Source organism: Petaurus breviceps, unplaced genomic scaffold (genome assembly GCF_028583685.1).
Source record: "Petaurus breviceps papuanus isolate PSGF00001 unplaced genomic scaffold, PetGlider_PUasm1.0 189, whole genome shotgun sequence".
Lineage (NCBI taxonomy): Eukaryota > Metazoa > Chordata > Mammalia > Diprotodontia > Petauridae > Petaurus > Petaurus breviceps.
The window spans coordinates 41,450,169-41,578,459 of record NW_027185809.1 but is presented as its reverse complement, the minus strand read 5'-3'; the positions used below and the strand labels follow the sequence as shown (position 1 = coordinate 41,578,459).

Genomic DNA, 128,291 nt, shown 5'->3' with positions numbered 1-128,291 from the left:
AGAAAGGAAGGAAGGAAGGAAGGAAGGAAGGAAGGAAGGAAGGAAGGAAGGAAGGAAGGAAGGAAGGAAAGGAAGGAAGGAAGGAAGGAAGGAAGGAAGGAAGGAAGGAAGGAAGGAAGGAAGGAAGGAAGGAAGGAAGGAAGGAACATAAGCTCCCTGTGAAGGACAGCTTCATTTTTGTCTTTGAATCCAAAGTACTAACATAGTACCAAGCACATAGTAAGAGCTTAATAAAATTTAACTTGGTAGTTAATATATTGTTTGATTCTTTTACTCATTGAACTAATCCCTGGCCTAGCCAAAGAGTAGCATCATATTAGAATGTCATCAGCATAAAAAAACACTTATTAAAAGCCCACCTGGGATTGTTTATGCTTGATGTTGTAATAAAGAACGTGAATAAACATGAACCCTGCTCTCTGGAGTTTTTTAATCTAGGATAATGACCCACAAGACCAAGGAGGACAGGTATAATGAGCATACAGGCAGCTGAACAAATATTGAACAAGCACTTGAATTAAATAAATAACATATTTACATGATCCTCAAATGGAGTGTGTGTATGCCTAGTTGTAGGCAAAGGGGGTGGAGTCTTAGGGAATACACATACAGAAGAGATGAGCCCAATGGAAACTCCCTACCTCTCTCTCAATGAATCATCATGGTGAAATGAAGCAGGCTTAGGATGATTGTGGCCAATCTTGACCTGATTGAAAGGTATGGAATCATCCCAGGAAGGGCAGATCTAGCAAAAAGTCCCAAGAAACGTCAGTCATAAAGGTCCTGGCTCTTAAGGCAAAAACTGGGTTGGATTTGAGCCCTTTTCACTAGCAGTAACAAAGCCTGTCAGCTATTTCAATCATTCGCTTTAATCGATTTATATTTTACCACATGCCTGACTCAGTCGGTAGCACTGTGGGGTATATATGTAGGAGGTATGCACCAAGAGGACTCAGGTAAGCATTCTACTCTCATGCATGAAAAATTCATCTTCCATATTCTCAAAAGGGGAGCTGCTGTTACATAAGGACTCCCAAAGCTGTAGCAGATAGTGCTGCCCTACAGGTGAACATGGAGAGAGACTTCATCTTCATGATCCCTGGAGACAAAGAGCTAAAAGCAGATGGAGGTGAAGATGCAGCCACATTTGGACCTGGAGAGAAAGAGACAGAGGCCTGTGCTGTCCCTGAAGGAAAAAAACTGGCACCAGAGGGAGCCACAGAGCTGCATATAGACCTGGAGAGAGATCTGGGTCAATGGCACTGCATCTACACAGACTGGGGATATTGAAGTAGCAGCAAAGTTGTGGGTCCCAAAGAGGGAAAGGGCATCCACAGAACCAAGGAACACAAGAGAAGACAGAATCAAAAAGTAACAAGGTACAGAGCCATGATAGGGAGCAGTAAACCATATATTGCATGAATCACACAGGTCAGTCTCTAGAAACACCAGCACCATCAGGTAACATAGCATCGGAGGTAACATAGCTTCATAGCATCCAAGAATTCATAGAATCATGGATTTAGCGATGGAAGGGAGACTAGAGGCCATTACATCTTACCCCATCATTTTGAATATAAGAATGGGAACTGAGGCCAAGAGAAATGAATAATTTTCCCCAACGCAGTAGTAAAGGACAGAGCTGAGAATATAATCTAGGCCCCGTAACTCCAAACTCAGCACATTTTATCACTATATTCATACATAAATCAGAGAGATTGTATTAGTCCCTATAGAAGTGGGAAAACTTTATTAATTGTTTATAAACTCATCTACAAGTCCTTTCTGGTGGAATATTTTCTTAACTTATCTTTGGACTCAGGAACAAGACTTTGCTATATTTTTATTGCAAAACTGAAACCTTTTTTTATATTTAATGTCTAATTAAGCTGAGCACTTTCAAGAGAGCTGAGGGCTCTTTTTGGAAGCAAAATGAGTCAGATAATAGTTTCCAGGGTTCTTTGAGTAAAGGCATGATCCAAAAACAGCTTGTGAAAGGCACCCTGGAAATTGTGCCCAGGTCCTCCTATTAGGAGGGATACTAATGTGCATGTAACATACAGAGGTATAAGTCATGATCTCCAGCTTTCTTATATGTAAAATAGATATACAAATACTGTTTTATTTCCTATCAGACTTATTATTAGATTAAAATACAGTAATAAATTTAACAGTACTTTCAAAAGTTAAAATCAGCAAACAAATTTAATGCATTATTATTAATAACTTTTGAATAGAGTATATTCATCAATCAAGAAAGATGTAATAGGGCCCCTTTTAAGTGGCAAGTACTATAAACTAGGGCGAGTAGGTGGCTCAGTGGGTAGAGAGTCAGGAAGACCTGAGTTTAAATCCAGCCTCAGACACTCACTAGTTGTGTGATCCTTGGCGAGTCATTTAACCTCTGTTTGACCTTAATCCACTGTAGAAGGAAATGGCAAACCACTCCAGTATCTTTGCCAAGAAAACCCCACACGTGATCACATGGAGTTGGAGATGACTAAACAACTGAACAACTATAAACTAGACACTGAGATAAATATAAAAAATACATGAGATATGCCTTCAAGGAGCCCACCTTCTAGCTGGGGGAGTAGAATGACCCAAATAAATGGACAGATTGGCTACAATTAAATGCTAAAGTATACAGTAGAAGCAAGAATATCTTCTCCAGTTATTCCTTTTGTTACTAGTCTCACAGAAGGCCTCAGAACACACTTTCAGACATAAGCCTACAGACTAAGTTGAGGTCAGTTATTATCAGTGAATACCAAGTGTCAACTGACAACTTTTGGATCCATCTCTGGAAACCTCTGATCCCACAGAACAACTTGTGGGTCAGTTAATTGGCAATCACTTATTCTTTTCTTTTTTTCTTTCTTTTTTATTGAATAATACTTTATTTTTGCTTCAGTTATATGTAAAAATAATTTTCAACATTCATTTTTTTAAAATTTTGAGTTCTGTAAATAAATAAATAAATTTTTGAATTAAATTTTGAGTTCCAGATTTTCTCTATCCCTCCCTCACCTCCACCTTCCCTTAGAGGGTAAGCAATTTGATATAGATTATATATGTTCAATCATGGACAAGATATTACCATATTTGTCATGTTGTGAAAGAAGACAGATCCAAAGGGGAAAAACATGAAAAAATATAGAAAGTGAAAAATAATATGCTTTGATCTGCATTCAAACTCCATCAGATCTTTCTCTGGAGGAGGACAGCAATTTTTTTTTTGTCATGAGTCCTCTGGAATTGTCTTGTATCATTGTATTGCTGAGAATAGCTAAGTCATTCACAGGTGATCATTGTACAGTGTTACAGCGATCATTTATTAAATGCTTACTATGTTCTAGACACTATACTAAGTGCTGGGGTTACAAAGAAAGGGGGGAAAATACCATTTCCTGCCCTAAAGGAGCCTGTATTCTAGTTGGAAAGACAGCATATAAATGACTAACTGCATAGAAGATATTTTCAGAGTAGATGAAAGTAATCTGAAAGAAGGTACTTGGGGGACTGAGAAAGATCATCTGTAGAGTGTAGGATTTGAGCTAATCCTTGAAGGAAGCTAGGGAAACTAATAAGTGGAGGTGAGAAGCCAGAGTATTCTAGACATTGGGGACAACCATTATCAAGGGAGTTCATCATGTTTGGAGAAATGAATATAGGCCAGATAACCTGAAGGAGAGCCAAGTGTGAGATGACTTGAAAAGTAGGAAAGAGAAAATGAACGAAGGGCTTTTAATGCTAAATAGAAGAATTTACATTTGATGCTAGAGGTAAAAGGGAACCACTGGACTCCATTGAAAAGGGGGCATGGTCAAATCTACACTTTAGAAAAATCACCAGGGTAGTTGAGTAGAGGTTGGATTGGAGGGGGGAGAGATCAGTCACAGAGATCAGATAGCAGGATACTGCAATAATTTAGGCAAGAAGGTTTTGAGGACCTGAACTAGAGTGGTGGTTGTATAAATGGAGAGAAGGGAATGAACATAAAAATATTGTGAAGGGAGGTGAATATAAACCAGCAAAGGAGTTCTGTTGTTCCATGACATGAAAAAACAAACCGTCTCCTCTGAACAGACCCCACAGCACTGATCCAGGAGGGAAAACACAGATTTATAGCAAAGTGGGCAGAGGAGCCTAACCACCAGACATTGGAAAAGGCATTTCAAAAGCCACTTTTCTGAGCACTTGTCTCTTTAAGACAAATGTTTCTATATTTCCCCATGTGGAAAGATGTCAAATTTCAAGACCAATAAGCAAACACATCTTGAGCTGGTTCTTATAATTGCTGTGGCATAAGGTGTTAGTAGGTGGTACAGTCACAGCTATTGAAGACCCAGAAAAGAAAGTTCTTGTCATCAAAGTCCTTGTCACTGTTAAAAATGGTTCACATCAGAAACTGATAGGATTTTCAGTGTAAATTATATTAAAGAAGAGGTATTACCACCTGCTTTGACACTTGACCCTAAGGACCATGAGATCTTTCCATCTGACTTGCAACTGAAACCTTGTATATGTATTTTTTCTCTAGTTAAAAACTAAGCTCATTCAGAGCAGAAAAATGGCTTACTCTTCTATTTGTATCCCCAGCATTTAGAGTGTTTTGCACATAGCAATTAATTAATAAATGCTTTTTAAAATTAATTCATCCATCCATTCATTCAGTGTTCTGATGCTTTGTGGCTGCTTTCGGGCAGGTAATTCTCTTCTGTGACTCTGCTACATTGCCTTAACTGCTACTCTGTCAGCACAGAAATTCAGGAAGGATAGAAATCAATGAAGACTGCGATCATCTTCATAGGCTTTAAAGAGGAGGTAAAACTGGATTTGAATTTTAAATAATAGGTAAGATTTGCATAGATGGAGGGATTGGGAGGAAGAGGGTAATCCATCATAGAAGACATGAGTGGTATAGAAATCAGAATGAGCATGATTTGTATAGATGAGAGAATATGGAGATCATTCTTGACTTTGCCCTCTCCCTCACACCAATATCCAACCAGTTGCAAAATTTTGTTTATTCTTACTCAACAATATTTCTTACATCTGTTCTCAACTCTCCACTCACATAGACACCACCCTAGTTTAGGATCTCATTATTTCTTACCCAATAGCCTCCTAATTGATATCCTTTCCTCAAGTCTCTCCTCTTTCCAATCCATTCTCCCCAAAGTTGACAAAATGATAATCCTGAAGTGGAGGTCTGACCAAATTATTCCCTTGCTCAGTAAACTCTACAAGTTTCCTATTACCTCTAGGATTGAATAGAAACTATTCTGTTAGACATTTTTAAAGCTCTTCACAACCTAGCTTCAACCTACCCTTCCAGACTTGTTCTATATCACTCCACTTGATTATTCATTGGTCCTGTTAAACTGTATGTCATGGTAACACTCCATCTCTATTTCCATGCCTTTGCACAGGCCTGTTCCTATGCCTGGAATTAACTCTTTCCTCACCTCTGCCTCTTAGAAGCCCTAATTTTCTTTAAAGTTCAACTCAAATGCCAACTCCACCCTGGGACCTTCCTGATCTCCCCACATGGTAGTGCCTCCCTGCAAAACTACCTTGGATGAGATTCGTGTTTGTATATATACATATATATGTATGTGTGTGCATATGTTGTACATCTTGTCTACCACTATAAAATATAAGGTCTTTAAGAGCAGTGGTTCTTTCTTTTTAACTTTTGTATCCTCAGCACCCTGAATAGTGCCTGTCAGTCAATCTACAAGCATTTATTAAGCACTTATTATGTTCTGAGCACTGTGCTAAGTACTGGGGATACAAAGACAGATAAAAGACAGTCCCTACTCTCAATGTACTCACATTCTAATGAGGTAGACAACATGAAAACAGCTACATAAAAGGAAGAAAATCAAATGAAGTAAGGAAAGAAGAAAGAAAGAAAGAAAGAAAGAAAGAAAGAAAGAAAGAAAGAAAGAAAGAAAGAAAGAAAGAAAGAAAGAAAGAAAGAAAGAAAGAAAGAAAGAAAGAAAGGAAGGAAGGAAGGAAGGAAGGAAGGAAGGAAGGAAGGAAGAGAGAAAGGGAGGAAGGGAGGAAGGGAGGGAGAGAGGAAGGGAGGGAAGAAGTGAGGGAGGAAGGAATAAAGAAAGAGAAAGGAAGGAAAGCAGATGTGTGTATATATTTGTGTGCATACATGTTGTTTGTATATGTGTGTATATGCATATATACATATATGTATATATGATCAATTGGAGATAATCAACAGAGGGAAGATGTGCCATAAATATTTCTTAATGGATCTTCCTAACTAGAGCTGAGGGTGCATGTTCATGAAGGATGAGAAAAAGTTTGGAGACCTGTGATAGTAATGGCAATTAAAGATTCCCCTGTATTGGGCTTGGTTTTCAAATTGATTGTGTTAAAACCCAGAGCTTGTTAATCCCACCTGTGGGATGGACTTGTTGATGTGAAAAGAAAGTCCTGAACTGGGAGGAGCTGGTGACGTAGATTTGGAGAGACAAGAGAGAGGCGGAAGATCTTTTTGGAAGCAGCACCCACGTGGAGGCAGAGAGAGAGACTAAAAGAATTGCTGGTGGCCACTTCGAATTGTCCTGGACTTTTGAGACCTGCCCCCTGAGCTGCCAAGGACTGAGGAGACATGGCTGTTTTGCTGGTACTTTGTCTGTCTGTTTTGATGTTGTTTTGCCAGATTTGTCCACTGGTGAAAGACAGTCCTGTTGTAGAAGAAGTCCTCGAACCTGGCTTTTGGCTAAGAAGCCCTGAGACTGTCCTGCAGACAGAGAGTGAATACTGTCCACTGGTGAGGGACAGTGCTGTTGTTGCAGGGGTCTGGAGACTGTCCTGCAGACAGAGTGAATACTGTCCACTGGTGAAGGACAGTGCTGTTGTTGCAGGGGTCTGGGAGCCTTTCTGTTGGTTCAGAAGCCCTGAAGAAGGATTTTCTGGTTGTATGTTTACAGAAATCCTGGGAGAGGGCTTTGCTAATGTGTTCAGGGGTTCTAGGACTGTTCTACAGACAGAGGATAAATTCATGAAGGGATTGGCAATGTATCTTATGGCCTTGCTAAGCCTTGTCTCTCCAGGAACTAAGATTGCTGAGAACTTGCCTCGTGTCAAGATGAAGAAAAGACCTCCATTTGGGTATTAAGTGCTGTGTTTAAACTTGATGTAACTCTGGGGTAGATTCAGTTGTGATCCAGGGGTGGGGAACTTTTGACCTTATGTTTGGAAACTAATCTCCATTTGAGAAGAGGGACTTTGTGGTGGATTAAATTAAGGTATAGCCTAGGGGTGGAGAGGTATTTAGAACAGAGACTTTGTAATTGATTGAATGATTGGAAGGTCCTGGGGTGGGGTAGTCCTTGGAGATTATTTAATCACATTTAGTAAATGCTGTATTTGGAATGATGTCATGTTTTGATCTTCTCTGTTCTTGGTTTGTCACTGGGAACCTTTCTGTTGGTTCAGAAGCCCTGAAGAAGGATTTTCTGGTTGTATGTTTACAGGAATCCTGGGAGAGGGCTTTGCTAATGTTTTCAGGGGTTCTAGGACTGTTCTACAGACAGAGGATGAATTAATGAAGGGACTGGCAACATATCTTGTGGCCTTGCTAAGCCTTGTCTCCCCAGGAACTAAGATTGCTGAGAACTTGCCTCGTGTCAAGATGAAGAAAAGACCTCCATTTGGGTATTAAGTGCTGAGTTTAAACTTGATGTAACTCTGGGGTAGATTCAATTGAGATCCAGGGGTGGGGAACTTTTGACCTTTTGGTGCTCTGTGATTGACAAATGAAGGTATTTTACTTATGTTTGGAAACTAATCTCCATTTGAGAAGAGGGGCTTTGTGGTGGACTAAATGAAGGTATAGCCTAGGGGTGGAGAAGTATTTAGACCAGGGACTTTGTAATTGATTGAATGATTGGAAGGTCCTGGGGTGGGGTAGTCCTTGGAGATTATTTAATCACATTTAGTAAATGCTGTATTTTGAATGATGTCATGTTTTGACCTTCTCTGTTCTTGGTTTGTCACTGAATAAAATGGAGAGCACCTATGCTGGTATTTTGAACCTTGGGAAGTTGCCTTTCCTTGGTGTTACAGTACAAGACCTGATAACGGATGATTTTGAAAACCAGGCTGAGAAATTTACATCTGACATAGTAGAAGAAACAGTGTGGTATATGAGGAAGAATTCTACATCAGGAATACAAAGATCCAAATTCTAGGCTCAATTCTACCATTCATTAGCTGCATTGCTTTGGGCAAATCAATTCACTTCTTTATGCTTCATTTCTTCAACTGTAACATGAAGGAGTCAGACTATTTGCTCTAGTTTTTATCCAAGATAGTTTTTTTTTACAGTGCTAAAATCCCAAGTTTTTAAACAAAAAAAGGAAAAAAGAAAGAATCCACTGAATTTTCCTAACCAGGGTGGTGGAAGGATAAAAGTGGTATTTAAGGAAAAATAATTTCAAAGGATTGGTTAGAGGACAAATTAGAATTATGTAAATTGTCTAGGTATGAGTGTTAATAATTTAAGGACAGTGTAAATGAAGATCTAGGGGATGGTGGAAAAGAGAGAAAAAGAGAAAAGGCTTTGCATAGGAAGAAAAAATTATAGGATTTAGTTATTTCATATGAGTGATGGAAGAGTGTCAAAGCCCTCAATCCTGGTACAAAATTGATAGAGCAAGGGAAATTGGAATCAATGATACTTTGAGGGGAAGAGTCAAATAATGAATGTTAGACATGTTGAGTCGAGGGGATGGCAAAAGATTCAAACAGAAATCTCTATTAGGCAGCAAAAGATATGTAATTGGAACTTGGCAAGAGGACAACAACAGAGATATACATTTGGGAGTCTTCCACATAGGGGTTAAAATGGAAGCCGTGAAAATGGATAGTTCTAAAACACTACAAAGAGAAAGCAGAGGGCACAAAAGGAACTAAAGAAGGAAAAAGATGACTAAGCAAAGAGGGAGGAGAACTGGAATAGCATAGTATCATCAAGCAAAAAGAGGAGTGTTTCAATAAGACAAGAGTACTCAAAAGTGTCAAATACAATAGAATGAAGACAAAGAAAAGGCAATGTCCATTTTGGATTGTGTCTGGTGCCAAAGAAATCACTAATAACTTTTTCGATTATAGTTTCAGCAGAGTGATGGGACAAGAAGGGAGATGTTAAAGATGGAATAATTGGAAAAGACATTCATTCGTAAAGTTTGACAGTGAAAGGAAGGAAGGCATTGGATGGCAACTAAAGGGCACCAAAGGGTCAGATTAAATATTTTCAAGATAGAAGAGGCACATGCATATTTTGACCAGGGAGAAGAGGCCATTTATCCTTCATTTGACTCTTTCTGGGAAATAGAACTTTTTTTTTCTCTTTTTTTTTCTTTTTGGAGGCATTGCTTTTATTCCTTTTCTACATTCTCCTCACTGTGTCCCAGAATTTTCAGGAGAGTGCTCACTAACAGGCCCTGAAGAAACCCTTGTGGAATACAAATGGGAAAAGTAGTCATGAATTGAACTCTCTCACCATGCCAGATATCTCTTTGATGTCATTGAGGAATGTCTGCATTTGCTCTTCCAAAATTGTTTTTCTTGTCAGTTCTTATTTTTAATTTCTCTGTTTGCCCAGAAAGATAGCAGAGTCAAAGCATCATAAGTATTTTCCTTTATATTCATGTTTTCCTTTATAGGGATATTTTTCTTCTCATTAATGTTTTCCATGGCACATAACTCTTTGATTTCATTGAGGATTGTCTTTTTCTCTTCTAAAACTGTTTGAAATTCCAGTCTTTGTTTCTCATATACAGTTTCTCTGGTTCTCCAGAGAGATAATAGAATCAAATAATCATCAAAACTGTCTCCCTCATCAGTTATGTTTTCCACTTCAATATTTTCCATGGTCCACATCTCTTTAACTTCCCTGTAAAATTCCTGAGGCTGTTCTTATGACCAGCTCCTGTTTTTTAAATTCAATTGCTCTGATTTTCCAGGTAGATGCCAGAGTCTAAACATCATAATTGACGTATTCTTTTTCTGTAATGGTTTCCATTTCAATGATATTGTCCTCTGTAGCAGCTTCATTGTTTTCCTTGTTCAATGCATTGACTGATTTTGTTCGTTGTTTTCATTTTCTTCTCTTTTATTCTTTAAAAATATTTCTTATAAAGTGTGTGGTGGTCTCTGAGAAAGAGGGGGAACACTAGGAGAAATTGTGGAGATCTTGAAAAAGAAAAGTTATTAATAAATTTTTTGATCTAAAAAAAAATGTTATTTCAGTAGTTCAGGTGAGAGGTGAAAGCACCCTGAACCAGAATAAGTAGTGTTCCAGTGAGTAGAAAGAAAGGAATAAATGCTAGCCATATTAGAGAGGTAGCAGTGCCAAGATTTAAAAACCTATGTGATGATATATAGATACAAGTGAGGAATGGTGAAGAGTCAGAGATCATTCAGAGTGCAGAAACCAAGAAGGTCGTGTTCCCAACAGAATTAAGCAAAGTTTGGTGAGAATTCTTTCTTTAAAAAGATAGAATACTAATCTCCCAAACTGTGTTCTTTGACTGGTTAGTTGTTACTTTCTTAAATGTATGGATAGATTATACAAAAGTGAGGTTGAGGTTGAAAAGCAGTAGTCCTAAGAGTCTTGCAAAATGGTCAAGAATAAATCATCATACCTCTACTGATGAGAAGAAGGGTTCCTATAATCAAAATTCATTTTAGATAATTTATGTATCCATTGAGATAAAACTCTACACAGGGGCCCAATTATTATATTAGATCCCAATAATAATTATAATCACTTCAAAGGAAAATAGGATTAAGGTCACAGAAAGAGACTATAAAAGCAGTAAACAATTTTGGGGGAGAAAGGAACTATTTATATAGAATTTTAAGTTTTGGGACCAGACAAATGTCCTCCAACTTAGATGATAGGAAGCTTCCTGGTGAGGCTAACTACCAAAATAGGAGATGAGATAACTCTGATAGGTTATTTTCTATTGTCTTGAAAATCACCACAATCCAACACCCCTCATTTTACACATGAGGAAACTGAGGCCTCTGTTGTTTTTACATGTTGAAGTGAGGCATAGCGGTATGAAGAAAGGAACTTTCCATTTTGGAGTCAGAAGAACTACTTTCAAATCCAAGCCCTGCTACTTACTACCAGTATGACGTTGAAGAAATGAGTCCACTTCTTCCAGGCCTCAATTTCCTCATCTGTAAAATTAGGAGGTCGGATTGTGGTGCTCTCTACGATCACTCCCAGCTTTAAATGTGTGATCTTTTAAGTAGAAAACTCTCCCCTCAAATTCTTCCCTGCAATTGCCATTTTCTTCCTTTAAGTTCACACCGGTCTATCATTTAAAAATAAAATAGGAATGAAAAGACAAAAGCTTTTAAATTGCCCCTAAAAAAGCAGCCTCTTCTGGTGCAGAATTTTCATGTTGATACATGTTGTAAACCTAGAGTATGAGCGATAGTGCCGCAGGGTCAGCTCAGATAGGTAAAGTAGAAAGCATGTGAGCGTATGCCTGTGAGCTTAATAGACTGGTATTTATTCGTCACCCTACAGTCCTAAATAAGAATAGGCGTGCAGGTTTGGGGTGTTTTCTTTATTCTCCACCTCCCCAACCTTATCCAACCCCAACACATTTACGGGTTAGGTAGTTACTCTCCACTGTAAGGTGCCCAGCCTCGTTGTCCAGGATGATCCGGTCCTTCCCAGCAACATTTAAACTAGCACCTTGCCCAACACCTTTAAACCGTGGTTCAACCTGTACTACATCTCCCAAGAGGCCTGCGCGAGGATTTTCGAGAAAAGGCATTATGGGTATTGTAGTTTGAGCCCATATCTGAGCAGCTGCCTTTTTCTTTTTCTCCGGGTGCCTCGCCCTAGCTTTGTTGAGACCCGTAGCTGCCAATTAGCTGGGGCCATGTCGATGCGTCCGTGACCCAACTAAGGAGGCCGGTGTGCAGGACGGAGAACCGCGATTGGTGAGGGGCTGACCCTGTGGGGCGGGACGACAGGGCGGGCGGGGCGGCTGCGACGATTGGCTCCGGCACCCGACGGGACGAGAAGCGGATTGGCTGCGCATTAGGGTTGAGGGGCGGACCGGGAGGGAGGGTGCTCTGAGTGGCCGGAGCAGGAAGCCGGGCGACAGCGGCTGATCCTGAGGCTGAAGAGGCAGCAGCGGCGACAACGAAGACACCACTGTTGACGGGAGGGTGGCATCGGCACCTCGGCCCCGGCGACGGAGGCGGCGGCGGCGGCGGTGGCAGGATGCGCGTCCGGGTCAGGCTGGCCCTGCTGCTCTATGGGGCGCTGATGGGCTGCGGCTTGGTGTGGGCGGCTTCGGGTCAGTACCCGCCCCCCTGCTCTGGCCCGGGCTGAGGGAGTCCGGGGCCGCCGCCTCCCCCCTTCTCGGAGGCCCGGCCTGGGCTGGGAGGGGACCCACAAAGAAGGCCGGGCTGGCGGCGGGATAAGGACCCTCTCTCTATCGGTCCCGGCCCACCCCAACCCCCGCCTGGGGGGTTCCGTCCCCACGCGCTCTCCCAACCCTGTCACTGATTCCCTGGCTTCGGTTGACCCGGGTTGTGAGCGCTTGGGATGTGTAGGGGCGTCCAGGTGCTGGTGGTTATAGGGACTGTCGGGGCCAGGGGGGAAGAGGGGTCCTGGAAGAGGCTGGAAATGGAGGCCTTCCCGACGCACCCCACACTCACACGCACACACAACCCACATAGACACCTCACCCATCCTGCCTCTACAGCTGGCAAGGGCACACGTCTAGGAGTAGCAGGACCCTGCAGCCCCCACCCCGCTGGCTTTGCTGCTCTGGGACCGAGGAGGAGCAGGAGAGAAGCTTTCGTGCTTGCCCCTTCCACGGGCCTTGCCTTCAGCATTACTGATACTCCAGACGTCAGGGCACCCCACAATTTGGGTTTCCAGATTCTTTGTAGCTTTCGCTCTGAGCTGTCACTTTGGAGAAAGGGAACACCTAGTTCTAGTAGTTAACAGTGTATCGGTGGAGTTACCATATGTGCGGGCTCTTTTGTACTCTGTTTATGTCTTGAGGTTGTTACCCTTGTTGGTTTTTTTTGTTGTTGACTGAAAATGAGGATGGAGAATTGAATTAGGAATTGCATATCTGAATGGCTTCAGATTTGCGGTAAGGTTTAAGGAAGAAATTAGCTCAGAATGGATGGCAGATTGCTTTTGATGTTTGGATGTGTGGCACTAAAAAAGGTATACTGAAATATACTGAAGTCTTGTGATCTGTTTTGGTCCTTGGAGTTATTTTCTGTATTTTTTGATGTGTATCTTGGGTCCTTAATTAGAGATTTGACATGCCTTTCTAGACCCTTCCTCAGTTGCCATCTCTATAAGACCTTGGCATCTGAAAGTGTTCCTTGCCCAAACCAGTACAGTGTAAAGCTAGAATTTTCATCAGTTTCCATAAATAGATAATAATGATAATAACAAAACTATATGGTGCTTCATATATTTTGTCTCATTTTTAACTACAAAAAAGACTTTTCTCTTGTCTGCTGCAAGAAAATTCACAAGTGATTATTTGGATCCCCAAATACTGGCCTAAATCTAAATTGTTGCATTCCCTTAATTATTCTGCTTCTAAAATGAAAGTTCTTATTTTTAAATCCTATTATTGGTATCTTATGTAGTTAGATATCTCTTGTTTTAAAAAACTGATTACACTTTAGACCTTCTAATATAAATAGGATTACATTGACTCATTGCCTTTATTAGGACACAGGCTTTGAGTTGTTTTCAAATGATCTGTTAAGTTTGCATTAATGTCCTGGTATTGCCTTTGAAATCTTTGTCAAATGGAGTATTGTAGACCATCTGTTTGCATTTATTGGTAGACTCTAAGTTTGAGGGAAACGAAGGGGAAGAAATAGGCTCTACCCTCAGGGAGCTTACATTGTTATGGAGGAGAACTTGTTAATAACCTCATGAGTAACTGATAGCCAGTAGAAATCTGACTGTACTGTTGAGCTCTGTGGTTCAACTGATACTAACCCTGAAATGCTATAGTCCTTAACTTTGTATCCTTGTGAATGGGATGATTTTCAGTAAATGTTTTGTCCCATCTGCTAGCATAAGCTGTCAGTCAACACTTAAATTACATCACACTTGGATCATAGGAAGGGAAAGTTCCCTAGAGTCCAGCCAAGTCCAGCGGACTCATTTTACAAATAAGAAAGTTGAGGCCCTCAGAAGTTAAATGATTTGTCCAAGATCATACAAGCAGTAAATTCCAGAGCTAGGATTCAAATTAAGGTTCTTTGAGTCTAAATCCCTTCTTCTTATTACACCACACTGTTTCTGCATGACAGTTACATAATTTGCTGAAAGGGTATATGACAGACATTAAAACAATATAGATATTGTATGTTGGAAGATAAGTCGCAAAAGATTCAGTTGTGTGCAAGGTAGGTAAATGCACTTGGATTAAGATTAAGTCTTACAGACTGTCTTCATAGTAGAAATTTAGGTGACTTTTACCTTTGTTTTGTTTAAACTGCATGTTTATGTGACATTTCACCCCTTTTTAAAAGTTTAAATGCTCAGATGTTGAAAAAAAAATTGTATACCTCTCTATAGAGGTAAAGTCTGATTGCATGTGTTCTGTATTGACCAATCTTACATTTCTAATTTCTGTGCTGGAGAATTAAAGTGATACTATTATCTGGTACTAGACACATTTTTGGCAAGTTAGAACATGGTCAGTATTAAAAGGGTCATTTGTCATTTACAGATACTGGCTAGAATGTATTCAGAGACAGAAGCGTTTTTATCCTAATTAGTTTATTGAAATAATAATATTAAATAGTTTTAGAGCAGAAGGTTTGGGTTTTTTTCTTTGTACTGTCACAGGCACTGATAATTTATGAAGATAGAGATTCTTCATCTTAAAATTGAGAGTCATTTGCAAGTTACTTTTTGTTTGTTGTTACTGTTAAATGTTTTGAGGTATTTCTTTAGTTGGATTTAAAGGCCAGCACTTCCTACTAGAGGCCAGTTAGCAAATAAGTCAAAATAATGGTTAGCCAATTTCTCCAGTTTTAGAAATTTAGGAGACAGCGTAGTACAGCAGAAAGAGTCAAGAGTCAGAGGAGCTGGGTCCAAATCCTGCATCTTATGCTACCAGTAAGTATGACCTTAGATGACTCCTTTAACCTGTCTCTGAACATCAATAAGCAATTATTAAGCTCCTGCTATATTCCAGAAACTATATTAAGCCCTGTGGGAGGGAAACCTGTTTCCTCATGTAGAAAATGTAGGAGTTGGGTTCAATGTCCTATGAGGGTCCTTTCAGCTCTAGATCTGTGGCCTAATGAAATAGGATATCTCTTGTCTGTCCGCAGAGTTTGGATCTGCTAGCTTTTTAAGAAAATTGTTATTTTAATTTGTTAATTTCTAAAATTTGTATTTCAACATAGTTGGTTTCCTTTGGAACATCATAATAAAAAGTGGGCTTCGGGTTTTTTTTCTGAAATGCCCTGACTAAGGTATGTGTCTAAATAGCTGTCAACTGCTTATCCACTGTCTTTCTTATTGTTGTTCAGTTGTGTCCTATTCTTTGTGACTCCATGGACCATAGCAGTCCATGGGGTTTTCTTGGCAAAGATAGTGGAGTGGTGGTGGCTAGGTGGCACAGTGAATAGAGCACTGTCTCTGGACTCAGGAAAACCCGAGTTCAAATATGACCTCAGACACTTAACAGTTACTAGCCATGTGACCTTGGGCAAGTCACTTAACCCCAATCGTCCTGCTTCCCTCCTCCAAAAAAAAACAAACAAACAAAGATACTGGAGTGGTTTGCTATTTTCTTCCCTTCCTTTTGTCAGGCGGTCAGAGTGATTTGTCTGGTATCACCCAGCTAGGAAGCATCTGAGTCTGTATTTGAACTAGGTCTTCCTAACTCCAGATCAAGTGCTGTATCCAGAGCTACTGGCTGTCTCTAATGTCTTTCTTAGATCTTTGCTTTATTATTTTACCTAGGTATATTTAAAGTAATTCATAAAATTATTTGACCTGTCCTCCCAGTGAAATTATTTTTTAGTATTCTACTGAAATGACTGAGCCCCAAATCTAATTGTCGCTGTCCCAAATGGACGTCAGAAACTCTAAAACCTGCATAAGCTGAGAGAGTTCACAACTAGGTCCTAGAAAAATGCATGTTAGCTATGGAGAATGCAGCAAAGGCTCAGAGGAATCAGATTGATAAGATAGATAATTTAGGACCTTTGTTCCATCTCCCTTATCTTACAGAAGAAAAAACCTCAGACCCAGAAAGGGAAAGTTTACTTGCTGCTAATATACAGTTAACAGTAAGTGGCAAAGCTGGGGTTTGAATCAATTCCAATTAAATTTGAAGTTTTTTATCTTAGATTTATATACTGACTTCCCCCTCCCCCAAAGTGCTATCATTGACCCTTACGGTATCCCTATGAGGAAGGTAAGGTGGTATCCTTTTTTTACATTGTGGGTACCAAAGCACAGAGAGCCTTATTACTTACAACCAAGGTTAACAAAGGATGGAGAGATCTCTTTTTTCTAGTAGATTGTTTAGTTTATCACTTCTTTCTTTTTTAAAGTCTGTTATCTATCAATTTAATTTATGTGACAGATTCAATTTTGGTCACTTTTCTCTGAAACCATATCAATAACTAACTATTGCTATTATATCACTAACAATAGCATTATGCTGCTTTACTAAATGATGTAAAAAAATGTAAATTTCCCATTTTCCCAAAGGAAAATTTATATTTAAAAAAAGAATCTAAACCTTTTCCTATGATGAGGTATGCTATCATGGATATGATAGTGTTGAGTGGAAAATCATCAAGTATTAATTGAGCATCTACTAATCTCTTCTATGCCTTACCCACTTTTCTTTTTCTTTTTGTTTGATCTTTCTAAATTCTGATTAATTGTAATGCTAAAAAAAACAAGCAAACTAATCATCTGGAGTCTCTTTAACTATTCATCAAAAGTATTGTCTTTTTCTAAATGTTCCCTCCTTTAAGAGGAACTCCAATAACTTCATTTCCCCTTTGAACATATAATGTCAAAAGTTATCAAGTAAGTGACTCACTCATCATCATAGCAGAATGTCTACTTGTTTTAAAGAGAAAATTGCTTATACTTTGTGAACCGTTTTAAGATTACCATCTGGAGTATATTTCTTTCCAGGTTTTAGTAAATGGGTTAAGATCTGTCAATATTTTTTATTTATTTATTTTTACCTGAAACCTATTACTACTCAGTTGTTTCTAAAAAGAGGCGCTGTGCACATGATGCAATAGGGATGAAATCTGGTAACAGAAACTACCATGTATTCTTGTATTCATAAACAAATTTTCTCATTGTGACTCATTGTATTTTGCTCTCACTAACTTTTTTTCCTTTCTGTAGGTAAGTATAGTTATTTATTTTAAAGCATATTTACCGTCATGAAATATACATAATAATTTTTAGTGAATAAGTAGGATATGCATATTCATAAGGGAAAATCCAAAGAGTTGATTTAAAAGTTTGAAAAATATAGATAATTCTGTTTCTATGCACAGTACCACTTTTATGTTCATTGAATAACCAAGCAAGAAATGTATTTAAAAATATTAGTAAACTATAGATTATTAGGAGGTTAACTGTAACAAATTACAGTAGTTAACTTTTTGTCTTTAAACTTAAACATAACTATGTAACTTGCTGTGATAGTATATAACACAATAAAATTATTACTGTAATTATTGATCAGATACTACACTTGAAAATAAAATTTAGACATTTAAGAGTACATACCTGAAACTTTTCATTTTCTTTCCCTTGATGGGTGAAAAAGTGAATATTCATGAAGATGCTGAAAAGCTTTGGCCAAAAAGAAATGTATTTTGAATAAAGAGTCTTTCTTTAAATATCCAAAGAGAAAGAGTAGAAAACATTTGGGTTCCCCCACACTCTCACTTTTATTTAACCTATTGTTTTTGTTTGAACCTTATTGTTAAATTTAACCTTTGGGATAATTTGAGAAGAGGCCAGATTGCAGTTGGGTGGGAGATAGCTTTTGATTTTGGCAAATCAATGACAACATTATCCATGTGTTATAATTACATAATCAGAAGGACAAAAACATAGCTTAATGATTGACACAAAATGAGAACAGTATATTGCATCACTTAATAATATTAGTTTCTTAGTTCTGTTTTATATACCATAAACCTCAATTATTCAGGCTTAATAGCTGGCTTATTTAAGGGTAATATTAACACCACATAGTGGAATGGCACTTCTCAATAGTATGTAATGGATAGGTATCATCAGACAGACTAAATTTATGACAAGAATTTTCTCCTGTAAACTCTGTTTTTGATAACTCAGACCCAAAGTCTATTGCTTTGTAGTATTTTAGAGCAATGTTTCCTGAACTAATTTGGCCATGGAACATTTGGGAGCTCAAAATATATTGATGGAAGCTGTAACTTTGGTTCCCTGAGAGATATTAGGAATTTAGTATGATCTAGGAATAAAGAAGGCTGTGAGGAAGTTTTCATTTTGAAAATTTTCTGTACAAAAGTATTTTTGATAAATAATTTAATAGTTAACATTTTGATTGGAAAAAAATATTGATAGAATTTTTTTGTGGGCTTTCAGCACATGGCACAGAATACCAGTTTTGATGGAACATAGTTTGAGGAATGCTGAAATTTGGGAATTGCATTGCAGTGAGACCCAAATGACAGTTCTGCTAACAAATTATAAAATTTTAGTGGGAGAGGTTCTTGTAAATCCCATTTGTTCATCTAATACCAGGATTTTTTAAAATAAGCGAAATATGTTTTCCTGACTAGTCAAGACTAGTTTAAGACTATTTGGGGAGGAACCACAAATACAGAAAACTTCTGTTTGTTTTGACAATTTTTCTGGGCAAGGAAAACAGGAATTTTGGTTTAGACAGTGAGCCTTTGCTTGTTGGTTACATAAGAGCAGGGGGGAAACATAATAACTGAAGGAAACAAGAAGTAACAGGTAAACTTGGGAAGAATAGGAGAAAGAGAGGAAATAGGATCAGAAAAACCAGAGCAATCGGTATGAATCAAATAGCAAATGCTATTTCTCCCTGACTGGAATGATTACTTTCTTTAGAACAGAGTATTGATTTCTTAATAAGGAGACCAACAGCAAGTCCGTATAGGGTGGTAAGTAGGTTACTGTTTATTACCAACTTTTGGTTCTGCTCCTACAGTGGAACCAAAAACTCAATTTTTTTGTAAAAATGCAGTTTTCTTTGTAGTTTAGTGAGGTCCATATCGATACAAATAGAAAAATGAAACTATGCATATAAATGGAATTATCTGTATTTTAAAACATTTTTGCATCAACTTTTTTATTCTCGCATGTGAATACATAGTCTTTCTATTTAGTCATGGAATATTTGTTATACATGATTCCCAAATATATAGATATTTCTCTGTGGTCTTAATTTCTCCTTTAAACTCTAATTCTATGTTGTTCACTACCTGCTGGATATCACTACCTGCATGTCTCAAAAAGCACCAATTCATGTTCTCCAGAATGGTTCATTATCTTCCCTAGTAAGCACATCTCTTCTCAAAATTTTCTTAATTCTTTTAAGATAGCACCATTCTTTGAGTCACTCAGTTGTGCTGCATCTGAATCATTGTTGGTTTCTTCCTCATGGTTCCTTGAGCCCTATTTGCAGCTAAGTTGCCAGATCTTGTCAATTCTACCTCCACAAATCTCTGGCATTCATCCCCTTACCACCACTCATGGCCACTAGCCTGATTCAGGCCTCATAACCTCTTCTTTCTACTTTTACAATATAGCTTCTCAGTTGGTCTCCCTGCTTCTGGTCTCTCCCCTCTTCGATTCACAGTCAAATCTGATGATGTCATTCCTGTATTCCCAAAACTTCAATGGCTGTTGCCTCTTATAAAATACAAACCTATTAGCCTAACAGCTAAATTTTTTCCCTTGTCTGTTTTCCACCTTCCCTACTTGATTTATTTCATATTGTTCCCCTTCATTCTGATTCTGGCCAAACCAGCCTGTTTTTTTATTCCCCAAACTCAGCATTTCACTTCCTGTCCCAGTGTAGCCCCAGCATAGTCCCCCATGTCCAGAATGAACATGTTACCTTTCTTCAAGGCACAGCTCAGGTACTATATCCCACCCAAAGCTTTCCCTGTCTTATCTACTCCATCCTAATGCACCCCAGTTTGCTAATTCTTTCTCCCTCTGGAAATTATTTATTTATTTATTTATCTTTGTGCATGTTATATTCCTTGGTAAAATGTAATCTCTGATATCATGGACCATTTTAATTTTGTTATGTCTTTGTATCCCTAGCTCCTAGCATAGTGCTTAAACATAGGAGGTATTTAACAACTATTTGTTTAGCTGTTGAAGGGTGTACTCTATGAAATGTATTTTGTTAGCATGTAGAGGAAGAAAAAAAGATACTTGATTCTTCCTATTTTGAGGAACAGTTGCTTATAAATTTAATGAGTTGTAAAATGCTGATAAGCAATAAGGAAAACTAATTTTACCCCAATTAGAGTGGATCAAGGTAAAGAGGAACAAAGTCAAGGAAGTTCATTTCAGTGAACACCTTAATTTTTGTAATCTTATGTATTTGTATTTCAATTTATATTGGGTAAATCTTGTGAATATCACCCTTAAAAGTAGATTGTGTTTTGAAGACTGGCACCATATCTTTCTTGTAAGACAGTATCTGCCCCCCAAGATCTAGTACTTGCACTTTTCTTGGTTGGCACTTGACAGATGTTAGAATGAAAGAATAATTGACAATTTGTCAGTCAGGGTATGTAGGAAATAATGGAATTAAACCAGAAGAATTGATGTGACTTTTGTCTTACCGCTTATGTGGTGATGAGGCACCTCCTCTGGGGCAGGAAACATTTGCTGAATAAATTAATTTTAACAACCTTTGGTGTACTAGGTATTGAATGAATTAATAATAAAGCATTTACTAAGCACTTACTGTGTGCCTGGCACTGTGTCCAGTGCTAGGGATGAAAATACATGCTAGACAGCTGCTGCCTTCAAGGGGTTTACATTCTAACAGGGAAAAATATCCATGAGGAGCTAGAGGTGGGGAGGGGAAGGGGTATTGGAGGTCTAAAGAACAATAAGACCTGGATCCTGCCATAAAGGAATTTATTGTCTGGTACGGTAGCTAAGTGTTAGAACCAAGATGTGAATATAAGTTTAAATCTCATAGGGGTAAAGTTCAAACCAACATTAAAAACCTACAGGCAAGAGGTTCAACCTGACATTAGAGAGCCACCCTCGGAGTGAGGACCATGTGGGTCTAGTTCCTACCTCAGACGCATGAATGAATGAATGAACTTTTAAACCATTTATTAGGTGCTTGATATATGCAAAGTGCTATGCTAAGCACTGGGGATACAAATAATAATTATAGTTAGTATTTATGTATCGATTTAAGGTTTACAAGTATTATCTCATTTTGTCCTCATGACAACCCTAGGAGATAGGTGCTATTATTATACCCATTTTACAGATGAGGAAACTGAGGCAGACATCAGTTAAAGGGTCACACAGGTACCTGAGATAGGATCTGAACTCAGGTCAGGTCCAGAGCTCTAACTACTACATTACTTAGCTGTCTAGAAAATAAAGACAGTACCTGTTAAGGTGCTCGAATTCTAATATTCCACATATATGTGGAAAGTTTCATCTCTTAAGTCAGACAAAAAGATCCTATAATCCTTAGGGTACACTGGCAAAGCAGATGGTAATCCTCTCAATCATATCAGTTTCTGATGTTGAATCATTTGACAGTGCCAAGGACTGTGGTGGCAAGAACTTTCTTTTCTGGGACTTTAATAACTGTGGCTATAGCACCTGAAGGAGTAGTTGCCAGGCCACATCTCCATAGGGGTTACTTTGCTAGGTGATGGCTGCAGGCACTGGACTGGAAGCATTGTTATTCCCAAGGCTCTTGGGTTCAGGGTCCTGGGCCATGTCCTTCAGGGTTTGCAGGGAGATAGTTGTCTAGGTGGTGGTGGTGGTGGTGGTGGTGGTGGTGGTGTGAGTTGTATGGCATATGCTGCTTCTTATCTCTCCCTCAGGGTGTCTTGCTGTTTCAGCTGCAGTGGATTTGCCTACACATTAACTTCGTAACCTTGGGCAAGTTAACTGGCAATGCCAGGGTCAGCACACTAAACTATAAAGTGCAAAACAATTACTTATCTGCATCAGTAAAGGGAGTTTCTTTCCTTGGGAGTTCCCTAAGCCAATGAAATTGTGCCATGTGTCCTGACCTCTTACCTACCTCAGCACTCCCTTAAAAAAGTAGAATATATATAAAATATACTTGTGTTCAAGGAATCAAGTACACCAATATAGGGTTGTACAGGCACAACTGAAAGAAGATTAACCAAAAAAAAGAGTTTTAGTAGACTATAAGTTCAATATAGCATGACAGTAAAAAAAAATTTTAACAAAATACATTAATAGATTTTCAGTGTCTAGAGTCAGTAGTGATTATTTGTATGTACTGTGTCCAGTCACAGCACATCTACAGTATTGTATTCAGTTCTGGGTACCACATTTTAAGAAAGATGACATTGGTGGGCTTCAGCTTGTAGAAACCATATTATGTAAGAACTGGTGAAGAAACTATATTATTATGTGTAATAGCTGAGAATGTATATTGCTTTCAGGTTTGCAAATTGCTTTACATATTTTATTTGAACCTCACATGAAGTAGGTATCCATGGTATTCCCATTTTCAAGATGAGAAAACTGAGGCCCAGAAAGGTTACCTAAGATGGTCATGTAGCTAAGTAGTGTCAGAGGCAGAATTTCAACCCATGTCTTCCTGACTCTGATTCCAGTGTCCTATCCACAGATGCTTAGCTTGCTGAAGAGAAACATCTCATATTGGGGAAGAGAAGATAAGGAAAGTGAAGAGAATATAGTAGCTAACTTCAGATATTTGAAGAACCACATGTCATGTGGAAGAGAGATTAGAACCAGACGGCACAACTACACTCGGAGCAATAGGTGGAATTTGCATGGTGGCACACTTAGGTTCACTGTGGAAAAAAAGAGTTTATAACAAATGGTTGTCCCCAGGATTTGACTGTCTTGGATCTGCTTCCCTGGAGGTTTTCAAGTACAAACTAGAAGTCGCTTCTCGGGACCGTTGTGAGGGGGATTCTCGCCCAGGTCCAGGGTGAATGAGGTGACCCCGTTTCTTTCCCACTTTAAGCTTCAATTTGAGGAGACTCACTGTCAGGATTCTCAGTGAGGGTTTCATAGAGTTAGTGACATTTTAAGCTTGAAGGATGAGTAAGACTTCAACAAAGAAAGTTTGGTGAGGATATTCCAAGCATCGGGAACATTGCATGTAGAGGTACAGAGATGGAAAAATGCCATAGTTATTCAAAGATTGATGAGTAGTTAAATTTAGCTAGTGTGTTGCATGGGTAGTATGAAATAAGGGTGGAAGCAGATTTTTGGAGTGTCTTTAATTCGAGGACAAGGAATTTCATTTTATTTAGTCCCATAGGAAGCCATTGAAAGTTTTTAATCATTTCGGTAATGCCAGCAGACATGTGCATATGGAAGTGGCATGTATGGTGAATTAGCATGGGCAAGAACCTAGATGTAGAGAGACACACTGGTGAAGAGGCTTTTGCAGTAGGGAGGTGGGAAGTAATGAGAACCTGAACTACAGTTGAAATGGAAATGAAGATGTCAGTATAGGAGGTATTGTTGAGATAGATTGACAATATTTATGTGCAGAATGGGGGTAGGGAGGATGGCAGAATTGTGGTACTATTGACAGAATCAGAGCAATCAGAGAAAGGAACACATAAAGAAAGAAGATGACATTTTTTAGACATTTAGCTAGTTGTAGACAGTACAGTCAAGTGGGCAGCTTCCATAAGTAGCTGAAAATGTTATTCTGGAACTTGAAAGTCTAAAAAAGAGGTTTTTAAATCACCTTCATAGAGGTGAGAGTTGAAGGGATGATTGAGATCATCAAGGGAAACGGTCTAGAGGGAAGAATGGGGCCCAAATGCTTAGAAAATAACTCATAGGGAATGGGAGAAGGAAAAATACCAAAGAAAGAGACTGAGAAGAAGCATTTAAAGAGATAAAGCCAAGAGGAGGAAGGCACAGTATTCAGGAAGCCAAGAGAGGAGAGAGTGTTTGAAGAGGGTAGAGGGACAGGAGATAGTGCTTAATGTAGTTTGCTTAAGAAAGGTCAAGAAGGGAGATTTCCTGGGAACAATTAAGAGGGCAGTTGCATTAGAATGATGGCTACAATAACCAGCTTAGAAGGGGCTTAAGAGCAAGCAGGTAGAGAAGAAATAGAAGCAATTAGTATAGATGACTCCTTTATGAAATTGGACAATAAAAGGGAGAGGAGGGGTGGAATAGCAGCCTAATGGGGCTGCAAAATTAAGGAAACCTTTTTTAAAAAAAAAATTTAGTTCATTCCAGACTACCACTTAAAATCCTTGATTATTTGAGGACTGATTACCCAGTTTGTGGATACTATTTTGGTGTACCTTGCTAAATGTTTGACATTAGTAATAAATCTCCTTAATTTTCCAACAATAAAGCTAGTGATTGACTTGTTTAAACTTTCCTTACAGATGATGAAGGAGGTCAGGATGAATCCTTAGATTCAAAGGTATGGACTAAAAATCTTCATTATATTTGCTGTTGTTTAGCTAAGTTTATCAAGCACAAGTTAATAAGCATTTCTTAAGTGACTACTATATGTGAAGTGTTAGGAATACAAAGAAAGGTGGAAAACAGTACCTGCTCTCAAAGAGCTCACACTCTAATGAAGGAAACAGCTTGCAAACAATTATGTACAAAAAAATATATGTATGCAGGATAAAATGGAGATCCTCTGTTTTCCGGGTTTGCACAGTATAACTAAAGAAGATAAAAATAATCTGCATTTATATTATAAACAAAATTAGACTTTTCTTATTTAAGTACTAAAGGTAGCACTGCCCTTTTGCCAAAAAAATTTAACTTCGTCATGTGATAGGTTTATATGTGACACCACTGTATGATACATGTTGTAGGTGGAGCCATCAGAATGGTAAAGGTGTTCTCTTTCTCTTCTGAAAATAAACAGTAAACTTTCCTCTTTTCAAAAGTATTGTTCATGTTAATTCTACCTACTATGTGGAGGTCATGAGATTCAGTAGATAGAGAGCCAGCTTTGGAGTCAACCACCTGGATCCAATTCCTGCATCTGACTCAAGTTTGAATATTTAAAAAGCATCTTTTTTTTTCTCCATAGGTTTTAGAGTATCTGAAGTCAGTAACTGTACAATTTTAGCAGGAGCCACTTTCAGTTTTGTTTTTCTTTATTTTTATCTTTACTATTAATGCTTTCTAAAAAAAAAATAACCTGTTGTTTTATATTTCAAGTAACAGGATTTTTTTAATTAATCTGTCTCTCCTGATACTCTCATCATTCATTTTCAAAGGAATAAAAAAGAAAAAAACTTGGCTCTCAGTACATAGCCACATAGTCTAGCAAAACAAATTTCCATTTTAGCCTTGTTTGAGAAATGTGTATTGCTTTTTGCATTTTAATTTAATCACTTTTCTATTATGAGGCAAGTGTTGTGTTTCATCTTTATTCTTTGAGACTTGTGGCTTATGATCATATTTATCAGAGTTGTAATCTTTCAAAGTTGTTTTTCTCTGTAATGTTATCATGGCATAAAGTATTCTATTTTTGCTCACTTAACTCTGAATCAGTTCATAAAGGTCTTTCCAGTTTCCTCAAATATTGTTCATTTCATCATTTTCTTACAGCACAACAATATTCCATTACATTCATATACCATAAGATATTTAGCTGTTTACCAATGGATAAGGAGGACACTTCTCTTCCACCCTCTCACCCACCTTTTTTCCAGTTTTTGATGACCAAGAAAACAATATTAATGCTTTCTCAAGAATGTTTTTCAGGGTGGCTAGGTGTCACAGTGAATAGAGCACCAACCCTGGAGTCAGGAGGACCTGAGTTTAAATCTGGCCTCAGTTACTTAACACTTATTAGCCGAGTGACCTTGAGCAAGTCACTCTACCCCAATTGCCCTGCCCTCCCCCCTCCAAAAAGCAAAAAAAAAAGAATGTTTTTCATATATCGTTTTTCTAACATATAGTAATATTAGCCCTATGCTTTAAAAAAAATTCATCCCAAAGTAGATGTGTGAAATTACTATAGTTGACAGCTCATTAAAAGCAATTTTGAAATGATGGAGAAGAGTTTATTTTACTACTGTTTGAGGAAATAACTAGTTTTGGAGGAAAGTTACATTAAAATAGTAGAAAATAAAATAATTTTACTAACAACAGTTAAAAGAAGCTAGTAGGTATAAATAAGGAATTTAAAAGAAAGTTAGCCAAAAAGATAGCTCAAAGGATAACAATCACTTCTAAATCTAAGTTAACAGAATCTGTCATATTAGTCTAACTATAACATGTGCCAAATATAGGTCACACTCCTGAAAGAGACCTTTGAAGGGAAAATATGTCTATTTGCTGGAAAATATTTTCATAAAATTGATGTACTAAAATTATATTTACTGTGAAACTTTTTTTTACACTTCTCAGACTTCCTTGCCATCAGAAGAATCAGTAAAGGACCATGCCACAGCAGGCCGAGTAGTAGCTGGTCAGATCTTCCTTGAATCAGAAGAACCAGAATTAGAATCCCCTTCCAAAGAGAACAGTTTCAAGAACCAAGACAGAGATGTTGAAAGTATTATAGAAGACTCTAGCTCTCTAGAGATGCCAAATCTAGAAAACAAGGACTTGGAAGAAAGTGAGGAAGTATTGAAATCAGGTACTATGTTGTATCCTTCAAGTTTTCCTGATTTGAAAAGCAGAATTGATTTGTGTATGCTTTATAAGGAAAGGTAGAAGAATGTTTACTGGTTTTGCTAAATGTGTAGTAGAAAAATCACAGAACTGGAGCCCAAGAAACCTATGTTTGGATCCCAGTTTTGAACTTCCAGCCTTTTGGAAAGAAAACTTCCACTTAACCATATACTCTTAGTGAATTAATTTATTCATTGTTTCCCAAACACAATCAGCTTTCCCACTTCCACACATTTGCTCATACCACTCCCTATGTCGAGAATGCCCTCCCCTGCCACCTTCTTCCCATTCTTCATACCTCAGTTTACACAGCACCTCTTCCATGAGGTTTTCCTTCTAATATTAACCCTATCTTTAAAAAAAGAAAAACAACCCATCCCAAAGTAAACATGAAAGTATATGGTTGACAGATCATTAAAAGCAGTGTTGAAATCAAATAGAAGAAACTGAACTAATAACCTCTCCTTCCTCCAAAGCTTCATATTACTTCTAGTCTTTCTTAATCATTTTACGCAGCATATAAGCAACATCATTATTTATGTGTACATTTTATTTCAGTGCCTACCTCAGTGCAAGCACTCAGCAAAAATTGAATTGATAAATTTAGGTAACATATATAAAGCATTTTGAAAACCTTAAGGCATTATAAATATGAACTGCCATAATCATTATTATTTTCAATATCATTATCATTAGACTAAAATGTAATTATAGCCTTTGCCTTTTTTTTCTTTTTCTTTGGATTATCCCTTGTGAATACATGTGATTTCTCTAAGAAATATGCGTTGTGTTCTTGATTGGTCACAATTGTGCCTAAACCAAGTTTCAAGTGGAAAGAAAGGTCATGTTTGTCAAAATGTTGTTGTTTAAACACCTCTTTTGTTCAGGGCATATAGAGAAATGAAGAGATTGAATCTGTCAAGGAATTTATAATCTAGTGAGGGGGGAAAAAACCACATCCTCATCATTATCACCATAATAGGTCTCTTTATATAATGCTTCTTGCAAAACACCTACAACCATTATTTCATTTAACCCTCAAAATAACCTTTCAAGGTAGGTAGAACAGGTATTATCTCCATTTTACAAGTTGTGATGAAAATTAGCATGTACCTAGGATTGTGTGACTACATACATATACACACACACATACACACACACACACACCTATAGGGTTTGCAAAGTGCTATATAAATGTTAGGTATTATTGTTAGCATTTGGCAGATGAGGAAACAGGCTTAGAAAGATTAAGTGTGTTGCCCATGGTTATAGAGTAAGTGTCAGAGACAGAATGATATTTTCTGATTCAAGTCCAATGTTCTTGCCACTAAACCACTCACATATAAAAATAAATTATAGAATTTAATACATTAATGAATAAAAAGAGTACAAAGAGGTCTAAGGAAAAAAAAAGAGGTCTATGTAAGGTCTAAGGAAGGAAAGATAATTTCTGATCGGGTGAGAGAGAAGGGGCAGTTGAGAGAGTTTCACTGAGGAAATATCATTTGTGCTAGATCTTAAAGAATAGGCAGAATCTCTTTTTTTGCTTCATTTTATTTTATTTTTTAATTTATTTTTAAAGCACAGAGATTTTATTTATCCTTTTTTATTTCTTTTTTTTAAGCAACCGGGGTTAAGTAACTTGCTCAAGGTTACACGGCCAGTTATTTCTGGGTGTGGTGCTGAGTGTCTGAGCCCGGGATTCGATCTCCAGGTCTTCTCAACACTGGAGCCGGTGCTCTTACTCGCTGTGCTACCTGGCCGCCCCCTATCCTTTTTTATTTCTAAGATCTCTTATTTTCCTCCCCCCTCTTCAACTAATGAAAAGGTAAGAAAAACAAAACCTAAGGAATAGGTAATAGGTAGGCTCTCAGTAGGCATAAACGCCTTGCATGAATAAGTGAGGCAGCAGAAAAAAAGTGTGGGACATATTTCAGAGACCGTGCATACTTGTTGCTGCTTTGGTTCTCTTAGCATTAGTAGTTTTCTTAAAGTGTTGTTCCACCAATCAGCACCTTCTTTGTGACATATAGTCTTTAGAGTAAACAGTTAAGAGTCTTGCTCAGGGTCCCATAGCTAGTATGTATCAGAGATGGAACTTGAACCCAGATCTTTCCCACCCCAAGACCAAAACTATCCACTTCGCTATTATCTCTCAATTTTATTCTTAAGGAAGACAATGTAAAGATTTAACCATCTAATAAACATTTGTCCAGACTACATGTTGTAGTCTGAAGATTATATTTGCAGTTATGTATTTGTGATTGGAAGGAGGCTTGGCAAGAGGGATTATAAATTTTTTCTGAATCTGATCCAAGAAGCATTTGTTAAGCACAAGAAGGATATTACAGAATAAATTTTTAAAAAATAGTCACAAATACAAGGGAGTTAAGTTCAAGGTAGTTAGGAAAACAGTTACAGTTAAGGGATTAGGAAAGAAATAGACAGGAATGGACTGGTTGCAGTTGTTGCATTGTTGGAGGTAATTTCCACACAAGTGAGATCACAGAATGGGGAGTGTTGGAGTATACTTACAAGATACTGTGCTAGGGACTGAAGACCTCAGTGGTCAACTAGAAGTCCTTTCAATTTCTTTTGGACACTTATACTTTGTCATAAAGCTGCAAAAAAGACTCCATTGTTCTGGTTAGATGGTTTCAATACAATAGTTGTTAGACTGCAATAGTTGTTAGACTACTTTGTCTGATTTTCTGGTCTACTTTCAGTGACACAGAGTTTAAACCTCTTCTTATACAGTGCCTAAAATTCCTGTTCTCAGGTAAATGGGCTAATTTGAACCAAAGGGTGACTCTTCCACTAAAATGCTGGTTAAAAAGAGAATTAAAATTTCCCTGGAAACAAAATTAGCTTGAAAGTAGACTAGAAGAACATAAACATCTGCCAACAACATTATCATTATGCAAAAAGTTAAAGGGAAAATAAGAAGAATATATAATGACTGTCTAGGGGACCATTTCTTTTAGACTAGCACTTAACTTAAAATTCAAGGTTTTTGTTTTGTTTTGTTTTTTTAACATGAATTTCTAAAACACAAAGAACAGATACTTTAACACTACCTATCAAAAAACCCAAAAAGTTCCTTTGAATACCCTGTGGTCTTATTCAGAAAGCTCTATTGTATTAAATGTCTCCATGGTCTACTCTTTCACTTTCGCTAAATTTGTCTAGTTTCTTTTTTTCCCTGAGCACATAGGCCATTGTTTTTTGTGACTGTAATAAAATGGGTGAGATACAGGATGGCTTAGGAGATAAAGAACTGGACTCAGAATCAAGAAGACCTTAGTTTAAGTCCTGACTGACACATAGAGGATTTATGACTCTGGGCAAATCCCTTAACCTTTCAGGGCTCCAAGCAACTCTCTTAAGCCTACATAAATTGCTGAACTATATTAGTAGAGTAAGTTTTCTCATTGAGGAGCTCGAAATCATATGTTCTGATTAAATAAAAAGTAAAATTAGTTGTTTTTCAAATACAGTACGTTAGAACTGAGCTCCCTTCAGAGGAATCCTGGTCTTCTGGGTTGGGTTTTTTAATCCTTCCTGGTAAAAATACATTTTAATCAAACCAATGCTTTATTTTGGTTCAATTCTTAAATTTTTGTGAACCTGAAACCCTCTTGACCAATTCTCAGCTAGACTTTTGCAGAAAAACAGTTTGACATCCCAGCAATTTCCACTACACCTGTATCTTTTCCCAAGAGATTTCTGTCACATGTTTTCACACCTGTAATGTTAATCCTCTCTTTATTTGTTCTTAGCTATTTTATTTATTTTAAGCATGTTTTCTTTAAGTCTAAAGTAGGTCTGTGTTCCAAGTGTAACTTATTCTTTAAATTTTGTTAAGCTTACTAAAATGCTATAAGATGTCTTCATTAAATTGATGGCTTTTATTGTTTTATACTAAATAGTAATGTTACACATCTGAGTGAGGTGGTATTCTCTGATTATGTGCATGTGGAATTACAGTGAGGCTTTAGCTAACCAGCTTAGTTGGGAAATAGATGTTGTGGTTTTAATTAATGGGGGGGGAGTAATTAAGGTTTATTTTTTTTCTTCACATAGTTAAAAATGAAGAAAGGACAATTTCATGAAAGTATGAGCTTGAAAAGCCAAGCTGTATAGCCTACTTCCTATAATAGATTCTTATCACATTTTACATGTATTTAAAAACCTGACATTTTATTTTTAAATTAATAAATGAATGACAAGATCAACAAATTTTGTGCTCATGGGGCTCTTATAAACATCAGAGTTGTAGTTCTAGCAAAATGTGAGGTGTTACAGATCATTTTTGCTATGACTTCTGAAACCTTTTTTGTCATTAGACTTCAAATAGTAGAGCTTTTCAAAACTTAGGTTTCTTCTATACTGCCTGCAACATGTACCTAGTAAAAAAATTCTTATTATTGGAGGGCTCTACTTATTTGTGATGCAAGCAAATAAGATTTTACTATGCATTAGCTCCTCCAGTTTTGGAATTAACTGCTCCAGTGCACCTACTGGTCTGATGGAATTAATTCAACTTTCAAAGGTTCTACTGTATTTCCAAGGAGTCACTGATTGTTCAGAAAGATCTAGTCCTCTGACTAATATTTTAGAATATTTAAAGATCTTTACTTGTAATAAGAGAAAAGATCCTTGTTGTGTTCATTATTGAAGAATTCTTCCCACTGTTGCAGGAACCTCTCCAGGCTCTGCATCAATTTTTTTTTCTTCTATTTTAAAGATCTGGATAAATTGTGTTACCCTTAAAAAAATAAATTTGTATTGATGTCTTTTTTAACATCACTCACATGTCCCAATGTATCCTCCTGCTTTAGTCACCCAGAGAGCTGCCCTTTATAACAGAATAAAAAGGAGAGCAGTTAAACAATTTAACAGTACTATACATCATATTGAAATTGTCTGGCATCATAAGTAATGGCCCATAGTTTCCCACCTCTGCAAAAAAAAAAAAAAGCAGTGTCTTTTCTTTTTCTTCTTTGGGTTCAAACTTGTTCATTATATTTCACACAATCTAATTTCAATTACTTTGTTGTTCTTCCCATTTACATTGCTATAGTCATTGTGAATATTATTTACCTGGATGTTTACTTCACTTTGCATCAGGTTCATATAAGTTTTCCTGTACTTCTCTATATTCTTCATATTCATAATTCCCTAGGCACCGTAATATGCCATCGTATTCATGTGCCCCTGCTTGCTTAGCCTTTCCCGAATGGTTGAGCATCGACTTTGTTTCCATTTCTTTGCGACTACAAAATGTACTGTCTTTTGGTGCATATTTTTGTCACTGCTCTCAATGAGATAGAGGCCTAGTAGTAGAATGCCTAGGTCAGAGGGTATGAACAATTTAGTCAACCTTCAGAATAACTCCAAATTGCTTTCCAGAATAGTTGGACTATTTCACAACTCCTCCAATGTAGTATGCCCATTTTTTCACAATTTGTGCTACTTTAGCAATGCAGCCATGACTTAGATAATTCCTTCAGAGGCCTAGGAAATGTGTATTTCCTTAAATGAATGGCATATATTTGAAAGTCAACTTTTTTTTTCTCTTATAGCTTAAAACATCTAATAAAAGGGAGAGACTATGGATCCTAGTTATTTTTTAAGTCATGCAAAGCAGTTTGTACCTGTACTTGCTATTTTTAGGAAGTGTTCAAACATATCAGACAATTCTAGTTTCATATGATGTAACACTGGTCATGTGTGGTTTTAAGTGAGACAGTTTTAAAGTAGATAGATTACAAAGTATCAAAAGGTTTTAAACCTAATGTAATATTAAGAGTAAGGAGGCTAAAACTTCAGGCTGCACCTGGTCAAATTGCTTAAAACTGAAACTCCCCAAAAGAACTTTTTTTGGTAGCTCTTTTCTGAATAACTAGGTAGGTTAGTAGAATGGAAACACTTGTTTTCAGTCAGTTATCTTCTCTAGATATACTGGAGAAAATCCAGAGGAGAATGGCCAGTAAGGAAGAAGAAATGCACAACTGCCCTAAAATTAATGACTAAAGGAAAATTTAACATTAGAAGAGATAATTGCCTACAAATATATTAAGGGTTGTTAAGTGAAAGAGAGCCTCAGAGGACAGAAGGAGGATCAATGAATAATTCAAAAATGGAATGGACTCCTTTGAGAGAGAGTGAATTTCATATCCCTGAAGCTCTTCAAGTGGAATCTAAATGACTGCTTTTTGGAGATGTAGAGAGATTTCATTTTTTAGGTGAAGGTTGGACTAGATCACTTCCAACTAATTTATTTAGCTCTAATGGTCTATAATTCCATATAAATCCTCAAAAGGAAAATGACTACCTTTTTAAGATTGAAAAATTCTGTAATAGCTTCTAGCATAGCAATTTCCATCCCTGGATTATAACACTCCATCTGTTGTTAATTCCCCTAAGAGAACATTATCACAAGAGTCAATTTTTAATTCACTGTATTTTCAGATCTGTACCTTGTAGTACTTATCTCCAAACCATGTGATTCACATTTAAAAACAACAAAATTAAAAACACTATCATAGCTTTAAAAATTATTGCATTATGATAATGATGATGACTTACCAAACAATGTAGTAAAGTAGAATTGTGACTGAACTGTTGATTCTTGGGGTAAATGGAAAAAAGTTACAATATTATTTTATCAAATTTACTTTCATTCCAAATTTTTTGTTGTTTCTAGTGTTCAATAGGATTTCAAGTGCTCTGCTAAATGAAATTTGGAATAAGTACTCATGTACAGATGACTTTTTTCACATCCAAAGATGTTAGAGTTATAAGGGACCTTAGGACTTACCCCAGCTCCTAGCTGAATCGTGAGTTCCATCTAAAACATTTCCAAAAACCTGCCATTCTATCTCTATCTCCAGAGGCAGTCCATTCTACTTCTGTGTGACTTTAGATACTAAGAAGATTTTCCTCTAATCCTAATTCCCTCTTCTAATAGTGTTGCTGAAGACCTTACAAGTTATTTCCTGATAGTAATGACAAACTTTATCTGTGTGTGATCTTCTTCATTTGAGATTGAAGCTTATCCATACCTTCTGATCTTATGTAATTCTTTTCTGTGTGTCCCCATAAACCTGCTATAAAGGCATTGATGCTTGAGGCTTTCTCCTAGGTGCTTTTTCAACAGTTTCTAAATATAGTGTAGCACATGAGTTACCTAGCTGTTATCTTTTTGTCTCACTATATGACTGTCCTACTTCTTTTTCTCATCATGAGTTTTCCCTCGATGATAACATTTAAGCTACTTCATATACATAAATTATGCTGCTTATGTTCTATCATGCTGCATACCCCTATGGTCTATCTTTCTCAGAGATTGTTGTGGTCCATGTTTAAAAGTCATACATCACTGGAAAATCTTAGTGTAAAGGTAAGATTTTATGTCAGGGAACATCTTAGAATCATACAAGGTACTGCATGATTTCCCAGGTGGAAGCTAGCTTGTTCTCTTCTTCCTTTTCAGTTCTGATTCTAGCATCTACAGTGCCTGTCTAAGACATAAATACTGATGGACTAAATGAACTTTCTATCCAGGCATTTATCACAGTTTGGACAAAAAGCATTTTTTATCCATTCAGTTTTTATCATGTGGGTTGTTAAGATTGATCTCTTGAGAGATGGAAAAATAGGCTATAATGTGGTAACAGCATTTCCACCTTCCTAATCATGAAAGTAGAATTCTTGTGGCAAGATCAAGAGTAACTATCTCTTTGCAAAGCTGAAGTGGGAGTAGGGAAGATTGAGGAACTGAGAGGTTAGAGTATTTGAGGGAACATCAATATGTATATTACAGTCATCTTATGTGAGGGCAGGCTGTGTAGAGAGAGACTGTGAGTCAGTTGCTGAGCTTCTTGAGAAAGAATAAAACCAGTAGATAACAGCAGCCAGGATATGGATTAGGAAAGAAATTTGGAGGGAATGAATCTCAAAGAGGGAAAAGCAGCCGAGGGATGGTGGGAGATGGAAATATACTCTTCCTTTCAGTGTTGTCAGTCTTCATCCCAGCCACCTAAACCAATGGTTGTATCCATTTTTTTCACCCTCCTCTTCTCCCTCCCCGCTAATTTGTAGTTTTCCTTAGCAACCTTGGCCCATTCTGAGCTTTAGCACTTCTGACAACATTTCTAGGAGACTTCCATGTCTTTGTGTTTATCTTGTTACTTGCATTACTTTCATCTTGTGTACTTGCATGTTTACAGTTTATAGTTGGTGTCTATAAATGTCTCTGTTCATATTGATCTTTTCAAACAACCATTTTTTTCCTCCTCATTTGAATTGTTTACCTTTGTGTCTTCAGAATTTCACTCTTGAAAGTTTCTTATCCCTCCTGGACTAATTTCCCCAATAAAATTTTAGTCCATAGAATCTTGTCCTTCTGAACTCTTTGAAATCAGTTTTCCTAAAATGTAGGATGTGTATATGTTGTGACAAACTTTTAAGAATCCTCCCTCCCAAGGATTACATTATTTCCACCTCAGCTTTCTCCACCTTATTTTGCAGATGAGGAAACTGACTCAGATAGGGTTAAGTGACTTGCCCAGGGTCACACAGCTAGTAAGTGTCTGAGGCATGATTTGAGTTCAAGAAGATGAGTCTTCCCGACTCCAGCCCCGGGACTCTATCTACCATACCATCTGTCTGATCCTTCTCTTACTATAGTTGATATTAAATGGTTCTGAGTGGATATTGAAGATTTATTTGTAATTGGGGTTGGGGAGAAGTTGCTTTTTCAATTAATGCATTTTTTTTTTTAGTGAGAATGATAATAGTTTTTATATATACTTTGTAACCTTTTCTTTCCAGTTTTGACTGCCATTGAAGGTACAGCAGATGGAGAGCCCTGTCACTTTCCCTTCCTCTTCCTTGAGAAAGAATATGCTGAATGTACATCAGATGGGAGGGAAGATGGTAGGCTGTGGTGTGCCACAACCTATGACTACAAAGCTGATGAAAAGTGGGGCTTTTGTGAAAGTAAGTATACATCCAGAGACATGTCTAAGAAATTTCTTGTCTTAGACAAACTTCAAGAACTTTACCTTCTTCCACCCTTTTCTTCTCCCTTTCTCCAAGTTTGGTTATTTTAAAAAAAAAATTTATATTGTTTCAGTTTATTCTCTCCTCCCTCTCCCTTCCTCTCTTCCTCTTATTCCCTTTCCCTCTTCCTCTCTCCACCCTCCCATCTCTTCCCCAACCCCTGAATCAAAAAAAAAAAAAGAGGAAACCCATCCACCTATAACAGATATGTATGAATGAAACAAAACAAATTCTTACATATTTCAATGTCTCATCCTGCATCTTGAATCGGTCACTTCTCTGCCTGGAGGTAGGTAGCTTGGTTCATTATCTGTCCTCTGGAATCATGGTTGAGTATTATATTGATCCAAGTTCTTAAGTCTTTTCAAAGTTAATTTGTCTTTACAGAGTTGTTGTATAAATTATTCTCCTGGTTCTGCTTACTTCATTCTTCATAAATTTATACAAATCTTCCCAGGTTTCTCTGAAATTGCCCCTTTCATCATTTCTTATGGCACACTGAAGTATATTAACATTCATATACCATAATTTGTTAAGCCACTTCCCAATTTATCCTCTTAAATTATATTATTATAACATACATTGTATATAAAGGTGCTTTCTTTGTTGGGGAGGTGGGGAGTTAAGCCTAGTAGTAGTATCACTGATTCAAAAGGTATACAGAGTTTAGTGACTTTAGAGGCATAAATTCAAATAGTGTTCTGGAGTAGTTAGACCATTTTATAGTTCTACCAATATTCTATCAGTATGTCTTCCTACAACCCTCAATTTTCATTTTCCTTTTTTTTGTCATCTTCACCAATATGATAGGTGTGAGGTAGAACCTCAGAATTGTATTAATTTGCATTTCTCTAATTATTAGTGATTTGGAACACTTTGTCATGGTTATTAATAGTTTGGATTTCTTTCTTTGGGAGCTTACTCTTCATATCTTTTGACTATTTACTGGAGGAATTCATTGTTGACTAAGTTTACAGAAGCCAAGAAATGGCCTTACAATCAGAACATCTTAGTAATTGCCTATTTTTGGCCTATGCCTAATACCTGGTACAATGTCTTCCCAAACAGTAGATGCTTACTTAAATGTTCATTAAATTAAATTTAAATGTACAGAACAACTGTTCCACTTAACCAACTTCCTCCATCCTGCAATTATGCTATTAGTGTGCAACCTTCTAACTTACCATAATTTTAGGAAGTTTGAAATTCATATTCTCTAACTTTTAAAGATATTGGATTATTCAAATTAAAATTATGTTCGCATTTTGTATACTGTATTTCATTTGTCCCCCCACCCAGATATATTCCAAAGTTAAGCCAGGTATTAATAAAGATCTTTTGGGCATAGTAAAAGAGATGTCATGATATCTCTAGCTACAAAAGATATTAAATATTATTGCAGATTAACCTTTAGGGTAAAACTGAAATCACTTTTAACCTATGTGGCTTACTCTCTTAATTTTTAGCTGAAGAACAGGCTCATAAGAGACGACAAATGCAGGAAGCAGAAGCTGTTTACCAGGCTGGGATGAAAATTCTCAATGAAAGCAGTAAAAAGACCCAAAAGAAGGAGTAAGTGGCTTTGCCCTCACCTCCTGATCTAATACATTTCTAACAATAAAAAAGCCATTCTTGAGATAAATGGTCAGAAATTTATTTAACCCAAGAAGCCTTAGGCTACCAAAGAACAATTGGTTTTTTCTATCATGAAAGAAGCCTTATATGTTAGATGAAGTTAAATGATACTGGGACCCCTTGATTTTAAAGGCTGCTTAATATTATTTGAAAATATTGGACTGCCTCCTCCAAGTCCTAGATATTGGCTCTGAGCATTGAAATGTAAACTAAATCTCCAGTTAATTTTCTTACAGAGATAAACTATCCTCACTGTGCAACAAAAGTCTTTTGTAGTATTAAGAAAACTGGTTTCATAACATTTGAATAGCTTCTGTTTATTTTAATGAACTAGAAATAATATGTATTTACAGTTAAAAGAAAACAAAATAGGTTATCTGTAGTAAGGGCTCTCTGCCAGACATCCACAGGAAGGTGGGAAGCTCCAACTAGTCCTATTTTTCATTCTATGTAAAGTCAACTTAAGACCTCTTTAGAAAGAGTAGTCAGCTTTGTAGACCAGGCTCTCAAACACAAAGATTTTCATTCAGTTCTTTCACTCCTTAAATCCATATGTAGTTCCTTTGCAGTGTTTATCTTTGATTTTTATATTCAGAGTTGACTTTACTACAGTGTTTCTATCTGTATGAATGTGAGTGATGAAGTCAAGTAGTGCACAGTGTTTTCTGGTAAGGATTATCACTAAGGAGATGGGTTTATAGGACTTGTTGATGTTTCTAGTACCTGCCCTCATTTTAGGAGTGATACCATGTGCCTTTATTTAAAATCAGCTATATTGTTTCCTGATTGCTACAAATACACCTAGATGTATCTGTTTTTGCTCCTAGTGCAGAATGATCAGTTTTCCAACCAAGTAAGGAATAAGAACCTAGGACTAGAACTAGAACCTCTGATTTCTACTTGAAACAGTCAGACATTTGTTCACAATGTGTCTTGTGCTATTCATTCCATTTAACTCTGGCACAACTTATGAACGGCTTTAAGTAGAAGAATTAAAACTTCATTAAGATCTTCACCACATGCCACTGCACTGAGATTCTGTAGTAAAAGTCTTGTGTTTAACAATGAACTTTGAAACAGCATTTTTTAATTACATCCAAATTCAACCAAATATTTAGTGAACAGGAGAAATTCAGGTCTTAGGGGAGAGGCAGGACTACAGAATATTTTATTCATACTCAATTTTCTGAACAATTTAACCTTAATGGAATTAAGAGTAGTGGCATTCTGCAGTGTCAGGGAAGTCCATACTATGTATCTTAATTTTTATTTTCTGTTTATAAAAGATGCTAACTTATTATTGATCTTTTAAAGGGCATATCGGTATCTTCAAAAAGCAGCAGATATGAACCACACAAAGGCCATGGAAAAAGTGTCTTATGCTTTTTTGTTTGGAGATTATCTAAAGCAGGATGTCCTTGCAGCAAAGGAACTGTTTGAGAAACTAACTGAAGAGGGTTCTCCAAAGGGACAAACAGTAAGAATGCTTTTAGGGGACCCTCTGGGTACATCCAGATTCCCCAGTTATCTAGTAGTATATTTTCTCACCCTTTCTCTACATTTCTGCATGTTGTAAAAGTAAGATCAAAAGGTAAAATAGGGGCAACTAGGTAATGCAGTCAGTAAAGCGCCTGCCCCAGAGTCAGGAGGACCCGAGTTCAGTTTGCCTCAGACACTTAACACCCACCCACACACAAAAAAAAAAACTAGCCATGTAACCTTGGGCAAGTTACTTAACCCCAATTGCCCTCCAAAAGATAAAAAAAAATAAAGATAAAAGGGATCAATAAAATTAAAAAATAAAAAGGTAAAATAGTTTTTATGAATGTTCCCATCATATAAGGATTGATTGTTCAGTTTTCCTGATTGTTGACAGCAATGTTATAGTAATTTAAGTTTTATGCCATAACTCACTGCATTGGTGTAGCTGAGGCTTACTTATTTAAGTCTGCCAAGAGGAAGGAAACAAAGCACCTTCAATTTCTTCAATTGAAATCTTCAATTTCAAAGCACCTAGAATTTTCACTCTACCTTAAAATCTTTGTTGTTATTAAGCTATTGAATTTATATAAAGGTACTAACCACCATTCAATTAGTCTTTTTTTTTTTAATTTTTTTTAAAGCAATTGGGGTTAAGTAACTTGCTCAAGGTTACACTGCCAGTTATTTCTGGGTGTGGTGCTAAGTATCTGAGCCTGCTCCCCAGGTCATCCCAACACTGGGGCCGGTGCTCTTATTCGCTGAGCCACCTGGCCGCCCCCAATTAGTCTTTTTAAGAAAATAAAAACAGCAGTAGTACTCCTGAGAACTTTCCTACCCTGTGTATTGTGGATTTTGATATGTGTCATTTTAAATATCAACAACTTTTTTTGCATAATCCATAGGGTATGGGGATGGGGAATATATATTTTACTCAGTTTCAGTGGTTGAATATTGTGATTTATTGTGATCCCTTCTTTTAATCATGTAATCTCATATATCAAGAATGAGGTACAATTCATATATCAGTGTATTAATCTTTAGGTTGAGGCACTGGGAATAGAACTTGTCCCTTTTTTCTTTTTTTTTTGTTGTTTTACTAATTTATATCTGTAACAATAATGCAATATTCACAGCACACACAATGGTTATGAATATGCTGGTATAGTTGTAAATCACAAAATGTAACAGGCTTTCCACATGAAGGATAGAACCAAAATCTTTATTCAAATACCAGAAAACCGTGTCCCAGAACCAGAAAGACAAAGTCATTACAGTAACCACGAAGTTGATACACATGGTTAATGCAATGAACACCCACATTCCCAAGCCTTCACAACAAAACAGGCTCCCTTAAGCAGGGATCCTCCTCTCTCATTCATGGTAGCTCTTCAGCCTGGTTCTTGAAAGTTCTCAGCAGAAATTCCCAGAGGAAAGGTCTCAGCAGAGGCTCTAGCCTCCAGATGCTTACCCCAGGAAATTCTGTCTTGTGATTTTCCTTATATATGTCTTAGCTCCTCCCTGTTCTGCCCCTTCGAGTTACATCAGCAACTTCCTCCCAAGGTATTAACTACTTCTGTGTTAATTAAATAGCTTAAACAAGGTGTTAACTTGAAACCAGGTGCTAAGTGCCTGCTTACTTGCCAAAACAAAGGGACATGGAACATCTTCAGATTCCATTAACATTACAATATCTCAGGATGAAAACTAAAGAAGTCTTTTACATAATTCTAAAATGAGGAAGGAGAATTGTTTTCTTCATTATTTACAACCCTTAGAGTGAATTCCAGGGCTCTGGAATTCCACAGTAGTACTGGTAGTTCATTTCTGAGATTAGTATCCTCTTGTACAGCTCTTATACTGTAAAAACTTAAGTCTAATTTTGAACATCTTTTATAAAGAAACGAGTCTTATTTGTATCATGTATTTGATTTCAGGCTCTTGGCTTTCTCTATGCCTCTGGACTTAGTGTCAACTCCAGTCAGGCTAAGGTAATACCCATAGAGTTTCATTTTGCTTTCATTTGAACTTGATAAATTTGTGTCAGTGTTTATTTAAACCTTTTCTGCTCTCTTGTAGGCTCTGGTTTATTATACTTTTGGAGCTCTTGGGGGTAATCTAATCGCTCACATGATTTTGGTAGGTAACACCTGATATGGGGGAAAACATTCATTTCACTAAAGTGAAACTTAGTAAGAATACACAGCAATGAAGGAGGGTTGTTATATTTGTAAGAGTTATGGGCATTTTTTTTCACTGTAACTTATGTTTGCTTGCATTAAAAAATTTCCCTTACATGGCTGATCATTGACAGTAGTTCACAAGTCTTAATAACCATAATAGTAAATAACATTTGTATAGTGCTTTATTGTTATCTCATTTGATTCTCAAAACTATCCTAGCAGATAGGCACTATTATTATCCTTATTTTACAAGTGAGAAAAATGAGACAGAGAGGTTAAATGACTTGCCTAGGGTCATATAGCCAGTAAGTATTTGAGGCAGGATTCAAACTCCAGTCTCCCTGACTCCCAGGGTCAACATTCTCTCTACTATGCCATATGACTCCTTTAAAAATGAAGAAATAGGGACAGCTAGGTGGCACAGTGAATAGAGCACTGCCCTGGAGTGAGGACAACCTGAGTTCAAATCCAGCCTCAGACACTTAACACTTACTAGCCATGTGACCTTGGGCAAGTGACTTAATCCCAATTGCCCCTTCAGAAAAAAAAGCAAAAGAAATATATTAATAATGAAGAAATAGATATACAAGAACCAAGAGAAATATAAGGCACATGACAAAGACTGATTATAAGGGATCTATAAGGACAGATCCCATGCCTAAAATATATTCTTTCCTTGTGTCTTTTTCTTAGAATTCCTAGTTTCCTTTAAAACATAGATCAAGTGCCATTTATTTGTGGGGGAAGGGATGGTGTAGGACTATCCTCACCCCCCCCACCAGTTGCTTGTGTCCTCCTTCTAAAAATTATTTTGTTATCTATTTAACAGTCGATTTTCTATATATTTCTATATCTCCCCCAGTAAAAACATAAACTCATGGAGGGCAAGGACTGTTGTTTTTTTTTCCTTCTGTATACTGTGCACAGTGCCTGGCACATAGTAGGTACATAATAAATGCTTACTGAGTTGAACTGAAACAATTCTGATTTTTTTCCCCTTCAAAGTGAATTATTCTATAAATAAGTTAATTCTTCTGAATCTATTTAATCTACAGAGGTACCTCATTTATCCGAAATTTTTCACAGAATGAAGTATTGTAAATGTTTCCCAGATATTTGTAGTTTACTCTTTTAAACAACTACTTTTAATGAATTTTTTTTAAATATGTACCTACGCATTCAAACAGAGGATATGAAACATAATTCAACTTTTTGTTATTTCAAAGTCATTACAGCTATTCAGAAATTAATCCACTGTGTTAGCATAATATTAGTAACTGTTCAGAATTGTAAGGCAATTTTACCCTACACTCAGTGTCCCCAGGTCACTTTACTTTTGAGTTATGTCCTTTTAATAATTTTTCCTGATGATTTTTTTTCATTCAGTTGTCATTTAATGCTTTTGTTCATGTGTTTGCCTCCAGGAGCCATCATACCCTCTCTCATATAACACCTTACTCCAGCCTTCTGATTTACTATTTTAAGTCTACTGTAGTTTGAAAAGCTAGATAATTTTTTTTAATTTATATAAAATAAGAACAAATTAGTTCCAAGTGTGGCTTTCTTCTGTGAGCAAAATGTATGATTGTTAATACATGGTCTCTCGTTTCTAGGGATGTTGCTGGAGTCAGTTGTTAAATTTTCAGTGTGAACATACATACCTCAGAAATCAGAAAACACTATATATTGGGGCTTGATTTATTGTTTTGTTGATTATCTAGGCTTAAGAAAGAGATGTAGAATATGTTATTAAGGCAGATTAAACTTAAAAAGTTGTCCTGCATATGTTCTTTTTTTTCCTTCAGAAAGTTGGTTGTTAAAACATTTACCAGCACATTCTATTTTAGTATTCGTAAGCTTTTTTTTTTTTTACTTCCTCCTTAGTTCCCAGCTGTGTTTGAAATAATTGAAATTGTTTGATAAATTGCTTTACAGTTAGTAAAGCATATCATCACATTTGGGTGAAATGACAGCAAAAAAAAATGTATTTAATTTAATTACTAGTTAGGTAAATAGTGCAACTGAAAGACACTGTCCTTGTTTTTTATGGTAAATTGACTTTTTTACTTCTTTTTCAGGGTTATCGGTACTGGGCTGGGATTGGAGTTCTACAGAGCTGTGAATCTGCACTCACTCACTATCGTCTTGTAGCCAATCATGGTATCTTGCTTTTCTCCTTTCCTTTATTAATTTCAGAATTTATCAAAAAAATTTGTATCTAGATAGTTAACTAATAAGAATAGCAAACACATATATTGAGCTTTAAGGTCTCCAAAGCACTTTATGTCTACATTTTGAAATCTTTACATATGCTTGTATTGTAGCCTCCACTAGAATAATCTCTAGACTGTCATAAAATCTCAGAATTGAATTAGTCCTCAATGACCATCCAGTCCTATTCTTATCTAAATAGGAATCCTTTCTACAAAATCCTTAGCAAATGATCATCTGGTCTCTTCAAAATTCTAGTGAACAAGGAACAGCTAATTGCAAAAGCAGCCCATTCCACTTGAAAATACTAATCATTGTGAGGAGTCCTTATATTAAACCAGAATCTTTCTCTCTTCAACTTCCAATCAATGTTCCTGGTGCCGCCCTCTGAAGGCAAAACAGAAAGTCTAATCCAATCCATCATCTATAAGATAGCCCTTCACATGTTTAAAAACTTTTATTGTATTCCTTCCACCTTAGTCCAAGTTTTCTCTTTAATACAGACATTGCCTCCTCTAGATACTTTCTAGTTTATCAATGTCCTTTCTAAAATGTGGTATCAGAATTGGACAGAGTATTCCCAATGTAGTCTGATCGGGACATACCACAGTTGGATAAACTGTCATCTCCCTAGGCCTAGTTACTATGTCTTTCTAAATGTAGCCTAAGAGCTCAGTAGCCTTTTTTTATTGCTGTATCACCATGTTTATTCATTGAGTATACAGTCCACTAAAACATGAGATGGCACAGGGTCTAGTTAAACTTCTCCTAACCTATGCTACCCCATGCTGGGATTACAGTGAATGGAAGCTTTAATTTGCTCTGTTTTTCCAACTTAGGCCAGTTTACTCCTCAGGTAGTTTGTGGCCTTCCAAGACTCAAGGGCACTCACCATATTGATGTCAGAATTAGTAGGCCTTTAGCCCTACTACAACTCAGAACTCTCAAACTCACTGCATCCACCCTCTTCAGCCCTCTTTACAGGCTTGCACCACCATGCCTGGCCCATTACTTCCCATTCTTACTGCTTACTACCACCTGGAATTTTGTCAGGAACCAAAGTCAAGTCCACTGGCCTATAGCTTTCAGATGCCACTCCCCTTCCCCGCCTCATTTTTTTTAAATTGAGACATCTGCTCTTCTCAAGTCCTGTAGCACCCCTCCCATTTTTCATCCTTTTTCAGATGTCTCTATTCAGAAATTTCATTTATCAATTCAGTAAATAATTTGTATGTACCAACCAACTTAAATTCATCAAGGACATCTAATTCTACTTTTACTGTCTCTTTTCATGGGAGACTAGTTTATTATGGATTGTTTATATTTTTCCTCTTTTGGCTTCTGCTTCCTAAGTTCTTTAGTGTGGAAGGGAGAAAGGAGCAGAAGTTCTTGATCTTTTAATATAATTCATTCTTTTCCTGCCTATTAACCATGATATTGAAAAATTCCTTTAATTATGAACAAGTTCACACACATATTTGGTAGTGTTTCTACACTGCATATTGTGTTTCCATGTGGTGCGTGTTAATGCTGTTCTCTCTTGTTTTCAGTCGCTAGTGATATCTCACTGACAGGAGGCACAGTAGTACAAAGAATTCGTCTGCCTGATGAAGTAGAGAATCCAGGAATGGCCAGTGGAATGCTAGAAGAAGATTTGATTCAGTATTACCAGTTCCTAGCTGAAAAGGGTGATGTACAAGCACAGGTACATTTATCCCTCATGGGTGGGGTGAAGTGAGGAGATACTGTATTTTAACCAATTTGATTTGAGTTGTCATGAACACAAAATTTAGTCTCCAGAAAAAGCACTTATCTGTCATTAGCCATCTTCTGAAAAGGGATATCACAAAAATGATAGATAATAGAATGCTTCAAAGACCAGGATTTAGTGATGACAGAGAATAGCATACAGTATTGACTAGAACAATATGTCACTTGGGATTACATAAGTTTTTATGAGTAGGGGACATTCTATAAGCATTATTGGTCTTAGATTTTAAACTCCTGAAGTGATAAACTTAACTGTATGGGATACAAACCAGTGCTATTTAGATTCTTATTTTAATGTATTTATAACAGAATTAAACAAAAAAGGAAGCTTCCATACCAGTCATAATTTTTTTTCTGGTAAATCTTTATGATTTGTAAATGTCAAATGACTGATATATATAAATTAGAAGAAATTTATGTAATTTTTTTTTTTGCTTTTTGCAGGGGGGAAGGTAGGGCAATTGGGGTTAAATGACTTGCCCAAGGTGACACGGCTAGTTTTTGTGTTAAGTGTCTGAGGCTGGATTTGAACTCAGGTTCTCTTGACTCCAAGGCCGGTGCTCTACTCACTGTGCCACATAGGCACCCCCAAATTTATGTAATTTTTAAACTGACAAAAGTTAACTTTACGCATAAAATGTCAAGAATTATAAATTTAATTTCTAGCTCACAGAACACAAAAACACTATAATCCATTAATCATTTTATGTATGAATTATTCTATCACGTTCTAGGTTAAGGCAAGATGATAGCACTTCTTTTAAAGAGTTACGGAAGTCTAAGTTTTTGTTTACTTGACTATAGTAGAACCTTTTTTGACTGATTTCTTTGACAGTCTAATTTTGTGTTCCAGTAACACCATAGCAATAATATATGATGTTTTTATAGCATCAGATTTAGGGTTTCCCTGGAAAACACTACACTCAGTAATAGCATTATTGTAATGATGATCAACTGTGAAAGACTTAGCTATTCTGATCAACAATCTAAGACAGTTCCAAAGAACTCATGATGAAAAATACTACCTACCTCCAGAAAGAGAACTAAGGAACTCTGAGTTCATTTTTTACCTTTTATTTTTCTTTCCTTTCTTTCTTTTTGTTGTGCAATATGGCTAGTATGAATATCTATTTTATAAGACTTCACATATATAATGGATATCATATTACTTGCTTCCTCAGTAGGAGGGGGAAGTAGAATTTGGAACTCAAAAGTTTTAAAATTTAAATTTTATAAATTTATTTAAAAGATATGAGTTACAAAATATGTTTTCTTATTTAATCTTCACAAAAACCTTGAGTTGTACAAACTATGAGTATTATTATACCCATTTTACAGATGAGGAAACTGAATTTTAGAGAGCCTAAATTGCCACAAAACTAGTATCAGAAGATAGATTTTAGCCTAGGTCTCTCCAGATTTCAGATCTAGTGCCCATAGCTTCTCCAATTAACTATGGGGTTAACTTGTGATTTTTCTTAAATTTCAGGTTGGTCTAGGACAGCTACATTTGCATGGAGGGCGAGGAGTAGAGCAAAACCACCAGGTAACTTGCCTTTTTTTGTGCTCTATGTTTTAGCCAGATCTTGGAAAGAATAAAATATAGAATAAGAAAGCTACAAAAATAGAGTCCAGAGAATTATTTAGATATATATTGTGAAATATAACGTGTTTCTTGCCTTTTAAATGGATAGAGGAAGGGTAAAGGGAGGGAAAGAATGTGGAACTGAAAATAAAAATAAAAAAATGTTTTAAAAACAAGATTTAGATGCATCTCTGATATCACAAAATCTAAGAATTGTTGTTGAGTTGTTTCATTCATGTTTGACTTTCTGTGACCCCATTTCGGGTTTTCTTGGCAAGGTTACTAGAGTGGTTTACCATTTCTTTCTCTGGGTTATACAGATGAGGAGATCAGAGGTAATCGGGATTAAGTGACTTGTAAGTGTCTGAGGCTAGATTTGAATTCAGGACCTCCAGTCTAGGCCTAGTGCTCTATTTGCTTCACCATCTAAAGTCGAGTCATCTTCCAGCCTTAGCTTAAAGATCTCTTATAAGGGGAAATGTACCATTTTCTGCTGAAGTTCCTTCTGCTTTTGCACAGGAAGTTATTGTTTTTAATTACATTGAGCCAAAAGCTGCCTTTTTGCAACTTCCACCCATTGCTCTTAGATCTGTCTCCTTGAGCTAAGTATACCAATTTTTAGTCCACTTCACATAACAGCCCATTAATTATTGCTGTTGTTATGGTCTCTGACCTGAAGTAAGAGGATCTGATTCTGCCAGTTATTACCTTTGTAACTTTGGACAAGTTATTTCTCCTCTTCAGGTCTGAATTTCCTTACCCATAAGATGAAAACTGAAATAGATGGCTTCTAAAGTCCCTTCTAGCTCATAATGTATGGTCTACTAAAATCTCCTCTTTGCTAAGTACCCCAGTTCCTTTATAACCAATTCTAGTATGGCATGTTATTTAGTCCCCTCAGCATTCTGGTTGCCTCTGGACATGCCCAAAGTTATCAGTGTCATTCCTCAAATTTTATAGCCCTCAACCAAACACAGTACTCCGGAAATTGTCTGACCAGGGTTGAATACAACAAGGCTGTCTATCACTTTCCTTGTTCTGGAATGTGACACTCATTCTATAGCCAAGGATAGCTTTACATTTTTTAGCTAGCATTTTCCTCATCATTTATATCATATCAAGCTTAGTAAAAATTGGTCCGTCATTCTAGCCTGTCAGAATATTTTTGGATCTTGACTGTATCCTCTGCTGTGCTAGTTATCGCTTTCACCTTAATATCATTTGCAGATTTGACAGGCATATTTTCTATATCTTCATCCACAATATTCCTAAAAATGTGAAATAGCTCAGAACCAGTAAGATCTCTGGGGCTCTCTGCTAGAGGACCACCTTCCAAGCTGACATTGACCCATAAGTTATTATCCCTGGGGAGTCTGATTCTTCAGTCCAACTGCAATATCATCCCAGACCTAGCCCACATCTCTTCATATTGTCCACAGTGATACAGCGTGAGAGACTGTCATATGCTTTGCTGAAATCAAATTTACTATGTCTGCAACATTGCTCTGACCTACCATCTCTTGTTTACATAAGGTCAGCAAAGAGTAATCACAAAACATATCAGCAACCAATGCTACTCATTTCTTCTTCCTCTTTTACTGGATAACCCATCACCTATTGGTATTTGTTGAATCTATATATTCATAGACTCAGAGAATTTGAGATTTGGAAGGGATTTCAGGAGCCAGCTAGTACAGTCCACACACGAAAGAAATATTGGAGAGCACATCTGAACAGTGGTCATCTAGCCTCTGCTTGGAGACCTCCAAAGAGGCAGAACACAGCCTTTGTAATCAGCATTACTTGGAAATCCAAAAAGACTTCCTTCAGAAATAATCCAGTTCTCCCTCTCCAGATGAAAAACTTCACATACACAACATCTCTTATTTTCAAATGTCCTTCTGTTCTATTAGCACTTCATCTTCTTCCACCTTGAAATTTCTGATGAAGATAGCATTCCCTTTTGCCTTTTCTGGTCTTTTATTCTTTATTTCCTCTTTGAAATCCCTCTATTATTTCAAAGAACATTTTAGTCTCCTTGACAACTTGGATAGTACAGATGTACTCCTTTAGCCATTTATCCTTCTCTGATCTAGGATTAAGACCAACTTGTACTTTTAGTGTACATTTCCATGTTATTTTGTAACGGCACAAATACAAACACTGAGCATACTCTGCAGAATTCTTTTATGCTTCCTTGAAGCAAGCTCCCTATCAATTTTTTATCTTCTTTTTGGTAGCTCTCATGGCTAACTCTTCTTGCTAACCATTTACAGTGTTTTGATGCTAAGGGCTTAGCTAAAGGGACCTTCTGATGGAGATTTTTTTTTTTAATTTAGGTGTGCTTCTGCCTTCTCTTAAATTAGGATGACTTAGTCAGCTCAGATATCTTTCATTAGCAATTAGCACATTACCGTATATCCTAATGCAGATGAAAGCTGCAACCAGAAGCTGATCCATAAGAAGAAAATATGATTACCCAAAGAAACCTTTTCACCTTGAATCTCCTTGCTGCTTATTTTCAGATCATTCCCAGTTATTCCCTTGGCCTCTTGGTTCCCTTACCTGCTTTTATGCTTCTTCTAGTACAGATCACCCTTCCATTCTTTCTCATTCTGTGTTGTTGTCCGTGTCTTCCCATAAATCCTCCATAAACGTTCTGTTCAGACTTCTTTATGTGCTTCTTTTAATATCTTAAGAGGAACAGGGCAGCACTCAAGCTGTCCCCATCTTGTATCCCTTACTTTAACTGTGTGTGACCAATTCACCATTTCTTTCAAATTCATGCCTTCTTGACTGCCAATATCAACTTATGGTACTTAAAACAATAGATTAAAATTAATATCAAGATCTAATCAGACATCGAGGAAGTCAGAGAATAAAAATGCAAAGTTACTGCATCCCCGCAGTCAGAACTTCACTACATAAGACAATAAATTCAGTTCTTTATGCTTAATATTCAGTCCAGTGTTGTTCAGAATATTGCTCAATGTCCTTTACAAAGATTGCCAATTTATAAAAAATCAGAATATATAATTTCATTTTTCTGTGATTCAGAGTATCCAAAGTATCTTATCATGACTTGGGGACATCATTGGGAATGCTGGTTATCATTGTACCAAAGAATCATGGGACAGAATTCCAGATAACAGAATTCAGTGTACACTTTTTAAAAAATTTTGCACTCCTGATTCTGTGTACTTCAACTGGCAATTTCTGTATAATTGCAAAAATCTTTGAAGGTGTCCTTAAGGAAAGAAGGAAGAGAAGGAACTCCTGAAGCATATTAATTCTATGTAGACTTAAGAGGCTTTTCCAGAAAGAAGGATTTTTTTCTTTTTTATTTTTTCAGTAAATTTGAAATTTGCACATGTGCATATCTACAGAGAGAGAGAGGTTTGCCTAGTCTCAGCTAGAGCCAAAACAAATTGAACAAGTATTAGGTGTCTTCTTTTTTAATCTGTGGATCTTTTCTCTCTAATGTATCCAAAGAAGTATTCATGACTATTAAGCTTAGGTCATGTATCACATTTCTTTGCATTTACAACCATGAAGTCACTTTTGTTGACATATTGTGAACCGTTAAGACTTTCTGATAAAATACACTGCTCCAGGATTAAATGGATTGTCATTTTATAATCTTGTTAGATAAATTGTTTTATACGTCTTTCAAACCACTGCAACATATTTCAGTGTTTATAAGAAAACTATTTTGATTGAAAGTTAGCTAGAATAAAAAGAACTAAACATTTATTAAATTATTTCTTCATAGAGAGCTTTTGACTACTTCAATTTAGCAGCTAATGCTGGCAATTCACATGCCATGGCCTTCTTGGGAAAGGTACTGTACATCTTTAGAACATATTAAGCAGTAAAGAGATATGATTGTGTGTTTAGCAAATATATTGTCTTCTGATTTGCCAAAAATAAATTTAAAATTAAATCTTCCTTTAAAGATCATTATATCAAGTTCTAAGTGAAAAGAAGCATGCTAAGTATTTCTTAAATTATTTAAACTAAAATGTACATAGTTCCTTTCAGAGTTTTCATTTCCCCTTTTAATTTAGCTGTAAAGATTTTTTTCCCAGTTGTTTCCCTTTTAACCTTAGTTTTACCAAATGTGTAAAGCCTTTTTCATGTTATATAGTCAAATTTTCCATTTTACCTTTTGTGATCCCTCTCTGCCTTGTTTGGTCGTGAACTTTTCCTCTATTCTATCATCTGATAGATAATTATTTCCATATTTCTCTAATTTGTTTATGATTTGACCTTTTATATCTAGGTCCTATACTCATTTGAAGCTTATCTTTATATAAGATGTGAGGGATGGTCTAAATCTAATTTCTTCCATGATGCTGTCCAGTTTTCCCAGCAGTTATTGTCAAATAGTGGGTCTCTATCCCAATAGCTGATGTATTTGTATTTACAAAATGCCGAGGGTATTAAATGACCTTTGTTTCTGCATATTGTGTAACTAAGTTGTGCCGCTGATTATGAGAAATTTAACTTTTTGCATTTTATGTTTCTTACTAAGAAGCTACAATTTGTGTGTTTATTGTAGCCATCTTTCCGTGGTGAAAGCCAATAATGGGTATTTGCCACAATTTTCCTGGTGTGATAGCTGTCACTCAGTTATTAATCTGTAGTTGTTGGTTTTTACCCTGTAGCAGGAAAATATATTTATATATTTTGATAATCCTATTTTAACCTTTTAACTATTGATATTGTGTTAACAATTTGCTAAAAATAAATTATTAGAATAACTAATTAAAAATGTTTACATGGACATTTCAAAGGCTATTGGGCTTAGGAAAATAACATGTACAAGGTGACCAAAAGAGCTTTCTCTTAATGATTATAAGTTACAATATTTCCAGCCACTACTGTAAAGTTTCTTGGCTGTCATACAAGATAAATGAAAACTATTTTGTTAGGTTGTCAACTATTTTATTATGCTGAAAGGTGTGTTTTCATTTTCTTTAGCTTATGGAAGGACACTTGACCCAAGTAAAAACAGTATTTTAATTTTCTAGGTACTGTTTTTCCTTTATGGCCTATGTCACACAGGCACTCCTGACGATCTATTGTTTAGGATCTTTTGAATTAACTTCTATAGAAGTTTTGTTGATCTTGTTTGAGCTACATGGAGAAAAGATTCCTTTTGCATTAGGGATGAAAAATGACTTGCTCTGGGACATTTCTTGGAACAAAATTGTACAAAGTTTGTTAGAGACTGGTTCATTTAAAAGGAGATGTAAAACATCTGAATATTAGAGTCTTTTGGCTTTTAAAAAATATTTCACTCATTTAATTCTGCTTTACATGTTTTTTTTTTTTTAGGGAAATAAGCTTTAATATGAAACTTTCTTTTTAAAAATCTTATAAGGAAAATGGAAATGTTGAATTAAAAATGAGAAGAAAAAATAGAGGTGTTTTGGTAGGCTATTATTGCTCTTACCTAAACTGGTATTTCTTTCCCAGATGTATTCAGAGGGAAGTGATATTGTACCACAGAGTAATGAGACAGCTCTACATTATTTCAAGAAAGCTGCTGATATGGTAAGACAACCAGCATCAAGTATGTGACAAAATTTACTAACTGTAAGGATTTACCTCCAGTGTCTTTGATGTGAATTATTTGAATTAAATTGGTAAGGAAAAAAAAGTTTCCCCAAAATACATTTTTAAAAGGAAGTATTTTGAGAAAACAAGATAATACCCTGAACCTTGGAAATAGAATTCCCCTTTTTATTACATTGAGAGACCTTACCTTTTGAGGAAATATCTATAATCTTATACTCTTATTTTTTAGATTTAACGTAGTACTGAAATGTTTAACCCATGAACTATATTTGATACTCTGAAATTCATAAATTATGTTGACTTTACTATTACCTTAGACTTTGTTTTTATTAGAATGGTTTTAAAGAAAGAGGATATAATTAAAAGTCACATATCCAAGATATTTCCAAGAAGTTGACTTCTTTCTTTGCTGGACACATGCTAGAATATGATTCAAGCAGTAATGCTAGCTCTTTTAGCACAGTGCTTCCAAAATGGGTTTTCTTGGTACTTTAGATGTAATGTTAGCTCATTCCCTTTTTTTTTTTTTTCAGGATAATGCAGGTCTGACTATGTAACTCCACAGTCAAACTCTGTAGGCTTCCTGTTCTCCTCAAGATCAGCTATAAACACCTTCATTTGGGCTTTAAATCCCTTCATAATCTGTTCCCAGCCTGCCTTTCCAGCCCTATTGTACCTCTCCATGCATTCTTTGATCTTGCCCAGTTGGCCATCTTACTGTGGCTCTTAGCTAGCAGTCATCCCGGTGCACTTCCTCATCACTTCCACTTCCATAGCATTACCTTTAACATCACATAGAGACTCCATTTGATTTTTAAAGCCCTTCACAGGGAGATCCATGGATAGACCTAAGGGGCTTCATGAATTTATCTGGGAAAAAAATGTATCCTTATTTTTACTTACTGTTATCTTCCTTTGTAACCCTATATATCCTATTTTATGTATCAAAAAACATTATTCTGAGAAAGGGTTCCTGAGGTTTTACCAGACTACCAAAGCTCTGTGACACAAAAATGATTAACCCAGTCTTTGTGATCCTCCCCCAACTACCAGTATTCTCCCTCCCTAACTCCCTTATATTTAGTATGTATGTACAGGTGCACACGTTGTCTTTCCTGATATAATATAGATTCCTTGTGAAAATGGATTATTTCATTCTTTGTATTTATAATTTCAACATGTAGCAGAGTACAAAGTACTAGTAGGTGTTTAATAAATACTTGTTGATTGATTGATTAAAATCCCTAATCCCTAAAGTCCCTAAGACTAAGCTTAAGCACAGCTTTCTGCATGAAGTCCATCCAACTGCTAGTACCTTACTCTGTTCCATACATGATGACCTTATATTTATTTTGTATTCATTTTGTTCATATACACATGTAGTAATTTGTGTGTGTGGATATGTATGTTTATACACACACAGAGACACATCCACTTACTCTTTGAGAGTAAGGTAGTGTTTCATTTTTGTCTTAATATTCCCAGCACCTGGAGAGTACCTGGCACCTAGGAAATACTTAATAATTGCTTTTGATTGATTAATTAATACTTGTTTTTTGTCCTTTGGGGCACAAAGCAATGATAGGCTTTCCTTCTTAACTTTTTCTGGTTTATCTCCTGACTTCTGTTAGCAGCATTTCCCTAGTAAAGATCACTGAAACTTTGTTACTACTTTAACTGCGCCGTGACTCAGAGATGCTAAGGAAAAAGCATAGGTTTCTATATCCTCTCAGGAAAAAAAAAAAGTGAGAGCTGCTGTTTTTATATGGGATACAATAGACCCATTTTGTAGAGGACAGTTGCAATGTCAAGTTTAGTCATTAAGGGAACATGGAACTAGAATATCCTTCAGAAAAATAACTAAAAACAGTTGCCATTCTGTTTCTTTACAGAAAAGTTGTTAAAAGTTTCCTGTTGTCCTGAATTCAATATTTTATTAGTCTTTGCAAAGAAAAAATATTTTATATTCTAATTTTTAAGCATTTAATAATTGTATGTGTATATACACACATATAATTTCATTTGCAGTTCCTTAATATCTAATTTATGGATTACATTCTGTGTCAAATGGATTTTATTTTGTTTTGGTTTTGGTTTTGCTTTTTGGAGGGGGGAAGGCAGGGCAACTGAGGTTAAGTGACTTGCCCAAGGTCACATAGCTAGTAAGTGTGTCAAGTGTCTGAGGCCGGCTTTGAACTCAAGTCCTTCTGACTCCAGGGCTGGTGCTCTATTCACTGCACCACCTAGCTGCCCTTTTGGTTTTTTTGTTTGTTTTTTTTTAACTATCTTTTATCTTGATCTCTCTCTTTCAGGGCAACCCAGTTGGACAGAGTGGACTTGGAATGGCTTACTTGTATGGGAGAGGAGTTCCAGTGGTAAGTAATCATTCTAACATTTCTGCCAAAGAGCTACTTATAAAGTTGATTGGTTATTTCTTAGATCTTGCCTAGTTTTCCTGAGGGAAGGAAGCATTATAATTAGTCAAAACTGAGCCTTTTATTATCACTCAGAGATTATGTGGTGTTTAGTTGTTTTTCACCTTCTGGTTTTAATAGTTATCAAGTAGATACAGCACATCCTTCAGACCTTCAGTGGCTCCCATTTCCTTTTATAGAGGGTAACTCCTTCGTGTAGGATTTCTAGCCCTCCAAAATCTAGGTCCTATTTCCATCACTGGGAACTATGTTGCAGTCAGACTTGTCTATTTGTTGTTCCCTAAGTAGTCAATATAGCAGCCAAATCTTTCACATGCTGACTGTGTATGAAGGTACTATGCTAAATGTTATAGAGTTTATAAATTAGAATATACTTTCACTTCAGTTTTTTAAAATTACTCCATGAGTACATGATGTAAAAGACTTGAGTAGTCATAGTTAATGGCATTGTGTAAAGATTCAGAGAAGTCTCATTTTCCTACCTATGCTCTAGTAATGATCTAAAAAGAGCATAAATTTTAAAAAGTGAGCAAGAAATACAAAAAGAAACATTAGTAAACTCCTTAATTAATAAGCAACTTCTGGATAGTCAAGCTAAGGTGAGGATGGTCTGAAAGTAGGTGGGATGAAAGGGTAGTGGTAGCACACAGGTAAGGAAAATTTATTTCTCACTAGGAGTTTAAGGGATAGAAGAAGCTTTCCTAGCCCATGACCAGTTATATTCTCCCTAAATGGGTCCTGGACAATGTGGTGTAGAAGAGGTAGCAGTGTATTTTAAGTCAGGAAACCTTGGGTTCTGCTTTAAAAAAGTGGGACCTTTAACTAGGACATTACTTCTAAAGACTTCAGTTCCTTGTCAGTAAAATTAAGGAGACAAGAAATTATGGCAATTTGAAGCATGAAGGGAAGATTAGACTTGGGTTTTCTGATGATGCAAACAATAGTGAGGTTACAGAGGACAAGCAGTCACTTTTATCCACAGTGGGACCTAAATAAAAATGCAAAGGGTTTTGGACTTAATTTGGTAGGCAATGAGGAGCCATTGAAAGTTTTTAATCAGGATAATGACATGATAAGAGGGGTATTTTAGAAAGATTAAAATGATAACTGCAAGATGTATTAGAGGGAGTAGTGTCTGGCAGCAGGAACATCGTTTGACATCACATTCACCCAGTCATGAAAGAAGCTTTTGAATGAGGGTGTTAGAACATGGTAATGAAAAGAATAACTGCAATAGACAGCTCAAATGAAAAATGAGTGAACTGATAGGGAACGCCACTATCAATAACCTCATTAGTAATTTTGTGAACACAGATTGAAAGTCTTTAGCTCTTCCTTCATAATTTCAATATTCCCCCTCTTCTTTATTGTCTTTTTCTTTCCTTAGTGTCAAGTCATCCCTGGTAAGAGGCTCTCCAGAATCGCTGTATTCAAGGCCCCAAATAGTAAGGCCCTTTCTGAAATACTGTACAGGCAAACCAAAGGGCATGTTAATGGAGGCCTGGTCAGTTAGCCTAAAGCAGGCCAACCAACTTAATTGAAAACTTCAAAAGTGAATTGTTGGCTTAGTACAGCAATACTATTTCACAGTAGCAGGCAAAAAAGAAAGAAAGTAGTATCATTATTGGGCTAATAGTCTCTCAAAAAATCCATTCAAGTTGATTTGTTAATTTACTTCATTTTTTAAAGTTTTTAAAAAATTTATGCCTTTTGTTTTTACATCATGATTATATTATATACACATATCCCAAACTGAAACTCTTCCCTTATGAATAAAATTAAATAATTTAATAAAAATCATTAATTTAAAAATAATTTAATGCATTCAAAACAGCAACCATATCTATGTATGTATATATATATGTGTGTGTGTGTGTGTGTGTATTTATACTTATATATACATATATATTAATGTATAATATTCTGCCCTAGCAGTCTTCTACTATGAGGGAGTAATAGTTTGACTTCCTTTTAGTGATCTTTCATTACCTTTTTCTAGTTGTTTATATGGTTCCCTTGGCTCTGCTTATTTCATTCTACATTAGTTCATACAAATCTTCCCATGGTTCTCTAAATGCCTGATAGTCATCTTTTCTTACAGCACAATAATATTATATTTCATGTACCCTAATTTTTTAACTGTTCCCCAAACTATTGATACCCACTTTGTTTTCATTTCTTTGCTACTATAAAGAGTGCTGCTATGAATATTTTGATATATAGTGAGCCTTTGAATCTCTTTAAATTCCTAAAGGTGTATGCACAGTAGTGGAATTGCTGGTTCAAAGGTTGAAGACAATTTAGTTATTTTCCTTGCATAATTCCACATTGTAATCCTGAACAGTTAGAACACTTCACAGCTCTACCAACATTACATGAAGGGACCTGATTTCCCACCACCTGTCAAAGCCCAATCTTATATATTTTTTTTTTCCAATTCATATGGTATGAGGTAAAACTTTAGAGTTTTTTTATTTGCATTTCTATTTTTAAATTTTTTATGGACTTAAAACATCAAAAAGAGCATTTCCATATACACAGAAGATCACCCAAAAAAAGAGGATTTTATATGAAACTGAATTTCTATTTATACCACTTTTTTAAAATTATATAATAAATTCTCTATATTGCTTTCAAAATGTCCTGCATGTCTTTGCTTCCTTCTGAATTTCCTTCTCCTCTGTACATTTTTAAAAATGGTTCTCTCCCCTTTTTGGTATCTGTTCATTTAAAAACAGGAAGAAAATTTGTAACAAATAAGCAAATAAAATCCACACATTTCCAAAAATGTGTGCCTCTTTTTCACCTTGAGTCCATCACCTTTCTGTTAGTAAATGGGTAAAATTCTTCATCATGGAGACGTGGTTGGCCATTGCTTTGATCAAGGTTCTCAAGTCTTTCAGAGTTGGTTTGGTTTGGATTTGTTTTGGTTTTTTTTTTATTTTTGTCTTTCTGTAAATTATTCTGGTTCTACTTACTTTCATCTGCAATAAGAGTGAGATTCATCTTATTACCTTGTCCCTTTCCCCACATCTGTATACTCTCTTTGAATACTCCAGTTATAAGAAATAGCAAGTTCTACGCCTTCCTCCTTTCTACATTAAGATATTCCATTACCCTCTCTTCTTCAGAATATTTTTAAATAATGATAGAAAATGCTAAATTTCAGTTAGTGGTTAGTGACAATAAAGATTTTTCCCCCACATTTCAATTCATGGACCTCTTGAAATCTATCAGTAAACCCAAGGTTAAGAAACCCCCTCCCTGCTCTATTAAAATGTTGGCTCTGTATCTATCATATAGCCCTTTCTAATTGCCCAAATAAATTTACCTTTCTAGTTTCTCTTGATTCTTTTGTTTTTGTACTTGAAAGCACCTATTCAGCTCTAATGTTTTTATTAGAAATTCTTAAAGGTCCTTTACTGCATTAAAGGTCTATTTTTCTCCATAGTAGTACACTTAGCTTTGCAGAGTAAGTTATTCTTGGTTGTAAGTCCATATCTTTTGCCTTTTGAAATATTATATTCCAAGATCTTCTCTTTGTTTATAGTAAAGCAAAAAAAAAAAAACTTCCAGGTTTTATGTTACCCTAATTGTAGCTCCTTGGTATTCAAACTCTTTTTTGATTATTTTCAGTATTTTTGCTTTGATATAGAAGTTCTGGATTTGGGCTGACATTCCCTGGACTTTTCCTTTTGGACTGACTTTCAAAAGGTCGTCGTTAAATTCTTTTTATCTGCATTTTGCCCTCTGGTTCTAATCAATCTGGAAAGTTTTTTGTTTGTTTTATGATTCCAGTTAATAGTGTTAAGGCTTTTTTAATCATGGTTTCAGGGAGTAGAGTGATTCTTATATTCTCTCTCCATATCAGTTATTTTTCACATGAAATAACTTATATTTTCTTTTTGTTTTCCCTCTTTTGATTATAATGCTATTTAGTAGAGTCATTGGTATCTGTTTGGTTCATTCTGATTTTCAGGGAGTGTATTACTTAGGTCGAGTTTACAATTTTTTGTTCTAAGTTATTTATTCTCGTTCTTCAAAGCTCTTGCGATATTCATATAGTCCTTTTTTATTTTTTTTTCTTTGAGTTCCTAATTGAAGTTTTTAAAGGGCTACTATTAATTAACAATTATTTGTTATAGTTGTTGCTATCTTCTTTCCAGCATTGGTTCTTGAATTACAACTTGTTTTAGTTTAGTGTCATGCTTCATTCCTTGCTTCACTTTTGGGTATTTTTTAACCTGGGTCTCCTGAGTTCCTGTGCTTACCTCTTCTTAGAAGACATTAAGGTGCTTGAATCTTCTGTTTATAGGGGTTCTTAGCCTTTTTTGTGTCGTGGAACCTTTTGGCAATCTAATGAAGTCTATTGGACCCCTTCTCAGAATGTTTGCTAGCAGTCCTCTTTTCTTTTGCACATGAGTTTCTGGCTGACTTTTTGTCACTTTTGAGGTAGAAATTACTTACTGTAGTTTTTTTATTGGCCTCCATCATTATCCAGTCTAGTTCATCTTCTTAAGTTTTTACTAGAGTAAGAAGGCATGAGCTCAACTATCTACCTGCACTCAGGCAGCCATCTTGACTGGAAGTCACATTTCTCTTATTATTTGGTGATTTTGGAGCATGTTTTCATGTGGTCACAGTTTTCCATTCTCCTTTTGAAAACTTCATATTTTATGACCATTTATCTATTGGGAATGGTTGTTATATTTTCATTGGTGGTATACTTTCATCAAAAGGTTTTTAACTTAACATAGTAAAATTTTCTATTATTTTTTTTTCTGATCTCCTCTCGCTTTTGTTTAGTTAGAAATGCCCTCCCTAGACATAGTTGTGAAAGGTATGCAATCTCATTCTCTTTAAATTTTTTATGGAGTAACCTTTTATTTTCCATTTTTGAGTTTTCACCATTTTGAGCTGATAGTAGTGTATGCTATAAGAATTCTGCTAAATTTTTATAGAAGAACATTTACAATTTCATTTACAAGAGATGTTCAAAAAGTTATAATTAAGCAATGATTAATATTATTTTGCCCTTCTAGCTTAAGGCCTTCTTTCATGAAGTCACATCAATTCAATAAATACTAATTAAGTAGCTCCTATATGCAAGACACTATGCTAGGCTATATGATAAAATGAAAAATAAAAAGTCCTTCCCTTCAAATACATTCTGCTGAGGAGTGGGGAGGATGCACATGTATACAAGTAAATGAGTACAGTGCATATATAAAATACTACAAAGTGATTTCAAGAGGGAGAAACTACTAATAAAGTGAGAGATTAGGAAAGGTGCCTAGGAGGTAATACCTAAGCAATGCTTTACAGGAAGCTAGGAATCCTACCAGATAGAGGGGTGAGGAGGGCTTCTCTTAATTACTAGAATTGTTGGTGATCGTTTTCTTCCTGAATTCCAATAGCAATAACTGTACTACTCATTTGGAAGTTGTCATATGCTTCTTTGTATCGCTATTAATCTTTATATGTGCCCTATTTCCCTAACTAAATTTCAAGTCCTTAAACTCTCCAGTGCCTCCATTCTTCTCTCTCTTAGCAGATGATCTTGCCTCCTACTTTAATGAGAAGTTTGAGGCCATGTCAAGAACTCTTTCATTTCCCCTCCTTCACAGCTCAGAACTTCTCTATAGCTTTACCTTATCCTCTTTTCCTTTACTGTGATCTCAAAGGAAGAGATGATTCTTCCTCCTTCTGATCAAGGCTAACCCCTCTAACTGTGTCCTTGAAATAGGCAGTGTAGTACAAAGGAAAGAATACTGGATTTGGAGTGGAGAATCTTCCAGGACCTAGATCATCTTCCAGCTCTGCCACTTTCTTATTTGTGTTACCCTGGGCAAGTCATTTAACCTCTCCAGGCCTCCATTCCCAAAACTTATTCTGTGATACCATTCCCACCTATCCCCCTGGATAATTTCTTCCCTCTTTTTCTTCATTTTCAATATTTTCTCATTTACTGACTTATTCTTTGTTACCCCCAAATATTCCCAAGTCTCTTCCATCTTTAAAAACAAAAAGAAAACCTTGATTTGACCCTACTGTTCCCTCAAGCTATCGTCTTTTATTTCTCCTTCCTTTCATTGTCAAAATCCTAGAAAAATTATCTATACTTGCTACTCACTTCTTAACTCTGTGCAGTCATCCTTCTCATCCTGCTATTTAATTGAAACTTTACTCACTTATGGCTCTTACTTGCTAAATATCATAACCTTTTTTTTTAGTTCTTTTTCTCATTGGTATTTCTATAGCTTCTAATATTGAAAACCCCATTCTCCTTGATAATCTCTCTCTTCTCTTGTTCTCTGTAACAATTTTCTTTCCTGATTCTTCTACCTATTTCACCTTCTCTCTTTTGGTGATTTCACCTGATCCCATGCATATAAGTTCCAAATGCACATCCAGTTTTAATCTCACTCCTGAATTCCAGTTTATTATCTGTAACTTCCTGCTAGCCATTTTCACCAGGACATCCTGCCTGAACCTTAAACTCAGTATATCTAAAACAGAACTCTTCATCTTCAGTAATTGATAGTGAGGTCTACAAAATATTGAAGGAACTGACACAGATAGAACAGCAAGGTTTCTAATCTTAGAGTCGTCCTAGACTCTTCCTTCTCTTTCACTCCACATATCCTTTCAGGTGTCAAGCTTTGTCACTTCTCCACATCTCTTGCATTCCTTCTTTTCTCTGTACTCTGACAGCTGCACCTTAGCTCAGGCCCACATTACCTCTCACCAGAATGTTGTAATCACTTTTTAATTGGTCTCATTTTTTTTTCAGTCTACACCCTCTCATTCATCTTTGACGTAGCCATGAAAACCATCTTCCTTAGGCACAAATCTGACCACATCATTCCCCTATACAAACTCTCTTAGTGGTTCCCATTGTGTCTAGGACGAAATGCTAGCGATTTGACTTAGCTTTTAAGGTCCTGCATAGACTGGCTCCAACCACCATTTTAAGATTTGTCACATTACTTCACAAATTCCAACTGAATCATCCTAATACTGTTCACCAAATGCTCTTCCTACTTCAGTTTAGACTAGATGTCGATGCCTCTCTTTTTGTCTCTGCATGAATCTTGTTCTTCTTTCTGTATATAATTCAGACAACACCTCCTCCATGAAGCCTTTCATGATCTTACCCAATTGTTAATTTTTTCCTTCTTTAAATATTCCTAGAGCTCTTTGTTCTCTCCTGTGACCCTGTCCCGTCACTTCCTACTTTGTATTACACTTATCTGTATATATGTTGTATCTCACTAGTAGAATATGAGGTTCTTGAAGGCAAGGATTTTATTCTTTAGATGTTCAATGCCTTGTACTCCCACTTAATGCATCCAAATTACCCCTAAACAAAACCCAGTAGGCCTTCTTAATTTTGTTATACTTCTAGAAAGCTTAATAATACTGCAAAGAGCTATGGGTATATGAGATATTGCTATTCTGAAGGACTGTGGGAAAGTGCTTTCCCATGGGAAACCTTGCTTTCCTTCAGGAAGAACAACCAAAATGCATATATGTACTTTGCTTTATTGATTCTATGTTAACATTTCACCTTTTTCTTTGGAATATTCCAAACCCCACTACTTAGTCTCTAAGCTTCACTGACTCAACTTTATATACCTTCATTAATCTCTCAGCTTTGTATAACTTCATGTATGTAAGCTTTATATATGCTCATTTATTTTATTAACTCTGTACCAAGCTCACTCAAAAGAGAATAAAAAATACTTGCTTTTGTCAAGCATGATAAAGCACTTCTTTTTGGCACTAGTTGAGAGAAAGTAGAGTATGGGGAGGGTATGCGTAAGATGTCTCCTGACTTCTCTTCTTCAGAACACTGATTTTCATAAAACTAATCACAAAATAGCTATTTCATCCCAAAAATCCATGAAGATTATGAATATGATTCCCTAGCAGTTTTATACATTTTAACTCAAGTCCCTGACAAATAAATGAGATGTCCTATCAAGTTTGATTAAAAATGTTTTTTTTTCCTGTGTTAATATACAACCAGTATTTTGGGGAGTCAGGCAATCAGTGGCAAAAACTCTTAATTTTTGTTTGAAATTTAAGTCTCTTCATCCTAACTTTCAAGTATTCCATAAACTAAAACAAAGTAATTTAAAATAATTTCTTATTCCTTCTTGATCATTTCTGAAAACTAAAACTGATATTTAGTAGTGGTATTTATTTGAAAGTTGAACTGTGTACATGTACAGTTAATTCTTCCAGTGGCCCTATATAACATTTTATTAACTTAATAGTATTTTTAGTTTTTCCTGAAGGAAGGACATATTGAGAAAATAGCGTTTTTCTAGTTTTACTACTGGAGAAATCAAGGAACAGAGTTACCCATATCTTACAGCATGGTACATAATAAAAAAGTTGAAACTATTTCTTAAATTAAGGCCCAGTGTCCTACATATATACTTCTTTTCAAAGATCTAATGTAGAGAGAGACAAGATAGTGTAATGGACAGAGTACTAGGCTCAGGATGAGGCATTTGATTTCTGGGTTTCATTCCTCTTTTGAACCATGTGATCCTGGGCAAATCATGTAACCTTTCAGTGCCTCAGTTTTTTTCATCTGTAAAATGGGTATAATGTAACAAACCTTTATTTACCTCATACAATTGATGTGAGCAGTGTCTAAAACTTAAAATGATATATATGTTATGAGTTATTACTATTAATGTAGAAATGTGATTTTAGGCTAAAGCTTTTTAGCCCTTGGAGGGTATTCATTTAACTTGGGGGAAAAAGCACATATAATAATTATCCTTTCTGCCTCTTACTAAAAGTAATAAATACATAGTCCTTATTTGTTCCTATAGAGTGTGGAACAGGTACTTTTTTTTTTCCTTCCTTAGTGAATGACTGACATGATTATTTCTCATCCTTTTAAACTGTCAAATGACTTAACCCATCTTTCTACAGAATTATGATCTGGCATTGAAGTATTTTCAGAAAGCTGCTGAACAAGGATGGGTAGATGGACAACTTCAACTGGGCTCTATGTATTACAGTAAGTGGTGTAATACTACAATAATAAATTTAATTTGTTGATTTTTCCACTAGATGGCACTATGACTGTGCAGTAGGAACTATACTATGAATTCAGTTCTAGAGATTTATTGCAACATGAGATCTTTGGGACATTGTGTTTGTGCTTGCTTTTGTAAACTATGAGTGTTAATCTAGTTAAGTTCTTACATGAATGTGCTCTTTTCCAATAAGATTTTTACCCTATTTTGATCATTCATATAGGCTCTTGCTGCTAAAATAGACCTGATTTTAGACCAGTATTAATGACATTGGATTTTTCTTGCAGATGGCATTGGAGTCAAGAGAGATTATAAACAAGCCTTGAAATATTTCAATTTAGCATCCCAAGGAGGGCATATCTTGGCTTTTTATAATCTAGCTCAGATGCATGCCACAGGCACTGGAGTAATGAGATCTTGCCATACTGCAGTGGAGGTGAGTTCTGTTTCCCACCACTCTATATGTGTAAAGATGATGTGTAGCAGGGAGTGTATACCACCGCCCACCCTTTTTTTGTAGATATGACCTCCGAGAGTGGAAATGGACCATGAATGAACATATGTTTTGATAAGCATGTGGGACTCTAAGGGATTAGTACTTTAAAGTGCCTGTGAAAAGATATGAGTCACACATTTTCTAAGACTGCTTATCATTTCGATATTTCATATCAGTAACAGTTTGCCAAGCATTGGGCTGAGTGCTGGGGGTACAGAGATAGACACAAAGCATCCCACTTACAACTACTTGGGGGAAGAGATGTGTACACACATAATTATGACAGGAGAGAGAGTGAGAATAGTACAAAGAAGGGACTATAGGCACAGTCCTCTGAACATCATACTTCCTTTATTAGCCTTATAAAGGACCCTAAAGGGTTCTTAGTACTTTCTCCTGCCTGATAAATAAACTTCTTGCACTCATTTCTGACAAATAGTCGTCCAGCCTTTCTTTGATTACCTCTAATAAAAAGGAACTTCCTCCCCTGTAACAGTACGCTTTCATTATTTAGACAGCTTTGGTTATTAGAAAATTCTTCAGATTTCTACAGAGCTAGAATGTAACTCCATATAAGTTCTATCCTTGTGTCCTAACTTCCCCCAACTTTCTTTGGGATCAGAACTGTGATTTCATTGTTATAGGGAGTCCCAGTTGATAAAGTTCCCTCTACCAATGTAGGTCAACACTTAACTGCCACTTAACCCTTAAGAGGGTGCCTAGGGCATTGGAAAATAAAGTGACTTCCCCCACATTGCACATACAGTCGTGTGTCAGAATAGAACTTGAAACAAGTTCTTCCTGACTTCAAACCCATGTCTATCTGCTGTGTCACAGGCCTCTCTTTCTTGGTGTCTCATCTTTAGCTGATGTAAATGACTTCCTAAATGATGTGTAGTAGCTATGCATCTAAATCTGATAAATTCTGAGCAGATTGATACATACTTTTTTAAAGGTTTATTGGTTCTGTAACTAAAGTTACAGAATATTTCATGAGAATCTTTCTTGAGGGGAAGATAATATAGAAAACTGGTGACCAAAGCAAGTAGTATGTCAGATTCAGGTTTCAAAACAATTTAAAATGGTTTTCCATAATTCTTGGAATTATGAAGTGAGTTGAGAGAGACCATACCTTTGATTTAATTGATCTAAGGAACTTCTAGATAAGAAAACTCCCTCTACCAATGCAGGTCAGCACCTTCTCTGTAACTTACAGTTCTAGAGAGTTTCTTAGCCCACCTCAAGGTTAAATGACTTGCTCGTGGTCACATAGCCAGTATATGTCAGATGTTACATATAAAATGTTGTATAGATTCAATGAATCTGTCAAAATATCCAAAGAATATCCTCAGTCTTAAGTTTAAGAGTTTCTTTTAAAATACATTGTATTTTGGCAGAAATTACTAATAGACTTTTCTTTTTTGGAGAAGCTCATCTCCCTTCCATTTCTTTTCTTTTTCCTCAGTTATTTAAAAATGTGTGTGAAAGAGGCCGTTGGTCCGAGAGGCTCATGTCTGCCTACAACAGTTATAAAGATGGTGACTCCAATGCTGCTGTGGTCCAGTATCTCCTGTTGGCAGAACAAGGCTATGAAGTGGCCCAAAGCAACGCAGCCTTCATTCTGGATCAGAGTAAGGGTTTAGAACATAGCAGTTCACACATAGTTAAGAAGTTTGAAGTCACAGAGAAGCTGTTTCTCTTAGGAAATCTTCCTTGTTGTTTTCTCTGTCTTTTACATTTTTGGGAATTAGTAGTAACTGAGAGTTACTACTAATTTAGAGTTCTAAGTTCTCGCTTCCATCTGATCCGTCTTTTGGTGTGGTATACAATTAGCGGGAATCTAACAAATGGGATTCTTGATGCATAGTCAAACCTAGTAACTTAATTTCTTCAGCTTTAGTATTTTATCTGTTTAAAGGCAATTTCTATGGCCTTTATCTATCAATATTGAACTAGACTCTCTAACTGGATAGTATATCCAGTCTACTTTCCTTTGTCATTTAAGCAAATGGTAACATTTCCTCTTATTGACAAAGAAAACCGGGGTCACTAGTCAGTAAGATCTAGTTCTTCTAGTAGATATTGAAGATACTATTAATTATCCAAGTCAGTTCTTCTTGATACTCTCTAGCCTTCTTTACTCCCATAGTCCTCCCTCTAACCCCCATTGTCATTTAACCTCTGCTACAGGCCCACGTCTGGGCCCTGGGAAAGTTCAGGCCTTTAGGGAAGTAAAAAAAATAGCTCTTCTTTTAAAGGTAGGAAACCCCTTGCCTGAATCTAGAGCATCACTATGACATTACATATATTTCTGCTCATTTTCATTGGGATGAGGGTTTTCTCCCTGAAGCATTATTGGGAGTTGTCTGCTACCCAGTGGTCAAAGCACTATCTTCATCATACTAGTTAAATGTAGAATATCTGTAGCCAAACAGATGCCGTCCACAGAAGGATGATGTTTCTGTGAAGCTAAGCTTATGATTAAGACTTAGTATCCAATATTTTAAATCCTCCCTCCTAGCAGAATAAATTCCTTGAGGTCAGGGACCTTTTTGTTTCACTTTTTCCTTTGTTTCCTCAGTCCCTAGTACACTGTAAATGCTTAGTAGATGTTCATTGAATTGAATTGAATAGTCATAATCAAAAAATGGAATTTTGGTTATGAAGTCACTTTGACCAGAGCCTTTTTTAAAGGTGTAATATTTTCTTGTAATTGTGCTTGACAATTGAGACAGACTTGAAACTAGATATAAAACGATTAAACACTTTAATTGCTCAAGTAGGAGAGTAATGTAAATATTGGTAGAAAATCTTTTGGATGCCTTTAATGCTAAGTAAATTTATTAAAATAAAATAAAACAGAGGCAGAAATGATGACAAAAAACAGGCTCTATCTATAGTGACTGTGACTCCGCTTAATAGCTTTTCCTGAACCCAGTATTCATGGCAATTCAGCATATATTCATTAAGTTCCACTTTTGTGCAAGACGCTATGCTGGTGTGGGGATACTGCAGTTCAACAATATTAAGACTCTGGAATGAAGTGTCTTAGTCAAATATAGGAGAAACATTATTATATAGATTACTGCTAAAAAACACCTCACATCCAGCGTTGTCAGTTAAGCAAGGCAGAAATAGTGCCATATAGTATGTAGTGTCTTATGGGTATCTCACTGTATTTCCTCTAGAAGAAGCCAGCATTGTAGGCGAGAATGAAACCTATCCCAGAGCTTTGCTGCATTGGAACAGGGCAGCCTCCCAAGGTGAGTTGTCATTCCAGTAGTGAATTTCACCATAGTATCTTGCCATATTTGCTGTATCCTATGTAAAGTTTAAATCTTGCAATTTTCTACTTTAATACTAAAGTAGGAATGTTATTGCCTGGTGTTAAACTTATATCCATCTCTCCTGAGTTTCACTCCTACATCAGCAGTCTGTTGAACATTTCAAACTAGATATCCCTGAGACATCTCAAGTTCGACATATTTAAAACAGAATCTTTACAAATATTCCTATTTCTAGCAAAGGCATTATCATTTTTCCAGTCTCCTAGATTTAAAATTTTGGCACCATCCTTGACTCTTCACTGTCCTTCACCCCATATATCCATTTAATTGCCAAATTTTGTCACTTATATACCTCTATAACCTACCACTTTAATATGTCCCTAATCACCTCTCACCATTGTTTCAGTAGCTTCCTAATTGGTCCTTTGGCTGACTGACTACTCCACAGTCTTGTCAAGTTGGCCTTCTTATTGTTCCTTTTACATAGCACTCCTCCTGTCTCCATAACTTCCACCGGCCATCCCCAAGGTGTAGAATGCAGTCACTTCTCACCCCTGCCTCACAGAAATAATCCCTCACTTTCTTCATGGTGCAGCTCCTGATTCCCACAACTACTACTGTGTTTCCCCGATAATAAGACCTATCCCAAAAATAAGCCCTCCCCTTACTGTGTAAGATTCCTCTAAAATAAGCCCTCCCCCGAAAATAAGCCCTATTGAGATTGCTACTGTAGTGAAGGTGATCCCCTGCGCTACACGCTACATTACGGTACCCTCTGTATGCACCATCCCCCCCCCGGTGAAACGCACGCCGCGCTCCAAGCTGCATCCAATCAGAGCTGCAGCAGTGAGCGCGTCATCCTGTTCTTCCCCAGTGATTTGCTTGCTGGCGCCATTGAGAGCAGTGCCGCGAAGGAGAGCTGAGGCAGGACAACATAAGCCCTCCCCTGAAAATAAGCCCTCTAGTGTTTTTCTTTCCAAAAAAAAAAAATAAGACAGTGTCTTATTATCGGGGAAACACGGGTAGTGCTCTCCCTCCCAAACTACCTTTTATTTAGCTAGTTTGTATTTATTTACATCTGTTCTCTTAATGTTCATTCTGTGTACCTTCATATATAGTGTTCCTCTCCCAAGTTTCTTGAGAGGAGGACATCCCCAGTGACTCACACTGTCCCTGGCACATAATAGACCCTTAATAAGTGTTTATCAATGGATTGATCTTTTGAGACCCAGATCAAATGCCATCTCTTCCACAAAGCCTTCCATGATTTTTTCTAGTCTGTAATTATTCCCCCCTCCCTTCCTACCCCACCTTGGAAAGTTCATCTCTAGAACTTCCATGCTGAGGCCCTGCTGTCCTTAATGGTGAACATCCCAGTTGTCTCAGTACTTCAGACAAGTACCATTCAGGCATGCGTCACTCCCAACTCCACAGCCATTTTATTGACAGCTCCTTTGTCTCAACACATCCCCTTTTCCCATCTTCCTTTTAGTTCTGAAACCATGATCAGATTAATTCTGCCATTGTTTCTGGAAGTAGTGTGTCATTCTAGTTCCCATGAACCAACTCCCAATCCTTGTAACTTTCTGAACCTTCTGTTATTCTTTGTCTGTAATCTCTCCCTGTTAGAAAGTAAGCTTCTTGAGAGCAAGAGCTCTCTTTACTTTTGCATTTGTGTCCTCAGAACTTAACATAGTGTTTGGCACACTGTAAGTGCTTAAATTAAAAAAAAAATCATTCATTCATTTACTGTATACTTATATCTATAATAATGAGCTCCAGGAAGGCATAAAATGTCTAATTTTTCTTCCTTCATAATTACATAATTTGTCCTACATAAGTCATGCTTATTAAATGTTGAAGTTATTGTATAACAAATTGAACTTTAGCACAGCATTGTAGTATAATGGAAAGAGCCTTGGACTTCAGAAAGACCTGGGCTCAGTTCTCTGTTTCACCACTGAGTATAACTGTACTACTACCAGCATGTCATTTGTCTCCTCACCTTCACAGTAGGACTTGTACTCCCTACCATAGCCTAGTTTTGGGGAAGGACTTTGTAACTGTTAAAGCACTATGTAAATGTAAGCTGCTATTATTATCCTTTATTAAAATGGAAATGTGGGTCCCATGATCACTATTATTAAAATTCTAGTTGGAAATTAGCAATTACCCTAAGATGTACCTTTTAATAGCACTTAAGAAATTGAATAAAACTTACATAACTTCTACAGGAATAAAGTTTTGCCATCTGGCATATGATTACTTTTTAGAATTTCTTAAGAAGAGACTATGAATGACCATCATCTCATGTAATTTTGGCCTCTCTCCAGACTGTTCACCATTCCCTAACCCACACCTAGTTCTGTGGATTAGCTTTCTACCTTTCCACCATGCCTCAGTCCAAGCCACCCTACTGTGCTTTAAAACTTAGAAGAAATGATGGGGGGGGGAGAGGTCGCTAGGTGGCATGGTAAATAGAGCACCGGCCCTGGAGTCAGGAGGACCTGAGTTCAGATGTGGCCTCAGGCACTTAATGCAAAAAAGTAGCCCTGTGACCGTAGGCATGTCACTTAACCCCAATTGCCCTACTTTCCTCCCTCCAAAAAGCAAAAGAAAGAAAGGAAGGAAGGAAAGAAATGATGGGGACAGCGGTTGAGCACATGCAGAAAAGTATCAGTGAAGGAAAGAGCCCATGTCCAACTACTTAGATTTGGGGGAATAGAGGAGTAACACTTTTTTTTTTTTGCTTTTTGGAGGGGCAGTTGGGGTTAAATGACGTGCCCAAAGTCACATGGCTAGTTAAGTGTTAAGTATCTGAGGCCGGATTTGAACTCAGGTCCTCCTGACTCCAGGGCCAGTGCTCTATTCACTGCACCACCTAGCCGCCCAAGGAGTGACACTTCTAATGAACATTTTTACCAAATTTGCATTTTGGCTGAAAATTTGCTGGTAACATCTACATACTGAAAATAGAAATTTAATTGAGTAAACATTTATTAAGCATCCAGCTGTATGCTAGATGCTGGGTGTAGAAAGAGTAAATAAAGCAGTTTCTGCCTCTAAGGAGCTTACATTAGAATGGATTAAAGTTATATTTTGTAGAAATATGCTTAATTTTAACAGAGAAAGAAACAACTAGAATAGACCTTTTTAAATGAATGCTTTTGTATGGTTTTCTCTTAGGATACACAGTTGCTAGAATTAAGCTTGGAGACTACCATTTCTATGGCTTTGGCACTGATGTTGATTATGAGACAGCATTTATTCATTATCGACTAGCATCTGAGCAGCAGCACAGTGCACAAGCTATGTTTAACCTGGGGTACATGCATGAGAAAGGACTGGGCATTAAACAGGTGAGCACAGCTAAAGCCCAATATTTTGTCTGTTAAATGTATCTAACTTTTGGTGTTATTTTGAATTTATTTTATCTTTGTTTCCCAAATACTGTTTCATTGCACATTTTTACCAGTCTCCAAAAAATTCTTAATACTCAAGATACTTACTTCTTAAAACCTACATACTTAAAGATGACAAGTAAGAGTTTTCCTAACTCTTTGACAACTTGATGAAATAGAAACATTAATAGCAGTAGATCTTCTGTGGAAGATCTAACAGATATGCAAAGGTCCCTCTTTGTTTTTAGAAAATGTTTTTATAATACTTATTTACAACAAACACACACGTAAGCACACGCATGGATGCACACACAACTAGGTGGTGGCTCAGTGGATAGAGCCCTGAGCCTGGAGTCAGGAAGACCTGAGTTCAAATCTGGCCTCAGATAGTATTCTGTCAAGTCACTTAACCTCTCTGCCTTAATCCACTGGAGAAGGAAATGGCAAACCACTCCAGCATCTTTACCAAGAAAACCCCATGGACAGTATTAGTGTGCTATGGTCCACAGGGTCATGAAGAGTTGCACATAACTCAACAACACATACTCATACTCACATATACATATGTATTTAAATATTTAATAGAAATCAGTGCAGCACTTTGCAGTTTTGACTTAAAGAGCAGTGGAAAGAAATATGCTGAATGTAATGCTGTATGTAGAGTACAGGATTTAGAATCAAAGAATCTGGGCTCGTAGGATTATAAATTTAGAGCTGGAAGGGGCATTAAAACCCATTGAATTGACCCCTCTTATATTACAAATAAGAAAAATGAGTCACAGAGAAGTTAGATGACTTGCCCAGGTTCACATAACTAGTAGGTATCTGACTCTGGATATGAGCCCAGATCTTCTGGCTGTCAATCCATTGTTATCTCCACTACTTTGCTCCGCTTCAAATCCCAGCCTTGCTACTTAGTATCAGTTTTCACCTGTGGCAAGTCATTTTGCTTCTCTGGGCCTCAGTTTTCTCATCTAAAACATGGAGCCGTTGGGCTAAATGATCTGTAAGGCCCCTTCCAGCTCCAAACCTGTGATGCTGTGATTTTTATTCAAAAAGTTGCTAATAGATTTTATCAGAATCATATGTGAGTAGATAAGGAGCTAATCAAATAACTAGAGTAAGATATATAGAGGGATATATATATTTATATATGTACACTGAAGGAAGTATGTACATATGTGTGTTGAAAAAAAATCAAAGTTCATCCTAACTTTCAGTAGAAAGGTTGTTAAAAATGAAAGGTTAAATGATTTGATTAAAAATTTATAAGTAAATGAGGATTATGGGGATGTTTGTGGGGGTTGTTAAACAGAGAAACAAGTAAACATGTCAAATAAATGGAGATTTGGTAAATTGTTTAAGTTTTCAATTAACAATTTCTTGAGAAATTAGAAGCATCTACCTTGGCTATGCAGTAACTGCAAGTTTAACAGGCTGAATTCATTTTTATCTCAGTATTAAATATATTGTGTGCTACATTGTAGGATATTCACCTCGCCAAGCGCTTTTATGACATGGCTGCTGAAGCAAGCCCCGACGCTCAAGTTCCAGTGTTCCTGGCCCTCTGCAAGCTTGCAGTTGTTTACTCTTTGCAGTATATACGTGATGCCAGTGTGAGTGATTTTTCTATTCTTTTGTCTAAACTAGAGACCTTCCAAATACCATAACTTTGTATAGTCTTTCTTTTTCAAGTATTACCTCCAAATACTCCTTTTCAAAAAAATTCTCCTTCCCAGTTCCAAATCTAGTTCCTTTTAGTTCTCTGGTCACATGTAAGAATAAGTAGAGGATAAGTTTGTAACTTCCACACTTAATAGTATCATAGACTTCATAGGTTGTTCTCTGTCTAATAGATATCTGTAGGGATAGGGACTAGACCTATGTTTTCATTGATTTAGGGAACTTCTGAAGAGGCAATTCCCTCTACCAGTTCCAGCTGACATCTTCTCTGCATCTGATTATCTTAGTGAGTTACTTAGAACAGTGATTCTGTGGGTCACACAGCCAGCTTATATCAGAGGCAGGACTTGAACCCAGGTCCTCCTGGTTTTAAGTCTGACTCTCCACCTACTATAACGTTCTATCACTTTGTTTTCTTTAGTGTAAGTCTAGATGTTATTTTTTAAAGGAGTTTATTTTGCTAAACCCTAGAAAAGACCACCAAAGACAGCTCTCAAAACCTTGAGATCCTCTGACTGTTAGCTACCCCAAAGAAACAGTACAACTGTCCAATTTTCATGACCAAAAGAGAGCTGATATACAGAGGGGAATAAATACATTGTTAGCAAGAGGTAGCAAAATACTCCCTAAAACCAAACATTTTAATAAAATAATATGGTATTGATTTCTAGTTTATTGATATTATCTCACCATTTTTAATACTTTCCCTTCTAACATTCTATGATTGTAACATGATATTATATTTTCATTAAGATACGGGAAATCTTCTCCTACTTTGATATGGACCAACTTTTGGGACCAGAGTGGGACATTTATCTCATGATTATCATCGCATTACTATTGGGAACAGTCATAGCTTACAGGCAGAGACAACACCAAGCAATCCGGAGGCCTCCAGGGCCGCGGCCAGCTCCACCCCCTCAACAGGAGCCTCGACGAGAACAGCAGCCCCCTCAATAACAGCTTCCCTGTGGAGCCTTGACCATAGTCAACCATGAAGGAATGGGATCTGTTTGTTGAGAACACTTGCATCGTGATTAGGACTTTGGATCAGTGGCCACCTCCCAAAAAGAGGCACAAAGAAGCATTTAATTCTTAAAGCTGCTTAGAATCTGATGCCTTTATTTTCAGGGATAAGTAACTCTTACCTACACTGAGTTGAATGTTTGTTTCAGTGCCATATGAAATAATTTTCATTGGCTTTCATTTATTTTTTCCTCGAAACATATGTGAGATACTCAAAGTAATGTCTACTGTATTCACCTGTCTTAAGTTCTGTTGGTCATTCTCTTAGTATGCAAAAGTCCTTATATCAACTATATTAAGGTCTTATGCACTGACACTAGAAACTGATCAATGTACAAAAGGAAAACCCAATTGCAAGTTCAATTTTTTAACATGTTTGAAAGTTTAAAAACAGAACTTGCTTTTTAAGTTAAAAGAAATTACGTCATCAAAGTGTTCCAGAACTGTGATAAATGAGATAAATTATTTTACTGATCCATATTGCAAATGTACATATCTACATATTCACATTATTTTAAAAGGAAGGGTAAGAGCTTCCTTATTCCTGATGTTAGTCACACTTTACAAGCATCTCATTAACTATTTTGGGTCCTGCATAATTTCTCTCCTCCAAAGATCAATGAAAAATTAATGTTAAAAAGTTTTATGTGAATTTCCTTTCATAAGAAAAGGAAATCTGTAAACATAGTGAACCATCTCCTTGCTCTACTACATGACGTTACCCATCATCCACCCAAGTGTAATTTATTTATTTTGGGTACACAGAGCTGTGATATGGAAACCAGAGGATGGATTAAATGTGAGAAATCAGAATACAATGTCAGGCACTCTGCATGGTGTGCAAAAGTTGAAACATTTGCTTCCAGAATTTATTTCCCCTTGCATTCCATTTTGCACAAGCACAGAAAGATAGTTGGATCAACAATCCTGAATCAGTAAATGTGAAAGATCTGCCAGGAAACAGTGTATGGTGAATACCATTACAATATTAAATTCAAATGGACAAGAGAACTAAAGTTTGGCTAACCTCAGCAGTTGAAGAAAGCCAAAGCCTTTTAAATTTTTAAAGGTAGATTCTCCACTCTGCTGGTTTGTCAGTACATTGAAAGATGAATCGCTTATTTAACTATCTCATTTTTTTAACTATCTTCCCACAGAGAGCATTGGGATACTTGATATTATCCCCAGTTCGAATTTGGCTGGGATCTCAAAACAAACCAAGAACTTGGTTTTCTTAGAACAAGAGAATGCATGTGAATTAAAACTTCACTAGCTTTTTGTTATTAGGAGATGTGAGCACTAAAATAGTTCGGCTTACTGAGAAGGCTTTTTCCTTTCCCCAGCAAACCTCAGCCTACTTAAACTAACTTTGACACTTTTTTTTTTCCATAATTCATTATCTGTGGTAATATATAAAGAGTTAATTACTTCCATTGTGGCATGGCTTTAGTTTCTGGGGCTGAGATTTTGTTTAGAAATAGATTTTTTCAGTCTCAAGTGAACATAAAGACATTCAGCTGAAGTTTTATACTTCTCTGTTACCAACTGGATCAGTAAGCTTTCCTTCCAGGTAACTTCTAAATTTAAAATGGGAAACCTAGGAGATTTTTCCCCACAAAAGTTAAAATGGTTGCTTTGTGAAGTTCAGATTTTAAATACTAACAGAATTTATGCACATTCAAATTTATCAGTTCGATCTTTGGTGGGATTGTGTGTCTTCTTCCTGCTCCTTTCTTCCCTGTACGCCCCCTAAAGGTAGCTGCAGTGTAATGCAAGGTGAGACCAGGTTGTGACCACACTTCAGTCAAGTGGAACAGTATTGAATTTATTTAAAAACCCAAACTTTAAGATTAATATAAATTCTAGTAACTTGCCTTTAAAAAAATTAACCTCTCTTAAAATTTCAAATTTGTTTCCCCTTAGAATTTTTACTTCATTTCCTCTCTAGTAGTGCTGTAAGAGTCAGTTCTGTTATGCAGAATATTCATTACATAATAGGCAGGATGGACAAATCATAGCCTTATTCACCATTTAATAAATTATTTTATATCAATTCCCCAATTGCCATATCCCAATATCCTTGATTAAATAAAAAATATCCCATGTCCCTTTCTCTGTGTCTCTTCATTTCCTAATTTCCTCTGGTGTCAGTACCTGCAGGTCTATATAATTCAGTTCATTTGCTGTATTTAAAGAATCTATGGAAGGGAGTAGACTTTGCCCCATTTTTTCTCTGGGATAAGGAAGTTTGGTTTTAGTTTTTTCCCTAAAACAATAGTCAACACTAACCTAATCAAATGGCATCCATTTGAATAAAATGACAGTAGCAGAAGCTAGTTAATGTCAGTGACATTAAACTAACTCAGGGATTCAGGAGTTTTAATAATAGAATTTATAGGTAACTGATATAGTATGGCTTCATTTCTCCATGATAATCCCATGCTCTCCTGATCCATTTTGTATTGTATCTTCTTCTGAGAAAGAGAATAATAGTAGTACTTTAAGCATATTTACTATTGTACATTTAGTTTGCCAACTGTTTCAGATTCTTAAGTATATCCATCATATCATTCATTTTATTTCACTGGGGTGGTATTGGGTTTTCCGTTTTTCTCCCAATTTTTGTATTAGGTCTTATTTTTGGTTAACATATAGTGGCAGAGAGAAGAGAGATCAAATGACTTTTATTCAAAATTCATTATTTATCATATAAGTCAAATTGTGAATCATTAACACTTTTGAAGATCTGTAACCTTTCTGCATATAAAGGTTAGTATGTGACTTTGTTGTTTTACTGCTAAACTATTTGATTTCATACCACTGGGAAATTTTGGAAACTTCCACCAGAGACCTAGTGATACTCTGATGATTTGTTTAATTAAAGAACTATTAATGCCTCTAGGAAGCAAAAAATTATTCATTATAGATTTTTTTCCTCCCCACTTTTTTCTTTATTCCCCTTCCTTCTTGCTTTCTATCTTTGTTCTGCCAACCAGTACTTCAGAAACTTGCATGCAGATAGTCTTAAAATGAATACCACAGCAGTTTGTGTGTGTAGCATGTGTAATTACATTCTCACAAAAAAAAGAAAACCTCACCTGTATATAGGTTTGGATTCACATTTCAAAACAAAGTACTTAACGAAAACAGTCCCTTTAGCTGCCAAAAAGAGAATTGTGAGCTATGTATTTCCCCTCCAACAACACACACACACATACACACCAGCTGGTATTGTTCATTTTTGAAAATGAGTTTAATGTATATTGCACATTATTATGACTTTAAGGATAGAGCAAATAACAGTAGCAAAAGCAATGGAACTTAAAAGATTCTATCTTCATGTGAATTTTTCATCACACTTGACTTTCCAATTAAAATGGAAGTATGTTTTCTGAATGCAATGTTGTCCAAGGCCCTTGCTGGTCTTTAAATATATATTATTTAATGAAAAGAAGCTCAACAAATTTCTCCTTTGATCTTCAAGAAAGTTAAAAGCAAGATAAAGAAAAAAATTTTCAACGTGTTCTAAAGTGTCTGTTTCCACTAATACAATTCAAATTTAGTATATTTAAAGGAGATATTAGGTGTATATAAGGAATCTTATTTGTACCATTATTTTCCTATTTAGACAAACGAACTGACTCTGTGTTCAATTTCGTACAAAAATAATTACAAGGTTTGGTATGATCAAGATAACCACTATATATATATATATATATATATATATATAAAACTATATATAGGGGAGGCAGAAGTTATAAAAGACCATAAAATACTATCAATTGGCATTGTGAAGAAACAACATGATAAGCTTTTTTGTAAATTTATTTTGTATTTTTTAAAATGCAGTATAAAGGTTGGTGAAGTGTAATATAATTGTGTAAACAAAAAAAATCCTGTTAATAGAAAGATGTACAGATTCGTTTTGTACTATATCTTGAATCTTGTGAAATAAAGATTCCACCTCTGGTTAGCCTATATGCTCTAATGTACCTTAGTCCTAATAACTTTTATTTAAAATTCTTGGTTTTTTTTGTTTACATCTTTTGAAGAAAAATTAGAATCTCAGAAGATCCTGGGGGGAGAAAGCATATTCAAATTCCAGGCAATTTGATTCTTTTATTCACTTCTGGCTCCTGACCCTCACTACCCCCAACTAAACTTCAGCATCTTGAGTCTAATAAGTTATCCTACGAGCCTGGATCGGCCAAGAGGGCCTCTTGCATGCATACACACAAACAAATATATATATTTCTATTCATATATCTAGATCAGGGCTCTTTAAACTTTTTCCACTCATGACCTTTTCAGCACTTCTTAAACCGTGGGTCAGGACCCCATATGGGGTTGTGCTAGATTACATAATTACATATGCTCACCTGTGGCATAAAAAAACCCTTCATTATACCTGAACTAAATGCAAGTGCAATACTCAATAGTAGAATGGTATAGGTAGAAGAGGAAGAGAGGGACAGTCATCTTTAATCCTCACTTCCAGTGTACTTGTTGCTTTGCGGCAGCAATGGCAGCATGGTTCTCACAGGGGCAATTCCCATAATCCAAGTGTGACCAAGGCCCCCTTGCCTACTGCAGACAGGACCCAAAATAAGGAGCCTTAATTAAAGTGGGCATTGCTTGATCGGTGACTCTAAATTCTCATGCAAGGATTTTGATTTTACTAAAGTAAGATCCATTTCAGTTTTGATAATTGGTTATGGCCAATAGTACTGTAGCAAAGTACTGTAGGATCATAGAGGTGGAAGAAATCTCAAAGGTCATCTAGTCCAATCAATGCCTTCATTTATTTTTTTTGTTTTTAAGCAATAGGGGTTAAGTAACTTGCTCAAGGTTACACGGCCAGTTATTTCTGGGTGTGGTGCTAAGTATCAGAGCCCGGATTTGATCTCCAGGTCATCCCAACACTGGAGCCAGTGCTCTTACTTGTTGAGCCACCTGGCTGCCCCTAAGCAATTGGGGTTAAGTGACTTGCTCAAGGTTACACGGCCAGGTGTTTCTGGGTGGGTGCTAAGTGTCTGAGCCCAGATTCGATCCCCAGGTCGTCCTGACACTGGAGCCGGCGCTCTTACTCGCTGTGCTACCTGGCCGCCCCTAATGCCTTCATTTATTGATGAAGAAATTGATTCCCAGAGAGGTTAAGAAACTTCCCCAAAGTAACCTAGTGTCACAGTAAGCAATAGAGTCAGGATTTGAACCCAGGTCCTCTTGATTCTAAATCCAACCTTCTAATCACTTCTCACCTGGATTATTGCAATAGCTGCATAATTAGTTTCCCTACTACAAATCTCTTCCTATTCCACAAACCTTAGAAAGTTAAGATTGTTCTAAAGTGCTAGTCTGACCATGTTACTTCCCTGAACAAACTCCACCGTTTCCTTTTTTCCTTTATGATAAATCAAATTCCTCCGTTTAGCATTTAAAGTTCTTCACAACCTGGCCCCAACCTGCCTTTTCAACTTTATTACACATACACAGCAGTCTAATCAGATGAGACTTTTTATTGTTCCTCAAATGCAGTTCGTGTCCCATGCTTTTATACTGGATGTCCCCCATATCCAGAAAGTACTGCCTCATCATCTCAACTCCTGGAATCTAAAGTTACCTTCAAGGCTCAGCTCAAACATTGCTTTCTACACGAAGTGTTTCCTCATCCACAAGGATAAGGAGCAGCAAGGTGGTCCAGTGGACAGCTAGGCAGTGCAGGGGATAGAGCACTGGATCTGTATTCAGCAGGACTTATCTTCCTGAATTCAGATCTGGCCTCAGACATTTACCGTGTTTCCCCAATAATAAGACACTGTCTTATTAATTTTTTTGGACAGAAAAACACCAGAGGGCTTATTTTCAGGGGAGGGCTTATTTTAATGAACATTGACAGCAATTTTAATAAACAGGTAAATGTGAACAAAAAAATGTACCAGCAAGCAAATCACTGGGGAAGAACAGGATGACGCGCTCACTGCTGCAGCTCTGATTGGATGCAGCTCGGAGCGCGGCATGCGTTTCACTGGCGGGGGGGGGGGGTATGGTGCATACAGAGGGTACCGTAATGTAGCGTGTAGCCCAGGGGATCACCTTCACTACAGTGGCAATCTCAATAGGGCTTATTTTAGGGGGAGGGCTTATTTTCTGGATAGGTCTTATTATCGGGGAAACATGGTAGCAGCTGTGTGATCCTGGGCAAGTCACTTAACCCTGTTTGCCTCAGTTTCCTCATCTGTAAAATGAAATAGAGAAGGAAATGGCAAACCATTTCAGTATCTATGCTGGCTACTAGGTTTCTGGACTTTACATACTATTCTAGAATTTTGCCAGGAATTGACATCAAGCTTATCAAATGACAATTTGCAGAACCTGACCTTTCCCCTCTTAGAAATTCAAGCTATTTTGTCTTTCTCCAGTCTTCTAGCACACAATCCTATTTGTCATGATTACTCTAAAGTTACCAACAATGGATTCAGCCATATCTTCCCCATGCTCTTCAGTAGCCTGAGGTAAATTTCTTCCGTTCTAAGAAACATAAACTCATTTAATGTTGCTGGTTGTTCTCAATACCCCTTCATCTATGTTGGGTTTCAGTTCCCTCTTAACCAAGTTTGTTCCATCCTTTCCGATATGAAAATAATTTGCCTTGACAGAGGCGGAAGCATCATTCACCCCCAAGCACTGGATTTGTCCCATTCTTAATTTTTTTCCCCTGAAACATAGGTAAAAGCATATTTTTTTACATATTTTTCATAAGGCTCAACTCATCTGGGCCCTAACCTTCCTATACAGTAGTGAACAGTACTCTTACTATCTTGAAGGGTTAGCATTTCTCTGGACCATGGACCTGACATTCCCAATCCTAGGGTGCCTTCCTAATACTCAACACCTGCTGGGGTAGCAATAATCGAAAGCTTTCTCAAGTCTCGGAACATGGACAGGTACATCTTATTCCATGCTAGTCTTCCTAGTCAATTATGCTGAAAACAGGAGTCTGGGGTAACTCAGATCATGAACATCTCTCATTCGATACTAGTGGGAGTTGAGATGCTATGAGATGGAGAACTGGGTCGGTCCAGATTTGGCTCAATAGATGCTAACAAGGTAATTTTTAAAATAATAATTATAGCATTTATATAGCATCCTAAGGCTTGCAAAGCACTTCACTAATATTACCTCATTTTATCTTCACAACAACCTAGGAGGCAGGTCCTATTATGTTTTACAGATAAGGACTCTGCTAAGACAAATCTTGCCCACAATAGTACAATTAGTAAGTATCTGAAATTGGTTTTGAACTCAGCACTTCCTGAGTCAGATCCAAAACTCTATCCACTGTACTGTCTAGCTGCCTGATAGAGCTAGAGAGGAAATACTGAACTCACCACCTAAGGAAGTACAATGAAGAATCTCAGGAAATAGTTTTGTAATTTTTTGAAGGTTATTGGTAAAGAACCATGCTTGATCTACCTAGAGGGACTCTCAAGAAACACAACTTGACACTTCCTTATAGGTTTCCCTGGTCCTTTTTTTTTTTTTTTTTGGTGGTAAGGAGGAGAAGGTTAAGAAAGTGGCTTAGGCCACTTCCTGGTAATCATCTGTGACAATAATTTTACTTTAGGAGATAACAGCCAGGAAGACTGGAGTAAAAGCCATAGTCCTGAGTAGCTAACTAAAGAGATGTTATGATAAAACTTTATCAGGGTCAAAAGCATCATGTCCTATCATGACAGGACAAACATCTTCCAATATTTCACCACAAAATGTCTTGGGCCCACTCCTCTTCCTTCACTCCTTTGACAGTGATTAGTGTTCCCTAAAAGGAAACAAAGTGGTCTGGAGATATGATTTGACCTCCCATTTCCCTGATGTAGCTTCCTGGTCACCTAAGGGCATAAAAAATTGAATTCACATGCAGTCATGATTCCTCTGACTTGGTGGATTTCTGAAGCCCAAATGAGTCTACATGTCCTTTACCACATCCTGCCTGATGACCAAATGAATTTCCATATGGAGACAAGAGGGGACCACATCCAGAGAAGCTAGGTACCACTGTGTTGTTGATATATCCTTGCTGTGTTAGGGCCAAGGAAACATCCTCTTGTTAACAGTTTAAATACTGATGGGTGCCTCAATTCATCTCAACATCAAACCTGAACTGAATATTGGCATTGGAGTCATAAACTAGGACCTTGCAACCATGTCCTAGTCTGCCCATTCTTGGCAGTTATGAACTCTACAATGACACAGTCCCTTTCTGCCCATATTCCCATTGCTTTCACTTCACCAACCTATTCTGGTTATTTATAACTAGAGAAAAATTAGTGATGCAGTGGATAAAGCACAGGTCTGGAGTCAGGAAGCATAGTTCAGATCCAGCTGCAGACACTAGTTATTTGATCATGGACAAGTTACTTAACTCCCACTTGCCTCAGTTTCCTCAACTGTAAAATGGGGATAATAGTAACAACTGCCTCGAAGGGTGGTTGTATCAAATGAGATACTGTGTGTAAAAGTGCTTAGCCTATTGCCTAGCATGTAGTAGATACTAGATGAATTCTTATTCCATTCCTGCTTCATAATTCATCCCACAATAGCAGATCAAATCATCACTTTCTTTGCCTTCAGAGAGACGAAATTGTCAGCAGGCCAAGAATTTATTGGACCTTCTATTCACAGAAGAATGAAACTCTCAATATCATTACATTATTGTTTCATTGCTAGTATGTGGTGTTTCAGGAAAACATCGTCTGTGTCCTGCTACCCCCAGAACAACATGGGCTTTCTCAAGAGGCAGTGGGTTCCCCTCCTTGGACATCTTCAAGTCATTGAATGGTCTCCCCTTTGGACATTTCTTCCACCTGTGACTGGGATTTGATGGTATCTGAGGCCTCTTTTTTATTTTATTTTACTTTATTTTTGCTTTTTGGGGGGCAATTGGGGTTAAGTGACTTGCCCAGGGTCACACGACTAGTTTTTGTGTTAAGTGTCTGAGGCCGGATTTGAACTCAGGTCCTCCTGACTCCAGGGCGGTGCTCTATTCATTGTGCCACCTAGCTGCCCTCTTTTTTTTTATTTTATTTTATTCTGAGGCCTCTTCCAATTCTCAGATTCTCTGATATCACTGTGATTTCCTTCTTCCACTGTTACCCCCAACCTCATCATCAATAGTTTTCTGAAGAAGAGAATTGGAATGTACAAAATATAGTACATATTGAATGAAATAGTTATCCCTTCCTCATTACAACTCTCCCTATCCCAGTTTCTGTATATCTCTGGGATATCTGGCTTGAATTGTTGAAGGGGCAATTTTTGATGCAGGACTGAAGTTCAGGAGAGACTGAGAGACTTATCCACAACTGTAGAAAATGCCATCTAAGTAGCTTAAATGATTTGTCAAGAAGTCCCTTAAGAAGAAATCACTCTAAACCAGCAATAAAAAGGACCACAGGAGATAAAATGGACACTTTTGATTAAAAGGTTTTTTCAAAAACAAATCAAATGCAGTTACAATTAGAAGGGTGTGGGAATTGTGAGAATTGAGTGAACCATACTGATGAAATCCTAATAAAGCTGCCCCCAGCCCCAATATTCTAACTTCATTATAGATCCAGCCCTACTGAATAACAGCCCCACTGTACCTACCTAGCTCCACCCCCACCCCACCCCACCCCACCAATGTCCTAATTTCTTCATATATGCCTCACTACTCACTGGAACAACAGGTGTGTCCAAGAACTCATAGTTCCCACAAAAACAGCAGGTTTGTCCATGTGATGGGATCCTGGCCACTGCCTCTACCTAGTCACTGCCCCCAGACCTATTCCCACAGAAACAGGTGTGTTCTTTATTCAATCACAATCACATCATCCATCTAGCCCAAGACAGGACCACAATACCTAACTATCTGTCTTGACCAGACAGGACCACAATAGCTAGCCAACTGGAGGGCAGCATGACCAGCATGTTTAACCACCGAACCACAAATGGGACCCCTCCTCCATTACCTAATCCCTTAACAATCTCCTCTTGCCTTTTTAATATTCGTGATTTCTGTTACGTAATTGCATCTTTACCCCATAAAGATCCATCTTGCTTAGGTTATAACTCCAAAAGACTCGTGCTGAAAAGGGACGTCCACATCCAGAGAAAAGATACAGGGCCTGAACACAGGTTGAAGCAAGCTGCTTGCTCTCTCTCTTCTGTGTTTTGTTTTGTTCCTTCTTTCTCATTGTTCACTCCATTGGTTATAACTCTTCCACACAATTTGACTAATGTTTAATGTAAAGGCATTTGTAGAACCTATATCTGATTGCATGCTGCCATGGGGAGGGGGAGAAAATGTGGAACTCAAGGGATTGTGGAATTGAATGTCGTAAACTAAAAGTAAATAAATACATATTTTTTAAATCGATCTTGCTTTCTCTGAAGTTGCTAGTTCCTCTTGGAACTTAGCCCTCTTCATGAGAGGTGTCCATCTCAATAAATGCCTATACTTGGATTAGAGGTGGTCTGACTCTGAATTCTTTGAGATGGTTCCACCACAACACATCATGAAACCCCAACAGTTTTTGGGTGGGCAGAGCCCCCACCTCATCAGTTTTTGGCGTCTCTGGGTTCAAACCCCAACAACACTAACTCCATATTGTGACTCAATTCTGGATCTAGCTCAGTTCCCTTTCAATTCAAGGATGGATCTACTCTAATTTCTGAATTGTGAAAAAAATTATTCAATTATGGGAATTCTGAGAAAATTTTATTGCATTGTTTTAACCTATTCCTGTGTAGTTGGGAAGCTAGATTACCTCTACCTGTTATTTAGAGACCCTTAACTAAGAAACCCAGTCAGATGCAAAGATTGATGGAAGATTTCTCAAGCAATCCATATGTCTTATCTGAAAACTCACCCCATACTGATCAATCAATACATATATACATGTATGTACATACACATATGCACACAGGTATACACACACATTAGTCTCTCCTAATAAAACAAGGATAAGAGGGAATTGAAATCTATGACACATGAAGTGGAAATCTTAACAAAAGACAATAAATATGACTTTGTAAAAAAAATCCCAGCTACTACAAGAAGCCTTTCCTGATTTCCCTGGTGCTTTCCCTTTGCCTGAGTATCTCCACTTTATCCTGTCTATGATTTGTTTGTATGTTGGCTTAGTGTCTCCTCCGTGAAACTGTGAGAGAGATCCTTGAGAGCGAGCTCTGTCTTTTGTCTCTATCTCCAGTACTTAACAAAGTGCCTATCATAATAGGTACTTAATAAATGTTTATTTACTATTGACTGACACTAAAATTATTCAAGACTGACATGTGTGATAGTAATGGCAATTAAAGATTCCCCTGTATTGGCTTGGTTTTCAAATTGTGTTAAAACCCAGAGTTTGTTAATCCCACCTGTGGGATGGACTTGTTGATGTGAAAAGAAAGTCCTGAACTGGGAGGAGCTGGTGACGTAGATTTGGAGAGACAAGAGAGAGGCGGAAGATCTTTTTGGAAGCAGCACCTCGTGGAGAGAGAGAAACTAAGAGAATTGCTGGGGGCCGCTTTGAATTGCCCTGGACTTTTGAGACCTGCCCCCTGAGCTGCCAAGGACTGAGGAGACATGGCTGTTTTGCTGGTACTTTGTCTGTCTGTTTTGATGTTGTTTTGCCAGATTTGTCCACTGGTGAAAGACAGTCCTTTTGTTGAAGAAGTCCTGGAACCTGGCTGTTCGCTAAGAAGCCCTGAGACTGTCCTGCAGACAGAGAGTGAATACTGTCCACTGGTGAGGGACTGTGCTGTTGTTGCAGGGGTCTGGAGACTGTCCTGCAGACAGAGTGAATACTGTCCACTGGAAGAGGACAATGCTGTTGTTGCAGGGGTCTGGGAACCTTTCTGTTGGTTCGGAAGCCCTGAAGAAGGATTTTCTTGTTGTATGTTTACAGAAATCCTGGGAGAGGGCTTTGCTAATGTGTTCAGGGGTTCTAGGACTGTTCTACAGACAGAGGATAAATTCATGAAGGGACTGGCAATGTATCTTATGGCCTTGCTAAGCCTTGTCTCCCCAGGAACTAAGATTGCTGAGCACTTGCCTCCTGTCAAGATGAAGAAAAGACCTCCATTTGGGTATTAAGTGCTGTGTTTAAACTTGATGTAACTCTGGGGTAGATTCAATTGTGATCCAGGGGTGGGGAACTTTTGACCTTATGTTTGGAAACTAATCTCCATTTGAGAAGAGGGGCTTTGTGGTGGACTTAATTAAGGTATAGCCTAGGGGTGGAGAAGTATTTAGAACAGAGACTTTGTAATTGATTGAATGATTGGAAGGTCCTGGGGTGGGGTAGTACTTGGAGATTATTTAATCACGCTTAGTAAATGCTGTATTTGGAATGATGTCATGTTTTGATCTTCTCTGTTCTGGGTTTGTTACTGAATAAAATAGAGAGCACCTATGCTGGTATTTTGAACCTTGGGAAGTTGCCTTTGCTTGGTATTATATTACAACATGCAACTACAAAAAAAATGTGTTGAGGTATCCATTGGAGGAAGGTGTAAAATGCTCCCCTAAGGTACTCATTAGTCTTAGAAATTTCCCTATCAACGTCCAAACAAAGGATTGTCTGTTGATGTGGGAGAGTTCCAGGTGCTCCTCTTCACAGATAATACTGGACCAGGTGAAGCCAGCACCACCCTGCTAAGCCTTCTCAGAGATGCACTCAGGTGCAAAGGATCACAACTTAAATCTGGCTTCCTCTGACTCAAACTAGATACTTTTTCCATCACACTATACTAGTCTACCAACATGACACAAATGAATGCTGAGTTGGACCCAGAATTAAGTAAAAGGAAGAGATGAGTAAAAGAGAAGTAAAAAGGAAATTTTTAAGGCTAAATCAAGTTTATGGAACTGCACAGCTCATTCACTAATCCCAAGCTACTCTTTACTGCAAAGGCCAAGATCACAAAACCAGTGTTTTCCCAATGATACTATGTGGCAGCACATCATGAAATATTCCCTGATTTGGGAAGAAATGAAATTACAAATAACCCAAAGGGCAACAAAAATAATCGTGGCAAACAATGACAGGCATGTGTGAAGTCATCTACAAATCATGCAGGATAAGAAAAGAAGATAAACCAGGCATGTATAAAGAACGAGACAAAAAACAGACAGCTGGGGTAACATATTAGCTCTCCAATATCTCAATCAACACAAATGTCTTAAGCATCTATTAAATGCCAGGAACTAGACTAGGGTCTGGGAATACAAGGACAAAATTGAAGTAGTCTGCTCTCAAAACATTTTACCATGGGAGATAACCGGTACACACATAAATAAATACAAAATATACACAAATAGATACAAGGCAATTTTAGGAGAGAGATAGTAATATAGCTGAGTGAATCAGGACAGGGATAATGTGGGGGCTGATGCTTGAGCTGAGCTTTGAAATAGACTGGAGATTCTAAGAGGTAGAAGTGACGATGGAGTACATTCCAGGCCCGGGGTGGGGGTGGGGGGGAAACTTGGACAAAGGACACAGGGATGAAAAGATGGAATGTCCTGTTTACTCAGCAGGAGAATAGCAGAGTCAAGTCCTATGCTTAAGGAACATCTCCAGTGCTTTTGACAAACATTTAGTGAAAATTTATGAAGACAAAACCAAGAATGATACGTGATGAAAAAGTATAGAAACACATCCTCCTTTGTCTAGGGAGTTACTGATGACACAACCAATATCCCCAAATACTAAATGTTCTCTATTCCTTTTGACCCTTGAATTCGTGAAATTAAAAAGAGGTAACACTCTGGAATCTTCTGTCACTCCTTCTAACTGGTCTGTTTCTTTTGAACAAAGTATTGCGATATTTCAATTGTAACGCCCATCACACCAAATCTCAGGGATAGCTATAAAATGTCTTATGTTACGCTTTCCAGTTCATTAGTCATGTATTTCAATTCCCTCTTAACATGTTTTATGAGGAGAACATGGGATGTGTGTGTAAGCATGTGTGTACATACTTGCATATATGTTTGTTCTTTGTGAGAGTTCATTATTCTACTGTATAAGTAAGCAAGAAGAAACCAATGTATGTTAAAGATAAATTATATACATGTATTACTCGTGTTATATGTGTGTGTACTTAGATGTTATTTGGAGGAATTAATTATTCTAGTGTGTAAGCAAGAAAAAACTATATATAGTTTTTATATATACTTTTATATATATTTATATATATTTTTAATATATTATGTATACTAAATAATGTAGAGCTAATAATATACATATATGTGTGTATATTTGCTATTTGGAGGAGTTTATTATTCTAGTATAAGAGTAAGCAAAAAACTAATATAGACTAAATAACACATCTTAAAAACTAAAAATATGTATATATGTATACACATGTGTGTTCTTTGGTGTTCATTATTCTAGTGCATGAGCAATCAAGAAAAAACTAATATATATGAAATAATATTGCTAAAAACTAATAACATACATGCATGTACACATATGTATGTGTATTTGTCCTTTGGAGTAATTCATCATTAATCTAGTGAGTGAATAAATAAGAAAAAACTAATAGACACTAAAAGCTAATGACATATATTGTATGTATTCATGTATGTATTTGTTATTTGGAGTTTATTATTCTAGTGCATGAGTAATCAAAAAACTAATATAGACAAAAAACTACTATGTGTGTATACACTCACACACACATGTCTGTATGTTCTTTGGAGGAGTTCATTATTCCAATGTATAAGTGAGCAAGAAAAAATAATATATACTAAAAACAAATAATATACATATATATGTATGTGTGTGTATGTATATATATATATATACATATATATATAATGTTTGTTCTTTGAAGGAGTTCTAGTGCATGAGTAAGCAAAGTAAAAATCTAAGTGGGTTTTTTTTTCATTCTATCCCTCTCAAACAATCCCTTTCTTGTCATTGATCTTCAGTAATTTCTCTGTTCCTCTTTCTACCTATGTCATTTCTCCCACTGATTTCAAAGCCACTATGATTTCACATGGCCTTGAGTATGGGTTCAGAAAGATGTATTAACCTTTAAGTTCATTATAAGAATTGACAAATGTGGAGCTTTTACCAAAATCCTTTTTTGTCTTCAACCTAATTTCCTTTTGACTCAGGTTAATTACTTTTAAATCCTGGCCTGTAGACTTATGTTGAATTATGCTGAATTTAAACTCTGAAAGATACCAAATCATGTAAAGCAATTAATTGAATTATACACCAAATATTCAGTTAACTGTGACTTCAGAATACAGTGACATGACATGATTACGACTTTTCTTAATTCAATTTGTGTTTCCTTCATACTTCCTTTTATATCTCTGTCTAAATGAATTAGTCCAGGTCACGGGATTTTAGAACTATAACAATAATAAGTAGCATTAATACAAATTATATGATATGCAAAGCATTTTAAATATATTATCTCATTTGTACTCATAACTATGCTGTGAGGTAGATACTTCCGTTATCATCATTTCCTAGATGAAGAAATGAGTATGAGAGAAATTAAGTGACACACATCCAATAAATATCTGAGGCAGGATTTGAATTCTGGTCTTCCTGACTCGAATGTCAGCACTCTAGCCACCACAAGAGAATTTAGAGTTTATTTATCCAGCGCCTGAAGTTACAAATGAGGAAATTGGTCTTAAAGAGGTATGGTAATTTCTTCATTGTAGTAAGGTTCCCAGCTGGAATTTGGACACAGGTCCTCGCTCTAAGAACAGTTAGATGGGGGCGGCTAGGTGGTACAGTGAATAATAGGACACTGACCCTGGAGTCAGGAGGACCTAAGTTCAAATTTTACTTCAGACACTTAACACTTACTAGCTCTGTGACCTTGGGTAAGTCACTTAACCCAAATTGCCTTGCCTTCCCCCCTCCAAAAAAAAAAAGAACAGCTAGATGTTGCAGTGGATAGAGCACTGAGCCTAGAGCCAAGAAAAGTCATCTTCCTGAGCTCAAATATGGATACTTACTGTGTGACCCTGGGCAAGTCATTTAGTTCTGTTTGCCTCAGTTTCCTCATCTGTAAAATGAGCTAGAGAAGGAAATGGCAAACCATTCCCATATCTTTGCCAAGAAAACCCTAATGGAGTCAGGAAGAGTAGGATGCAGCTAACAAGAGCAACTTCTTACTCTAAATCCAATGTTTTCGGTAAACCACGGCTTCTTGGGATAGAAATTTTTTTTTTCCTTCTAATGAGTCCCACCATAGATATAAAACCAGGCAATCAAGAAAAAAAGACTTTTTATTTGAAAGCATACATACCATTGGGTTTAATAAGGGATTAAAGATTTAAATGTCAGTGAAAGAAAAACCCAGGGAACATCTCCTACCCACTTTGTTCCCTCCAAAGCCTTGAAGCAGATTTATTTCAAGATATGAAAACACCGATGTTTGTCTGACTGGGTTTCCCCTGTCTTTCCCTAGTACTACCCTAAACATACTTTCTTAGCACTGATGAATAAAACTCTCTTTTTTAAAATGAAGTCCATGACCCAGGGCAAGGTTCCTGTAGAAGTGTTTCTCTACTTCTACTCATGTTTATATGTTTTTTATTCTCCCTGTTATTGACATGGTATTTGGAAAAGGCTCTTAGACTGGTAGCTTTATTGCTTGACATTTTGATATCCAATGTAGAAGGAAAGAATGGATGTCACAAATAACACACTGGATTTTACTGCTTAGCCAGAGAGGTGAAAACAGAACTTGGTATTTTCCCCATGGTCACATTTGGATTCAGAAGAAATATGTTTTTTTGAGCTGAATTGTCCTCACTGGAGCTATGGAGGATAGCCTTTATTATCACAAAGGTGAGAGGTACAGTCACTGCAGAAGCCTGAGGCTTACTTAATTGGTATTTATCTTTTGTTGATCATCTGAGACTCTCAGAGAGCTTTGAAATTAATATACTTCATAATAAATAATAAAGACAGGTTCTTTGAAGTTTTCAGATTAGTCAACTAAAGAAGAAAAGACCCAGGGATCTTACCTTAGGCAGAAAGTTAAAAGTAGGTTGGACTCTTAGACTTAGGACTCTCCACCTCTCTCTCACTTCCAAGAACTATACTAATAATAGCCCATATATCTATAGCGCTCTACAATTTAGTTTCTATGCAACCAAAGCTGTAACTAGCAGTCACTGCACCTGGACAAGAGCTAGGGAGGGAAGAGAGGCTTAGTTGAGGTGATGTCTAGGGAGTGGAAACCTGCTTTGGGAATGTTTCTATACTGCTAAAGAACTGGCTAATACTTGGAGGGAAGAGGTGGCTTCCAGAGGACACCAGGAAGTATGCCTTTGGACGCTAGGAATTGTCTCTGTTGTTGGAGGAGACAGTGCTGCCATGAGTGGGGCTTGGAAATAAGAGATGGGCCCTAGTACTGTGATGTTCCTCTAAAAGGATTAAAATGCTTGGTATGTGGGGTGGCCAGGTGACTTAGCGAGTAAGAGCACCGACCCCAGAGTCAGGATGACCTGGGATCGAATCTGGGCTCTGGTACTTAGCACCACACCCAGAAATAACTGGCCGTGTAACCTTGAGCAAGTTACTTAACCCTGATTGCTTTTTAAAAAAAAATGCTTGGCATAGTAGAACATGCCTAGCAGGGAGAGTTATACATATTATTTAATAAATTCTCATTAGATTAAATTGAATCAAATTCCAGCTATGATGTGCTAGATTTTAAGGCATTTAACAAGATGCCAGGAGGCCAAATGTGTACCTCTATGGCTGCTGATTAAGTTCTTTGATCTCCAACTATTTTATACACACACACACACACACACACACACACACACACACACACACATCCTCCAAAAGTACATTTAATCAGTACCTTTTATGTTTCAATCTCATGGGATGTTCCATGAAATACAGACCTAAAAATTCAGGAAAGAAGAGATGGGAAAGTTTTAAGGAGATGTAGCATGCTTTAGTTAAGGATTAAAAGACCTAGGTTCTAGGTCCAGCTGTGTGCCTCTGTAACAAGTTATGTGACTTTAGTTAAGTCTCATAGCATTTTGGGGCCTCAGCTTTGTCACTTATAAAATAGCATTGAATGAAATTATTTCAAATGTCCTTTCCAATTCTAATATTTTATTATTCTAAACTTTGTTGGCTACCATGAAAGAAATGGAAATAGCCTTGCATTGAGAGAGAGAGAGAAACTGTCTATTGTTTCCTAAGAAGGACTTTTTCATAGAAGTAATTGCTTCCAAAAATTGCCAATGATTATATACATTTTATATTTTGGAATAATGATATATTAAAAATTCTTAATGGGTGAATAAATGCAGGATTTACAGAGTTTAAATAGAGAAAGTACTGAAAACATCTATAACCCAGTAGAATTTTTGAAGGGGCTTAGGAAATATATAAAAGCTTTAAAGGGGGAATTTTAAAAAGTATAACTTTCTTATGCACAGAAGGCACTTAATACTTCTTGAATTGAGCTTTAATTATTTATTTTCCATAGGTAAAGAGAGAGAATTGTTTTGAAATTAAGGTCTCCCACAAACTTCTACTCTGACCAAAGCATAAGAATGGTAATTTGACCAAATTTTTATCAAATGCTGAACTGCTTACCTTTATGCTTTAGAACCATCCTTTTAGTACAGTCCCATCTGCCTTCTCTTTACCAACTTTGCAACTCACTGGACTCAAATATTTTTCTGTTGATATACAGGAGACAAGATAAAGGATACATTATCTCTTTCCCTCGACTAACAGCCCTAGTCCAGACTCTTTTCTCAAGCCCCTTCAAAAATTCCACTGGGTTATAGATGCTCTGAGTACCTTCCCTATAAATATGCTCTATAAATTCTGCACTTACTATCCATCCCCCTTATAGATTTGTTAATATAAAATCATTATTCCAAAATAAAATTCTGATAAAAAAATTTTTTGACATTTCTTTGTAAACAACACTATGTCCACTAGAGGTCACCAGATATCTATTCAGCCAACACAAGTTGGGCTTGTACAGGGAGGTACAGCCCAGGCGCTGCGGCTGACCACCATAGTACTACTTTTATTTGGTAAGGTCATTTAATATTTTTACTTTTAATATAAATTAGAATAAATGTTAAGCTCCAATTTATTGGTTCTTTCTTTCTCCACAAAGGAGAAAAAAGTCTCCAGACTTTTGTCCATTTTTGAATCCACTCTTGCCCACTCCCTTCTCCATTTAGTGAGCAAATCAGTCACTATAAACAGTTACTGCGTACCTATTATGCACCACGCACTTGGAGAAAAAAGAAAGGCAAAAGATAGTCACTGCTCTCAAGATGCTGACAGTCCAATGGAGGAGACAACCTGCAAACAACTATCTACAAACAAGGTATAAACAGGATAAATTGGAGATAATCAACAGCAGGAAGGCATAGCATTTAGGCGGATTAGGGCAGACCTTGTAGAAGGCAGAATTTCAGCAGGGACTTGAAGAAAGCCAGAAATCAGGAGGAGGATATAAGGAGAAAGAGAATTGTGTATATGAAGAATGTCTTTGAAATGCCCCAAATCCCCAAAATGAATGTAATAGTCCAAGTGTGAGGTGGTGAAGGCCTGCACAAGGGTGGTGGCAGCGACAGAGGAGGGAAGGGGGCATGTTACAGACTTGTCACACAGGGAGAAAGGACTACCTGGATAGTGGAACCCTCAACAATAATAGGAAAGTTAGAAAGAGGGGAAGAGCTTATGTCTCTGTTGGTCATCGCTTCCTTTCTATTCCCAGTCCCACCACTGTAGTCTAAATCCTCATGACTGCACACCTGGGTTGTCATAAAAACCCCAGGACTTGTTTCTCTGCTTCTACTCTGTGCCTTCTTTAATTCGTCCAGAATATTGCTACCAGATTCATCTTCCCCAGAAACAATTTTCATCGTGTCACTCCCTTATTGGCAATCCATAGTGTTTACTATTACTCGTATTATAAAGCCAAAGCTTTTTTTTTTTTTAAGAGAGTGGACGAGTGATTTTATTTCTGCCTTGATCAATGCAGGCTGGCACCTTCTTGGCAACTCATGGCCTTTGAGAGCTGCTGAGAAGGTGACTTGCCTAGGGCTGTTGTTTTTGTTTGTACTTTGTTTACATTGTTTTCTGCAACTTTATTTTGTTTAATTTTTTTATTTATTCTTAGTTTACAACATTCAGTTCCACAAGTTTTTTTAGTTCAAATTTTCTTTCCCTCCTCCTACCCCTTCTCTCCCCCCAACCCTGCCCCCACCACCAGCACCAACCCCTACCCCAGGGCAGTATGCAATCCGATATAGGTTCTACATATACCTTCACATTAAATATTAGTCAATTTGTAAAGAATTATAGCCAATAGAATGAATAGTGACAAAAAAGAAACAAAACAAAACAAAAAAGAACAATAGTTTGCTTCCATCTGCATTTGGACGCCATAACTCTTCCTACGGATGTGGATAACCTTTTCCAATGTGAGTCTCTTGGAGTTGTCTTAGAACCTGGTACTGCTGAGAAGAGTCCAGTACATCAAAGTTAGTCATCACAGATACAATATGTCTGTAAATGTGCACGATGTTCTTCTCCTGGTTCTGCTCCCCTCACTTGTCATCTGTTTATGTAAGTCTCTCTGGATTATTATGAAGTTCATCTACTCCTCATTTCTTACAGAACAATAGTATTCCATTACATTCATATGCCATAACTTGTTCAGTCATTCACCAATTGAAGGGCATCTCCTTGATTTCCAATTCTTTGCCACCACAAAAAGAACTGCTATAAATATTTTTGTCCATGCAGGTCCTCCTCTAACTTCAAGATCTCTTTGGTTATACAAGCCCTAGAAGTGATATTGCTGAGTGACAGGCCATGTACATTTTTATAACCCTTTGAACATAGTTCCAAATTGCTCTCCAGAATGGTTGTATCAGTTCACAACTCCACCAACAATGCATTAGAGTTCCAGTTTTCCCACATCGTCTCCAGCATTTATTGTTTTCCTGTTTTGTCGTGTTAGTCAATCTGACTGGTGAGATGTGGTATCTAAGAGTTGTTTTGATTTGCATTTCTCTAATCAAAGTGATTTAGAGCATTTCTTCAAATGATTATAGATATCTTTAATTTCTTCCTCTGAAAACTGACTGTTCGTATCCATTTATCAATTGGGTAATGACTTGTATTCTTATAAATTTTACTCAGTTCTCTATATATTTTAGAAACGAGACCTTTATCAAAGACACTATTTGTAAAAGTTCTTTCCCATTTCTCTGCTTCCCTCCTAATCTTGGTTACATTGGCTTTGTTTGTACAAAAACTTTTCAATTTAAAGTAATCAAAATTATCCATTTTGCATTTTGTAATGCTCTCTATCTCTTCTTGGTTATAAATTCTTCCCTTCATAAATCTGACAGGTAAACTATTCCTTCCTTTCTCAGATTGCTTATAGTATCAGCCTTTATATCTAAATCATGAACCCATTTTGACTTTATTTTGGTAGATGGTGTAAGATATTTGTCTATGCCCAGTTTCTATTTGCCAGTATTTCCAGCAGTTTTTGTCAAATCATGAAGTCTTATCCCAGAAGGTGGAGTCTTTGGGTTTATCAAAAAGTAGGTTACTATAGTCACTGACTACTGTTTCTTGTGTACCTAATCTACTCCACTGTTCCACCACTCTATTTCTCAGTTAGTACCAAGTGGTTTTGATAACTGCTGCTTTATGATACAGTTTAAAATCTGGTATGAAAGCCAAAGGTCTTTAACCTGATGTTCAGAACCCTCCATAATCTGGGCCCAATTGACTTTTCCAAATTTTTTTGCCATCGTTTCCCCTATTTCCTCTATTTCAAACACATAAGTCATAATATCATAAATTTAGAGCTGGAAGGGACCTCAAAATCTATCTTATCTAATTCCCTCATTTCACAGATGAGGAAATTGAGGCCCAGAGAAGTTAAATGACTTGTCCAAGGTCACACAAATAGTGTCAGAGGTGGAATTTGAACATAGGTCTCTGACTTGAGCCAGTACATTTCCCACTGTATCCCTAAATATAGCCATAGACCTTGTACTTGTGTATTCACTTACCCAAAATATTTTCTCTCTCCACCTGTGAGTATCCAAATCCTACCCATCCCCATAATTCAAGACCTAGCTCAAGTTCCAACTCTTCCAGAAAGCCTTCCCCCAAGGCTTCGCTGAACTCACTGTAGCCCTGAATCATCTTTCTCTCCTCTGAACTTCTCAGAATATTTGTTAATGTGCCACTCATTTAATACTCACTCATTTATTATCTTGTGACAAGCTCTTATTCTATTATTTTCAATGTTTTATTGGTGATCTTTTTACCCAACTGATACCTCCTAGTAACTCCCTTAAAATGAACAAATACAAGTAAAACAAGCCAACATGTTGTCTATGTTCATATGAAAGAAAATTACCTTAAAAAGCTGTTTAAGGGGTGGCTAGGTGGCACAGTGAATAAATCACCAGCCCTGGAGTCAGGAGAACCTGAGTTCAAATCCAGCCTCAGACACTTCATACTTCCTATCCATGTGACCTTGGGCAAGTCACTTAACCCCAATTGCCCTACTTTTCCCCCTCCAAAATAAAAATAAAATAAATAAGCTTTTCAAAAGTGAAATGGGTAACCCTGGGACACAAGAGGTTCACACGACTCCCAAGGAGTCTGCAAACAAAAGCAGGGTAGCAGCTTCTCAAATAGGGTTTATGTAGGTGGGAGTCCCATACAAGTTGGACTAGATGACTTTTGAAGGCCCTTCCAACTCAGAGATTCTCCAGATCATCATGAATATCTCAATCAGTCAGTCACATTTATTAAGCAACTGCTATGTGCCAGGCACTGTGTTGAGCCCTGAGGATACAAATATGAGAAAAAGATAGTCCCTGTCCTCAAGAACCTTACATTCTAACGGGGGAAGCCAAAGCACAAAAGGTGACTGAAAAGTAAGAACAAAAACATCAGCTGTGTGAGTAGGAAGAAGGGGGCAGAGGCAAGAGATATTATAGAGAAAGAATCAATGAGATTTGGCAACTGATTGGATGTGTGGGGTGAGTGAGAATGATGAGTTCAGGACAATCAATGAGTCAGCATTTATTAATTGCCCACTATATGCCAGACTGAGGTTGCAGACATGGGAGTAACTGCAAGCATGGTGGTACCATTAACTGAAGTGAGGAAGTTCAAAAGAGGGATGGGATGGAGTGGGGGAGATAATGAATTCTGGTTGTGTTTTTTTTTCCTTATGGTGCCTTAGAACATCCAGTGTGAAATGTCCAGTAGGCAGTTGGTGCAGAGAGAGACTAGACCTAGATATTTAGATCTCTCAAGTAGGGATAATCATTAAATCCATGGGAACTGATACTGAGGTTCCCAAGAGAAAGAGCTTAGAGAGAGATGACCCGGAACTTGTAGCATACTCACAGTTAGAGGGAAGATATGGACGAAGATCTCACAAAAGGGATAGGGAATGAACTTGACGGAGACAAGAAAATAATCAAGACAGAACAGTGTCACAAAAACCAAGAAAGTAGAAAGTGTCTAGGAACAGAGAGTGGTCAGTGGTGTCAAATGCTAAATAGAAGTCAAGAAAGATGAAGACAGATAAAAGAGCTTCGGATTTGGCAATTAACAGATCATTGGTAACTTTGGAGAAAGTCGTTTTAAAATAGTGATGAAGTCGGAAGCCAGATTGCAAAGGTTAAGAGGAAAGGAAGCTAGGGACAAGGAATGGAGTTGTTTGTGTTTGTTTTGTTTTGAAGCAATTTGACTGGAAAGGGGATTAAAGAGGTAGAGCGATACTTTGAGAGGATAGAGTTTAGGGAGGTTTTTTGTTTTTGTTTTAACTCCTGGAGGAGACATTTATGTGAGAGAGAGAGACAGAGAGACAGACAGAGAGAGACAGAGAGACAGAGAGAGAAAGAGAGAGAGGAGATAGTGACGGGAGTAATATTTATCATCATCATTGCTATTACTTTACTGATATTAGTGATTACCACCTTGAATAAATCAAAGTTAGATTTTTTTAAACCAAATTTTTATCATGTTAGTTGCTTTTTGACTTCTTGCCCTTCAGTGACATAAAGCCAGCTCAACACACTTTGTACTTAGCCATTTTTCATCCCCTAGGCAGTAATAAAATTTTATAGTATTTGAATTTTCAAACTGGAACTGAAATAAATATAGATGTAATACACTGGAATAAGCAATGTTTCTGGGTTTTTTAATCGTCTTTTTCATTTCATAATGTTAGGTCACTTTTAAGTCAGTCAAGTCAATGTTTATTGAGCTTTAAATACCCAAATTGTACCAAGGGCAATAAAAAAGGAATAGAAAAGTCTTTACCCTCAAGGAACTTAACGTCTAACTGTGGTGTCAGGACACAAGTAGTCCATATGCAGAAGCTTTTAGGAAACTTAGAATATGTAATACAGACAAGCACAATGTGTATAGTACAAATTTGTTCCTACTGAATGAAGCATGGGGCTTGGAGTTTCACTGGAGTCCTAGCCCCAACATTGTGACCTTTAATGAACCATGTATTGTATTGACTGACTGACTCATGTCTCTGTCCTTCCATCTGTAATATGAGGTTATCAGAATCATAGAATATTAACAATGGAAAGGACCCTAGAGATTACCTAGTCCATCCTGTGCATTATAAGGGGGAGGATTCTGAGGCCCAGAGAAATGAGGGATTTAATTTCTCAGGGTCTCAGTTTCCTGATATGCAAAAATGAAAGACTTCTAAAATAGTGAAAGATTCAAGGTACAGAATGAGACATATTTTTTGAACAACGACAGAATTAGTTTACTTGCCTATATGTGCTTGTTACAAGGAATTTGTTTTCCTTTCCCTTTTTCCGTTGGTGTGGTGGGAGAGAGGGAAGAAAATCGATTTCTGTTAATTTTTAAAATTTAATTTAAAAAAATAAAAGCATTGTGATAGAGTAGAGAAAACACTAAATCTGACATCTGGGTTCAAATATTGGTTCTACTATTTAGTATCTATATGGCCTTGGATAAGTCCTGTCATCTCCCTAGACCTCAATTTCCTCATTGTTAACATGAGAAGATTGGATTAGACAACTTCTAAGACCCTTACAAATTTTAAGTTCTATGAGCCCATCAAATGAACTCTAAGGGCCCTTCTTGCATTACAATGATGTGATTTTCTAATTCTCTCAAGGGTAACCTTGGAGAGAAAAGTAATTCACAAAATGGCAGCTAGGTGCTCATTTTGACCTGATGTCCATATAGAAACGCTAGGAGAGGTTAAGATAAACTGTGACTTGTCCCTGCCCACTGGTGTTCTAGAACCAGCTTGGAAACGTTTTTGAGAATTAGTTGTTAAGTTTCCAGTATGAGTATTTACACTCTGAACAAAAGCTACAAAAAGGTGTTTGATTTATGGTTTGTTGATTGTTTAGATTTAATAAAATGTTAATAAAAAGAAAATGTTAATAAGGCAGATTAAACTTTAAAATGTGTCTGCTGTACTTTTTTTTTCTGGAGAGAAGGTTGTTAAATATTTACCTGCATACCTCTGTTCTAGCCTAAACCTTCATATAAAAAGTCCTACACACAGGACTATCTGTGTGTGTTCTGGTAACATTTAAATATCCCATCATTTAGGCGAAAGGGGGAAGTGTCCTGAAATGGTGCCAGCAGGTATTTATGACCTACCAAGCATTCAACCATTTATCCAAAGTGCTGCCACTTTATTATGCTGCATGTGAATGCATAGCCACGCTTCTTGACCACAAGTGTATGTAGGCTAGTCTTGGTTCAAAGAGCATTTTGAAAGGCAGCTGAGAGAGGCTTTTAACCATCATTTGCCCCCCTGAGATGCAAATGGAGAATATCCAACTACATTATTTAAATACATTTGGCAGTTGAGTGAAGCCTATGGACCTCTTCTCAGAAAAACGTTCTTTCATGCATAAAATAAAATATATAGGATTACAAAAGAAACTAATTATTTTGAAATATTTTTGTTAAATTAGAAAAATAAAAGCACACAGACTCCAGGTTAACAAACCCTGGTTTAAAGTTTGCTGGACTTATAGTCAAAGGACTTGAGTTCAAATTCTAGCTCTGATGCTTCCTACCTATGTGATCTTTGTGCCTCAGTTTCCTCATCCATAAAATCAAGGTGTAGCACTCAATGAACCCTGAAGTAATTTCTAGCTCTAGAACTAAGATCTATAACTACAATTCTGGGTTTGAAAGCATAGTGTGGTCTACTGAAAATAACACTTGGTTAAGAGTTCAGGCAATTTGGGTTCTAATCCTGGCCCTACTTTTAGTAGGTATATGGGATCTACAGCAAGTCACTTCTCCTCTCTGGTGATCCCATTTTTCATTATCTGTGAAATGAGCACAGTGAACAGGCTGGTAGAAGGTTCCTTCCAGTTCTAATATCGCTGATAAAATACACCCTTGATTGAAGGGTGGTGTCTCTGAAATAGAAGCCCAAATGTCCTCATAGTGGTGAGGTAATGGTCCACAGCTGTGACCTATTTCAAGCAAGCAGGTGATAGCTTTTGGTCTCCTATGATTTTACTTCACAGGGAGAAGGAGACCACTTAAAGGCTGGCTCAAAAAGCAATTTAAGACCCCCCTGACTATATAAAAAGAGGAGAGGGAAGGAAGGTTTTCCTCAGGAAACAACCCAAAAAAATGCCTTCTTGCTCCCACAAGAAAATAACTTTTAGGGGGCAAGGTTACCTCTCTCCAATATGGCCACTCCCAGTGTCTAATTCAGTCTTCTGTCTTAGTTCTCCTGACACCTGGATGGGGACACAACAAATAAGTCGATCCCATATCCCTCCAACTGCAGGATTGTTTTTCCTGTTGGAAACATATCTGGGAAGAGAAAAACAATAAAAGGGTGTAGGTTCTCATAACTATCACAACTCTGCAAATGCCAAGTGTTCTCTGCCAACTGGAAATGAAAAGGATTTTTGGAGGGGGTGGGAAGGAGGGCTGTATGAAGGGAATTTGTCAAACTGAGAATTAACCAAGCATTTTGCTGGAAATATCTCCCAGGGCACTGACAAGTTTGGCCCAAATTGTTAATATAATAAATGTATGAATAATTGCTGGCGTATCTATAGCAAGGTCGTTTACATGCATTATATCATTTGACCCTCACAACCCTGTGAAACAGGTAACACAGGTGTTACTCCCATGGTTACAGAGGAAGAAACTGAGGCTCTGAAAGGTTGAGTGATCTAGGAGTAGGAGTATAAAGTTAGTAACGTGCTTGGGAGCAGGATTCAAACCAATGTTTTCCTGGCTGCAAGTCCAGCACTCTGGCTTCTACTCCATACTGGAGATATGCATTGGGTTGTGTCCATAACAATAAGCATCTGATAGCATTGACTGATATGTTTTTCAAGGACTTTTCATGTTTTCATTTTTAAAAATGGTACCTTGAGGCAGAACCACTTCCTCCAATTATTGAATCCTCAGAGATAGCTATGGGGCACATAATTTGATTTCACAAACATTGATTAACTGCCTGCAAAGCATCTAGGTGGTCCAGTGGATAGAGGGCCAAGCCTGAACTCAGGAAGACTTAGCTTCCTGAGTTCAAATCCAGCCTCAGACACTCACTAGCTGTGTGACCCTGAGCAAGTCATTTAACCCTGTTTGCCTCAGTCCTTCAACTGTAAAATGAGCTGGAGAAGGAAATGGCAAACCACCACAGTCTCTTTGCCAAGAAAACCCCACATGGGGTCACAAAGAGTTGGACACAACTAAAACCACCAAACAACAACAAAATATGCAAGGCATTGTAGATACAAAAATAGGAAAATTAGACGATTTCTATCTGCCCTCTTGGAGCTTACAATGGAGTGGGAGTGGGGGTGGGGATGAGATGCATACAAAAATAACCATAACACAAGTTAGATTAAATATGTTGATGAAATCAGACATCCACAAATCAAACTTCCCTCAAGGATACTGGCTCAGGACACCAGGAAAAGTCTAATGGATTAAGTCAATACCTGAGTTGGCCTTTGAAGGAGTTGAAGAATCTCAGTGAAAAAGAAAGTGTGACACAGTCTGTTCCAGCCACAAGGGGATGGTGTGTGCTAAGGAACAGGAGGCATAAAATAAGACTGGAGATGTATGCTGAATTCATATTATGGGGAGATTTGATTGCCAAGCTAAGGAGTTTGTATTATTTTTTATTTCTTTGTCGAAGGCTGTGTGGTGTAATGGATAAAGTATTAACCTGGGTTCAAATCTCACCTCAGTTACTTACAGGCTAAGTGACCTTAGGTAAATCTCAGATGAGTTTCCTTATTTGAGGCTCTCTGAGCCTCAGTTTTCTCATCTGAAAAACTGAGATATGTCTCATATCTCCCAAGGTTATTCTGAGGATATATTATATATAATATAATATTACTAGCTAGTTTTATATAATGCTTTAAGGTTTGCAAAACACTTTACAAATGTTCTCTGATTTTATTCTCACAACCACTCTGGGAGGTAGGTGCAATTATTATTCACATTTTATAGATAAGTAAGTCCAGGCAACCAGTGTGGCCCAGGATCATACAGCTAGTAAATATCTGAGGTAGGATTCAAACTCAGGTCTTCCTGAGTCACTCTATCTACTGCACCACTTATCTACCCAAGATGAGATAATACTTGTAAAGCCCTGCATGAATCTTAAAGTTCTATGTAAATGTGAGCATTTTTTTTTAATTTAGTAAGCAAGGGAGAGTTGCTAAAATTGTTTGGGTATAATTGGATCTAAATATTAGAAATGTTGAGTTGGCAGTGGTATGAAGGATAAATTGGACTTGAGGGAGACTGAAGGCAGAGAGAACAGTAGGTAGTATAATGGTACAAGTAGAGGTGATGTGGGCCTGAACCAGGGTCCTTGTAAATAGAAGTGGGAAGGCGGGTATAGAGGTGAGACAGATTTTAGAGGAAGCATCAACAATGTTTGGCAACTTACATATTTTGGGAGTAAGGGAAAGGGAAGAGTCAAGAGTGATTCTGGGAAGTCATTTAAGCCTGGTTCGTTGAGTAAATGGTAGTGCAAACAACAGAAATAAATTTAAGGTGAACAGGTTTAGGAAGGAAGATGAGGAGTTGAATTTTACATTAAGTAAGAACAAAACAAAAAAAAAAATCATACAATATGTTCAAGTTACTTTTACCCTAGGTTACTTTTACCCCAGATTACTTTTACCCTAGAAATGAAATTGCTAATGGGATAGCCAGGTGGAAGTACCCAGAAGGCATTTGGAAATGTAGGATTAGAGCTCAGTGTAAGGGTTAGAGAGATAGATTTGGAAGTCATATGCATACATGATAAATTAGAGCCAAGAGGGTAGATGGGATTTTTCAAAGGAGAGAAGAAAGGGATCAGGCTATGTGACCCTAGGTCACATAGACACCTCATCTAGAAGATTAAGACACCTCATCTAGAAGATTAAGAAGACAAAAAAAAGAACAGGGTCTTTAGGAATTGTCACATTTATTAATTGAGAGGAGAAAAGGGAGACTGAGAAGTAGAGATAGATCTGTCATAGAATCCAAAGAAAGAGAAGACGATTGTAGAAGGAAGGATAGCCAACAATTAGAGCCAGCGTGGTGTAGTGAGAGATGGTATGGTATGATGGAAAAATTACTGGAACTGGAGTCAGAAAACTAGATTCCAATTTTTGCTCTGGCCCTTCCTGTATATTAAACATATGTTGAGCAAATCATTTAATCTCTCTGATCCTTGGTTTCTTCACACATAATTATTTTTGTAAGACATACTTCATAAGATTGCTGTGAGGATTAAATAAGAATATATATACATATATATATATATAAACTGTTTTGTAAATAAAAAAACATCGACGTTATCATTGTTGAAATTATTATTATAATGATTGTTAACAATCAATTGTTATAAGTACTATAGTGTTCTATCCAAAATTCCCTATACAATGCCAAAAGTCCCTATACAATATGTAAAAGTCCCTCTGATGAGAACTTTGTTCTAATATTTATACTTTTTTTAAAAATAAGGTAAAAAATTCTTGCCTTGTGCTGGGTTGCCCCATATATACTAACATAGAGAATGGCTGACAGTTCACAGCTGGTTCATGGACCTGGGTTAAATCCTTGAACTTGGTCTTGGAGTTTAAAAGCAAATGCTAAGGCCCAGAAAAAATGATCATCTAAGTTGGGAAGTTAGACAGAAACAAGTGCTACACTCAGAATCTTGGTTTCATGGTGAGAAGTCTACCTAGCTATACACTCCTTTCAGGGAATTATGTGAATCAAAGAAGCGGTGGGAGATGAAGGGAACCAAAGGGTTAAGTTTCTAAACCAAGAAGGAAATGGAATCACAGGTAGTAGCAAGGGACAGAACCACAGTGAAGGAGAAGACCTGGAACTTGCCCTTCATTGGGTCGGTGAAGTAAGGGGATTGTGCAGGTTTGGAGAAAGGTGTTGAACCACCTTACTGCTGTTCCCTTGCAGGGGACCCATGACCCAAGCCAGGAAGGTATTACAAATCTAGAGAGCTCTGAAGGTCCCTGGAGGGCAAGAATGTGTTGGTAAATATTTAACAACTAGTTCACTGGGAAAAAAAGGTTTTTAAATTTAAAACTTAGAAATTTAGTATGCATTATTAATAGCTTCTCCTTTGCTTTCCTTTTTTTTTAATTTATTTGTTTTTAGTTTTCAACATTCATTTACACAAGATTTTGAGTTACAAAATTCTTTCCCCTACCCTCCCCACCCCAAAATAGCGAGCCTACTGAATACTCCTTCCCCTAGTCTGTTCTCTCTTATATCCTCCCTCATCCCTCCCAACTTGCTAGTAGAGCAAGATGGATTTCTACACCCCAGTGCCTGTATATCTTATTTCCCAGTTGTATGTAAAAAAAGCAATTTTTTAAACATTTATTTTTAAAACTTTGAGTTCCAGATCTTTTCCCTTCTTCCATCCTCATGAGAAGATAAGCTATTCAATATAGGTTGTACATGTGCAGTTACACAAAACATTTCCATTGTAGTTATATTATGAAAGACTATGTTTCCCTCCATCCTATCCTGCCCCCCCATTTATTCTATTTTCTCCTTTGACCCCAACCCTTTTCAAAAATGTTTACTTCTAATTACCCTTTCCCCCAATCTGCCCTCCCTTCTATCATCCCCCTCTTATCCCCTTCCCCCCTATTTTCCTATAGGGTAAGATACCCCATTGAGTGTGTATGTTATTCCCTCCTTAAGCCAAATTCAGTGAAAGTAAGGTTGACCCATTCCCTTTCATCTTCCTGCTCTTCCCCTCCATTGTAACAGTTTTCTCTTGCTTCTTTTATATGAGATACTTTAATCTATCTCTCCCTTTCTCCTTCTCCCAATATGTTCCTCTCTCACCTCTTAATTTTATTATTTTAGATATCACCCCTTCATATTCAACTTATCCTGTGCCCTCTGTCTATATATACATGTACATACATATGCACACCCTCACATATATATTTATACACACATACAACCTCCTATACATACATATATATATGTATACATATATGTTCCCTTCAACAATCCTCATAGTGAGAAAAGTCTCATGAGTTACAATGATCATTTTTCCACGTTGGAATGTAAATAGTTCAACTTTAATAAGTTCCTTATGATTTCTTTTTTCTGTTTACCTTCTCATGCTTCTCTTGTTTCTTGTATTTGAAAGTCAAATTTTCTGTTCACCTCTGGTTTTTTCATTAAAAATGCTGGAAAACCCTCTATTTCATTTAATGACCATATTTTCCCCTGAAGCATTATATTCAGTTTTGCTGGGTAGGTGATTCTTGGTTTTAATCCTAGCTCCTTTGCCCTCTGGAATATCATATCCCAAGCTCTTTGATCCCTTAATGTAGAAGCTTCTAGGTCTTGTGTTATCCTAATTGTGTTTCCATGATACTCAGATTGCTTCTTCCTGACTGCTTGCAATATTTTCTCCTTGACCTGGGAACAATGGAATTTTGCTACCATATTCCTAGGAGTTTTCTTTTGAGGATCTTTTTCAAGAGGCAATGGGTAAATTCTTTCAATTTCTATTTTGCCCTCTGGTTCTAGAATATCAGAGCAATTTTGCTTGATAATTTCTTGAAAGATGTTGTCTAGGCTCTTTTTTTTTTATCATGGCTTTCAGGTAGTCCAATAATTTTTAAATTATCTCTCCTGGATCTATTTTCCAGGTCAGTAGTTTTTCCAATGAGATATTTCACATTGCCTTCTATTTTTTCATTTATTTGGATCTGTTTTAAAGTATCTTGATTTCTCATAAAGTCATTAGCTCCCATTTACTCCAATCTATTATTATTAAGGAATTATTCTCTTCAGTGAGTTTTTGAAATTCCTTTTCCATCCGGCAAATTTGGCTTTTTAAAGCATTCTTCTCCTCATTGGCTTTTTGGGCCTCTTTGCCATTTGGGTTGGTCTATTTTTATTTATTTATTGCTTTTTGGAGGGCAACTGGGGATAAGTGACTTGCCCAATGTCACACGGCTAGTTTTTGTGTCGTGACTGAGGCTGGATTTGAACTCAGGTCCTCCTGACTCCAGGGCTGGTGCTCTATTCACTGTGCCACCTAGCCCCCTAGTTAGTCTATTTTTTAAGGTGTCATTTTCTTCAGTGTATTTTTGGGTGTCCTTTAGCAGGCTGTTGACTCCCTTTTCATGATTGTCTTGCATCATTCTCATTTCTCTTCCCAATTTTTCCTCTACTTCTCTTACTTGATTTTCAAAATCCTTGAGCTCTTCCATGGCCTGTAATCAGTTCATATTTTTCTTGGAAGCTTTTGAAGCAGGAGTTCTGACTTTGTTGTCTTTCTCCCATTCTATGCTTTGATCCTTTTTGTACCCAAAAAAGGATTCTGTGGTCTGTTTGTGCTTCCTCTGCTTGCTCATGTTGCTAGCCAATTACTTGACTTTTGAGTTCTTTGCCACAGCAGAACTCTGCTTCCAGAGTGCAAAGAGCTAATGTCCCAAATCACTGGGGGTTTTGCAGCTTCCGGAGCTATTAGGAGGGCATCCTCTCTGCGGCCCTCACAATCTCTGACACGCTGGCCACACATCCCAGGACCACCACCCAAGGCCATGATCCAGATCCAAGCAAGAGTGATTACCTTCTGAATGGTCACTTGGTTTCCTTATGATCTGCATGCCCAGAGCTCCAAAGGCATCCACGCAGCAGCAGCTGTCTTGCCTCCATCACTTCTCACCCTGGGGGCAGGGGCCAGACTGTGCTCTTTTCCACCCAGTTCCTACAGAGTTCCCAACTGACCTTTTACTTTCTTTTGGGCATTTATGGGTTGAGAAGTGTGGAAACCGCCACAGTTGCTGGTGATTCACTCTCTTGAAGTCTGCTCTTTCTGCCACTGGTTGGGGCCTCCCTGGGGCTGGAACCTCATGGCTCACATGGGACTGTGCTTGGCTCCCAGCCCAGTGCAACAGACCCTTTTGGCCTGCCAGGCTTCCTTCAGCAAGAGACTTGTTTCTCTCTGTCACTTTGTGGGTTCTGTAGCTCTAAAGTTTGTTTAGAGTCATATTTTTACATGTATTGGAGGTGGTGGGAGCCAGAGCCACACAGAGGTCCTGTTTTAACTCCATCTTGGCTCCTCCCCCTGCCACCAGTCCTCCATTGCTTTCTTAATTCTAGATAATCAACAAAATATCAAATCAAACCCCAATATTTGCTCATTTCAGAGGTATAGAGGCTCACGCTGAAAATTCAACCATGGGTTCGCAGGAGATGGTTTGAGTTGTCTCCACTACTGGAGGAGGGGTGTTGCTTTATTCTCTGATAAACTTGTATGTGGAGGGAGGGTCACCAGCCTAGTATATGGAGGACCTTATAAGTACATTGGGGAAGGTAAGGTTTACCAAGAAGAAAGGAGAGTGATTTTGACTCAAGTATGAACCCTCTGTATTTTGCATTTTTTGGCATGTTCTATAATCAGTGTTTACCTGAGTACTTATGTCAGACCTAAGGAACCCTTTCCTTTTTTGTAGAGAAATAGACACCAACCAAGGGCAGTTATTTGATACAGTAGGCAGAGCATCTGGCCTGGAGACAGGAAGCCTCATCTCAGACACTTCCTAGTTGTATGACCCTGGGCAAGTCAAGTAACTCTGCCTCAGTTTCCTCATCTGTCAAATGAGCTGGAGAAGGAAATAGCAAACCACTCTAGTATCTTTACCAAGAAAATCCTAAATGGGGTCCCAAAGAGTCAGATACAACTTTAAAAAAGACTCAAAAAGACAGCCAAATTCTGATCCTCCTAGGGGAAAACATAAGCCAAAAAGCAACTTTCAATGAGAAACTCCCCCAAATTGAATCCAATTGATATAAGCCCAAAACTTCAGTTCTAGGTCATGAGTTAGATAAAAAAAGGTAAAAAAAAAAAGATGAAGACTGAATAGAAACTATTGACTTAGGCAATTCAAAGGCTTCTTATAGTCTTGAAGAGAACATTTTCAGTGAAGTAGTTAGGTAGATCACAAGCTTTTCTTTAGCATTTACTATGTGTTGTGCTAAGCAGTGGTAACAGTTGCAGAGAACTGAGGAGTGAATAGGTGGTAAGACAGTGAACATAGATTGATGTGTGGGAAGGGAACTTCCAGGTGTGCCCAGAGAAGGCAGTATTTACAAATTCTTCAGAATAGCCACAAATTTGCCTCAAAATATGGCCAAAAGTAAAATTAAGAGCAGAGAACTAAATACCAGAGTCATTGCTGAAATGCACTAAAGGAATCAGGTGGCATGTAGGAAATCAAAAACCATGGTGAGAATGGTATTCAGGAAGCATGTGAGGTGACTGGGATATGGGGTGAAGCTTATGAGGTAGGAGCTTCCTGAACATCTGGATTCAGGTCCTGAAAAGAGCTATGATTTGATAACAATTAGCAACAAATTCAATAACATTATTGTTCCTATTCATTTTGAGAAAGGATGGGACTGGATTTGTCTTTTTGAGTTGGAAAATTTTGAATAGTTGATGATGGTAATTACTATTGATTCATAATAGCTACTGGTCTAGGGCATTATGTGTATGATGTTGGACTCAATACTATCTTTGACTAATGGAACATTTTCTTATTAAAGGTTGGCAAGTCATCTGTTTCCTGTATTTTCTTCTCTCTTCCTGAGACTTTAAGCTTATCTGTGAATGACTGTTAGAAAAGATTCCCTTTATCCATTTGCAGCCGCAAAGTTTGAAGTCCTCTCCTTCATTCTCTTTTTCCACTTCTTATAATTGAAATCTATCAGCTTCCTCAAACGGGGAAACTTGAACCTCTTTCAAGGAATCTCATCTGATTAAAAGCCTGCTTGGAATGGTAAGAACCATCCATATTTTGAATTGTAAATAAGCTGACAAGCAGCCTGTACTGAAATTGCATTTCCCACAAACAAACCCACAAACCAGAGTCTCAGACACTTATCCCTCATTTTGGAGATGTTTGCCTATAATGGCTATCCTTTAACTTGAATTCCCCAGCACAGCCTGAGAAGAAAAGCATGGGAGTCAGGTAACAGGTTCTATCTTGAGTAGCTATGTAACATTAAATTACTCTCTTTTCCTCAATTTTCTCATCTGTCAGATTGGGATATACACGTACTTCCCTACCTACCTATAAAAGTCACTAAGAGGAGATAAATAAGGATATAAAAGACTAAAATGAGATAATAGCTTGGAAAGTACTTCGAAAAATTAAAATCACAGCTAAAAAATGAAATTCTTTTTTTATTGCACTCTTAGGATAGGCACATCGATCAGTCAGCAAGCCTCCCATGATTTTACCTAGAGTTGTGGTAGGCAATGACTGTTACAAAAACAAAAGCAAAAAAAAAAAAGGAAATGAAAAACATATATAGTATATAGTAATATGGAAGACTGTATGTGTCCTTAGGGGAAGATAGGGCTTAAAAAGGAGTTGTTTTAGCTATTTGTGGGTTCACGTATGAACCCTCTGTACCTTGCAGTTCTTTTGTCAAATTAAATAAAGCATGTTATATAATCACTATTAGCCTTAGTACTTGTCTCAGAGTCTAAAGTAGAACTGCACAACTGGGCAGTAGGTAGGGGTCAAAATTAAAATAGTCTAAATTTCTTCAGGGTGCAAATATATTAGACTAGAGAGAGGCTGATGATGGTTTGTTGCCATGAGTCACATGACAAACAGAAGCGTGTATAGTGGCAACCTTACTTTTTTCTAGGGCCACTAGAAATTCTTTGATCAGATTACAGGTTCTATGTTGTGCAGGCCTGGTCTAAAGTTTAAAAATGAATGTATATGAAACAGTTACAGCACAATTAAATGTTGAATTATGTGATACTGAATCTAACTACAACAGAATTTTTGGGTAATAAAAATTCATATCAGTTGGAGTGGTTAGATAAGGCCCTGTAAGAGAAGGTGGAACTTGAGATGAACTTTGAAGGATGGTTAAGATTGAGATAATAACTTATACGTACACGGCATTTAAAAGTTTGCAAAACACTTTCTTTACAACCACCATTTTTACAAATATTGTTACTCTCATTTTACAAGCACCCCTTAACTTGGGGGATTCCTTCCCCTGAGGAGCTCTAACTCACATCAACACAGATCCATCTCAGGGTGAAGTCCTGATCCCAAATAAGGAGGGTCAATTTTTTCTGTCTCTAGCTCATTACCCCAACTTGGAATAAAATTTAGGGGAATCTCTAAATCAAAGTGTAGCTATGATTCATGTGTAGTGTCTTCTCAAAACTATATATGCATTTACCTTCTAGAAAATGTTTTGTTCAGTAGTGTCTGACTACACGTCCCTATTTAGGGTTTTCTTAGCAAAGATACTGGAGTGGTTTTCCTTTCCTTCTCCAGCTCATTTTATAGAAGAGGAAACTAAGGTAAACAGGGTAAAAAGTGACTTGCCCAGAGTCACACAACTAGTAAGTATCTGAGGCCAGACATGAATTCAGGAAGATGAGGGTTCCTGACTCCAGGCCTGGCACTCTATACATTATGCCACCTAGCTACCCTTATCACTGGGGACCAATCAGGAGTTGTTATGTCATCCTAGTAAGGCACATATTATTCATTACAGAGTCAAAGTGCTTGGAGGAGTTCTTCTGATTACTCTTGTTACATATTGATTCACAAATAGCTCCTAAAGGTTAAAGCACTTGCCCAAATTCACATACCAGTAAGTATCAGAGCAGAAATTAGAATCCTGTTCTCTCCAGCATTTGTTCTACTTATACCATGACAATGCTTTCTTTATAGCCTGAAAAAATGGAGGATATACAAGAATTTCAAGATGGAAGGAACAGTGCTGGATTGGAATGCTATTCAATGGATTAGACTCAGGAAATGAACATAGTGTGTTATAGGACAATGAAAATTCCAGCTTGGCTAGAGCAGCAGGTGTTTACTAAAGGTGAGGAGAAGGAAAATTTCAAGATTTAATAGAGAAGATGAAGCCAAATAATAAAGGACCTAGAAAACCAGACAGAGGAGTTTGAACTTGATTTGATAGAGAATAGAGAACCTTTGAAGGTTATAAAGCTTCAGAGTAATGTGGGAATTACATGATTGACAGAAAGCAATCTTTTAGGAAGATTAGTCTTGCAGTATGTATGCTGGGTGTATTAGAATAGTTGGGGGAAGGAAGAAAAACCATAGATAAGGATTTATAGCAGTCCAGGTGTGAAAGGATGACAGATTTAACTAGAATGGTGATGGGCTAGGAATAAAGAGGAAAGGGGAAATCGAAGAATCATTTCTAGGAAACAATAGGACGTCCTGACAAACTAGTTTAAGGAAATGAAGAATACATCAAAGGTGGTTTCAAATCCAGAAGAGTCAGACAATGACGATGCTATTGGCAGAGCCTGGAGAGTTGGGAGAGGAAGACTGAAAATAAAATTAGTTTAAGGTGGAAAATGACAACATGAATGGAATGATTATGTAATTTGCAGCTGACTGACTCAAAGGTGGGAAAGATAGGTGATGTGTTAGATAACAGAACTAGGATCCAAACAAATCTCCATAGACTCAAAGGATAGACCTAAAGATAAATGTAAAGTCCTGCATTTAATATGTTTTTTTTTTTTTTAATGAGCAGCTTAACAGAATCAGGGAAACATGACTATACAGCAGTTTACGTGGAAAAAGAAATGGGATTTGTGTGAACTGCTAGTTCAGTTTGAGTCATGAGTGGGAATGACAGTCACAAAACTTAATGTAACTCTCTGGCAAATGAGGACAGATGCACCAGCTTCAATCTCAGATACTTATCAATGATTTCCATATTTCTGCATTGCCTCCAGTCATATAAATCCAGCAGCAACTGAATTCAGTCCATATCTAGGGCATTTAGTTCAGCTCATCCATGAAAATCCAAAGCTTCTAATCAGCATTTAACCATAGAACATTTATTTATTCAGGACAGTAATGGGACAGAGAAGGGATTACTCCACCACCCCCTAAAGAAAAAAAATCACTTAGGAAGTATTTGTTGCCCATCTTTCTGGTGAGTACAGTTTATAAATCCCTCCCTCTTCCCACCATAGTTTCATCTCAATCTCCACCAAAAAAGGTTCATATCCATTGGGAGAGTCTGAAGGAAGAGTCAACTGTCTGGGGAACACTCTTGGATGAGTCCTGTGACAGATACAGCTTTTACATCCTCATCTTCCAGGATGTTCCACCTGTTCACCATATTTCCAACCTGGCCCTATAGATCCCAGCTTGTCTTAGAAGAGCTAACCTTTTGCCCTGGAAACAGTTGTTTCCCGAATATTCCATTCTATTACAAGTCATCTCTTCTTCTTCTCCAGTCATTCTTCCAGCTCTCCTGCCCTGGTCCTTTGTGATCATGTACATTCAGCCCACATTATTCTGTGAAAAGTTGTTTCTTTCTCCTAACACTATCTGCGGCAGAACAATTGGTATGCATCTTTCCTCTTCTTTATCCCTCCACCCTTCTCCAGAGGCAGGAAAGGAGAAAAAGCTCAGCCATCTGTCAGCTCTTATACATGTCTGCTACACTAATATTCCTTTAATCTCCATTAATAAAAAAAGGTGCCAAGAAAAAGCGAGGAGAGAGTCATACCATAACATTATGCCCTGCTCAAAAAGTATCTGCAGTTTTATGTTTAGTTCTTGGAACTGAGAATCAGTGTTGCATAGTAATAAGAGAACTGTCCTCGGAGCCACAAAAGCCAAGGCTCAAGTCCCACCTGTGATACATATTGGCTTATGTGACCCTGGGCAGGTAACTTAACCTCTCCATTCTCAATAGACATTTCTCTAAGACCACAAAGTACAAAGAAGATGCGACCAGCATTGGTATGAAATCTATGCAATCACAGATCCTGTCCTTATCCCTACCTGGAGACTACTATTTAGGGGAGATGATAACAAACAGGGACACATACAGATGATCCCAACCACAACAACAAGGGTACTCTGAAACTCTGCCATATAAGGATCAGTTGAAGAAAATGGGAATGTTTCACCTGGAAGAAGACTTTTGGATAACATGATTAAGATCTTCAAATATCTGAATGTTTGTCCTATAAAAGAAAGATTTAATTTATCCTGCTAGGTCCTAGTGGACAGAACTAAACTAATGAATGGAAGCTGTAGGGAGGTAGATTTTGACTCAGAATAAGAAATGCAATGGATGGACTAAGAGGAAGTATTGAGTTTTCTCCTCTTCATTTCCCACCAGACCGCACTTGGGAATTTTCCATCATGCCCCTGAAATGACTTCATCCTGGAAGATCATTTTAGCCCTGGAATTCACACCTTGGAAGTATCTTCTACTTTTGTAGCCCCTCCCTGTGATTGAATGGATCCCAGAGCCTCCATTTATAGAGTGTGATCCAGCCAGCCATCTCTTTATTTCTCACCAGGCTGCAATTCAGATTTGTTCATTATGTTCCCTCAAATGGGTGCCTTCCTTTTCAGGTTCCTTTTATGTGTTGTCTTCTCCCCTCGAAATGTAAGCTACTTGAAGGGAGGGACTAATTCTTTTTGTACATATTCCCATTCCTAGTGCTTAGCACAACATCTTTCTCATAGTAAACAATAAATGCTTATTTACTGACTGATGTCCCATCACATCAAGCTGAGGTAGGATGACCATTTTTCACAGTCATTGAAGTCACAACTCACCTCTCAGGGAAAGGGTAAATTAAATGACATAAGTCCTTTTCAAATCTGAGGTTCTATGACATGTTTTAGGACATGGTTTTGGACATGTTGGATTTGCTTGGCTGAGGTAGAGATTCTGTAGGCTAAAGATCAAAAGCAAAGATTGAGATCTGAGACATCCACATAGAAGTGAGAGTTGAAGCATAAAAATAATAATACATAATAATAATACTCTCATTTGTATAGTATCTTATATTTGTATAGTACATTATAATGTTCAAAGTACTTTCACTTATGACCTTCACATTATTTGACTTTCACAACAGTTATGAAGTAGACCAACAGGTACTTGGTTGGTTGGTTGGTTGGTTGGTTGTTGTCCTTCCTTCTGAAGAGGAACAAAATGACATCACTTTGCTAAAACCAAGTTTCGTTGTGTCCAACTGTGGTTGATCAGAACGATACAAGTTCCCAAATGCTTGACCACAGGTCAGGCACAAATACACACACAAATGTGTGAACATTTGGGGTACATACTCTAAATCTGTGCATCCTACATTTCCTTTGAGCTGCTTCAATTCTGCTTTGCTCATAGAACACAGCACCTTCTCTGATGTGGTCCTGGGCCAGTGTCTCCCATGTCACACAATCAATTCCAAAGTTCTTGAGAGTGTCTTTGTATCACTTCTGCTGACCTCCACGTGAATGCTTGCCCTGTGTGAGTTCTCCATAAAATAGTCTTTTTGGCAAGTGTACATTTTGTATTCAAACAAAGAGGCTAACCCATCGAAGTTGTGCTCTCTGAAGCAGAGTTTGAATGCTTGGCAGTTTACTTTGAATAAGGGCCTTACTGTCTGGTACCTTATCCTGTCAGGTGATCTTCAGAATCTTCCTAAGACAATTCAAATGGAAGCAATTCAGTTTCCTGTTATGGAGCTGGTAGACTGTTCAGGTTTCACAGGCATACAACAATGAGGTCAATACAATGGCTCTGTAGACCTGCAGTGTGGTAGTCAGTCTAATACACCTTCTCTCCCATACCTTCCTTCCGAGCCTCCCAAACACTGAGCTAGCTCTGGCAATGTGTGCATCAACCTCATTATCAATATGTACATCCCTGGAAAGTACACTACCAAGTGAGTGAACTTATCCACAGCAATTATTTTATACATACATTATATCATTTTATAGCTGAGGAAACTGAGGCCTGAGGAGGCTAAATGTTTTGTTTATGATCTCATAGCTAATCAGTCAGTTTTTCAACAAGCATTATTAAGTACTTTCTTTTTTTCCCATTTTTCAAATGCTTTATTAACTTCTGATTTACATCATTCATTTCCACCAGATTTTGAGTTACAAATTTTCTCCCCGTTTTTCCCCTACACACCACTCCAAAATAGCAGTCCCACAGGATATCCCCTCCTCCACTCTGCTCTCTCCCATATTTTCTCCCATACCCCTTTCGACTTTTCCAGTAGGGCATGGTGGATCTCTATGCCCCAGTGCCTTATTTCCCAATTACATGTAAAATAGTATTAATAATAGTGTGTATATATATATATATATATATATATATATATTTAAACATTTGATTTTAAAACTTTGAATTTCAGATTCATTCCCTTCCTCCCTTGTCACCCACCCTTACTGGGAAGATAAGCAATTCAATATAGGTTGTACATGTGTAGCTAATGCAAAACAATAACATAGTTGATATCCTCCTATCCTACCTCCCATTTGTTCTATTCTCTACTTCGATCCCATCCCTTTTCAAAAGTGGGTGCTTCCAAATTCCCTACCCCCCAGCCTGTCCTCCCTTCCATCATCCCCCCTCTCATCTCCTTCCCCCCTCCTCTCCTATAGGGTGAGATACCCTATTTAGTGTGTATTTCATTTCCTCCCCAAGCCAAATTCAATGAGAATAAGGTTGACCCATACCCTTTTGCCTTCCTATTCTTCCCCTCCATTGTAACCATTTTCCCTTGCCTCTCCTATATGAGATAGTTTACCCCATTCTGTCTCTCCCCATCTCCTCTCATTATATTTATCTCTCACCTCTTTCAATTTCAACTTATAAGTATCATCCCTTCCTATTAAATTGGTCCTGTGCCCTCTATGTATACCTGTAAACATATATACACAATTCACATATGTGTTCAGAAGGCCATATACCCTCATACACACACACACACACACACACACACACATATATGTATATATATATATATATATATATAATTCTATACACTTCAACTCTTTTCATACTGAGAAAAGTTTCATCAGTTACAATTATCATTTTTCCATGTAGGAATGTTAATAGTTCAATTTTTATAAGTTCCTTATGACTTCTTTTCCCTGTTTACCTTCTCATGCTTCTCTTGCTTCTTGTACCTGAATGTCAAATTTTCTATTCAACTCTGGTTTTTTCATCAAGAATGCTTGAAAGTCCTCTATTCCACTGAATCACCATATTTTCCCCTGAAACATGATACTCAGTTTTGCTGGGTAGGTGATTCTTGGTTTTAATCCCAGCTCCTTTGACCTCCAGAATATCATATTCTAAGCCCTTCGATCCCTCAGTATAGAAGCTGCCAGATCCTGTGTTATCCTGATTGTGTTTCCACAATATTCAAATTGTTTCTTCCTGGCTGCTTGTAATATTCTCTCCTTAATCTGGAAATTCCGGAACCTGGCTATAATATTCCTAGGAGTTTTATTTTTGGGATCTTTTTTAGGAGGTGATCGGTGGATTCTTTCAACCTCTATTTTGCCCTCTGGTTGTAAAACATCATTTTTGATCATGGCTTTCAGGTAGTTCAATAATTTTTAAATTATCTCTCCTGGATCTATTTTCCAGACCAGTGGTTTTTCCCATGAGATATTTCACATTGCCTTCTATTCTTTCATTTGTTTGGATCTGTTTAATGTTTCTCATAAAGTCATTAGCTTCCATTTGCTCCAATCTAATTCTGAAGCAATGATTCTCCTCATTGAGCTTTTGAGATTCTTTTTCCATCTGGAAAATTTGGCTTTTTAAGGCATTCTTCTCCTCATTGGCTTTTTGAGCCTCTTTTGCCATTTAAGTTAGTCTATTTTTTAAGGTGCTATTTTCCTCAGTCAGGCTGTTGACTCACATTTCATAATTTTCTTGCATTGTTCTCATTTCTCTTCCCAATTTTTCCTCCACTTCTCTTATCTGCTTCTTAAGGTCCTCTATTGCCTCTAACCAGCTCATATTTTCCTTTGAAGCTTTTGGTGCAGGAGTTCTGACTTCACTGTCTTCCTCCTGTTCCATGCTTTGCTCCCTTTTGTCCCCAAAATAGGAGTCTAATGTTGGAATCTTCTGTTTGCTTTGTTTCCTTTGCCTGGTCATGTCACCACTCAGTCACTTGACCCCTGGGCTTTTTGCCACAGTTGGACTCTGCCACCAGACAGGGGAGCTTTCGTCCCAAACACTGCGGTTTTCTCAGCTGCCAGAAGTATTAGATGGGTGCCCTCTCTGAGGTCTCCACATGCTCTGGCAAGCTGGACACATACCCCAGGACCTCCACCCTAGACTGCAATCCAGATCCAAGCAGGTTAAAGCAAGAGCGATTACCCCTCAGACTGGTCACTTGTTCCCCCTACACTCTGCAGGCCAGGAGCTGAAGCTGCCACGTGGCACTGGCTGGCTGTGCCGGGTGTCTCAGCGGCTTCTCGTCCCGGGGGCAAAAGCTGACACACTCCCACTTACTGGGTCCCAAAGTCCAGACTGCACTGACCTCTCACTTTGTCCTTCGCATCTACGTGTTGATAATTCTGGAAATGGCCATGGCTGCTGCTTATCTGGAGTCCCTCAGGCTGGCAGCTGGTCAGACCCTCTGGGCTTGGCTCCCAGAGCGCTGGGCGGTCCTCTTGCTGCTGGCCTGCCGGGCTGTCCTTAGTGGGAAGTTAGCTTCTCTTTGTCATTTTGTGGGTTCTGCAGCTTCAAAGTTTGTTCAGAGCCCACTTTTTACATTGATTGGGGAAGGTGGAAGCTGGAGCCACTGGGAGGTCCTGCTTCTACTCCACCATCTTGACTCTGCCCCCAAGTACTTTCTAAATACTAAGTGCTGGGGATACAAGGAAAGGCTAAAACAGCTCCTGACTTCAAGTTTACATTTAAATGAGAGAGGCTAGGTACTAGGTTCATAAATGGAGAGTTGATAGTAAGCTCAGAGGGAAAGGTCCTTAAAAGGAAGGGTAGCCAGAGGGATAGGGAAAGGGCTCCTACACAAAGTGGGATTTGAACTTGGTCTTGAAGGAATCCAGGAAAGCAGGCACAGAGGAGGGAGAACATCCCAAGTATGGAAGACAAGCAGTGTAAAGACATTTAGATGGGAGATGAAGGTTTTGTTTGTTTGTTTGTTTTGTTTTGTTTTTAAGCAATTGGGGTTAAGTAACTTGCTCAAGGTTACACAGCCAGTTATTTTGCATGGGTGCCAAGTATCTGAGGCCGGAACCAATCCTGGGTCTCCTGACTCTAGGGCCAGTGCTCTTACTCACTGAGCCACCTGGCCACCCTGAGATGAAGTGTTTTATTCAAGTAACTGGAATGAGATCAATTTGACTAGATAAAAGAATAAATGAACGAAAGTAATTTAGAATAAGTCTGGACAAGTAGATCAGAGGTAGGCTGTGAATGGCTTTAAATGCCAGACAATGGAATTTGTATTCCATTATAGAGGTAATAAGCAGTGGAATAACATGGTCCAACCCACCTACATTTTAAGAATATCATTTGGTAATACCTAAGAGAATACTTTACATAGAGCTGTTGTAGTAAAAGCTTATTACAGAGAGTTAAGAAGGTAAATGGATGAATAGGAAGGAGAGACAATGGATGTAAATGGTTAGTTTGAGAAATTCAGTAGTAAAAGAAAAGAAACTTGGATTGTAGTTAGGAAAAAAAAAAGATATAAAAATCAGTTAGCGCACAAGAGGCCTTGAAATGTAATCTCCCTCACAACAGTTTTTTAAATTTTCAATCAAAGCTCTCATTGTAGGGAACTCTCTGAATAGCAAGAATTCCAAAGAAACCAGCCAAGATGGCCTAGCAGGAAGAAGGAGTCCAGCTGATCTCTTTCCCATAACTATTCAACAAAAATTATAAAGTGGACCAAATTGTCACCAGTAAATGTAAGAGAAAAACTACATTAAGTCTTTTTTTCCAGGTCAGGTTTGCATATGGAGCTAGAAAAGTATATGACAGAGTCAATCTAGGAGAAGCAACATAAAGCATTCCAGGGTGGGGACTGAACTGAGCTGTGCAGTAGGGCAAGAAGAGGTCCCAGATCTGACACAAGAGGGCCCAGGTAGGAGTGTGCTAATAAATGTTTAACAATCAACTTTCAAAAAAATATATACATGATATGCTTTCAAATTTAATCTGCATTATTACCATTTTCTTAAGTCTAGACAATCCACAAAATGATAAAACAAGCCCTGATTTGTAGGGTTTGCTAATTTGTGATATGCAAATGCTTATGCTGAAAACTCAAGTTGGCTCCTGAAAGCCAGTTAGAGCTGGCTTCAGCATACCCCCTGGCCTGACCTTGTGAAAGGAGCTAAAACAAGGAACCATTTGGAAGTTTTGCTGCTCCCGGCCCAATTCTGGATCACAGATTCAATGCAGACTGAGGAGGGGACCTGTACTTTGCTGTGGCAAAGACAAGCAGTGATTGAAGGCCCCTGGCTATGTACTGAGAAGGAAGTAGCAATTGTATGACTTTAATACTGAGAGCAGAGTGGAGTGTCAGATGCAGCCCACCACAGTCTCAAACCTTCAGCTAAATAACCAGGGCAGGAAGCTAAGACCAAAGTGGAACCTGGAGCTCTGTCGTTGAACCTGCAGAGTTTTTCATCAAGCTAATGGTGATGGCTGAGTCCAGCAGTAGTATACAAAAGTTCCAAGCAGTGTTTTACTTATATCCCCACCCATCCAGAATAGGAACTTGCAGAGCTCAGACCAGGAGGGTGGCACTCAGATTTCATTCTAGATTAGGACACTTTGGGCATACTGAAGGACTTCAGGTTCCTTGCTTGAGCTGTCTCAGATCCTAGAATGACACTTAGTACTCAAAGAAAGCAGTAGCAGGACCCAAGAAAGGACATGCAACAGGATGAACTATGGCCCAAACATTCTCTCCAAAAGTGCACATAGCCTGACCCCAGTAGTTGGAAGTCAAGAAAGCAAAGCTAGGAAGAATAAACAAACAAAAAAGAATTCCACCAGTAAGAGCTATTATGGTGACAAGGATGAAGCTCAACAAACCCAGAAAAAAAATTACTCCAAAACATCTACAAGTCAAGATACAAATTAAAACACAGCCTGGGAACAAGTTCAAGTAGAATTCCTGGGATATATGAAGCAAGAATTTTGTAAAAAGAGTTAAAAATTATTTTATAAATGAAATGAGAGAGCTAGAGAAAAAAACGGAAAAAAAAATGAGAATGCAATGGGAAAAAAATTGGGAAAGCAATGAGAGCCAGGAAAGAAAAACTTGGAAAGAGGATTAATAGCTTAGAACTTTAAAGGGGGAATGTTTCTTTCCTTAAACATAGGCTTGAACCTGAAAGGGAAAATGCAACTTGGGGAAAAGCAGCAGAAAGGAAGGTAGAGGAGATCAAGAAAAAAATGCATTTTTATTCTTGCAACAGTATCATATTAGGGTAGAATGATAATGGACAATTTAAGAAAAGTAATGGAAATTGAAGATATAGCCCTGATCCTTCAATACCAGCTAAAATGCCTCTTCCTTCATAAAGCCTTATCTAACCATTTCCCCCCATTTAAATATCACATTTTGCTTGCATCTCTCGTATAGACTTATTATGCAGTGTTTCATATTACAGCTATGCTTGCATGGGTCATATAAGTCAGACTATAAGTTCTAATAGGAAGGAACTTGGGATTTATCCAAGTCTTTTATCTTTCCCAGGGTCTTGTACATTTCTCTCCATATAGTAGATCCTTAAAAAATGGAAGGCAATTCCCAGGATGTCCAACAAAACAACTGTTGGTGACATTACCAGAGAAAGATTAGTAGATTAAATAACTGGTCTAGTCCAGTATGGGATTTCTGACATGTGGCAGACATTGTTTCCTCCTAAAGACACCACATCTCTCCTATGCTGACTGTTCCTTATAGATAAAGATGAAAGAAACCTTAAAGAAAATGTAGTCCAACCTCCTCATTTTCCAGATGAGGAGACTGAGGCCCACTGGCTTTAAGTGACTTATGCAAAATCACACTGGTAGCAAGCATCAGAAGAAGGATTTGAATGAAGGCCTTCTGATTCTAGTATACAAAACTATCTTCTTTCACATAGACCTCTGACACCCTGGCCAGGAGTTGTGGGCAATTTCCTAATTTATTACTGTCACTTTTAGATCCTTCATCTATCACCTCCATTCAGCAAGCCATCTGTCCTTCTTAACCTTTTCAAAATTCCATGAGCTCCCAGTTTCCCAGTTTCCTCAATTCCTAGGATTTCTGTTTGCAATCTATTTTGACCCTTGGATTTAAGTGAAGGAGGGCTGTGCAAAATCACCAGCCTCACTTACTTTCACCTCCAGAGACATCTGGGTCCCCCAGCAAGATACAGATCAGGATGAGAGGCTCAGGATGCAATGGAAAACCTTGACCTTTATAAGCTAAAGTCAGGTCTCAGTTTGACTGAGGCAACACCCATTCAGTGATTAAGATTCCCTTTGCCCAACCACACACTGAATTTAGTTCTAAGAGAATTCCTAGCTTTGGCTGTATTGGATTAGCCATTCGAACACCTGGTAATAATGTAAACCCGAATTGAATTCCTGGACTAGGTTAGGAACAAGGACAGAACTTCAGCAAATTAAATTTTGCTTCAGCTGATGCCTAAACCTGTTTCCCACCTTTTGTTGAAACTTCCCTTCACAAGTATGAATCAACCCACTTCCTGCCTAAATTACTTTTCATGAGAGGTAAGGGGTTTGTCTATAATCAGTCTGTCACTTCTTCCATTGGGAAATCAGCTGTTTGGCAATTAATATGGGCAGGAGAAAACTTGGCTGTTCTTGCTGCTTGAATTCTGGGCACAGAGGCTTCTCAAAGTAAATGACCTTATGCTTTACCCTTCAGTAAACCTGAGAAAAATGGAATGTTATCCCATCTGAATTTCTCCAAAATGAAGCAGGGCAGTTTTTCAAAAAGCTCTTAAACTACTTCCCTGACAAGGCAAATTATTGGCTCAAAGGCTATTCCATCAAATCTGAGAACTTATTAGATGGAAAAAATAGTATTAAAATGCTAATATAATGGTTTTCAAAAATGTAAATGTGTCAAAACTTAAGAACCTTTAAAATGTTATGAATGAATGATAAAACAATTAAGTACTTACAGTGTACCAGGCACAGAGCTAGCAAACAAATGCAAAAATTGCAACAGGGAGCTCACAGTCTTAATGGTGTTGCTTGTATTTATGCCCTTCCAGTTGGGAACTGTGTAAGTGTTCATTCTTTTCTGTGACACTGCATATTTGTAGTAACGTGCCACAGGTTTAAGGGGGAAAATATCTTGTTTCTTACTATGACATTTTGGTAAATGTCTTTGTTTTGAATTAGTTATGACCTCTGGATCACTTTTGAAAGAAAACACAAAGAGGTTAACTAGTGGGCTATAGTTTTATGAATGAAGACCCACAGAATACCTTGAACCTGGGATAGCTTTCAGGGTGACCCAACCTGCCAATATGAGTATATGGGGGATGGGTGCCAGGGAGGGGAGGTAACCCAGAGGAGCCCATATTGTTGGCTTACTTTGTTCTAAAATTGTCAATCAAGGTGCCAGGGGAGAGAGGTAGGTGCAGTGAACTGACAGAATAAAACTTGAAGGAGAAAACATATTTATAAATTTTTTAAGACAAGGGCTTAACCTAAATAGGGATAAGGAAAGCTGAGGTGCAGTAACAGAAAGAATAACCTGTATTAATTAATACACATTAATTAGGCACTATGGGTCAGGCCCCTGTGCTAATTATTACACATACAAAGGGGAAAAAAAGTGAAATTGTACTTTCCCTAAAATATTTTATCAGGAGAAATAGCTTATACATATAAAAAGATATACAGGGGCAGCCAGGTGGCACAGTGAGTAAGAGTGCTGGCCCCAGCATCAGGAGACCTGGGATCGGTTCTGGCCTCAGATACTCGGCACCCACACAAAAATAACTGGCCGTGTAACTTTAAGCAAGTTACTTAACCCCAATTGCTTAAAAGAAAAAAAGATATACAAAATATTTATCAAATAAATACAATATAATTTTGTCAAGGAGACAGCTGAGTGGATGAGTCAAGGCCCTGTAGATGATGACTCTTAGGCTGAACTTCAAAGGAAACTTGAGGATTCTAATAGGCAGAGGTGAAGAGAAAGCACATTTCCAGCATGAGAGACAGTCTATGCCAAGGCTCAGAGATGAGAGAGGATATTTTGTATGAAGAGCGGCAAATAGGCCAGTACATTTGGAAGGGAGAGTACATGAAGGAGTGTGATATGTAACATATCTAAAAAAGTTCATAGATCTGGAAAGAATTTGAGAGGCTATCTACTACAATCTCTCCTCCACTTATTTTACAGAGGACAATACTGAGACTAAGGGAGATTAAGTCTCTTGCCCACACAGAAAGTGTCAGAGGTTGATTTTGGAACCTTAGTCCCCAACTCCAACATTTTGGCTCTTTTTTATCATACTGCTTCCAAGTGGCTGCCTCTATGGTGTCTGGAGCCAGAATTTGAAGGGCTGTAAGTTCTAGAGGAGTTTTATTTTATTTTAGAGGCCAAATGGAGCCATTGGGGCTCACTGAGCATGGGCATTACAAGGTTATACTTGTATTTTAGGATATCAATATGGCAATTGTGTGGAGTTTTGGATTAGGGATGGGAGAGACTTCAGGTGGAAATACACTTCATTGTATTGGTATTTCACCATTTTGTGTCCTCTATTTTGGAGTCTCTGCACCCAGAATTCAGGCAGGAAGAACAGTTAAATTTTCTCCTGCCTGTGTTTTCAATTTCACTTTTCATGTGAAATTTTTATTACTAGAGCTGTAACTAGAAATTCTAGCACATAGGGCAAACACTGTCAAATACTGTGGGGAAGCAACATAAATGGCACCTTGATATCAGTTTTTTGTTGAAGGCTTGGAAGGCTTGAAGACACAAGTCATGTACAAAGAAAAACTCTTGAACACTGTCCACAGCAGAGACATCTGAGATATCACATCTGGGTGAGGAGGTAGGTAGACTAGATAGGGAAGGAGCTTACCTAGGATACAGTTGCCTGGAGGAAGCTTTCATGTGGCAGCTTCCTATTTTAACTAAATATTATGATTAATTAGATGCGAGGCTTAATTGTACGGTGCTGTCACTGCCTTCTATTTTTTCAGTGTATTCTAATCACCCCTCCCTACTTACAACCCTATCCCCCACCTCAAGACGTTAAGCTCTATGTCAGCGGGAACCATGTCTTAAAATAGGAAGCATTAAGGCCCACAGGACATTGCCTTATACACAGGATAGTGCCTATTTGTGTGTGTGTGTGTGTGTGTGTGTGTGAGTGTGTAAAAACAGATTAGTCTGCTTTGCTTTAATACTGCGTCTTCTACTACAATAAAAAAAAAAAACACCTTTGTGCAAGTATATAATAGTGAGGTGGAAAAGCTTAATTGGAGCAGTGGTCATTCCAATGCCTGGAACCACATGGGGCAGAGAGTACTCGGCATCCTCAGTGTTTTACAAGCTGGCATGCAGGGACGGCGTGGGTGGGAACTGTGAAGATGTTATCCCATTCCCCGCCCCCAGTCCCCACCATCCCCACCACGCACACACAGACTTCACTCCCCGGGAGTCCCTCAGTCCTGGCCTGAGCCACGATCTGGAGAGTTGCGCAACTATGGATTCCAGACTCTGAACAACCTGAGAAGCCAGACTTGGGAACAGAGAGAAACCCCCGAGTGTCTCCCCAGCCCCGCATCCCCACTCCTCCTGCTTGGCTTCCTGCACTGCCCAATCAGGTCGCTCCTCCAGTTTCTGCTCTGGCCAATCAGGAGCGGCGGGAGTGAAGCTGGGGTTGGGAGCAGGGAGCTCCTAGCCCCGGGCTCAGAGCGCAGTCGGAGCACTCACTCTCCGCGATTCTTCAGCGGGGCTTCTGAAGACTGCATCGGCATTGCCACGGCTGCTGCTGCTGTGTGATTTCCCTGCCGGCGTCCGTGGACCCTGGCGGCAGCTCTCCAGGTAACCCCAGCCCTGTCTTCCCAGATACCCCCACCCCTTCGCCCGCTCCTTGTAAACCTGAGAAGTGTCTCTAGAGACTGGAGGGGAAGGCAGGTGGAGCTAGGGGAGAGAGAAGGGACGTCTGCTAGGTCCTAGTGCCATTGAGCTTCCCTTCACCTCTCACTCTTCCTTCCACGGACCCGAGGAAGCGAGCTTTGCTCCTGCTCGCTCCTCCGTCCACTATCGTAGCGTCAGCTTCCCTCCAACCAGTCTGGATGCCTCTCTTCGGGCTAGAGCTTACTATGAATCTGGTTCATCTGAGTGTGTAACTCCTAAGGGGACGGCGGGATAGTGGGAAGAAAAAAAAGTGTTAGGAATGGGGGTTAGGAAGCAAGGTACCCCCAAGGACCCCTCACCAACCTCTCCAGACGCCTGCCCAGGGTAACTGCTACGGCCAGGTTGAAGGGATGGTAGGGCTGCGCTGGGATGAATAATTCAAGCGGGGGTAGATTGAAGAAAAAGGCACGTTTGCTAGTGTGACCTCCCCTAAGGGAGTCTGGAAGTGCTGAAAATTTCCTCCCGGTGTGTGTGTGTGTGTGTGTGTGTGTGTGTGTGTGTGTGTGTGTGTGTGTGTGTGTGTGTGTGCGTGCATGTGTGTGTGTGACACAGTACGCATTACACTTTTCGTCTAGAATGGTAGTGGTATGGGGTCCGTTCCGAGATTGCTGGGCAGAGCAGGTGATCGACTAGACAGATTTCCCTCTCCTTGTCTCCCTCTGCTTATTATTTTCTGGTGCTTTGTCCTGGAGCACCTCAGCGTCTGTCTCTCTCTTTAGTGATGCAGACGCCAGCAGCTGCTCTCAGCCCCAGTGCCTACTTGTCAACTGAAAGAAATTGGCTCTGGTAATGAGGATTTTGCTGGAACCTCATAGTCTTGTTTCTGGTGGTTTTCTCTTCAGCATTTCCTCTCTGTCCATAGTGCTTATATCTTTTGCTTGCCAAATATAAGGAGAAGGAAATTATATTTATTTGCCACATCTAAACTATAGCTTCCTTCCAGCTCGCCTGGTTGTCTGTGCAGGGCTAGGGTTACCCGTGGATCTGCTTATCTGAGTGTGTAACACCTGAGGGTGCAGTGGGATGGTAGGGATGAGAAAAGTGTGTTTGTTTGCATGTCTCCTACAACCCTTCAGAAAATGAACTGCTGAAAGCCAGCTTCCCATCAAGAGAACATAATTCCTTGATGCCCCTACACAGAAGGGAGCTGGCAGTGTGGGATGGCCGTGTGAGTGAATCATTAAGAATGGTATTTAGAAGCTGCTGGCATCTCTACCTGGATCAGCAAATGTTCTCTACCATTCCTCCATTTGTATGGCTGGCTATTACTATTCTTCCAGGCTTGAATAAATGTGAATGCTCCCTTTAGCTTAATGTATTGCAAATGTATTTTCACTGTTTGGGAGGGTGCTGGGGGAAAAATGAAAAAAAAAAAACAATCTTTATCTGCAGATACAAATTTTACATCTGTTAGAGAGGTCTTACAGGTCAACTAGTATAACCCCTTTGTTCTACCATATAAGGAAACTGAGGCCTAGAGAGTGAATTGTTTGACCTGAGCTACACAGATAGTTAATAGGAAGCTGAGACTCAAACCCAGACCTACTCATTCAAAATGCAGTGGTATTTCTACTTTCTTGTTATATTTTTATTCCAAAATCCAAACATCAAATTATAAAACAATAGGATTTGAGTGTCCTTATGGCTCTTCTTAGCTTCTCACTCCCTTCCTGTTTGAGGCCAGATAGAATTAGATAATTCTCTTGGCTTTATTCTCTTTCTCCATAATGTATGTGTTTCTGTTGAAATAATTCTTTCCCTCTTTGAAACTTGTCTATGTGCAGCCTTATTTTTAGAAGATGTACCTAAAGAATAAACCAGGATTGTTTAACTTGTGACCCTGGGCCTGTCTAGGCTTTTTAGTTCTGTGTGACCAGGGACCAAATAGGAAAGAAAGGGGCATTACCATTTGTATTCATATTGTGAATAAAAGTGATATTACATGCTTTGAAAATGCAAAAAAATATTAGAATATAAAAACATACAAAGGGGGTTTAGCCAACTAACAATAGAAAAGACACTTTTTGATGCCTTAGTGAAATGGAAATAGATATTTGGGGTGGGGTAAAGGAAAAACTAGTCATTTGTAAATTTCAAGTATTCTGGCCAGTTGCTTATATTCCTGGATGATTCAATTCATTTATGTATCACTGTTTCCAGTTTCTTTTCCTTGCTTAATCCCATAAGTTGTTCAAACAAACATTTCTGCCCTGTTTATTTTCTTTAAAACCTAAGATGTCAACATGAAGCAGTTTCGGTTAGTATTCTTAAATTCTACCATCTCTACCATATCTCTCTCTCTGTCTCTCTCTCTGTCTGTCTCTCTCTGTCTCTCTGTCTCTGTCTCTCTCTCTGTCTCTCTGTCTCTGTCTCTCTCACTTACACACTCCATCCAAGGCCTTCTGGTCATCCCTGTTCTTTTGGGAAATAGTAGTAAGAATGTACATATTTAAACATGCTTTCCCTATGCAGGAAAATGGTTAAAACGGATTGGTAAAATACTACATTTCAACTAGGGAGTTAAGTTGCTGCTTGAGCAAATATTGGAATATGTACACTATTTTTTTATGCTTTAGTTGTAGTCATAGTTTTCTTAGTATTGTGAAGCACGAAGCACTGATTCAGTCCTTCTTGTTGATGGTAATTAGACCTGACTATCAAAGTAGGACAAAGGTACCCAGTGAATGACAGAAGCAAGACTGACAATGATGTAGTAGAAAGAATTCCAGACTTGGAGACAGAAGTTAACAACTCAACAAACATTTAGTAAGGGCCTACTATGTGACAGGCACTGTGCTAAGCA

At 37.6% G+C, this 128,291-nt stretch overlaps 2 protein-coding genes across 7 annotated transcripts in view; both read left to right on the top strand.

Annotated features, from left to right (window-relative positions):
- Positions 1-12,097: 12,097 nt before the first annotated feature.
- SEL1L (SEL1L adaptor subunit of SYVN1 ubiquitin ligase) lies at positions 12,098-77,855 on the top strand. 3 transcript variants are annotated; one of them, XM_069092364.1, is made up of 21 exons: positions 12,098-12,362; positions 24,715-24,752; positions 26,708-26,939; positions 35,813-35,980; positions 37,510-37,615; positions 38,993-39,155; positions 41,095-41,148; positions 41,237-41,296; positions 43,419-43,500; positions 45,102-45,256; positions 46,811-46,867; positions 50,679-50,747; positions 52,388-52,465; positions 54,802-54,864; positions 63,880-63,967; positions 64,274-64,422; positions 65,948-66,113; positions 67,674-67,745; positions 70,956-71,128; positions 72,658-72,786; positions 73,607-77,855. In XM_069092364.1, exons 1-21 carry the CDS (start codon positions 12,287-12,289, stop codon positions 73,811-73,813), a joined length of 2,385 nt encoding a protein of 794 aa, XP_068948465.1. In that variant the 5' UTR covers positions 12,098-12,286; the 3' UTR covers positions 73,814-77,855. The 3 variants fall into 3 exon arrangements, with proteins under 3 accessions (XP_068948465.1, XP_068948464.1, XP_068948466.1); XM_069092363.1 differs by having other exon boundaries at positions 67,671-67,745; XM_069092365.1 differs by lacking the exons at positions 63,880-63,967; positions 64,274-64,422; positions 65,948-66,113; ... (2 more) ...; positions 72,658-72,786; positions 73,607-77,855 and adding an exon at positions 56,312-57,501 and having other exon boundaries at positions 12,100-12,362.
- Positions 77,856-125,183: 47,328 nt separating this feature from the next.
- The window catches only part of STON2 (stonin 2), a 186,249-nt gene continuing 183,141 nt past the window's right edge, over positions 125,184-128,291 (top strand). For 2 of the 4 annotated variants that reach the window (XM_069092359.1, XM_069092360.1), the window contains exon 1: positions 125,186-125,392. The gene's annotated coding sequence lies outside the window, so the exon portion shown is untranslated. Of the gene's footprint in view, positions 125,393-128,291 lie in introns of all 4 variants that reach the window. The other 2 variants (XM_069092362.1, XM_069092361.1) reach the window with 2 other exon arrangements.

Coding starts and splice junctions, on each gene's coding strand:
- SEL1L (XM_069092363.1), top strand. CDS start 12,287: ATGCGCGTCCGGGTCAGGCTGGCCCTGCTGCTCTATGGGGCGCTGATG. Junction 39,156..41,094: donor GTTCTCCAAAGGGACAAACA/GTAAGAATGCTT, acceptor ATTTGATTTCAG/GCTCTTGGCTTTCTCTATGC. Junction 72,787..73,606: donor AGTATATACGTGATGCCAGT/GTGAGTGATTTT, acceptor ATTTTCATTAAG/ATACGGGAAATCTTCTCCTA.